Here is a 125955-nt window from a genome sequence, read left to right on the forward strand (position 1 = left end):
CATACTCTTAGTTTTTCTCACCCTTTGCAAATTGAGCATGCAGTTAATAAGACGGAAGGTGGAAGAAATGTCCCAGTTTGATAAGGTCTTTGGCTACTTTCCTTAAAAGTGAGCAGTCAACTGCAGTTCATCCTTTAATTCAAACCTGTGCGGACAGAAGGTCAACCAAATGGATTTTTCTGTGACCAATAAGATCATAGTGGAGAAAGAAGAATAAAGTTGAGAGCACTATGAAAATGACCTAAACTTTTGTACTTATGAAAGAAAGTGGCCTAAATTTTCACCTTCATCAACTCTGCAGTGATGATTTTCTCCCAAGATAATTTTCTGAGGCCTGTTTTTTGTCTCATCTTTTACAGGAACTCGAAATTGTCATCGGGGACGAGCACATTTCATTCACAACTTCCAAAATTGGCTCCTTGATTGACGTCAATCAGTCAAAGTAAGTAATATATCCAGGAGTTGGGAAGTGGAAAGTAAATTGTATTTGTTACTGATGTAAGCACATGTGTTTTCAGGGACCCTGAGGGCCTTCGTGTGTTCTACTACCTGGTGCAAGATCTGAAATGTCTCGTTTTCAGTCTGATCGGCCTACACTTCAAGATCAAGCCCATCTAAAATCTGGATTTTGCTCATTTTAATTACTTTAGCTGATGTTTCTGTTGTACTACCGCATTTGTACATTTGCTTTTGGTGGAACTATTTTTTATTTTAAATAAAGAGAGATTTGGTTAAAGAATATGTGTTGTTGTCTTAAATGATCAGCTGTCTGTGAAGAATCACAAGGGCAAATAAGAGCAGAGGTAATTAACTTTTAATTTCAATACATTCAAGCACAACAAATGGCTGTAATCTAACACTAATGACAGTTCAGTGTATTACAGTGGTGATTTGTAAATGCTCTGGTTGAGCTTCACATCATTCAAAAAGGCACATCCTCTGCATCCTGACTGGCAACTATTGCAGAGAACTTTAACTGCATGAATGACCAACTAGAGTCAGAGCTCCAAGTTCAACCCACTCCCTACCCCCTTCTGAAGGGCCTTTTACAGAGTAACGATTCCCTCATTTCTCTGACATAAGCAGTAACTCAATTGGCCTCTGTGTCACTTCATAACACTGTAAGATAGCTATATTATATATGCATTACGTGTATCATGGCCGTTAATTAGTGGAAATTTGCTTCGTATTTCACTTCCATTTAAGAAAAAAGTTTAATGTGGAGACCCTCCTTGAGAAACCACAAATTGCGTAGGGGCAGGATTATATTTAAACTGTTGCCTCACAGCAAGGTGTTGAGTTTGGAGAACATGCAAAGGCCCCTCTGCATGTTCTTCACGTGTTTGCGTGGGTTCTCTCCAGGTACTCTGGCTTCCTCCCACAGTCCAAAGATATGCAGTTAGTGGGGTTATGTTAATTGATAATTCCAAATTGCCCATGTGAGTGCAAACGGTTGTCTGTTCTTATGTGTTAGCCCTGCGAAAAACTGGTGACCTGTCCAGTATGTACCCTGCCTCTTGCCCCATGGTAGCTGGTATAGACTCCCTCCCCCTGATGAGGATGGATGGCTGAACAAACTTAAATCACAGCTAACAGTAACATTAGGCCACAGCACACTAACGTCAGCATGTATGTAAGAGTTGGGCACAAATGTCTGAATGGCAATTTGGAATGACTGGGCTGAGGAAGTCAAACATGAGCAAATTTTCAATGAAGGTAAATAAATTTTTTTTTATCGTTTTCAGGGCTTGAAAGTGAATATGAAAAGAATGTATTTTGCTACACTTGATTTTGCTTTGATTCCTCATTTTGTAGTGTTATAGATGAAGTTGCTGATATTTTTTCATTACAGTTGGATATTTTTCACCAAAATGTTAGAATATCAAGTTTTACCAAAATAACTGGTTATGATTTTTGCCGCACACCAGCAGTTCTATTCATGACCGAACAATTGTTATGATACGTTTAAATAACTAAGGGACGACAGAGCAAACTTTGTTTTTAAAGAGCTGCCCATCAGTTTTCGACATCCTTTCTATTCTCCCTGCATTTCCTTCCGACTCTTACCTTTATCAATATGTAAAAGTACACCTGTTCACTCTTAGCTCAGTGGCTTTCCATCCAGCACTGTGAAAATGTCCTCTAAAGACTTGTGGACGCACTGCAGGAACTCATGGACGTTGCGAGCCGGGTAACTAGATACGTTGCAACCGATCCAATTGTCGTGGATGCCGTAGCCGACACCAAAACCATCAGGTACCACAGGGGCAAAGCCGCCAAGACTGACAGCTGGACTGGTGAGGGTGCTAGTAGAGAGGATGTTATGGTTGATGGCGGCGTAAGCTGGGTCAGTGTACAGACTGGGCAGAGCTTGGCCCTTTGAGGCGGCCAGGTATCGCATCGCGAACAGGTGACGGTCAAAACCCTGACCTGGAGAGAGATGCAAAAAGAGCAGTTAGTGAAGGAACTGTTCTCAGGTCAGCATTGTGTGTAATAAAAAGTGCTAATCAGTCATTATCTTAACACTTCAGTTTTTTTATATCGAACAGTGCATTCAAGAAAATAATTCAACTTTAATAAAGTCACACATTATGGTGAATAAGACTTATGACTTTACCTTGCTTGCATTACTGTAAAAAACCTAAAATTTCATATTGCAGACCATGCCCCTCTATGTCTAATAAGCTAATATCAAAACATATTTGCTCATCCATTTAGTAGAAAAATACTAAAACAGATTCCCAGTTTTTGTAAATCAGATATCTGCATATGTCAGACTTTGAGCTCTGAGAGAGAGCCCAAGTCATAAAGGCCAAAAAAATTACGTAAGTATCATTAAATTTAAATGAATGAATCTAAAAAAGTAAGTGACAATCATATATTGTGTTTTTAAGACCATACACTTTTATGTGTTTGTTTCTCCCTGAATATGTAAAAAAGATTTACACTTTTAACATATGCTGCTATATTTTTAACTATTACATGGCCATGCTACAGTATTGCTTGGCCTTTTCAATGTGTGGGCAAAATTATGTACTTAATCACATGGTCACTTAGATGATGTTCAGCTGATAAAAATGGGTCATTTTAGCCCATTACTAGGTGATTACTTGGCAACCTGTTTATTAAATATTACAGCAAATTCAACTTTTTAAACTGTAAATGAGATGCTATTGTTGAGAAATATACTTTTTTTTTTTTAAAGCATTACAAGTGCACAAATCCTAAACACACAGCAACATGATGATTACATAATATTTGGTACAGATAAGAACTTTTAGAGCACTAAAATAAATAATGTCTGTGTGCAAAGATCGATTGCTCAACTCCTGATGGTGCAGGAGGACAAAGAAACAAACTAAAGGTGTTTTTTTTCCTTTGGTTCTGATTAAATCATCTTGGGAGGGCTGTGAAATGTTTAAACATGGTTATAGCGTTTTATGGTTTAAATATTTAGCTCAGATAAACTACTGCTTTGGCCTGTTATGATGTGTTGTTGCTATGACAGATAATTACCATCAGAGATATCTGCAGTTTAAAACACTGCGTTTACTGGTGTACAAAATCACCATAATTTATCTGCATGCTGATACGCACCCATAGCTGCCTCCTTGGTGAGCTGCCCATGATATTTGGAGCATTCATCGAGCATGGCCTGCAGCTCCGCCACACTGTGTTTGCCAGGCTGTTGAACGAAGGCATGTGAGCACTTTTTGGTTTGTACAGTCGCTGGTCGGATGGTCTCTGTGCGGCCATGCTTGAAAGCTGCAGTGCTACACGACTCGTACGTGGCTACAGTCTGTCCGTACTGCCTCAGAAAGCCCATCTGGAAAGCCAGCTGGGCTATAGCATCTGGACTCAGCCTGTTCTTCTTTAACTGTTCCTTCCCGCCTCTTTTGAACTCCATGGCGTCAATTGTGAGTTTTGATACGGCAGAGTCAATATTCTCCTTTGCCTTTTGGATGCCATTCTCCAGCTCCTTGTTCAGCTTGAATTGCAATCTGCGCACAGCAGAGGCCGAATCCACAGCAGCAGCAGCCGAACCTGGGTGCACCAGTGGCTTCTCGGTGGTGTCCTTAAAGACCTCGTTCTGGAAGCGAAGCACAGCGACGCCGTCACCCCAGGAATGTTCAAAGTTAATAGCTGCCTGTCCGTCTTTGGTTACAATGAGGCTGAAGGACTTGTCGTACCAGCGGTTACAGCCGTTGCCGTGCAGCATGTTGTGGGAGATGTGAATATGGTCCCGCATGCTCTCGTCATCCAGGCAGAGACAGAAAAGGGCGCTGTCCACGACCCGTAAATCCTCTGCGTTTCCAGCACCAATCAGCTTGTCCCTGAGCCCTGCCCACACGTCCCTGTTCTCACTGGTCAGAACACTCAAAGGGAAGGCTGGTGCCGGTGTCGAGTCAGACAAAATGTACTTCAAGTGGGACTGGATCTCTGCAGGCTTCACTAAATTCCCATCCCTGTCTATTATGTCAAACACGTACATGTTTCCTTTCCTCATAACCAAAAGGTGTCGCCCTTTCTCATCAGTAAAGAGCTCATCTCGCCCATGCTTAGGAATCCGAGTTGAGTTAAAGAGGCGGAAGTACTGAGACATGTCCAAAGGGTATGCATTCACCATGTAGGCCCCATACCAGGACAGTGAAGATGGGACCCAGCGGATAAAGTTCTTGAAACTGTCCGTGTCGCTTTTGACTGGGTTCAGATGGAAAACCTCTGGCTCCAGCAGACCGGCTCGTAGCGTTTTCATGAAGCGCACAGCTGAACACACCATGTTGGTCGCCCGCAACAGCTGGTCATTGTACTCAATCTTTGGGTCGGGATTGAAGGACATGAAAGGGTTGAAGTTGAGCACCACAGAGTCACGTGAAGACAGATACATATCAAACCAGGGAGCTGTGACACAAAAGAAAATTTTTAACCTCATTTAACAGTGATTATTCCATCTTAGATGCTCAGTTTTAGGCTAGTCATAGTTACCTGAGATGTAGCTTGTGTGCTTATTGTTTTTATCCTGTGCAACCAGTTCCTCATGCAACTGCTTTCCCGCACCATTCTGGAAATCCTGAGCAAGTTTCTCTGTTGTTCTGCAGATACATGACAACAATGGCTCCAACTAGGTTTAAAGCATTTAAATAATCAAATAAAAAGTTTGATTTAACTTGTGGAAACTCACCTGAACTGGTCATCATCCAAAAGAGGCTTCTGGGCAGCCAAATATCTCCTGATAGTATCCTCCAGTTTTGGTATGGGCAATCTAAACAGCAAAAGGGAAATGAAGTCAGTCATGTTTTATTTGATTCATTTGTATGTTTTATAATAAAAACAACTTAACGGAAGAGAGCACCCACTGTGATGTGGTGATCCATGTTCAAGAACCAAATGCTCAACAGCTTTCTTAAACTAGGGACATTTTCTTCAACATTTTTATTTCATGTAAAATGCCTGATGGGTCTCGATTTCTATTGTAACATTTGGACGGTAGGATCAGAATTAGATATAAACAACACAAAAGCATGATCTATCCTGCCTTGTATGAATGGTTCAGGCTATGGTGATCATGTAATGCTGGGGGCAATGTTTATTTGGCACACTTTGGGCATCTTGTACCAGAGCGTACCTGAGTATTACTGCTGACCATGGCCATCTCTTTCTGGGCACAGTGTACCCATCCTCTGATGGCTGCCTCCAGGAGTATAAAGCACCATGTTCACTCTGCTCAAATGACCTTCACAGTCACCTGATCTCAATCTAACTGAGCGGTCTGGGATGTTGTGGAATGGGAGATTTGCATCATGGATGTGCAGCAACTGTGTGATGCCATCTTATGGACTGAAATATCTGTATAATGTTTCCTGCACAAAATCTATTTTCTGAGTGTGTTAAAATAGATTTTTTTTTTTGTGTTGTGTTAGAAAGCTCATTAAGCGCCTTGAGGCAACTGCGCTGATTGTTAAATCTGTACCACAGAGAATTATGGACGCTCTGAAGAAAAATGTTGTTTGTATGTGAATTTTACAAAATAATTTGGGCTGAACTGTTTTCACACACCTTTTCTTTTTAAGCGTCATTAACCATAATTCATGTCACCCTCTAGTGGTCACTGAGTTTAACGCAAGCATGCCCTTTTACCTACATCGATCTAAAAGCTAAATGGGTCACCTTTATTTCAGGACACCTTTTTGTTTTGTTTGGTGGACATCTCCGGTGCACATGAAACCACAGATTTTTTTTGAGTTTGCGCGACATGTTTGGAGAAAATGAAAAAGCAATGTGTCCAAATTCGTCACAAAACGCCTTACCTGGGTAAACTCTTCTGGTAATGCATGGAAGGCACGACGCTCTGGTGCAGATACTCCGAAGACGATGAAGAGGAGGCCTTTTTGCTGCTATAGTGTCTCATATGAACCCCCAGACCAGCGCTTCTAAAATGAATTAGACTCCCGGACTTCTTGAGAGAGGCGACACAATGCAATGAAAGCAGACCGGCCATGGTGCTGATTTGTAAACTGATCACCTACAGGAGGCTACAAACGTAAAGCACGAAGGGAAAAAACGGTTTTAACAGGTAAAAGGTAAGCCTGGACGGAGCGAGCTTTCACCTGTCACTGAAGGAAAGATACCCCAGCTAACTAGCTAACATTAGCAACCGGTTAAACTTCCTTAGATTACCGCTTCGTTTCAGAGACACTTTAGCAAAGGAAAATAAACGCCACGTATTATAACTCGACTTTATAATTTTAAAAAGTAAAGGAAAACGTTAGAAGGAAAAAAAAATAGAAAGAAATAATTAACTAAAGTGACAACAGGAAGTTTAACCAGTAGAGCGTGTCACGTGACTCCTTCTGGTCCTGCCTCCAGATTTCCGGGATAGTCTTGTAAGGGTGTGAATACATGTTTCTTTATTGTAAATAATAAATATCTAAAGCCTATATATTGTTAAAATAAGGGCCTATGACAGTGTCAATTATTCAGTTATATCAAATTTAAAGATTTATAACTTGGCTTATGCTGCAGTAAAATAACCTGAAATGAAATTAGTCCTGTTAAATAAGCTTTGATCTAAAAGACACTTGGATTGCATTTTATATTTGTTTTGATTTCAAAAAGCTTATTATTGGTCCGCTAATAATGTCAACAAGATGAGAGTGAAACTCCCTTTTGCTTTAATGACAACAGTATGCAAGCTTGTTTGCATACTTGGACTTGATTTGTTTTCACTACGTTCGTGAAAAATCTAAAGTTTTTGGTTGACTGCTTTTCACAAAGATATGAACTATTAGCTCGGAGCATGTGAACAGTCAGAGTATCATCAGTCTTCACTCTAGGCTACCAAACCAGCTCGGCAGGCTTCACTATTTCCCAAACCATCTTTTACTCTGGGTTTAATACAGTGCTGTGTTATTCTTTCTTCATCTCCTCACACTCCTGCAACTAAACATAGTTAAACATAACTATCTCTTATTTTAGATACTCATTCCAGGATCATTCTTTTGTCTCCTTGAAGATTGAAGTTGATTTTACAGTTCTTTTGTCCCTATCTGTGCTGACAAAGAACAACAAGTATAATGAAAGATAATATTTTAGCTTAACTTTCCAGACACTCAAGAAAATATTAATGGCAAAGAAGATTCCATTATCTTTCAAACAGGTGTTGGGTGCTTAACTCTTTCTGTCTTTCTTTGATCGTATTTGTTGAATTTAATGAATAATACATTAAATTACTATTATAATAATAATAATAGTAGATGCATGCCAGGGGTGGATCAGGCATGCAAGAGGATTTTACCCCCGCTGCCTGGCCAGGGCCAATATAGCCTATGATGTGGATGAGATTCTGTGGCCTGACCCAGAACACACACAGGATGCTGACGTGGAATAATGTTTTTGGTGTGTGTTGTACTGTATGGTACATGGATAAAAATTGTGCCACTGTATATACATTGGTTGTGTCTTTTGTGTTCATCATGTGAAAAGGTTTTTGAGGGGAAGAACCACAAGCAACGTAACTTGCCAGTTTTGGGAATATTGTTTAACATTTATTGCACCAATGTGTAAGACTATGTTGTTGTGTGTGTGTTTTTGAGGCCTTGTGTGTGATGTCTGTGGGCAAAGTTTGGTTTTTCAGCAAAAGTTGCTCCATTTTGACCTGACAATATGATGTTTGGGAAATTTGGTGAGACATTATGGATTTGTGTTTACTGTTTTGGGGATACGAGGCATAGTTTCAAGAAATGTGTTTAAGCAATCAAGAAAAACTGTAAAAGAAAAAAAGTAGATTAAATAATCAATTTGGTGGGTCCTTAGAGTTAGTGGTTTACACCTTTGCCTAACATGCAAAGTCTCCCTGGTTGAAAGCTGGGAGGACACACAAATCCCTTGGAGGTTGTGTCAGGAAGGGTACATGGTGTAAAAATCTACCAAATCAAATATGCGGCTCCATCTGCTGTAGTGACACCTTATGAATAAGTGAGCAGCTGAAGGAAAGTTTTAGATAAGAAATAAAAATATTCAAGTTCATAGAATCTTTTTAACTATTAAGTTAGAACTTAATACAACAACTTTTTAGGTGATAATAATTAAGTCAGTCAAAAGTTGGAATAATTATGGATAACTGGCTTCTAAAACAACTTTTTTTACATACTTCAAACAGCCATTCTGTCATGGTCTGGGTAGTTTTCCACTGCATCGGCTCCTCCACCTGATGGCAATCACACCAGCAGTATTTATGACCTGCACACAACTAATCTTTGCCAGATTATCTGCCAACTTTAGTCCGTTCTATGCCTCATGTCTGTTCCTTGGTGTATCATCATGTGTACTTTCCTTATTCCTCTGTTTTCTCGTCAGCATCTAGAACCCACCTACCAAGCCTCATCTGTACAAGCTCTCCTGGATTCTGGTATGCAGCTGCCGGCAACCTCTCCCTTTTCAAACTGCCAGTCTCTCCTGCCTGCCTCCCTGCATTGCACGTAGTACCCACCTGGTCCCTGCACCCAGTTGTCCCTGCAATCTAGTCATAGTTTTGTTATGGTCATAGTTTCTCTTGCCTCAGACGTCTAGTTTACGTTCCTTAATGCTAGTCTGAGTTTTCTGTTAGCATCCAAGCGTTGTGAATAAAGACTCTTTTGTTACACCGCACTTCAAGCCTCCGGTTTTGAAACTGCACTTGAGTCCATCCCATTTCCACGGGCCACTGTGCCATGACACATTCAGTATTACCTTTAAAATATGTTGTATTAGGTAAAGATCAGCATTTAGTATCTGTAAAATATTTGGTGGGTTTTTTTGCACCTTCTATTAGAAAAGACCTGCATTTGTACCATCTATATAACTGATGTGTTATATTTTAGGTAAAAGTCATCAGGCTTTATGCATCGCTACATAACTTGAAATACAAGTACACACAACAAGCACAGCAAAAGGAAGGCGAATAGGAAAAGATTTTAAGAAAAACCACGAGGAATGTTCTCTTTTCCAATTAATTATTTTCTACCCAGGGGATTTTATGGGTAAATAATTTCTCAGTGTTAGTGAGACAAAGTTTTCAGTACATTCATGAATCTCTATTCAAAAATATATAAATGGTGTGTGGAGAAAAGCAAAGGTTTGATGATTTATTAATTTTCAGGACTCGTTTACCTTTAACAATTTTGCCTCAAACGATTCTTGTGGCTCTGTTGTTTTCAATCCTGCATTAAGAAAGTAAAAAGAAGTAATAAGAACTTTGCCCACACAACAGGGTAAAACCATGGCATTATGCAACCTTTGGACCAGTAGAGTGCAGTGTTTTCCTGTTCAGTGATTTTGTGGTTGGAGCTCAACCTCTGCTACACACATCAGCTGCAGAAAAAAACAGCTCGCTGAAGTGTACCAGCAGCATCGGCTGGCTTCCCATGACTTGCGCTGAGCCCGTATTTGTGATAAGTGAGGGAGTGATCAAGCCAGCATGAGTTAGATGGTTGGCCGTGAGCCCTCTGCTGCTATCTGAAGCCCACCCAGCCAGGCACCCGGCCTCCCTATGTGCTTCTCTATAAAAGCAGATAGGGTTATAGTTCACTGGGTCTCCATTAGACTGATGAGATTTTCTGATGTTTGCCTCATTATGCTCTGCCTCACTACAGAGCCTATAGCAAAATATATAACATATAGATTGCTAATTGTCTGACATCCAGCAGTCATCAAGCACCATATAAATAAGTCAGATCTGAAACTGCCTACCTGACCCCAGCTCAACGAAATTTATTTGTACAATAACTGTAGTATATTTGTAATGTAATAAGAACATTATTATAGAACTATATATATATATATATATATATATATATATATATATATATATATATATATATATATATATATATATATATTCTGTTTCTGTGCGAGTTAAAGATGCTCTTGATAGGAAAATATTGGGTCTGTTTTTTGCACAAAACCTGTGCTGTGAAATAACAGAAACATTTCCACTCAAATCCTTTTGAAGGGGTCTTTTAAACTGTAAAGCAACCACTAAAAAAACATTTTTTTTACTCTAAATGTATTTTATCTTTAAATAATCTTATTTCCTGTGGGTCCCTGCACCCGGTACAGAGCCTGAATTACTGATTAATAACGCCTGCTTTTATATACGGTTATATTTAAATAGCTGGTATGAATAAATTTAGTGGATCAGGTTACTAATTGTAAAAAAAAAAAAAATCGATGTAATTTAACCCTACGGATCTGTTTAAGAAAAATATCTGAACAAGCACATGTAAGCTAGATGTTACCAAGTGAATCCATAGGACAGTCGGCTAATCTGGTTTATCTGACATCGACAGGTCGAGTCTGAATATCCGGGAAAGTGCAAGAAACGAGGAAGTGCAGCCGTTAAGCTAATAGCAGGTGAAGTGCAAGCAACATCAGCCCTTCTGCTGCTGCCACACAAACCGAGGAGCTGTTTGTTCACCTACATTCACAGCAAAATGCCCGAATTACAGAGACCGAGGTGAGAAAAGCACAGCTTGCACTGTTTAACTGCGGCACGTTTCTGAGGTCACCGTTTGCTGTCCTGGCTAGCTGAAAAATAGGTTAAATATCAAATATTGCAACAACGTTAGCTCTTTTGGTTTTTTCATACAAGATTCCGGTTGGCATGTTAAATATCTCAGCTGCTGAGGAGCTGTTTGAGGGTCATCACACGGTGGCATCCCTGCTTGTTCTTTGTGTAAATGTCAAGCTGGATGTCATGTGGAGTTGCTGTCTGAATCCTGACCAACAGGTTAGACAGAGGTGTCACATATGCGGCCCTGGCCCTGGGCTCTGGTCCTGTAGGTAATTTTTAAGGTATCTCAGGTTGTTCATTATTTGTTTTTGTAAATAGATGGTTCACAACGGGAGAGTTTTTAGGATGTACTTGTCTTTCCTTGCATAAAAAAGAAAACTACATTATTATCTATTAAATTAGGCTGCACACTGGCCATTAATTAAAGTGAGTTTGACACTCCTACGTTAGATCTGTATAAAAATGTGATAATTTATTTATAAGGCATGCTTGAAAATCCACCTTACAAAATGCCTCCAGAGGCAACAAAATACCAGACACCAAAAATTCACAAAACCCTGTTGTTAAAAACAAACTGGTGTGTTTTTACACAAAAGAAGTTTGTTTTTTTATATTGTAACAAAAGAACACAAGGGAAATTAAAACTCAAGCAAAATCTGGTAAAGTTTTTCTAAAATATACTGACTGCAAAAGTTGAAAAGACAAATAAAAATTAATTACTGCCTAAAAGTTATCTTGATCAAAAGCCTGGTTGAAGTGGTAGATTTAAAATATGTGTAAAGATTCTGACATTTTCAGCAGTACAGAGTGCATATGTTGCCTCACCAGAGTCTTTAGCCCTGCACTTTGGAACAACTTACAGACTTGTACCAAAGGTTCTGAGGGTGAGAGATAATGTGGAAAAACAAGACTTCTATGTTTAATTTGTTTTGCAGGCTCATCATTGTCTTTAAGTCTCTTATGTTTGCATTTGCTGTTATAATTTCAGTTAAGCTTTCAACCGTTCAATTTAATTTAGTTCTGTTGGCGCTAGAGCAGGGCGATATGACCAAAAATATTTATCACGATATACATTTGAAAATTTGCGATAACGATATAACTGATGATATAATTGACACTAGACAAAACACTTTACAACTCCACAACTTTATTAGTGCAAAAAAAACCAAAACATAAATATATTTTCACTTAAACAAGCAGCTGTTTTTATGTGCATTAAAGTTATATAAAAATTTAACAGTGCAAATGCAAATTCCTTGCTGACAGTTTAACCAAAAGGCATTTCCAGTGGAAATTGGCCGACATATCTTCACCATACCATGTATAACATCCACAAAACTTAAAAAGAGGTCATACACTATTTTCTGAAAAACACGGTAATAACGACGGCTCGCTAGCATGATCTACCAAAAAACAGACGAAAGCTAAACCAGTTCCACACCACTGAAGTTGCAGCATTTTTACAAACCAATTCTGGTTCATTTGTTTCATTCAACGATACGCTTTCGCCCTTCTCATTCTCCGTCGCCGCCATGCTTTTTCCACCATGTGTGTATGAAAACAAAGGCACTGCGCATTCGCGTTTTACCCATATTCTATCGTGATATTTCATTTTCTTATCGTTGCCCAACATTATACCGGTATTACCGTGAACGGTATGATATGGCCCACCCTAGTTGGCGCTATGTGCCAGGCAGACGTTGGCACTCTCGACCTATGTTGGAGAGTGAAGGAAACAGGCAGCATCTTGAGGGCACATTAATGGGGAATTTTGCTGATAATGATGGAAAGAATAAACCATGAGGAACTATGAGGAAGGTACCCTGCGATCAACAAGTCCTGAACAAAAATTTGTCGAAGAGTGAACACTGAACTGTTTAATCAGTGTTTTAGTAAAGATGTACCATGGCATTAATGAGCCATTGATAAAGCTCTATCGTTGTGTTTAAAGTTGCCAACCTGTGACACGGTGTTTATTGACTATTCTTTATGTCCTGGAGTTTTGTGTGTCTCAGTTATTTTTACATAAGGGCTTCAAAATAGCTGCACAATTAAATACACAGTGGTGTTTTCAAGTAGGGGTGTGTCGTATCATATCATCTGTGATAATACCAGTGTAAAATTTTACGTGATATATAAAAGTGTTACATTGGAATGTTATTGTTATTCGGGTGCCACATGTTTAATGCCCCTATCGCTCACAACAGTGAGACAAGCCCATACGTTTCTGACAGTTAGAGTCACGTGTCAGCCTTGAAATGGGGTTACTTGAACAACCTCCAACCAACAACAGTGCTATGCAAAGTATGCAAGATAACTGTTTCTGCTAAATGTGGAACTAACAAACATGTTTTACAAGTTGAGGCAAAAACACTAGCAGCTGGTGATTTGCCACCCAAATGTAAACAAATGATCCAACCAAGCATCGCTGGAGCACTGACTAGTTACACTTCATACGGTAGCAAGAGCAAACGGTGGTTGGAAATCCACGGTTACTTGGTGGAAAAGCGAATCTTTAAGCAGCGGGTTAAAGAGCTCAACTCAGAATACATGTGCCCAGGTGGAAAATGTTTTTCAGTTTTAGTATGCGATAGTAGTGTCCAAACTACTGAAGAGTTACAAGTTTAAGTTACTTTAGGTACTTCAGGCAGTGTTTTCATTCTTTTCTTTTTATCTCTAACGTCACCTTCCTATTCTTATTTGTCTTCATCATCTGAAGGATTCAAGCTATTGACACTAGCGCAAGTGATGGACTGGAGGGGTTCAAGGCGCATGCTGTGTTCCAGGAAATCGACAAGAAACTGCAGGAGGTATTTATGTTACCTACACGAATGGGACTTGATATGCGCATTTCCAGCTCCATAGTTTTATTTGTAGACTTTTTAGTTCAATTTTGTCTAGTTCCAGGGCTTTGGGCTGTTTTAGGCCTGCTTCCTCTCCCTTAAGTCTGCTTTTACCATGAGCCCACATTCTTCTGATTGGCTGCCTTTGACAAATAATAGGACGGGTTTTAACAGCATTTAGGTATTGCTTAAGGATCGGCATCCCATTCACATTATACAGAGGCAGTAGTATAAAGACCTGTATAGAATGGAGCATTTAGAGGTGGAAATTTCAACATTATTTCTAACAAATGTTATTTTTTTCTTCCTGGTAAAGTTAACACTATAATCTAAGTTTCTTTCTCATATATTTTCAAATAATCTTTGTTTAATTTTTTTTTGCTCCTTTGATTAATATTTTCCATGCCTTCTTCAGTGAAAATAAATAAATAAATATGTATAATAAAAAACATATTAGGTGTTTTAATAATATGTATTATGATTTGGTCTTTGCTTAAAAAACAAAACACAATAATTTTGTAAAAAATGTTAATAAATACTTGAATCCACCTATCCAAGCATTTACAGTTTCCTAGGCTTGTGTTCATATAGCTACACAGGCTTTTAGCCTTATGGTGGCACATCAGGATCTGTTCCCAAACTATCATTTTATAACACAAAAAAATAATATCAAGCTTATGGTGACTCAATCAGACAAATGGTTTCCATCAAAACTCTGTTTTTAAGCAGTTACCTTTAGTTGACCTCAATCATACAGATTCATCTCAAGCTCGCCAGCGGTGCTCTCTACGTAATGAGTGGGATTTGTCATCAATGAGGAAATGGCAGCAAAGTTTAGTGTAATATCTCTGAAAACTGATCAGACAAACAGACTTGAGTTTTTAGCTTGGGAGCTTATCTTTATCTTATCAGAAGGAATTTGTTCTACTTTTGTATTTTCATATTAGTTCAGTGTTTTTGGTCCAAGTTTTGGGCAGATTAAGGATGAACTAGGTTATGTAATACTTTTGTCGCTGACCTGTGTTGGGCTGCAGAGTGTACTCCACAAACACCTGAGTAAACGGTGCACCCGGCAGATTTAAGGCTGTTTACATTTTGTTTTCCCACCAAAACCCGTCGTGTGTGTTCTACGGCCCAGAAATGTCGACTGTATTGGCTTATCTGAAAAGCTGTTTCCTTTCATATTTTAATTGCATTATTTCCTTTTGTGTTTTTATTGCTAGCTGTATCATTTTGATGATTAATTGCTGCTTTCCTTGGCACCTTAATGCCACAATACACAGAAAATGGGGAAGCTCTTTCAGGCCCCAAGTCTGTAGCTCACAGACTAATCATACTGCAGTTCAAAGCAGATTTAATAATACAAAAACAATTATAGGAGGCCAAAACAAACAAAAGAAGAAGGCCTTGAACCAAACCACAGAGTGAGTTATCAAATTTAGGCTTCTTCTTTAAGACTGAAGCCAGTCACCTAATGCCCATGCACTAGAAAACTATGAAAACACTTATAAAAGACTAAAGTCTAGAACCCTTTCACATCTAAAGATGATGTCAAAGACTTATTTTTAGCAAAAACTGGAATCTTGAAGATCTCTGTTTACATTACTTCATCTAGATTACCTTTCAGATAATTTCCTGTCATGTTACAGCTGGAAATTTACAAGAACAGCTGTTGAATAAAAGGGTTTTTGGCAATAACTGTGTGTGCAATGAAAAACAGCCCAAAAGAAAAGAAAAAATGTCAGAATGTGGACACAATGCTGTGTGGGGGGGAAAAATGAAAACGATCTGTTGGCTATTGAAAGTGTTTATGTGATTTAATGTTAAACTCTGCATGAGCCAAGAAGGGAAAAAGTTTATGGATTATGATTAATACTTGGTTTTTGTTGGAATGTCAGAAATGAGGGGAAAAATGAAAATTGCCTGTGAAACTTAAATTGTTGAAAAGCTGTTTGCTTTGAGACTGACAGCTCTATTGAAAGCAAAAACTGAAAATGGGGCAGCAGGTAATTACTGAAACAACTAATTAATAATAAAGAACTACAGAAAAACAAGTGAAGACCACTCCAGCCTCCCTGTGGCTTTATATAAGTGCAATTCATCCTCCACAGCCAATCAACACTAAGAAAGCAGGAAGAGAGGAAAGTAGTTGGCTAATGGAGAATAATTATCAAACATACCCAGTGATTAAAAGCAAAACTCCACAACAATAATACTAATGATAAAAACTCTACAGGATGCCTTCTCATTTAAAGCACTTTTATTGTGTTCTCTTACATGTGTATACCTGTAATGAATGAATATAGCCACTACAGTGACCATCAAAACGATGGAAAGATATTGCCGTACACAGTTTATTTTGCGACACCACGAAACAAACGATAGCGTAAAATGAAACGATAGACGTTTTTATATCGTCATCCGATGTACAGTGGGGCAAAAAAGTATTTAGTCAGCCACCGATTGTGCAAGTTCCCCCACTTAAAATGATGACAGAGGTCAGTAATTTGCACCAGAGGTACACTTCAACTGTGAGAGACAGAATGTGAAAAAAAAATCCATGAATTCACATGGTAGGATTTGTAAAGAATTTATTCGTAAATCAGGGTGGAAAATAAGTATTTGGTCACCTCAAACAAGGAAAATCCCTGGCTCTCACAGACCTGTAACGTCTTCTGTAAGAAGCTTTTCTGTCCCCCACTCGTTACCTGTATGAATGGCACCTGTTTGACCTCATCATCTGTATAAAAGACACCTGTCCACAGCCTCAACCAGTCAGACTCCAAACTCCGCCATGGCCAAGACCAAAGAGCTTTCGAAGGACACCAGGAAAAGAATTGTAGACCTGCACCAGACTGGGAAGAGTGAATCTACAATAGGCAAGCAGCTTGGTGTGAAAAAATCAACTGTGGGAGCAATCATCAGAAAATGGAAGACATACAAGACCACTGATAATCTCCCTCGATCTGGGGCTCCACGCAAGATCTCATCCCGTGGGGTCAAAATGATCATGAGAACGGTGAGCAAAGATCCCAGAACCACACGGGGGGACCTGGTGAATGACCTGCAGAGAGCTGGGACCAAAGTAACAAAGGTCACCATCAGTAACACACTACAACGGCAGGGAATCAAATCCCGCAGTGCCAGACGTGTTCCGCTGCTGAAGCCAGTGCATGTCCAGGCCCGTCTGAAGTTTGCCAGAGAGCACATGGATGATACAGCAGAGGATTGGGAGAATGTCATGTGGTCAGATGAAACCAAAGTAGAACTTTTTGGTATAAACTCAACTCGTCGTGTTTGGAGGAAGAAGAATACTGAGTTGCATCCCAAGAACACCATACCTACTGTGAAGCATGGGGGTGGAAACATCATGCTATGGGGCTGTTTTTCTGCCAAGGGGACAGGACGACTGATCCGTGTTAAGGACAGAATGAATGGGGCCAAGTATCGTGAGATTTTGAGCCAAAACCTCCTTCCATCAGTGAGAACTTTGAAGATGAAACGAGGCTGGGTCTTCCAACATGACAATGATCCAAAACACACCGCCCGGGGAACAAAGGAGTGGCTCCGTAAGAAGCATTTGAAAGTCCTGGAGTGGCCTAGCCAGTCTCCAGACCTCAACCCCATAGAAAATCTGTGGCGGGAGTTGAAAGTCCGTGTTGCTCGGCGACAGCCCCAAAACATCACTGCTCTTGAGAAGATCTGCATGGAGGAATGGGCCAAAATACCAGCTACTGTGTGTGCAAACCTGGTAAAGACCTATAGTAAACGTTTGACCTCTGTTATTGCCAACAAAGGTTATGTTACAAAGTATTGAGTTGTATTTTTGTTATTGACCAAATACTTATTTTCCACCCTGATTTACGAATAAATTCTTTACAAATCCTACCATGTGAATTCATGGATTTTTTTTTTCACATTCTGTCTCTCACAGTTGAAGTGTACCTCTGGTGCAAATTACTGACCTCTGTCATCATTTTAAGTGGGGGAACTTGCACAATTGGTGGCTGACTAAATACTTTTTTGCCCCACTGTATATCGTTATATCGAACAGCCCTAGTGCCCCTGTGCATTCACTCCTCACATTTCTTCCGCTGATGGCCAGCAGGGCACAGCAACTCCTCTGGTTGCCAAAAGAACCTGGATAACACAGAGGTTTTTGAGAAACTAACCTTTCTTCTCAGTTGATTCATAGCCATTAAATGGCTTTCCTTCTTTATGGTCTTAGTTACTAGTTTATGTCCTTAATTAATGCTCATTTTGTAAAGTATGGCCTTATTTAGTGTAAAAAAAATAAATGATTAAAGCAGGATATCCTTTAAGTTATGGCTACATTTTAATTGACAAAGCTCTACCATACAAGGGTGCCAGGGGTGTCTGCTCCACCCCTGGCTGATCATGCTTTATGAAAAACATGATAGGGCTTTACAAAGTCCAACTCTTTTACACATACATGCACACAAACACACATCCGCTCAAAAGGTTTGCTGCTCGTGATCAAATACTTTATTGACAATACCTAACTTTGCTCATTATGTTGCTTTTAGTTGTGAATGAACTGTAACCAGATATTATATATGAAATTAGCTGATTACTCTTTAGAGAGTGGCAGCAGCAAACAGGACAGCAGGCAGGATGACGAGTTTATGAAAAAGTTGCAATAGGCTTGGACTCATCTACACTGCGTTGTAGAATCAGAACTTTGCTTTAGAACTAAATTATAACTAACATTAAAAATGGATTATCCATCTCCATTAAAAAAAGGATGGGTTTTCTTGAATGGTAATTGGGGACAATGATTCATCTAACTCAGGGGTGTCGAACTCCAGGCCTTGAGGGCCAGTGTCCTGCATGTTTTAGTGCTCACCCTGGGTTAACACACCTGAATCAAATGATTAGTTCATTTTCAGGCCTCTGGAGAACTTCAAGACATGTTGAGGAGGTCATTTAGCCATTTAAATCAGCTGTGTTGGATAGGACATCTAAAACCTGCAGGACACCGGCCCTCGAGGCCTATAAAGCCTCATAGTCTTTATCATTTTATAGATTTTCAGTTCCTGTGCACATTTAGCTCAAATGTAAATTTAGCCCACTCTCTTGGCTGTACCTATAGTTAGTTGGGCAGATTTTCCACTGTTCTTTTTTCTTTCCTTCACTATCTGAATATTTTCAGTAGTTTTTCTGCCATTACCTGAAACTCTAAAGAAAATAACACATGGCTTGTCAGGCTGAGCATAAGATGAGTGAATGTAGGCAGTAAAAGTTGTTCTTTTAAAAACTGACAGCTTTGGAACATTTTGTTACTGCACTGAATTTGCAAAACTTGTGAAATATTTTTGATATATTTTTCCTTCAGTCACATGTAGTGGAAACTGTTTTTGGTTTAAGGTATGTGAAATGTCTTTGTACAGGATGGGGAGCAGTTTGTGAAAAAGATTGGTGGAGTGTTTGCCTTCAACGTAAAGGACGGCCCAAGTGGAAAGGAGGCAACTTGGTTTGTGGACGTGAAAAACGGCAAAGGCTGCGTTCACAATGATACTGGTGAGAAAACTGAGCGGCTGTGTGAGCATGATTTAAAGTCTTCCAGTCTTCTTGTATCCAATATAATGGATTCACGAATGACCCCTCGGTCCCATTTTCGGTGTTAAAATATCTCTGTCTCTTGAGGGTTAAACTGCTCCCATTCTTTTCAGTCACTGAACAAAAACCTCTGAACTGTAACATGTTTTTTAAACTTAGCTCGGTTTCTGTGTCTCTGCCCTGCAGATAAGAAAGCCGATTGCACCATTTCTATGTCGGACGCAGACTTGTTGGCCTTGATGACTGGGAAAATGAACCCACAAACTGTGAGTATTCAGTGTTGGTACGGCCTGGAGGCTAAACTGTGAAGTGCTATAAGTGCTGTCCATTTACCATTTTCCCTTTGGTCTGTTGATACTGCAGCTTAGGTTGATTCAGTGAACTCTTTTCTTTCCATAAAGTACCAAAAAAACCCCAACCAAACAAAAACATCTTAGTCTCCTTAAATGTGCCAGTTGACTTGCTGACAGCGATCTTGAGCCATTTCAAAGTCAAAAAACCTTAAACTAAAGACATTTCCGGTACTATTTTATGTAATTTTGTACAAGCATGCAGTATTTGTTTTGGCTAATAAAAGTGTAACACTTACTAATAACTGATTTAGAAACATATTGAATGATTTGTGTGAGAAGGAAAGGCACTATCATGTACTCTTTTAGATTTCTGTATAAGTTGATAAGTTTCTGTTAGTTGATAAGTCTGACATGGTGTTACCATGTTTATGTATCCACTTATGTCCCTCTGCCATGAGTTCTCCAGTTGTCTGGCAAGGTCCTATATTACCCACAAATACTTAAGATGTCTAGTCTGAGCTTCCCACAGCTTTCCAAAAAACATTTTTACAACATTCATTTTATATGTTTTTCAGCCTGACTTAAAGTACACAGCTATTAGCCACCTGGAACGGACATTTCTGCTGAGCTGCCAACTGAGAAAAAACGTTTTTCCTCCAAAGAGTCGAACCCGCTGTTGCCAGTCTTGGAAAAAGTCAGTTTGTTCATAGATGAGCTTAATTTCAGCTGTGGAACTGTGAATGAGGAGTTTGCTGTTTTGATAAACATTGTTGTCCTGGAGATTGTCTCACACCTTCGAAAAAATTAACTGGGAAAAAAAGACCAAGACCAGCTGGACCAAAGCTTTGCATGTTCTCAATCATTTGAGTTGCTGGATGTCTTGTTAGCTGTGGCCTCTCCAGCACGGCCACAGAGCTGTGCACGGCCTCAGCATGTGAAAAAACCAACGTGCCCTGATGAATGTGCAGGGTCATCGGGGCGTCAGGCAAATACTCCCAGACGAAGATCAGTAATACAACAAATTTTAATGTTTACTTTAGTCAGACATGTACTTTAATTTACTTAAATTTAGCTCAGATCCTTATTTGTTTGTGATGGTGGATTTAAAAATTGTAGTGTAGGAGCTGTTAACGTTTTTGGCATTGTGAGAGAGCCACTGCTTTAAGACGTATACTGAATCTGCTTATCCATCTCTTTAGTGTTACTTGCTTCTTCTTGGTTTCTCAATCCTCTATCTGAAACAAGCTGTTTTAGCTATCTTCCTTTTACAGGATGGTTCTTTTGTTTGCCTGCACTACACAAACAAAGACTGAACAGCAGAGCTGTGGGGCATCTTTGCCTGCGATCACTATATTAGGTCCGCTCTGTGGTATCATATAGATACAAAAGTAGAAAACACCATGACACTGGGCGTTTTGTGGACTTTGAAGTAGGAGCCTTTGGCTCACATGGACTACATTCACATTCACTGTCCTCATTAGTTGAAATGTACAGAAGATAAGAAACAACGTAATAAGTTACCTTTTAGCTTTAGCTCTTTCCAAGTATTCTGTGAATTGCGAAACTAACCCTGGAAAGCATTTACCCCTGATTAAGGAACCACTTTACTGGTACAACAAATGTTTAATAAGTCAATTACACTGGTTTTTAGTAGCTAAGATTACAAACTGGGAACCTTTTTAAAAACTAAACCATACTTAAAGATATTTGTATTTTGCAGAAACAACAGTGAGAGGGGTCGAGAGCCACATATCACAAAATGAACCAATTGTCTTTTCATTAGATTTGTCTGGAAATAAATATGGTGGCTCTTTTGCACCTTCAAGCTAAATATATATGCAGTTTTGACCTTTTATGATTCGACATTTGACTCATCAGCTCCTCGTTGTTTTCCATGCAGGAAATGCATTTGAACTATTATTACACGTGAAAGCACTAAATTAAGGTAGCACTCAGGTCAATTTACACTAAAAAATATCATCCAGAGACATCTACCATCAGCTCACAGCCATTTGCAGTGATTGCATGTACTGTGAGGTCCTAGAAAAGCCACTTCTGCACTGTGTGTCTGCCTCTTCCTCTCTGATTTTCCTGTGTGACATTAAAAAAAGGATGGGAGAAAAACATCTAGTTTCCCCTCAAATCTGAACTCCTTTTCCCATTAGGGCAAATGCTGAACTGCTCTCGAGTCTCTTTGGCACATTGATTTGACGTCACTGGCATTGAGTGCATCCTGTTCCACCTTACTGCAGTTACTACCCATCCTACAGCTTTTCATTTTACTTTATTTTATTTTATTGTGCGTTTTACTTTACCTCACTATATCTTTACTAGTTTATCGGTTGCGTCTATTTTAGAGGCGACTCTCTATTTCAGCTTCTGTTTTCTTTCTTTCTTTTACATATTTACTTATTTATTTATTTAATCTATGTATGTATTTTATTTATTTAGTTGCGAGTGTTCTTCAATTTTTATAATTCAGTCAGCTAACCAGTTATAACAGTCATGATGTCTGAGTAACTGGTGCGTACAATGGGGTTTCACAGGGCAGTCCCACTGGTAACCGCTCTGCAACCTTCTCCAGCTTTTATTATAATATTATAATACTAATATTAATGTGCACAACTCAGCGATCCTGAATTGTCGTTTTTAAACTCTGGTGGAGGTCTTGCAGGAGTCCCATACTCCCCCATGTACGGTATTGGTCCGCATTGGCTGAAATGAACGGGAGAGATGTTGAAATCCAGCTCGAAGGACCAAGCTGTTTTTAAAAAAAAACATCCCTTATGAAGTGAGACACAGAGTAGCGAGTTCCAACGCATTTATTTAATTGCAAGGAAGCAAAAGCATATGTGATGAATATCTATGCAAGTGCTCGCCGGGGCAAGTTTAATTTATTAACTTCTTCCAACGTTATCCTGGGAACAGATATGTGTGTGACGCTCTTACAGGGAAACAGTTACATGATGCACAAGTACATGATTCTAACCCTGCTTTGGATAACAGATAGCAGAGAAGCCACAACAAGGCCTGAGAAAAGGAAGATTAGAGGGACAGAGAGGGAGAGATGCATTCCTGCAGATTACCAAAAGGAGTGTTGCACAGCTTTAATAATTTAATAATTTTTCTATTAATCACAAAAGGATAGCAATGCAGGCTCCAGCAGTGTGTTTTCCACTGATTAGACCCCCAGTTATTTGGATATCTGCATTGTTTTTTGGTTTTTTTGAACTAATAAAAAACCCCTCAGTTTCCCCATTTCTGCTGTAAACTTACATGAATGACTGTTATTTTTATTTCCTTGAGAAAATATTTATCTCTAAAACGGTCACGTTTTTACATCACTCGCCTGATTTTTACCTTCTCACATCACAAACATTCATTTCTCCTTCATACGCCTGTGTGCTTTGTGGAGTTTCCTGACCTTTCATAAGCTGTTGTTGCTGTTGTCCCACTTTTTCTCGGGTTGAGTTAATCTCTCATGGTAACTCTTTAAAGCCAACAGCATGTATTTCTCTCCTGCACTGAATGAACCATGCTTCTGATTCCCAACCATCTGATGCTTTTATATTACAGTGTATTACACTCTCGCTCTCGCTCTGATTCACAGGCATTTTTCCAGGGCAAGCTGAAGATCACAGGAAACATGGGTCTGGCTATGAAGCTTCAAAACCTGCAGCTGCAGCCGGGCAAAGCCAAGCTGTAGACGAGATGCTGGAAAGAGAACAAAGATAAACCACGAGGAATTCAACCGCAAGCCTGGTTTCAGATAAATGTTAAAAATTCTCATCACTGGACTAAAACACTCTTCCTTTTAGTGACCTCACTGACCAAACACTGGGATTAGTAAGCAGCCTGGCCAATCTAAATGGAGAACGACATAGATGGAAAGATAATTATTTCTCTAATTTAGTCCCTGCCTGCTGCGATACTGTTAGTCCAACATAGTAGAGACAGGTACCTCCCTACTTTGTGATACTAATTCAGTTCTTGTCCAATTTTTCTGTAATCTTCCCTGCTAATGAAATCTTTCAGTGTAATATGTCTAGAAATGTTTTAAAAGTAGAGCAGATTGGTGTAATATTCTTCATAATAATGGATTGAACAGTCAAAGTGCCTCCTCATCTCAGATTATGGTTTCTAGGCAGAAATTATTATTATTAGTAGTATTTTTTTTTTAGCAGTCTGCCTAACTAATACTAATACAAAATACATATTCTGCTCTTCTCTTATTGTATGAATCTCTAAAATATTTCTACAGAATAAACCTGTCTTTCCTGGGGATCGTGATTTTCATTTTTCACGGTCTGGGTGTATTTGTATTTGGTGCATGATTCCTGCAAGTAACTTGAGGTTTCTTTAAATTTTGCTGATAAAGAAGCACAGAGCAACTTATCCATGAAATGGAACATAAAACAAGACTGAATGAACAACATGACGTTCCTTCTTTTATGTTCAAATGGGAATGTTGAGTTTCTGGATGTTAAAATGGAAACAGTGGCCACGCTCCAGTGTTTCTGCAGTGAAAAGAGGCTGACGTTAAAGTCTCCTGACACAGTTTAGGGGTGCTATCTGAGGTTATATCAGTGTGACTGTGCAAAATAATGTCCCACTGTTACACGGTACTTTGATGTCAATGTCAAGCTGGCTGGTCGTGTGCCTTTTGAAGGGCCCTGTACTTTTCCAGTGCTGCAGCAACCCGGTTCCAGACTGCCACGCTGTATTTTTTCCTTTGTAGATGGACGAGCGTGGCTGAAAGACAAATCTGTTAACTAGCTCTGACCCAGATTCCACTGCAGCTTTGGCTTGGCTCGTGTAGTTTTCAGGTCTTACTCTGCAGTCACACTGGGGTTATTTCATTGGTCGGTAATGATTGCTTTTAGGGAATGTCGTTTCTTCTGTTGTGTTACAGTGAAGAAATTGAGACATTTTAGACTATTTGCAAACATTTATGTAAATTAAAGGCCTAATTAATGTGAATAAAATGATAAAGAAAATTCTTGCTAAAAGAAGAGAGGAAAGTTACGACGCACTTTACCAGCTTACAAAGAAAGGTGATGGAACCTGGCACGAAAAGCACTGCTCAGACTGTAAGAACAGTTTGTTGTGGCTCTGCTCCAAGTTTGACAATGTAGCCTTAGTGAATTCACTGTCATGTGATCACATCTTTACAGCAAAACCTGCAGTAGTCTTTATAAAAATCGTGCACTTAGTATTTACTTTGAGCTGTGGTAGTACATGGCACAGTGGTCGGCATCATCACCTCACATGGTGCTAAAACACCCTGGATTACAATCCACTAGCCAGTGTTGGGTTCTGTCCAGGTACTGGCTTCTGGCTCCCACAGTCCAAAGACATGCTTGTTAGCCCTATAGCAGAGAATGGCTGGATATATATCAAGAAGGGAGGCTCTAATCAAACATGTCATTCAGGTGGCAACCCAGAGGAAAAACTGAGCAAAGTCAATTATGACAAAAACCAGAGTTCCTGAAGTTGCCACTTTTGGGTAGATCTGAAGATGGGCCAGTTACTCTAGACTACATTGCTAAAATGTTAAAAATAAACATGTTTAAAGTCTGCTATAAAGGAAATGTTTTTGCTCTTCTTGGTAATTCCTCTTCACCAATGAAGCAAATAGCCAGTGCAACACAAAAATGAGAATAAACATGTCATTTATTCCCGATCTTGTCACAACTGCTTATTCCAGAGAATAAAATATTAGATTTGCACTTCAAAGAAAGTTTTACTAATGCAACCTAAAAGCAAAAAAACAAAAATCAGGATGTTCTCAACAACTCACCTCAGTATTGCTGACATTAGACAGAAGTGAGCTTTAATGACTCGTTGGCTCCTTATTCAGAGCCTCCTGCAGGAATGAACATGGACTCCAGCTGAGGTTAACAGCGGGATGACAGCCTACACTCACTACAGATGAACGGAGGCCAGAGTTGTTTGGCCTACTGTGGGCAGCGTAGCTGTGATGATGCACTTGATCTCCTGGCATCAAGCAGTGCGATTTTACACACGGTATCTTTAAGAACTAAATGTTTCATTCTAGGGGGTTGCAAAGACTCATTAACAGGGTAGATGGTAACACTGCCAACTGTCTGCTAGATGTCACCTCAACTTATTGAAGTCGCTGAACTTGTCTAGTCAAGTCAATTATCTCTCAATTATCTGCAAATTCAATTAGTGCTAACAAGTACATAATTTTTTTTTAATTATTAGCACCAACTTGCATCCATCCATACCTAGCCTTAGTTGTATACTGTTGCCTTAGCCCTCCATCCTATTTTTTTCTTCTTCAAGAGATTACATGTGACACCCAGCACATACAGTCAAAATGTCTGTCAAACTGTCATGGTGAGCCCTGTTGTCTCTGTCACGATCTCTGTGGATGACATTTGTTGGTTTTCCAACTTTATGTGCATGCAGTCCTAAATCTGTGAGTGCATCACATAAAGCTATAAATTATATTCCATGATGTCTCTGCTTGCTCTGTGGTCACTGTGACCCTGACCTGAATAAAATGTTTGCTACTTTGTACCAGTTACGCAACACAGCTTGTATATGGGCCATTAGTGTCCTGGAAAATAATTATCTGCTGCAAGAACGGTATGTTTTCAAAAAGCTTTCCTAGGTTTGTTTGGAAAGAGCAGGGTGTTTTAAACCTTCAGCACCACCACCCCACCACTATCACCACCACAACACCAAAAAATAAAGTGGTGATTGGTGTATTTGATAAATACTACATGATGTAATAATTCTCATTTTTGAGAATTAGAATTGCTTTTAATGGTCCAAAGCAGCTTTAGTGGACACTTGTGTCGGTGGGACTAGAATCCCTTATTTTTTGTGGAACACCTTAAAAATCTCTTTGGATTGAGGGTGTTTTCCTAAAAAAAGTTATGTTTAAAAGAATGCAAATGGGATCTCAGCTGTATGCAAAAAAGAGCAATCACTATCCCAGCTGCAATTTATAAACAAAACATGCTGAATGTGTTTGAATGCGTCCACCAATTATATGCAGCAGGCTTACTAATCTTCATTAGAGTATATGTCCCAAGAGTCCTTTATAATCTTACCCTACAACTTGTTCAAAGAGTCATAAAATGCATCTGTTGAAAAGGACATTGTTTAGAAGACTGAACATGTTTCACCGCACTAGTGGAAAATTACATAAAATTGTGTCCCAGCGACCGGCGCCCATCTGAGGGAAAACCAGCCTGCCAAATAATGTGATGAGTAATAACTAGAACATGGACCAGAGTGTGCTTCCGCCAATTTCAAGAGCAGAATCGAGGCTGTAAACCCAATTCTGCCCCCTCCGCCTTTTTTTTATCTTGAAATCAGCAACTCATGTGATCAGTAAGTGAGACTCCCAAAACCACATCAAGTTTGCTACAACCACAAGAGGCCCAGTATCTTTCAGTGCAGCGTGAGCATTCATCACTGCCTTTATTCTTGTCTGCACTCAGCATCTGCAGTTCCAGCACAAATAGCCTTCGTAGATTCATATTGTGAAGACTGTTAGGCAATGCCAAAATGTAAGGTGAATTAAGGGTGATTTGGACAGTTGTGTAAGCGTTCATGTCATTTTAAAAAAAATAGCCCAGAACATGTTACATTCCTGTAACACAGAGGAGGATGTGGATCCATTTGAGGAGTAATGAAAATTACATCATGTTTCAACGAAGAGTGGCGTGATCTTTTGTGTGAACTGACCTTAAAAGACTTTTTTTAAAAATGTATCTTTGAGTTACATGGGTGGAGGGTATCTTCAGCACATCTTATCACCAATTTAGGTCAGGCTATTCTGTAAATGTCCTTGAAATGGATAAATCCCTCACTTTTGTATGTGACATGATTTGCGTCTATGTAATGGAGAGTATTTTTGTTATATTTACAGATATAAATAACCTCAATTAGTACCAAATATCCTTGAAAGGGTTAACAGTTCCATACCAACTACTTTCTAAAAATTAAAGTGAATGTTCCAGTCCTGTCATTTTCAGTTTTCCCAAACAATCTCTCTTTTTTAAAGTGAGGTCTTCAAACCAAGCAACAGAATGGATAAGAAAGGTCATACGAGTGACTTTGAATGTGGCATTGTTGCTTGTGCCAGATGGGCTAGTCTGAGTATTTCTGAAACTGCTGATGTGTTGGGATTTTCCTGCATAACCATCTGTAGAGTTTAAGAAAAAAAAGAAAATGTTCTGAAAAAGAAAAAAATACTTAGTGATTGGCATTTATTTTGGACAAAAATGCTTTGTTTATGTCTGAGGTCAGAGGAAACTGCTCAGATTGCTTCAAGGAAAGGAAGGCAAGGGTAAGTCAAATAACCACTCTCTATATACAAGGGTATGAAGAAGAGCATCTCTGAACACACTCTGTTGAACCTTGAAGCTGATGGACAAGAGGAACAGAAGACCACGGCCAGGTGCCAGACCTGTTAGCTGAGGAAACAAGAAAACAGAGGCTGAAGTTCACTTAGGCTCACCAAAGTTAGATATTAGAGATTGAAAAAACATTGAAAAAACATTGCCTGGACTGATGAGTCTTAATTCTGCTGTGGGTGGGGTCAGGGGCTGTTTTTTCCACAGAACTGCCCTAATGAATTATGGCATAGATTCAGCAAGATGCTGGAAACATTCCTCAGAGATGCTGGTCCATACTAACACAATATTACCAAACACTCGCAGCAGATTTGTTCCATTCGACCACATCCCAAAGGTGCTCTACCGTATAGAGATTTGATGTCATTGGATTACAATGAACTCTTCTTCATATTCAAGAAATCATTTAGCGATTATTTGAGCTTGTTTTTAACCATCAAAACTTCAAAACCTGTCATCTTAAGTTTTCTTCCAAACACACACAAAAAGGCAGTTGTGTCAATAAAGATTAAGTTGCTCACTCACATAATCAAAATAATAAAAAAAGACAATAATTTGGCATCAAATCATCCCCAAAGCCATGTAAATTATATTCAGATTAATTGTGCTGATGCACCTTAATGGTAGCAGATGTTCACACACTACTGTAGGAGGTGCTTGTTGAAAAGTCTGGGAACACATGGGATATTAGATCATATCCTGTCACTCCTTTTTGGCATGCTGTTCTTCCACTTTTTAATTTATTTTCAGATGACTAATCTGTCTGTCTCCCAAATGAAAGCTATCTGAGAGCACACCGCTCTCACAGATTGAATTTTCATAGCTATTTTAGCAGCTCTTATCAGCAGTCTGCACTACACTGGTTTACAAATCAGCGTGCCCTGGAGAACAAGACTGATTGAGCAAGTGCATCCAAGATTTTTTTTTCTTACACACTGAAAGTATAATCACTGCTGTACAGTTTAAGTGTGTTTAGTTGTTTTCAAATCCAGACACAAATTTACCAGAAGTTAACAAAGCACAAAGTTATTACATTTAAACTGAAATGGCATGCTGTGAGGAGAAAACGAGGGAAACATGGGGAAAAAAATATGAGAAAAAAAAGGAAAGAATTTGTGTTTTTGGCTCCCTGTCGGGTCAGAGCGGTCTCTCTTACTCACTCCTTTCCTTTTTCACTCTCGCCTGGCTGTCTTTCCCTTAACTTTCCCTCTCCCACTCCCACTTCGCTCTCACATCTGGAGGGTATCTGGAGTGGCTGTGTGACTCCAAGCCTACTATGGGACAGCCTGTGTTTGAACTGGAAGTCAGACTTCAGTGCGTTTCAGCTAACATTGTTCGGAAGGGGTAAAGTAAAGCAGGAGACCATCATTTTACTTTGTAGACTTTACTGCCGCATGTTTTATGGGTGGCTGTTGCATTTATATGAGCTTAGACTGAGCTTTGAGTGTCATTCATCCATGCATGACCATTCTGGTATCTGCATTTTAGACAATCTGCACAGTCAAACTACTTTACAGCCTCTCCTCTGCTGAGAACGAGCTAAACAGCATGAAAACAAGATAATGACATTTTAAATGCATAGTATCTAAAGGCTGTTCTCACTTCAAGTCTAAAATAATAAGGTACCATAGTGTTGTCAACTTCTCGATTGCTTTAAACTCCTCTTTACCCCTGGATGCTCTGATGTTTTGATTCTGGCTGTTGTCGACATCGTACAAAGTGCATTTCGCTGTGGGTGTGTGCATGCTGTACTGTGAGTTTTCTGCGTGTGTGCGCTGCTGTTCCCCTGATAGATACTGTGGAGTGACGAGCAGAAAGAGCTCCTCTGATAAATGGCTTTTATACCTGTACCTTGAGAGTTGCCTTGAGTGGAGTATCTCGTCCAGCATTAGAGGAGACGATTAGAAGGATAATTTTCCCTGGCTTTATCAAAGCACAAGTCTCATGTAAGCAGTGCTGACCTATAGCGCCTGTCAGAGAATTGCAAAAGGCTGAACTCTTATTTTGCTATTTAACTTATAAACGAAAAGATTAGACCACACAATGTGTTTTTTGTTTGAGGTTTTTTTTTGTTGCATTTTTGGGGGTTCTTCTGAAAAACTATTTGAAATGAAACAAGATCAAGCTGTCATGGGTGATAAATGTTCTTTTCCCAACTAGACCGTGCAGTTGGTGAAGATTGAAGTTTCAGACCCAGAGCTGTCTCTCTTTTCTTGTTGACCTGGTGCGTACATGACACAATTTCATTTGTTTTAGACAGAATGGTGCGTCAGGATTCAGTATTAGTGGATTGAAAGGGTTATGGAATGATGCATTATATATTAATGCTAGCCATGAAATTGCTTTAAAAATATAATGGATTGCAATGCACTGTTAAATTATTCCTTTCTTTTTTGTTTCTTGCAGTATTTAACAGCCTACTTGTATCTAAATGTCAAAAATATATATATTTTTTATCAGAAAGGGTTGTTTGGTTTTTGAATAATCATTCAACACAATAAGTTTGGATTAAAGTATAGACTGTATATAAAAGATGGACATAGCCATGTGTTAGGACAGCTCCATTATGAAGCCTCAAGTTGACTGTGTTTATTGCTGCCATCTTAGCCCTTTGACATAAGACATCATGACACATGGGGATTATCTAACTGCTGTGTTTAGTGTCTTTTTGGTCTTTCATGAAGATTGTAATTTACAACATTAACTTGACATTCTACTCAATAAGACTTGAAGCTATGAATTTAGAGAAAAAAAGTGTTTACTGAGGTCACAGGTGAGCATGTGGGCTACTTTCTGATAGACCTCTGTAAAACTGAATGTTTGTCTAAATTACAGAAGTCAGTCCCTGTTGGCCACTGGAAAGGAAGCATGTGTAATGTACTCCCACTCTAGCTTAACTTTTAGTTAAGTTATATAGCTCAGTTTGGCCTGTTGTTGTCTCAAGACTCCAATGCCTAAATCCAGAGGTGTGGTCTAATAGTCAGTTTTGCTTAGAAAGTTTACCAATCACTCAAAGTAATAGTTTTCTGTATGACTTTATCAGTCTCTCACATCATCCAATTCTGGCACTCTCTTCTTTACGATGTTGCTTCAGTTCATTTATGTAGAGTTAAGGTCCCACCATAACATGTTAGTCAGGCTGAGGTCAGGACTTTAACTGGGTCACTGCAACACCTCGATTCTTCTCTTTTTTAGCCATGTTGTAGATTTGCTGTGCTCAGGCTCATTGTGCTTGCACAAGCCTTATCTAGAATTGACTCTAGATTACTTCGGCATGCAGAGGAGTTCATTGATGACTCACTGACCACAAGATGCCTAGGCCCTGCGGGTATAAAACAAGTCTAAATCTTCACCCCTCCATTACTGTGCCTGATAGTTGGTATGTGTTTGTGCAGATTTGTTGTGTTTGGTGGTTGCCAAATGTGGCACTGTGCGTTATGACTAAACATGTCCACTATGGTCTCATTTGACCAAAGGACATTGTTCTTGAAGTCTTGTGGTTTGCTCAGATGTAGCTTTGCAAACCTAAACCATTTTACCCTGTTCTTTTTAGAGTGCAGAGTTTTTCTCCTCTCCTCTCTTCATTGCATACATTATTGACTCCTTCTGCAGAGAACACATGTAACAATAATGCCATCCCATAATTCATACTGATTCACCATCTGACTATTTACAAAAATGATCAACAAAACTGACAAAGTGGCACATCTCATGTAAACGTTTATTATAAGTGCATTTTACTCTTCGTACCATAGCATCATATGTTTTGAATGTTCAGCTGTTAAACCCACAGCTGAACATCATGTTGCTGTAATAAAATCAGCTTCTTATTGATGTGTAGATTTTTTTCTTTGTACATTCCTTCATCTTGAAAATACCAACCTTTGTAATGAAGTTATAAATCTTGTTTATATGCATGAAACAGCAACAGTAGTATGCAGTTAAAAAAACATTGGGATGATGTAAGATCCACGTCTGGACACTACAGGTTCAGTCAGTGCAGTCTGATTATCTGTCTTATATGTATCAAATGAAGCGGTTATACTTTGCCAGGTATAACAACAATAATAATATGCTTGTATAGAAAGAAATGTGTATGAAAATTTGTTTTTACCCAGAAACAAAGGAAAATCACCAGCATAACTTTGTATTGTCAATTAGTTGTGTTAATTGATCTTTCATTAACTCAAATATAGTACACATTTTTAGCCAGGAACCTGATTTTAGCCATAGATTTCTGTCAGATAAGGTATCACAGACAGGTAATGTCACGGGAGACCAGTCATGCTAAAAACCCTGCTTTTCTATGCAGATCTTTTAGCTAAAAAGTGCAGAGTTGAAAACCCCAGTATGTTTTCAGAGGATCACACGAGGAGAAAGTCACACAAAGACAGAAATAACAAAGTCCACAACGACCATAAAGCAGAAATCCAAAGGCTTACTGATGAATTCAGACCAAACAGGGAATATGCTAGATAAGCAGATGCACTGTCAAAGGACGAAGGGAAGAGGGGACTATTACCACACGCAGTGCTGAGTAGGGAAGTGGAGACAGGTTAGGAGCAAGACAGAGCTCAACATAATCAAGACAATCAACAGGCAGAACTAAACCCCAAAACAAGATTAAAATAGTTAAACAGAAGAAAACAGGAAAAGAACGACAATCATAATTAAAAATCAGAGATGCTGAAACATGGATGAAAAACATCAGAGCTGAACACATAAAGACAAGACAGAAGGAGGAACTGTAACAAAAAAAGCTAAATTGTCATTATTATTATTATTATTATTATTACTAATATTATTGAAATGATCTTGCTTTCAGGTGAGACACATAATACAAGCACTAAAGAGTGCTTGCAGATAAATACAGAGGGCGCAGTTTCATAGTGTTAGTGTTGCATCTTGTTTCATTTATAAGAAACAAAGTATTTAAATCCAGTTTTTTTAAGGTCAGTGTGAGCAGTATAGCTAATATTAAAATAGTATGTGACCTCACGTGATACATACAATCAAGAGTCTTCTAAATGGATCTTGAAGTATTCTTTTTTTTGTTTTGAATCATCAAACAAATAAATAATAAAACTATAATCAAGTGCAGACATAACTCAGAACTCAATAATTAGAAAACAGTAACTAGAACTAAAAACAAGTTTTTAAAACCATAATGAAATTAAGCTGAAATTAAGATTATAATAAACAAGGATCCCAAAACACCAAAGCAACTCAAAACCCCTGGAACCAGACCAGGGACCATGACAGAAATACAATGTGCAAATTGATGAATTGAGGCCAGCATTTGAAAGCAACAGTGATGATTCGCATTATGTGCACCAATGTCTTGTACGTGTGTGAAAAACGACAGATAAACTTAGACTACGTCAGCATTGCACAATGATTTGGGATTGATTGAAGAATCTCTTACACAATTCACCACAGACTGACCTTGCTTCTTAATTAGCTCAAGTAATTTTCCAGAACAAAATTCCAACTTTGGAAGAGAGATGATCTGACAAGTGCAGACACGCTTGGAAATTTTTACTATTTAGCTGCTGGCACCATGGCCGAGGAAAGAATCTAATAAACTAAGGAAAATTAGGTCAGATTGCAAATTGTCCTGGATGGAAATCTCTAAAGCAAGCTAACACAATGACCATTCCAGGTGGCTAATTGAATTGTTTACTTTAGGTCAGACCTGAAAAGCATTCAACCAGATTAACTTCACAGAAAAAAGAAGAAAAAATTTTTCTTTTAATTTCCCTATATCTTAGCATAAAGCACAGAGCCACAATTTTACTCTTTGAGAACTTGTTCTGAAAAAGAATAGCATTTATCATTCTTAAATAACTGATCAAAAGTCAGTGCCTGTGAAGCACATTGTAGAATGACTCGCTGCTTGACAAATGCACACACCATACAAATTCCATATCTCTGGTTTGTAAAGTAGAGTTTTTGTCCCACATGTGTGCTCTAAACCCAGTCTGAAGCTTTTGATGAGCGACAGAGTTATTGTAGGTCATCCAGAGGGGAATCAGTGCAAAGGTTTGAAGAACAGAAAGTCATTGGGATTCATCCTCTGTAGAACACAAGTATCTCCACAACTTTTTAAAAACAATGCATTCCTTAATTATGAAGATATATTATTCTGGATCAAACCTACGAGGCAAAAGGAATTTTGCAAATTTTTCCAGATCACAATAATAACTAAACCCATCTTGCTTTAAACTTCATGTTTGTAGCTGTACTAATTATTGTCCTGTGAGAGCCTGTTGGCCAGTGAAGTCACAGCTACAGGCTTGATTTAGGTCACAGGTGTTGAACTGCAGGCCTCGAGGGCCGGTGTCCTGCAGGTTTTAGATGTGTCCTTGATCCATCACAGCTGATTTAAATGGCTAAATGACCTCCTCAACATGTCTTGAAGTTCTCCAGAGGCCTGGTAATGAACTAATCATTTGATTCAGGTGTGTTAACCCAGGGTGAGATCTAAAACCTGCAGGACACCGGCCCTTGAGGCCTGGAGTTCGACACCCCTGATTTAGGTAATACAAAAGAAAGATAGTTCGTGCAGTGAGTATTGTTTTCAAAATGACTGCCCTCTCCAAACGGTTTCTGACTTCCCAGCTGGTTCTTGTTTACTAATCAGTACGTCTAATTAGAAAATAGCTGACTTAAAGATAGACATTACTATTTGTTAAAATCCTACCCGAGCTAAAAAGGTTACGAACCAGAGTTTTCTACTAAACTTAAGTAGAAGTCTCTGCAGAATATGAGAAGGCTTTCCACAACCATTACATGTGTTTGTGTTAGGGTTAAGCCAACATAAGCCAACCACACTGGTGGTGGAAATCCCACTGATTGAGAAACAGCCATGTTCTGTTCTGCAGAGATGCTTTTCTGCTTGGTTTAGCAAACTGTGCACACAGATTCCCAATATTCTTTTTATGCATTTCAGCAGCCCCTGTGTGCTGCAACAGAGGCTGCAAACAGCTGCGCAATTATACAGCTTTACACACTGAACGTACTTCTTACTTTTAATTGTATTTTGGTGTTAAAATCTACAGTCCCCTTTCAGCTTATGTATCATATATAGTCATCACACCTTCTTGAAGCAGGGCTCTTTTTCTTATCTTTTAGTCATTCACTTAGGATCAGTCCGGTTGCCAGTTGTCTCTCACCAGGAAGAATTGTCAAGAGGTGTTCAATACAGGAAACATACAGTAGGAAAGCAATTTCTTTTCTCTTCAGCTTGCTGTTGATATCTTTTTCCAGAGCTTTGAAATGATGCAGTCAAAACAAAACCAGAGAATGTGTGATGATGGCAGAGATTTAACTCTCACAGTGTAGTTTATTTAGTGACCTGGAATAGACCACAAAACAATCTGCTACTTGAAAAAATAAGTTTGAATCTATGAATTCACAAGTTGTTTCTCTGCTGGACTGGATGGTAAATTTGCAGGAAATCTATAAATCTATAGATTTATAGATTTGCTGGCCTGTTGTTTTCTTTCCTCACAATATAACAACTGCTTCTTTGTAGTGGTGTCAAGAATCTGATTACCTCACCCTAAAAACTCAAAGTCGATTCATGGAGTGTATGTGAGCAGGGCAGTTTCTCAGATCAAGATGATGATCATGGTGGTGCATGGTGTTTATGAATGCAGATATATTTAAACTGTTTTCAGACAACAGCCAGTGGTTTTTGACATCATATTTTGGCAATTGCACTCCTCTTTTTGCTCTCCACATAGACTGTTTACCTGCATGCAACCAATTTCTGCTCAAACCTGACTGGTCAATGAACTGCGATTACAACTAGGTCACACATGGAAAAAGGAAAGTTTTCTGTTAGAAAACCTTCCTTACATCCTCTCTTGATAGAGCTTAAAGACATGCTCCCATCCTAAGTCTAGTTATGTTGGAGGTTTCTTCTTGTTGAAATAGAGGTTTTCCTCCCAACTGTTACAAGGGCTGCTCAACTTCAACTTTAGTATTTATTTTAATTTTTGTCATTATATAAGTAAATGTTTTTTTTAATATAAATTATATAAATAAATTCTATCTAATTAAATTGAATTTGGATAGAATTTACATCTATGTATCGCTACCTGTTAAAATTCATTCACTTTTTCAGTATAACACAGGTATTGTCATGCTTAGGCTGTGTGTAGGCAGGAATTGGACCCAAACGCAAACTCACGGGAAGCAGGACTGAACTCAAAATACAGTTTTATTGCTGACAGAAGTTAAAGGTCCTGTCTCGTTATGATTATCTATGTCAGCTGTGTTCCCCGTGTGTTCCCATGTCCCTTGTTAATCCTCTGTGTATTTATGTCCCCGTCTCTCTCATGACTGTGTGCCCCTCCGCGTGTTTCCTCGTGAGTCAGTTCATTTTGAATCTCCCAGTTTAATTTCATACTGACGGGAGACTGTCAAAGTAAAACAGGAAGTACACAGAGGTGCAGACAGGAGGGGAGGAGAGAACACGGGGAGAGCAGAGACATAACAGGCTGGGGAAAACATGAAATAAAACACGAGGAGGAGGAACGAGGCGTGGGGACTCACAGATACGTGGAGGGGGACAAAGGGGGTACAAGCACGAGGGGAAATCTAGTAAACTGAAGTGAACAAAGAACAATAAAGAACAAAATACATGGCATGGCACATCTAGCTGAATTAAGACAGTATTTTTATTGTAACCATGTTTGACTGTTTTAATAGCCAAAGACTGTAGCGTGTGAGGTCCTGTTTCCAGGAAAAAAATACTCACTGACCTGATGTTTATAACTTTACTATCCATGTTCTTGTGCAACAGGAGAGATGGCCTTTCTCAAGCATTCCATCCTGCACGCCCTGAGTGTGCTGCTCTTGGCCTGGGTGTTGGTGCAGTGCCAGGCCTCTGTTGAACCAGAGGAAGAGGAGGAGGAAGAGCCAACAGAGGAAACAGAAACTGCAACAGAGGTGACGAAATCTAAGCCGGAAATCTGTCCGCAGGATTGCAGCTGTACAGCAGAGAGGGTAGTGGACTGCCCCGGAGTCAACCTCATCGAGTTCCCTGCTAAGCTCTCAGAAAAAACCCGCCAGCTCTCTCTACAGGTCTTTCATGTACTCCCATAAATACCAACACAAAACCAAAGTTTGGAATCCTGCATTTACAATCTGTGTTGTGTTTTCTGATGCTAGAACAACAAGATCGAGGAGATAACGGTCGAGCATATTTCCCATCTGCATCAGCTTGAGACTCTTAATCTTCAGAATAACTGGCTCACCTCAGATGGTAAACACTGTCACACAATCTAAACACTCAGCAGGAACCTGGTGTTCAAAGTGGGAACATCTTACAAGACATGTTTTTGAGGTTGTTTTCTGAGGCCCTGTCGAATTCCTTTTGTTTTTTTGTGTTTTTCATTCTCAGATGTCGATCTGTGCTGACCCATTTTGTAGAAAATTAGAGCTTTTGCCTGTCTGGAATTTTTGATTAGTAGTTAGTCTGGCCATGATTTAAGTATCTATAATTTGACTAACTATTTATGGTACCAAAATACCTTCAAAATAAACCTGAATGCAGCAGAGGAAATGCAGTTGTTTTGTTCATTTCCTCAAACAACTGGTCCTCGCGGCTGAAAGGTACATTCATGAAGTGAATAACAATTAATGGGAACATAAGAATCAGTTTTCCTTTGATAGAAAAGTCTTAGCCTTGCTCTAGAACAAGTTTTGCAAAGTTGGAAAAGCATACTGTCTTATAAGGACCATAAAGCTGGTTTTAGACTGTCATGTCAAGGTTCTGGTGCACAGTAAGATGGTGTGCTAAGTTATCGGCTAATGCTAGCAAGCTGGATTTATAAACTGTTCGGGTGTATTGCACACACATTTGCTACTTTTTGCTAAGTAAGCAACTAATAAAATACAGTGACTTTACTCACCAAACATGAAGCACAAACTTCTTGTACTGGCTGTACCTGGCAGCTGTACCACGCAGCAAGCCATGTAATTTATAGATATCTGCCATATTATCCTCAGAAAAAAAAGAGAAAGACCAAAAATTAAGCTGGAGAAAGCTGGAGAGGAACTGCTCCTTATCTTACAAATGATAAAGAGATAACACAAATCCTGCATCTTCAGTTGTTGAACACTTGAACAAACAATTATAGGAAAAAGAGCACTTCTACATTTAGCATGCCAGATAAATAACTGATTAGATGCTTACAGCTGCAGAATATTAAAGATGTCAGAATCAAAATCACAATCAGAAAGACTTTATTTACCCCCAAGGGGCAATTAATTGTAAACTTACCAATTTCACTTGGATCAGCTGGATGGAGATGTAGTCCTTACTGTTATTCAGAGACTGCTAACAAAATGCTGTTTGACTGTGTCATGTAGCCACAGTTAGGGTTTTTGTTCTGTCACAGTGTAACTTTGATACTCTAGCACCCTTCCTGCTCAGTTTTAACTTTGCACTGCCATTAAAAACAGAGATAAAAAAACAAACGTCACACCTGCCAACTGTTTTCTCCTACTGGCTCAGCCTCTGTGTTCTCCTGTGATGGTCTCATTGGTCTAACTCCATAAATATTGGTTAATATTATTCTGGATCATGCTGCTGTTAAGATGAACAGACAGCTTAAAGGGTTTTTATGTCCCTAGCCAGCTCTGCTAGCAGCTGGCTTCTGTTTTTATTGCTAATGTTGAATAAAAAATGTTGCCGTAATGGAACCCTTTTTGGTAAATATAAGATCAAAGTGCCACAATGGAAAAGATCTGGGTTACCATGTGGTATCTATCCAACAAAAGTGTTTGTTTTGATCAAAATATTTTAACACATTTTCAAACTAACTATCAGAAAATATTCATTTACTTACTTAAAATGATTAACCACCCTCTTGGGTGCCTGAACCTTTTCCTACTTAATTAATAGTGTGTCACGGTGGCCCGTGGAAAAACACAAAATTCAAGCAGAAATCCCAAACTGCTTACAAACTGGTTGAAAATTCAGCAAGTTCAAAGGATTTTAATTGTGCATACACCTCCAGCTTTCATAAACATACATCAGTTTGAAACAAACAGGATATTCTTGATTCCCAAGGCAAAAATAGCACCATTTTGACAAAGGTGCTGGTATTATGTAATTAGGTAGTCTCTCTAAAATGATAATTTATCAAAAAGAAAGACCACCGTCTTTTCCAAACCCTAATGAACTGGTTTGTAGTGCCTAACAAGTGGGTGAATGTGAAAGTAAACAATGAGTGTACAAAACCCCCCAAAACTGCAAAGCACAAAGGTCCAAACAGGACATAAGCCACAATCTTATGATTGATAAACCTGCAACTAATACCATTTCTTCTAAAATCTACAATCCTCAGGTCAATATTGGGACCAGTGCCAAAACTATATAAACTGATAAGTGATACAGGTCTGGTTACAATGGTAAATATGTTTTATTCTGTTAAAGGGTGGAAGTCAAGAACAATGTGTCAAAAATCCTTGTTTCTTTTCAACAGGCCTTGAAGATGAAGGGTTTGAGATGCTCGAACAACTGGCTTATTTATACTTGGCAAATAACAAGGTGAGTCATATAGCGGGAGTTTAGATATTTCTCTCAGTTGTGTTCTGCTTGACTGCCAGTGTCAGCTAACAGAGGGAGGTTGTACAGTTGCTGCTCATATAGTGTGTACAAGCTTATGCTTGTGATCTCTTCCAGTATGGCTGTGCCATCTGTTTGGAGCTAAAATGTTACTGACCTTTCAGTCACAGGGAACAAGAGAAAAAGGATGGATGGATTTATTTGTGCCCTCACAACATAGGATCTGAAAAGAATAGAGGATTTTTAAATTCTCGCTAATCTTTAAAGACACCGATGCTACTTTAATCCATAAACCACATTATAAAGGAGAGCGCTTCAAATGAACATCTAATCTCAGTGATGCTTCTCTCATTTTTCAATTTCCTGTTATTGTGTACACTGTAGTGTTAGTTTTCAGCAGGGGATGATAAAAATGAGGAAAACATGGCTTTTATGCCACACATATTTGGGATGACAGCATGCCTGTATTTATTAAGTCCTTTTATCAAAAAATAGAATTACTGAGCCTTACAGAACAAACCATAGAACCAAACACTATGCCCATTAACATTTTCAGATATGCCATATCTCTATTTTTTAAGGTTTTATTAAAACCAATGAACTGGACTGAAAAGATTTGACATGATTCATGTAAAAATATTTTTTAAGCTACACGACGTTGCTGTAGTTGTCCCAATATATACTGTATGGATATAATTTTGCAGGGCTTGTCGTTTCAAGTGCAATAGCTCCATAGAACAACATGACTAGGAAAGATGTTAAAAGCATAAAATAAATAGAAATGATCGTTTAATCTTCAAAGCGTAGTAAAATATTTAGTGAGATCTGTGATCATTATCTTAAGTATGTTTTCTTGTTAGCACACTAATAATTGTGTCATATTAATTTGGGGTAGCCCCTCCATGAATTGGGTCCCACTCGAGCCAGGCCTAGGGAGGGAGCTTGAGATAGAATATGTGGGCTTTAGCCTCCTAAAGAGGAGACATCCTCAATGACCAATGTTTTATTAATCATCTCATCTGCAAGGTGTTGCAGTTGCTAGCACAATTGCCTCAGAGCAAGAAGGTGCTCATTTGGACTCTACCATCTAGCTGGGGCCTTTTTGGGAAAATTTGTTTTTTTCTCCATCCATCTGTTCTAGCTGGAATAGATGGTTGGTCTCATCAGAGATCTGCAGCTGTATGTTCTGAGCACTAATGTGAAGAGAAGAACTGAGCTGTCAATTCATCTTGACATCCTGGTGATGAGTTGGATCAAGTGGATGGGGAGGACACTGGATATATGTATATATATATATATATATAAATATATGAGATAACGTTTTGACCACAGACAGTATTTGGATATTTGGATCAGGCAGCGCTAGCAAGCTTTGTCAGTAAGACACATGTATTGCACAGAGATGGGTTGATAAATAATATTCAAATAAAATACAAGGATCATACTCACTAAAACTGGAGCACAATATTCTTGGTCTGATAGTACAAATAACTTCACAGTAAACCATATCGCTTGATAATTTAATTAAAAATGCTCAACATCATATCCTGTCATGGTTTTTTGTGCTTGCAGCTCACCTTAGCACCAAAGGTCCTGCCCCCGTCTTTGGTCAGTGCTGATTTCGCTGCTAATCAGCTTACAAGGATCTTTCCATATACATTTGGTCATAAGCCAAAACTGAGGTAAGAGATGTGCATGTTTGTGTAAATTGACCCCAGATTCCTTGAGTTACTCAGTTAACACATGTCTCATGGTCGTGGTCCCCAGGTCTGTGTATCTCCATAACAACAAGCTGACTGATGCAGGTCTTCCTGAACATATGTTCAATGCTTCTGACAACCTGGAGATCCTAACCATGTCTAGCAACTTCTTGAGGGTTGTTCCCAAGAACCTGCCTCCGACTCTTTACCGTCTTCATCTGAAGGTTTAACATCACATTATACTTGGACAGTAGTGGGTTTAAGATGTTTAATTCATAAATGTACAGATGTAATCCTAAACGAAAGCTTTGTACATAAAAATGCAAAAACCTTACCTGAATTAAATTCGGCCTGTAGGTAGTCACCTTGGGCATCACTGCACCATTTCAAGTGCTTTACATATCTATGATATGCACACATAAACTACTGGTCAAAAGTTTTAGTACACCCCAATTTTTTCAGTTATTTATTGCAGTTCAAGTTATTCAAGTCCAGTTAATATCTTGAAATGGTACAAAGGTAAGTGGTGAAATGCCAGGGGTTATAAAAAAAGGTAAGGTTACCTAAAACGGAAAATTAATGTACATTTCAGAACTGTACAAAAAGGCCTTTTTCAGGGAACACAAAATGGGTTAACAATTTAAAGCTGTTCTGCAGCAATGGAGGTTGACCAAGCCTTGAAAACTGGTGCTAGTAATTCCTACAAATGTTCCAACTTTTCTTCATCACTTAGAACCCCAGTGTTGGAAAACACTGTGGTACCATACCCTTGTGAGCATCAGTTGAACAGTATTGTACTGCAGACAGTAGTGTGTGTGTTGCTACTAAAATGGTAATAAAAAAGGCAATTAACAATGGAAGACAGACGTGTAGGTCTTTCCTACAGAGAAATTGCAAAGAAAGTTATGGTGTCAGTAAGTACAGTTTCCTTCACCATGAAAAGGCACTCAGGACCTGGGGCAAACTCTGACAGGAAGAGGTCTGTCAGACCCAGAGCCACACCTGAAGCAGACAACAAGTTTCGGAGAGTTAACAGCTTGCGTGATAGGGGGCTCACAGTGCAACAGCTTCAAGCACAGCTTAATAGTGGTCATAGTAAGGGGGTTCATCCTGCAGCAGGAGGTGAGCAACAATTGTGTTGCGCATGTCTGTTTTCAACAAACTGTTTGCCAGTTTACAATATTGCCTATACTACATCCCACACAATGTCACAGTACAATTCTGTGTTGACCGTCCCAGGGAGAGGATATCATAGTGAACAACTTAGTAAATGTCACAAAAAAACAAGGAGTGTGCTCCTGGTGTGCCTCTTTTGAACTTTGACACTGGACCTTTTGATTAAGAACTTCTCCTTGGCCTCCAGCTTTCCATTCCAGACAATCCTTGACTATAAAATCAGGTCATTTTGAAAAAAGAACTTGATGTTTGCTCTCATCTTTAAGCAGATCCAGTCTCAGTACATCTGCAGTGCAGATAGACAGAACACTACTTTCAGAAAATCGCATAAAAAGCAACACTTGAAGTGGTGGAGGTAACCAAAAGGCTCTACCTATCAAGGGAGGTTGGCCAAATTTAACCCAGCTATGATTTCTTCTTTTTGTGGGTGCAGTTGCTGAACTTTGTGATTCCACCTTACATTAACAATGTTAATATTCTTTTGTTACAGAGAAACAAGCTGGAGAAAATCCCAGCAGGAGCTTTTGACAGCTTGCCCAATCTCAGAGAATTATATCTTCAGAACAACCTTCTCAGCAATGAGGGCATGGACAATGAGACTTTCAGGTGGACAAAAATCTTCACTCATGAAGTTTATCAGTAAACAGATTTCAACATCTTGCCATTGCCAGCTGTGTAAATATCAAAACTATCCTTTCAAGGGCAAATTCTCTACAAAGACAACATCATATCCTTCCTTTTCTTTGCTTCTAGCCAACTCAGCAGCCTTGAGTGTTTGGATTTGTCAAATAACAACCTCAGCGTTGTCCCAAAGGGTCTTCCTCGCAGTCTTGTGCTGCTACACTTGGAGAAGAACGACATCCGCAGTATCCCTGGAGATGCTCTAACGTCAGCCCGAAATCTTGAATACCTGCTCCTCCACAATAACAAACTTCGTTCCCGTTCTATCCACCCAGCTGCCTTCCAGGTAAATATGGATGATAAAACTGATCCAATTTAAATTGTAAGGACAAGTTGGAAGGAGTAATTTGTACAACAGCATGGCAATGAACATTATGCAACAGTGGATCACCCATTTGAAATCTTAAATTTGCTTTTCACTAGGGCTTGAAAAAGCTGCACACTCTTCACATGCACAACAATTTGCTGGAGCGTGTTCCCAGAGGCTTGCCTCGGCGAGCAAAGACCTTAATGCTGCTCCATAACTCTATTTCTGAAATTGGCCGCAACGACTTAACCTTGTTGTACACGCTGATAGAACTCAACCTCAGCTACAATAAGCTTACCAGCCCCAAGATGCACCGTGAGGCTTTTAGGAAGCTACGTCTGCTGGAAACCCTGGACCTGTCGGGGAACAGCCTTACCTCAATGCCCAGGGGTCTTCCTCGCAGTCTGCACGTGCTCGAAATCAAGAACAACCTGATCAACTCTATACCAGATGGTACGCTGACAAAGATGGAGAAGTTACGAAAGCTGATCCTGAGTGATAACCAGCTGAAACTGAACTCAGTCTACCAGGGAGCCTGGATGGAGCTCACTGCGCTCACAGTGAGTGGAAGTGACACAAGTGGGATAGTCACTGAAAAAAAAAGCTTGGCAATGATGTTTGTATACTGCATGAATCTGAATATTTAGGAACTTTATAAAGGTTTAGTAGGTTCCTCCCTGATCACTAAATGACAGTTTGGTATGGTGCAGAAGAGGACAAACGTAGAATTTTTTTACACCAAGCAAAGTGGCTATTGGTTGGACATTAGGGATTTAGATGTTATAAAATTAAAAGTCAAGACTGGTCATAGTATGATGGTACAAACTGAATTATTGTTTACATTTACAGTAACATTATCAATGATAACTTTTTTTTTAAAACTTGATGTTGACAAAAATGGAAATATTTACTGGGATATAACCCCAGTCAAAAATCTAAGGAATTGCTGCAGCTGGCAAAAACCATTCAATGATCCTAAATAGATTGTTGTATAACAATTTTTCTATCACAATTTATCCAGGACAATATGCTTGCCGTAGTCTTCAGCAAAGTATAAGGCAGCACAATAACACTGCCAGCAATGGCAGAAACCTGCAATGCAAAATTTGAAGACTACGGCAAGACAGACTAAATTTTCCAGGAGGTTTGTTATTAATTATGCATCTTTAATTTTTAGACGCTGGACCTGTCTGGTAACCTAATGACACACATCCCCGCTGACCTACCCGAGTCTCTGGAATACATTTACCTGCAAAACAACCGCATCTCCAGTATTCAAGGTTCAGCCTTTGAAGGCACTCCCAACATCAAAGGCATCTTCCTCCGGTAAGGGACTCACAAGTAAAGTAAATATATTTAGTCTTTAGCTGTATATTTTCATGCCCTGATTTATTTATTTCTTTAACCCCAAATAGACAACTTTAAACCTTTTTACCCAATTTAGCCAGTAAATACTTTAAGATCAACATGAATAACAACAGCTTCTGTGGATAAACAATTTTCTTTATGGATTAAAATATGCAATAGAAGAACAACTTTAAAGTAGAAGATATTTAACCAGCTTAAAAAAAACGTTGTCTTACTACAAGAGACTCATAGACCTGCCACAGCTGCAGATGAACTTAAAACACCTGCATGTCTTAATGTGTTTTCACATTAAGACATGCAACGCAGCAATATCTTCACCTTAACAGTAGGGAATATACTTTCTTCTCACATGTCAATCACTCTTACTCTCGTCATTATTATTTAATCAAGTTCATTCTGCCACAAACTGGAGATTTAATTCATCATTGCTTAATGATGAAGATTTTATTAAATATTTTAAAAATGAGTGGGCTTCATATTTACACAATAATGGCCTGCCTGGAACATCAGCATCTGCTTTCTTGAAATCAGGGAAAGCTGTGAGGAGAGGTGAAGTCATTTAATTCTCATCAAGATGAAAAGAGAAAACAAACGTATTCATGAATTAGAGAAAAACATTAAATCCTTAGAAGAAGCCTGTGTGTCCTCGCTGGAACAGGAAATGTTGAGCAAATTATGTAAAGCAAAACTAGAATTAAATCAAATTATTGATTAAAAAAAAAGAATATATCTACTACGAAGACTTCCACTGCAGAACTTTTAACAAGACACAAAAAATTCCCTGTATTCCCAGTTAAAGACTTAACTGGGAATACGGTTTATGATCCTGAAAGAATGAACAACATATTCAGGAACTTTAAAAAAAACCTTTATATTCACCAGAGGTAAACCCATCGAAAGATGAAATTGATCAGTTTCTTGATAACATAACCATTCCAAAATTCTCAGCCAGTCAAGCCTGAAACCAGGCAATGACACTGTATTTCCCATCAGTTTTCATCCAATATCCCTTAGATTAGAGAAGATAGCACCCCTCATAACACGTCCTGACCAGGGAGGTTTCATTAATAAATACATGTAGCTTACTTCATTTAATAGACTGTTCTTGCAGTAAAAACAAACTACAATATTGTCTCTAGATACAGAAAAAGCATTTATAGAGTTAAGTGGAACTTTTTATTTGCAACTTTGGTTTTTGAAACTGTTGGGTTCATCCAAACTCAAAGTATTTGTTTTCCTCTATTTAATAAGCTTTTGAAGGTTTAGATTAATAATGATGCCGTGTCTCTTCCTCCATTCATTCAAACGAACAAAAGAGCACCAAATCCAGGCAGTAAACACTTTTATTATGTGTCATAAAAACAGAATGTTAACATGATTGGTTAAAAAGTTGGGGCAAGGCCACGGTTTTAGACTTGGCTCCCCTTATTTGGCTTGGGTCCATCCCTCAGGTCTCGCTGTAATATGAAGACAACTCTTCCCACTTCACCGTGGCAACCATCTTTTGTCCCCTGGCCAGGCCTGTAGAGATGTGTGTGTGTGTGTGTGTGTGTGTGTGTGTGTGTGTGTGTGTGTGTGTGTGTGTGTGTGTGTGTGTGTGTGTGTGGGGGGGGGGGGGATCTACATAGGACCAAGAGGAGGACTAGATCTGCCTAACTAAATGACTTGTATGCTTTAAAAGCATAAATATTAAGATTAAGCATTAATATAATACGAATATATATATTCGTATTATATATATATAATATACAATCTTAACCTATCTGGAACAACTCTGACATCTTACAAAAAAATTATATGCTAGACTTCAAAGATTGCAGGTAAAGGAATTGAGTTCTTGGAATATATATTTCAATGAATAAATTTAATTTCATTTGACATATTAGTATTACAATATGGGATTAACAAGAAAAGATTTTTAGACCACCAACAAATTATAGTCTATATTAATAAAGGAATTTTCGCCTAATTAAATCAATTACAATTATTATCTAAAATAACACTGTCACAAAACACTATTGAAAACAGATGAGTCATTAGCCCTTCCTATTGTGAAATGGGAGGCGGATCTATCAGCCAGCTTTGACCACAACTTCTGGTATCAGACATGTTTAAAAACCTCTAAAATGATTAGAAACCCCAATCTACAATTAATAAAATACAAAATACTACATAGAGTGCACCATGGTCACACTGTCAAGGCAATACACCTGACAATTACATCAACACTCTTTGGTTCTGTCCACCAGTTCAGAGGTTTTGGTGCCGGATATGTGAAGACTTATCAAAGTGTATAAAATGTAACATTCCAGCCTCCCCTTTAGTTTGCTTTTTGGGCAGCCTAGATGATGTCACTATGGAGATGAACACAGTCCACATGGCTCTCGCCACCTTATGCATCTCTAAGAAGACTGTCCTTATGAACTCGACAAATGAAAATAATCTTAGAGACCTTAAAACCAATATAGAAACCATTTGTCGGATCATATCAGTCTTGAGACAGCCTCTGCCGCTGCATCAGGCCAATCTCTCTGAGCTCCTTTGATTGGCTCCATCATCTAGTGGAAGTTGGGTTGGTGCGTGCATTGGGGCCCGTCCCTGGCCCAGGAGGATTCGGTGCATTGGTGGAACTGGAGGCCCCTTTAGCTGGCAGGGAGGTTTTTACCATGTTTTGCAGGTGCTCTATACTTTTGAGGAGACCACTCTGCAGGAGGGGGTGGATCTACCAGAGGTGGAGGATGGGCTCAACCTGGGTGTCTATTGTTTTATGTAGTCTGGGAGTTGACTGAATGTTGGGTTGGGGTTGGGTGTAGTCTTTCCTCTGCAGTGGGGTTGGGTGGGCCAGTGATTGGTGCTAGTTTCAGTCATTATGCAAATGTACTGTTTATAAGATTGGGGAAGCCACTTGGATGAGTGATGAAACATTTCTCCCACTGAAAACGCTACGTCCAGATGAACAGAATAAACTTTTGGAGATTTACTTACCTGGATGATTGAGCATGCATCAAGACCTGTGTATGACTGTTTGTCTGTGTCAAGTCAGGTCTTAGACTCTCCCTCTCTCTTAACATGCCAGACCTGGGGAACCAGGTGTGGGGCCTATTTCCTGACGCCACAATCCATGCCAGTGACTGGTGCCCCCACCTGCCGCCATTGGTGGTCTTTGGTGTCCGGGGTTTGAATGTTTAGGTGTGTGCTGTTTTGCCGCCAGAGGCTCCCTGCCTCTGTCGGGCACCTGGCAGGGGTGAGGTGCCCTTGGGTTCCTCCCCTCCCCTGTCTTTGTTCTCTTCCTTTCTCTCTTCATCCCTCTTCTTCCCCTTTATTTTTCTCTCCTTCTCCTTCTGTTACATTTCTTCATTTTCTTTCTTTCTTTTTCTGTCCCCCAGTCTTGTCTGTTATGGTTGTAATAATCCAAAATAAAAAAATTAAGTTCTAGTAAAATATGACGACCAGGTGGACCATTATAGTGAATATCGTAATGCTACACCTGTGAAAGTAAATTTGCTGGGCATTTTTTGGCCTTCAGACAACAATTGCGACGTTAAACTGCTGGACAGGACAAGAACAAAAAAAGCCTTTAATATGCACAGCCAACTTATAGTAAAAGACAAAATAAAACAGAACTATAAAAAATAAAGAAAATGAAAACATAAAGAAAAACATGAAAAAATAAAATTAGTAAACAGCAGCAGTGAGAAAACTGAACATCGTGTCAAACATTGTTTGTACAAAAATTCCAGTCAGTTGAAGGTGTTAATCACATTCATCGATAACCAGTTCATATCTTAAATACTGCTGAAATGTGTGTCACTTTGTGTCGACAGCACACTCACACAGTGTCTGATTGGTTTGGTGAATTGCAGGTTGCTTGCAGGTTAACGTCTCTGCACTTGTGTAGAATGTGGTTACAGATTGATCCAGTCGAGTGGCACTTCACTCTAACAGCCTACGTACATCTGCCCATTTTCTAGGACAGAGGTGTCAAACTCTTTTTAGTTCACGTGCCACACGCAGCCCACTTTGACCTCAAGTCGGCTGAACCAGTAAAAATATTTTATAATAACGGAGATATAAAATATGGAGTAACTGATGACAGGCTGCAGTTTTTAGATTTTGCAGTGGTATGGATTAGACTTTCTGGCAGGTTTGACACTCCTGTCCTAGAAAATATTACCACAGACCGATGTTCTTTACATGGCTGTCATTTGTCTTACTGTGCAACTTGTTTGCAACCTCCTGCTGCAAAGAGACAGGTTCTGCTGTCTGCCAAGCCTCTTTAACATCTTATCACCAAGAGCCAACATTTCTCAAGTTTTGATATAATATGAACCATTTACTGACTAATATTTCTATGCAGGCTAGAGAGGACAGCAGAGTATAATCATCTGTTCTCTAATTTTTATGTCAATGAAAATAAAGATAACAATAGATAAAGTCCAAAAATGGAGACATTTGATACGATTATGAGCTGTGCTTAACAGCTAAATAAAACGGAGTTCTTGGCAAGACAAAAAGCAGCTGTAACAATCCACAATACATGAAAAGCTTTGATCTTTGTGTGGCTACAACATGAATGTTATGTCTTTGTCTTGAGTTTTTTAAAATCCTCTTTGACCAAAACATTATCTGGGCTTTATTGAGCCATTTTGCAAAAAACAAACAAACAAACAAACAAAAAACCCTAACCCAAAATGCAATATATTAACAATATTTTGCACTTATTTTTTTCTGCACAGTAATTGTTTGTTTTTTCCCCCTGTTAAATATCCTTTCTAAAAAAATGTACACTGATCCTAGAACAAAAATATCTTCATCATCATTATGCATGCAAATTTTTTTCAGAAAAAATATTATTCAGTTTGAAATAAAAGCCTGAATTATCAAGTGTCAAATTCATTACCAGCTGTTCTTTAGAGGAACATCATACAAAAGGTGTGTAGTGTGTACATCTGACACTGATTTCATACCAGATGTTCAGTTTCAGACGCATCATTATAGTTCATAATTACTGCATAGGCAGTTTCCTAAAGAACATGCAAGGAAATTACAATAGATTGGATCACCTCATATACATATAAAATATGACATATATTTTAATTTATTCTACTGTTTAAAGACAGTGCAGTAAAAACACCCTCCATATCTGGATTTGGTATTTCTGAATTTTCTCTGAAACTCTGAACTTTTATAGTTTCTTCAAGATTAGTCACAAAAACATCAAATGAAAGGAAAGTGTTATTAGAGTCACCAGCCTTAAAAATTAGCACTCAAAAGCTCCTGAGATTAGAGATTAATGCTTTACAGAGTTCATGCTACAGACACATCTCAACCAGAAATGTTTGGAGCAGACTATGTGAAATCAGTTCTTCATGGTTGAGTTGCTGAAAAGACCAGAGGAAATCTGGACTTTTGATCTGAAGAGTCCAAATGTGAGATTTTTGGCTCCAGCTGCAGTGTGTTTATGAGACAGAGAGAACCGATAGTATCAACATGTGGTTCCAACACAAAGTATGAAGGCAGGAGCTTTGCTCATGACAATGACCAAAACATCCTGCGGTGACACGGTGTCCCATCTGGTTTTTTAATGGAACAATGAGAAAAACAACACAGCAAGGCTCTGAGAGGGCTGTTTGACCAAGAGACAGAGCGATAAAGCTGCATCTGATCACAACCTAAAATCAATGATATGGTTTAAGACGAGTTGGAGTGCAGAGTGAAAGAAGAGTAACAAAGAAGTGCTCAACATATGTGCAAAAAGTGGGAATTTACTTTAAAGAATCTACAATTTAGAACACTCTTTTGCTTCCTGCATAGAAACAAAAGTCTTGTTCATAGCTTTCATTGTTTTATAATGTAAAACACAGGTACTTTCAGCTGCTCCCCTAATCACAAGGGAAAAAATAGTTAAAAAGAAACAAACTTTCACAGGTTTTTTTTTTTTTGGTCGACCCAACACTTTAAAGCTAATTTGCATCGTTAGTTTTTTCCCTTTTCATCATTTAAAAAAATATGTATGCTAACTGAATAGGTTTTACTTCACAAAAAGAAACCATTTTCAGAAACAATGTTGTTCTCTAGTCTGTTACTAATCAGTAAAATTTGCTATGTGTTGAAAATTCTGACTCAGTTTCATTTTGCAGAGTACTGCAGCGGGGTATCTAATCCCCCCATCTCCGCTAACTTGTGTGCATTCAGCAAATTTTTCCTCTTTGGTTTATTCCACAGAGTGCAGGCTAATACCCGTGAGCCCTGCAGCTGAAACAGCGGTCAGTCAAGAAGAAAGAGGTTCTCTTTCGTGGCTTTTGTTCAATTTCATTTCAAATATAACCTCAAGCTGGCTGCTTTACAGCCAGTGTTTACAAGTCCTGAACCCTTCCAGGGTCATCGTGTTTTTAGTGTCAGCTGCTGGCACATTTGACTTTTTTGTCTCTTTAAAATAATTTTTTTTTATTTCCACCCAAATCCCTTCGCAGCTGGGAGCCTTTCACGCGAGTCGATTTAAAGCTGCTGGAATGCTTGTGTCTGTTGTTGAAGTGGAAGGGCGACCTTTGTGTATATTTATTAGTGAATTAACTTTTAAACTTTATGAACAACATATGCAAATATTTTCAGTGATCAATGCAATAAATTCCATATGCATTAGACATGGTTTTAGATAAAAATCAGTGGACACCTGTGAGCTTGACGGTGTTAAAATAAGAGAATGGGTAGCATGCGTAGCATACATTCTTCTGCTCAATGCTCAGCTGTACAGATTTTTATAGATGTGACTGTTGATCATTGTTTTTTTTGTGGTTGCTTTGAGCCTTTAAAATTTGTAATTAAAAGACTACTTTAATTAACTATCTGGTTTTGTTTTTGTTCTTCTTGTTTTTTAATTTAAGGTTTAACCCCCTGTCTGTGGACGCCGTAGATGAGAGTTCCTTCAAATACCTGTTCAACTTGCAGGTGCTGGACACTGGTGCAGGAAACCCTGACCTCCCCATTCAAAAAGAGGAGATCGAAGAGGAGCAAGACTAGACCTGGGTTGATCAAACTATAATTGGACTGCATTGCATCAAAGACAGAAAGAGTTTTTAAATGGGGAATGTACCTGTGAATATTATTTCCCAGGTTCATTTTTGTAACGTGGCAGCGTCACTTATTTCTGGTGCAGGAAACCGGATGGGGTTACTGATGTTTCCATTTTTTTGGGCTGGTTATTAATGCATATCTTTATATCTGACCTTTAATTATTTTTGTCTTTGATCATTTTATTGTTTCTGTGCCTTACCCTCAAAGATTTATTGGCAAAATCTAATGTGAACCTTCCCATGTAAATGTTTCTGAATCGATACAAAGAATGTAAGCAGAGTGAAAAATTCTGCTCCCACTGTGTGTCTTTCTCTGCTTTCTCAGCCTCTTTTCCTTCAAAGTCGCCTGCCTTGGCTCATTGCATTAAAAAAAGAGTGATTTTACTTACAATACTGTGAAAACATTTGGAACAAAAGTGCCAATATAAGTATATGATTTCCAATGAAACCAACAAAGCCACAGAAACTGTTGAATCAAACCTGGCTACAAGTATTCTCAAAAAAGGCTGCAATTTAATGTCATTATTCTGAATGTAGAGCTTACTTTTTATATAAGTAATTGAAGTTTTTGGAATAACACAGCAGATCTAAAACATTTTAAAAAACTCAAGCGTTTGTTTTTAAAATGGTAGAGAAAGAATGAATAGCAGTAAAAGAAACAATGGGAAAGCTTTAAAGCTGCATTTCATCACCATAATATCAAATATATTTATTCAACAGCGTTTGAGTCGTTCACTGGATTTGCATTCTGTAATTGCTTCCTTTTGTTTCTGTCAGAGTTTACCGATCTGGGAGAGAACACAAAAGCCCCCTGTGGAGTTTTCTGGTAAACAATCAAAAGTTTACATTCCATTTTACAACCGAAAATGTGTTGAATGTGTTGCATTTTCTTTTGCTTCCTCATAAAACATTTGCAAAACCAGTTTTCTGCAAGAAAGCTTCCTCCTCTGAATCGTCTGGACACGATACAGCCACCTGTTAGAAACTCCAAAGTGAACCACTAAATGTCAATGGACAAGAGGATTACAGGAAACGGTACGTCAGAATTACTTAATAGGAAAAAACACTAACACTCTATGGACTTCTGGTTTCATAGCAGGGACTTGTGAGATCATCTAGAATGAATAATCACTATCAGTCCCTTTACAGCAATATGCTATAAAGGGACTGATAGTGTTTTATATTTCAGTCATGACCACTACAGTTAAAGAAGATGCCATTTCCATCTGCGGTAATTTATAAGAAGCAGCTTAGCCCTGGCACATAATTCAAAAGCCTTCAGTGACATCGATCATATACAACTTGAAAAGAGTAGGTGGAGCGGACAAGGGTTGCAAAGCAACTTGCAGATGTGCAGAACTGTAGGCAGGCTTAAAAAATGGGAGATTTTTATTATTGTTGTTATTGTTATTATTAGTCCAAAAACACCAGACATAAATCTTTACTGTTTTTTATGATTTAATTATACTCTGGTTTTTCTAGTGTATCTTTTAGAAATGGGTTGCTAAAAAGGAGGTGAAAGACAGAAGTTCTGTCAGAGTCCAATATGTCCTTAAAAGACAAATTAGTACCCATTAGCAATGACTCTACTAGTAGACTAGTAAGTCTTTCCTGCAAGAAAAAAATAAAAGACATAAAACTGATATTTTATCTGCAAAAAATATTTTATTGTTTTACGTGTTAAGGTTTATTCACTCCTTCATATTAAGGACTATCTTAAGAGCGTCCTTTAGATGAATTACAGCCAAATTTTAGTATAATGTCAGAAACATAAAGTGAACAGGAGACTGGTAATTGATTCTGTCCACTCAGAACATGTTTGCTGCCATCAATTATCAATATACGTCACTTGTAAATAGACTTCTTACCTTCATGCTGTTTAACAAAAAATAAGTTAACTAAAATCATAATGACTGGTAAGATAATATCAGATAAGATAAGATACCTTTATTAGTCCCACAAGTGGGAAATTTCAGATCAGATCATTTAAGATAAGAATTATAACGATTTTTTCTGCTATTACTAAACAGTTTGGATAAATCTTACTGTTTTACCAGCGAGTTGGTTTAATAATGGCAATAATCTTGAAAAGCAGTGATTTACCTGTAGTGAAGGTAAATATACATATTATTTTCCACTATGATTAAAACATTTTTTTGCGAATTAAATATTTTAATTCTATCAACAAAACCGGAGCTTCAACCAGTGCCAATTTTACCGACCCTTTAGTTCATTCATGTTTTCTAACAGGATACATATTTCAGCATAAAATCTCACTTTACTGATATGAATGCAATATTGTCATACATAGACAGTCAAAAACACAAGAATAAATTATTTGAAAAGGCTGAAATCTGTTCGCTATTTCTGCAGCTTCTCCCACACATGGCAGTGTCACTGCTCTGTGTGGAGCTATAGCAGATCTGTTCAGTATTATAAAAATAGGCAGGACACTAGCCAGAGAAAAACACATCTCAGTCTGTATGCTCTGAATTCTCTGGTATTTACTGTGTAAAGAGCTGAGAAAAATTATTAATGGAATGACAAAACAGATGAAAACATACTATTTGGAAGAGTACATTTCTGCCTTTATATGACAAAAGTGAAATGTACAGTAAGAAGATGTTCTTAATAATTATAATTTTGGATCATGATGGATATTCTCTTTCTGGAGTGGCAAAACTGCAATGGTAACTTATAAAAAGCATGTGCTCTATGCTTTTTCTGCAAATGTGCATTAAATCTAGATTCTTTCCAATAGCCTGCAAGTGGCCATGCCTCTGAGTTGCTGAAAGAAGTATGACTGTATAGACATTGATTTATGACCCAAGTAAAAACGTTCCAAATGAATGCAAGTATTCTTCATTTTAAATTTGCGTTCCCATATAGAGTAAAATGGGTGTTAGGTTGTGTTAGGTTTGAGATACCCTTTGAGTGAGTCTGTCAAATCTTCAGTTATATCACCACCTCAAACAGTACCAAGCAGTCCACAAAGCAATTGGTAAAATCATGGTGCCTGTGCCAAGTATTACGCATGCACATATGTGATATGTTTGCTGACAAAGCCAGTGGAAAGAAACTATAGTTCACAATTTTCCAGCAGTTTCAATGTAAGACGATATGTCAATAAATAAAAAAAAGAAAAAGGAGATGGTGCTGTTCTAAGAGGTTTATGAAAGTAGCTTATCATTAACTAGAATAAAATGACATGAAAAAGAAATAGTAAGACTTTGGTCTTAAACAGTCGCTCAGGGTGTTTGTTGCTAGCTAGTTGCAACTTAGACTGTCTTTGCAGTTGTTATATAGATATTTTAGAGAAGGAAAATGGCGTGAATATCTAGGCCTGTGCAACATATTACGATCGTAATTTCCATTCAAAGATTTCTTTGACTGATTTCTTTCACTTATTCAAGTTTCATCTCCTTGTGGTGAATTAGCAAGTGTTTGCACCCTACTGACTGTCACCCAGTAACAGCCAGTAACCTCCAGTAGTCGAGGAATAGACAGCTATGGTGGTGGGGTGTGTCACTAACCAGTGTGAGTGATACACTTATATAGGTCACTTTACAAAAACATTTTTTTACATGTATGTTATAGTCGGATTAATTTAATTGTAGCATAAGTTATCCAAATCTGACTATTGAACTCCTTTAAATAGCTCAACTTCTGGATGCGTTCCCAGATGGAACAAGGCATGTAGTGTTCCATTCCCTTCTTCTACTGGAGTTGTGATTGGGTGAAATAATTTAGGTTGGGTATTGACAGGAGGAAGCTCCCCCAGTGCTTTATTGGCTCATTGCATAAATGAGAAAAAAAAAAATCAACTAATACAGCAGAAATGGAAGAGCTGGTTAGTAACTTAATGTTTTATTGAAATGTGCCAATTTCTGTTTGATATCAAGTCGACTGACAAACATTTAATTAAATTACTAGTGGATGTTTTCAGGCTGCTAATATGCCAGAAAGCTTAATTAAATTAAATGATCCTGAGGCTGTTCAAATACATAAAACAGTTCTAATCTCTGTTTTAAACACATATCAAAGTTATAACATCACTACAGGGGTGGGTACAAATTCAGTTCATTCAACTCCCTCTTGTCCCATAATAACCATCAGCCTAGCACCACCAGCTTTGTTAAGGCAAACTTAAAAAAATGTGTGCATTTCACTTTGCCTCCTGATCATTTAGCTCCAAGCAGACATCCTGTCTCATCTTTTATAATGCAAACAGCTGGCTGCTTGCAGTACAGCAGTACAAAATAATACATTGTCAAAAAACAAAACAGAAACAAAAAGTCATAAAAAAATGTATACATCAAATAAAAATTATTGAATCAATGCAAGTAATAGCAGGTACAGGACTAAGGACAAATTTTATAATAGAAATCTTATCATTGTCCTTGTGTTGCCATAAATTCCACTGTAAATGCGCTATTGTGGAGTCTTTTGCAACTGCTTTGCTTTAAAATGTTTTTGTGGAGCTAGATGAGCTCATCTGTATTGTCCTTCTGCCTGCATAGGTGTCCTTTGCTGCTGCGCTCCTTTCAGCATAACGTACAGAGAACCATTCAAACTGCAAGAGGAGGCTATACATTGGTCTCAAGGCCATTCATATCTATAGTGCAGTGTTCTTTGCTTTTCTTCAGATGTCTCGGAGGAATTGGAGGTTTCTTCCTGTCGGAAAGCGGCCGAACGCCCTCCTCCAATTGTATGAGTTGAGCCACTTCAGGAGGGATGAAGTGGTGTTTGACCCCTAAAGGAGGGGGTCGGCAGTTGCCATTGTTGTTGTGGCAGTTCATCACAGGAGGGGTGCTCATTGCTGTTTTGGTCTCACAGATCAAAGGTACCTGTAAATTGGACAATATATGGGACTACTTAAAAAAAATCTGGAGTGCTCAGAAGGTTCTCTTTGTTAAGGAAACCAAAGGCATTTTTTTTAAGCTCAGTCTCCAAAATCTTTGTATGTTGTGTAAAACGTACATGAAAGATTTGGAAGCCATTTAAACCCCATTTAGGTTCAATAGAAGTATTTTTGAATTATTGTATCAATTTTCAAAACCACTTGTCAAACTCAGGGTGACTGAAGCTGTGATAGGATGAGAGGCGGGGCGCGTCCTGCACAGAGCATCAGTCAGTCATGGAACAACTAACACATCAGATTTCATTATTAGTCACTGCCGTTTTATACTGTTCAATTACAAATTTGAAAAAAATAAAAATGTTGAGGCACACAACGATGTGTGCTGCTTCTGGGCTGCCTTTCCTCATAACAGCCACCCCTCAAGATTCTCTCCATATAAAGCAATGCAATATCAAGGACTCTAACATCCAGTCCTTTTACTGAATTCCAAATGCTTTCAACTGGTGAAAGGCGTGGAGTGTCTGGATGGGAGGATATGTTGCTCTAAGACCTTTACATACCTTTCAGCATTGATGGTGCCTTTCCAGATGCTTTCACATCTGGAAAGGCACCATCAGAATTGGCTATTCTGATCATGTTCACATGCGCCTTCATCTTTGCATGATACAGCTTTAACCTACATTTGTGAATGGCATGTTGAATTGTGTTTAGAGAGTGATTTCTGGAAGTGTTCCTAAGCCTATGCAGTATTAATCATGTCTGTTTTTAATGAAGTGCTGCCCCAGGTCCTGAAAATCATAGTCATCCACTACTCAATTTCAGACCTGTCCCCAGATTCTGAATATTTTGACTTTGAATATTAGATTTTTATTGCAGATGATGAGATATTCTCACATTTCTACATGCATGTTTTTGCAGATTAGGGAGCCTCTGCCCTTCTTTACTTCTGAGAAACTCTCTAAAATTCTCTCTTTATACCCAATGGCACTGATCAGTTGCCAGTTAACCCAATTAGATGCAAAATGTTCCTCCAGCTGTTGCTCACTTTTCTCAGTTTAAAGGTTTATGGGAATCTTGTGAATCATTTCATTCTGTCTTCTTTGCATTTTATACACCATGTCAACTTTTTGGAACTGGGGTTGTAATTGCTGTTAAAAGGATTGCAAATGATTTGATGAAAGTAGGGAGGGGCTAAACCTAAAATTATAGTAAATGCACACTTAAATCTTCAGTTTCTTCTAAATGTCTACTACTTAGCCAAATCTCTAAAAATGAGTGAAACAGAACTAATAATGTTTTCAGCCCCAAGAAGCAAACTATGGGCTCAATCACCACAATTACCCAAGTCCTTTGAAACATATTGTCATTAAAACTCACCCCATCTCCCTCTTTCATGAAGTCTTTTCTGCAGATGTGTGCCATGATGCCTGTGGCCAAAGCATCCCCCATTACATTGACCATGGTGCGAAATCTGTCTCTGTAAAAGAAGAAGACATTTAAGACATTTTTGATTTGGACCGATAGAAATCGAGTCAGTAGAGCTGTTGCCGGTTTGGATCTTTAATACATTTTAGAAGTGATATGCAACGTACAATGCCCAGTCTACTGCAATGATGAGAGTGATGTCGTCAGTTGGCAGACCAACAGATGTTAGCACTATCACCATGGTGACCAGCCCAGCTTGTGGTATTCCTGCTGCACCTATGCTGGCTGCAGTAGCAGTGATGCTGTTGGAGAGATGGGAGGTAAATTAAAGTCAATTAAAGTAAAAAAAAAAAGCTGATGACAAATATAAAGTGGACGACTTCTTCTGCTGAAACAGTACATGTGTGACAGAAAATATGGGAAAGCAGAACAGCTCTACTTTAAAAATGGCTTCTTTGTCCAAATAAACCCCTAAAGTGACAAAGAATGCTTTCAATTTGCATTTATGCCAACCAGACTCCCTGAGTAACCCAGAGGGTTGGTGCAAGAGAAGAGGAAGCTAGACAAAGGGTGAGACGGAGCCAGATCATCCACTGTGGAGACCCCTGAAGGGAGCAGCTGAAAGAAGATGTTTCTGTGACAGAGGTATTGGTCCATGACATCAACTCTTGTAGAATTTTAACTTCAAATATAGTCCTGATATTCTCACATACTTTTACTGATTGTTTCCCCCCCCCCCCCCCCCCCCATATGTGATGGTTCTAATTCATTTTTCCATCTATTTTTGTTCATCGGGATTTGTTGTGTTTAGTTCATTTTTGTGCTGAATGCAAATACTTCCAAGTATATTAAAGACTCTTCTTGCCTAATTTGTTTTGTGGATTATATCTCAAGGTGAGCCTGGCCCCAAAAGTACACAATAATGCTAATAATGTCTCTAAGGCAACTGTCTAATTGAGAAGCCTCTTATCTGGTGTAAAATGTTGGCACATCGGATATCTGGTGCAGCTCCAGAGTTTGACGAAGAGATGATCCCACAACTCACTACACCACAGTCTGGGGTGAAATGATGAAATGGGAGTTAGGGTCAGAAACTCGACCATGATATCACGGGAATATACTGGTTTATTGAGGCCACGTGGCTCTTCAGTGAGATAAGCTGTCATGTTTATACTACATCTCTAAAAACGTACTGTAGCTAATAACAGCCTTCCTTTGTCCTCCGCTTGTCAATTTTTCTCATTTTTTACTGGTTCTCATGCAGAGATTTACAAAGTTTTCAGTTTTCACATGTTAGTTCCTTCTACCACAGATCTGAGCAGAGGAGGCAAGGAGAAAACACAAGGACAGAGGAGTCAAGGAAGCAGGCATTTGGAGCCTCATTTTAAAGCAATGAAAACCAATTAAACACGATATATTATACACCTGCGTCATAAATAATTTTATTATAGCCCATATATAGGTGTACACATGGGTAACAGTGCCCATGGCAATTTTTTATTTTTTCTTTACAGCCACTTTTAATTATTTTCACAACATTACACAATGTGAAAAAAAGTTGAAGGTAAAGACACATCTGTGCATCCTTGATTATAGTTCCTACAGAAGCCTCTTCTCTCCTCTGTCCTCCATACGTTTTAGAAGTGTAGAAATTAGAGGAATGAGAGAAGCCCAAAGATTCCTTAAACAGGAAGAAAGCATCTGCAGGGCCAGCCTCTTACACTAATACTGCATTTGAGAAAAGTTCTACTTTTCTTTGCTTTTTCTAAAGAATCTAAGAAAGACAGTATCCTCCCTTAGCATTTTGTCAACCAGACCACGGGAGCCTGATCAAAGATTCACTGTAGTTCTCTGTAGTACTATTTTCTTATCACCAGCAGAGTCCACAAGGAAATGAGACACTTGACTGAGAAAATGTATTAGAGTGTTGGTTTACTTCATCTTATTTATTATATTTATTATCTCAAGTAAAGCCAGCAAGCCATTTATTTGTTATTTTTATTTATTTCCATCTGTTATAAGCCCTTGTTTATTTTCTGTGCTTTATTTTTCCACATCTGTCTTCCAGCAAGCTCCTCTGCATGTTCAGCACCAGTAGATGTTGTTTCCCACACAGAAATAGTGTTTATAAGTAGTGGTTAAAGGGAAACTTATTTGATCTACTTCTTCTTTTTTTGTTTTAATCTTGAAGGCATCAGTATGCTTCAATAGATTTGTTGGTAGAAGTCTACATTTCCCTTATAAAGCTCCAAAACCAACTATCCAACAGCAATGTCCACTGTGAGCATCAAACAGATGCCGTTTGCAATTTTAGACATAGTAGTCTGATATGATAGACAATTAAAACTACATGTGTGGCTACTGAGCTTAGTTTTTAGCCCATAGTTTGATGTAGTTGATGAATTACGCTGGAAAAATCTATTTAAAAAGTCCCTTCAGAAGTGGCAGCCTCTCACTTCAGTGAAGCCTGAGGTCTGGCTGTCATTCACACCAGCAGGCACAATAATACATTCATCAGCGTATTCTTTCTCGAGCCTGAGACTCTGTGATGATCAGCATGATGAGCCATTCTTTTACGTGCATCCATTGCTCTCTGCTGCAACAGTGAATCACTGGGATGGGCTTTCAAACATGTTTTCAGCTTCAACACAAAAACATAAAGCAGCATTATAAACAGATTTCAGCTGCTGACAACTGTCTAAAATTGAAACTCTTCAACTTGAATTTTATATTGTGAAAGGAAAATAAGTCCCTGAGAGACAAATCTGATGAACAGGGTGTTGTGGTGATGAGCATTTTGTTGATGTGGCAAAAAAACCCACTCCTGCATCTTCAGTGTGTTGTGTGCAGGTACACGATTTTACGTATCACAGTTCAGGTGGTTTGTAGCGAATGTTTTTCCTCGGAAAACTCAGGATGGTACACTAAATCTCCTCACCACCTCCTGAACAAATTCGTGGTGCCCTGCAAGATAAATACCTTCTGTTTTGGACACTGCAAGCCCTTCAATTGAAACCTGCTGTTCGGTCATTAAGTTGGAGCCTGACACCGAGGTCTAACCAGCAGTGATGATCCTTGACATGAAAGGTGGTTCAGTTTGACACAGAAGGTGATGCTTGCTCTGAGTTAGTGCAGCCCTCTGATCAGAACAGGACTTCCAGTGTGATTATTTATTTATTTATTTATTAACCTTTATTTAACCAGGAGATTAAAAACCTATTTTTCAAGGGAGACCTGGCCAAGATAGGCAGCAGCAGGTGTCTCACAGTTACAGAAATTACTTAAACACAGGCAGCAACAACACACATGCAACAATAAGTGAAAGAATACAAATAAAATAAAATTCAATAAAATTAAAATAAAAATAAACAAATAAATAAATAAATAAAAAAAATCAGTTAAAATGACAATCAATCTAATTGAAACAGTTGCATGTTATGGACTTGGCCTCAAGGATTCGTAGTTTAGATTTAAAAGCACTTAATGAAATAAATTCAGTCATTTTCCATTCCTTCTGCAGTTTGTTCCAAGCCGAGGGTGCTAAATGGACAAAAGCTTTTTTACCAAGTTCAGTTCGGGCAAATGGAACAGAAAGCAACAAGTAACCATGCGGACGAAGAGAATACCAACCAGCATGTTTCATTACAAGCAGGGAACATAGAAAAGAAGGCAGCAACCCAAGTATCGCCTTATATATAAAACTGTATAAATGAGAGTTCCTCCGACTTACCAAAGCAGGCCATCCTACCTGAGAGTATAACTCACAGTGGTGAGTATGAAATTTACGGTTAGTGATGAACCTCAGAGAAGCATGATTCACAGAATCAACCATTCGAAGACATTGAGCAGAAGCATTCATATATAGAATATCACCATAATCAAGGAAAAGGCAAGAATGTTGCAGCAACAAGCCGCTTCTTTGTATTAAAAGAGAAACACAACTTATTTTGAAAATAAAATCTCAGTTTTAACTTCAGGTTTTTCACAAGATTCTCTACATGTGGTTTGAAGGTAAGCGAGTCATCAATTAAGATTCCCAGATATTTATAGGTGTGAACCAACTCTATTTTATTACCTTCAAGAGTGGTTACTGATGGGATTGTTTGGGCTCGTCTCCTTGATTTGGAAAACAGCATGAGCTTTGTTTTGTCTGCGTTGAGAACAAGTTTAAGCTGAAGTAATGAGTGCTGGACAGCAAAAAAGGCTTTCTGCAAGGAGTCAATGGCTTGGACAAGAGTTGAACCACAGCTGTAAATAACTGCATCATCAGCATAGAAGTGCAAGTTTGCATCTGGCACGTGTAGACTAAGATTGTTTACGTAAATGATAAATAGAAGGGGACCTAATACAGAACCCTGTGGCACTCCGTATGCTTTAATGTAAAGCATATGAATGACTAAAAATATTCAATGATACTTTCATGGCTTTGTCAAAATAAATAAAGTAAAATCAAATTACATTTAAAAAAGGTTTACTGACCTGATGGTGATGATCTGACCGAAGTCCAGCTCATAATTATTAACTTGGGCAATGAATATTGCTGCAACAGCCTCATAGAGAGCGGTGCCGTCCATATTGATGGTTGCACCCACGGGCAGCACGAAACGGATGATGCGACGGTCAATGTGGTTGTTCTCTAAGAGGCACTTGAAGGTTATAGGCAAAGTGGCTGAGCTGAGGAAAACGAAGAAAAAGACAGAGAGGACAGCTAATAAAAAACAAATATGAAGCCTCCTAATTTCTCTCAGGCATGCAAACAAATACAATCTGTTCATTCATGCTGACTAAGAATAATAATGCTTTGCATGACAGCATGCAGCAGATGCTTTTTACTAATCAGAGTCTAGCAAACACATGCATGCGTGATGAAGCCAATCTGACCTCGATGACCTAAGAAGAACTCCGTCTTTGTCAGTCTGCGTATGCAACAAGGAATGATTTGTTTAAAATTTAATAGAAAATAGAATAGAAAACATTAATAGACCATGGCAGTGCTTTTGGAGAGGTTTAACCAGTTTATGTCAAATCACATATTGTTGAGGTGCATTTTCTAAAGTATACTGTTGTGTTTTTCACTTTAGAGCTTCCCTACCTACAACTTGTTTTCATTCGTTTACACACGAGATACAAATGACGGCAGTCACAGATCTACCACAGAAAACACAATGTCTGCCAAATACATGCAAAAACACTGACATGGTCATCTAAATTAAAAGTAAAGCCCGTTTTTGTTATAGAATATGATCTGTCAGCATGCACACATGATACACAAGCATCAGTGGAGCCTGTTTAAAGACATGTGGAATGCTCTTTTACTTTCCCCTCTCTTCCCACACACCAGATGTTTTCTGATCAGCCAACAGCCCTTTGAGATTTTTCACAGTAATGTTCCAGTAAAAAGGAAGAAAAGAATAAGTGTTGTTAAGACTCGGGGATGTTTTATTTTGACTCACAAATGAGATGATAAAATGAGTTACTGATGTTTTCCTTTTGTAACACATTCATTCTCTCTATAATAAGTTTCTTTACCTGGAGGAGGTTGCCAGTGCAATGAGCAGGGCTTGCAGGATTCCCCGTATGTAAACAATGGGACTCTTTTTGGTGATGAAGAAGTACATAGCAGGCAGGATAAATAAGCCATGCAGCACCAAACCAAACACCACAGTGATGGCGTAGAAACCAAGCTTCTTCCCCATGGCTGAGGGATCACTCATTTCCAGGATCTTTCCAGCCACCAGGAAAACAATACCAAATGGAAAATACCTGAGGAGATGAAGACAATCAAGTGTCAAGATGGCAGTTATAAGTCTTAGATTTTATGAGATGGTGGGAGAAAAGAAGCCATACACAGAGTTTTACACTAAGAAACACCAATGTCCTTTTAAAAAAAATAATTAGATTAGGGGCACGTGAACATATGCGTGCAGTCTGTCCAACCATCAGTCAGCTGAATGACATCCAGACATAGGATAGAGCTAGTTAGTGTTAGCAATTGAGCTTTAAAAGTAAGAGTGACAGGATTGTCTAAGACTAAATCCTTTATTTTTTCTTTCTCTGAAAAAACTATTAAATTGCAATATACCTGCATACACATAACATAATATACTAGGATAAAATGACCAGATTATAATGGTGGAATTAATCCTACTTAATGTGTAGATATTAGATTGACACATTTTTAATATTTATTAATGCGCATATACAGTCCTGATCAAATGTATAAGACCTCTTGATACATGGCAAAACATTTTATTTTGCATGGTTGGATCTTAACAAGGTTCCAAATATAGCATAGAGCTTTAACATGCAACAAGAGGGAATGGGAGTGAGACAAAACATTTTTTGAGTATTCAATTCATTGAAAAGAATTCTTAAACTGAAACAGGCTGTTTTACAGCTGATCAAAAGTTTAGTACCACATGCCTTTACAAGCCCAAATCTGTGCAAAAATTTGGATTCATTGTCATTTTCTGTCAGGTAGTCACACTGTCATGACATTCTGATGTTGAACTAACAGAGTTGAACATAAGCAGAGTTTCTCACACACAGACAGTCATTTCGAATTTTTTTAAATGATTCTGGAAGACCCGCCAAAATTTATTGGCATGCCGCAACAGTGATCAACAATAACGGTGGAGCTACTCGTTACTGAGTTTATGTTTGGAACTTTGAATTTTGTTTGGGGTTTGTTTTTTTGTTTTTTGTTTTTTTTTGGGGGGGGGGGGGGGGGGGGGGGGGATCCTAAACTTTTGATCAGCTGTAAATCAGCCTGTTTCAGTTTAAGTGTTGTTTTCAATAAATTGCATACTTAAAAAAACTTGTCTCACTCCCATTTCTTCTACTTGCATGTTAGAGCTCTAACCATGCAAAATATGTTTTTTTGCCTTTTTTTCAAGTGGTCTTAAACTTTTGATCGGAACTGTATAAGATGCTGTGGCTCTGTAAACACGTTCCAATCACAGAATAAGATCCTCCAAACAATAACATCCTGACTATAAGGCAGTTCAGGTTCGTCACGTTTTTTTTAATAGAACACTTTCTCTGAAAATGATTTACTTGGATATTCCTTTGTAATTAGGTAATAATAGCTTGCTATTTGCACTCAGACTCATTCTCACTTTGAATCATCCAAAAAAGAAAGTGAAAGAAAGGTTAACCATGTCTCAACCTGATTCTGATGATAATACGTAGAGTTCTTGTCTAAATGGCTGATGCTGGTTATGTTTCTTAGAAAATTCTTTCATTCATAGCTTTTTCAAGTAGAAAAAAATAATACTTTACAATTACCATATAACAATGGCGACAATCCTAAGGACAGCTTCATTCAGGCTCTGGCAGAAGTTTACCAAGGCACTGCCATTTGGCCCCATCCTTCCTAACATAATACCTGTGAAAACAAAGAAAAACCTCTGAAACAATGATGGATAAAATTATTTAAATTTCTTGATTTCAGGCAAGATGTATTCAAGAAATGTCAGATAAGAACAATGCATTTTTTTACCCATGGTGGCTGAAAAAATAACAATTCCCAGGACGTTCATTCCATCACTTGTTCCTTCTCGTGTCCGTATGAGAACATCAGGGGGCGGAGTCAGATCAAGAGCAAAGTTCTGGATGTCGGTTCCGTTATCATCCTGAATACCGTAGACGAGAGCCCGCCGTGTGGTGGACTCTGACTGGGCCTGACGCACTGTCGGTCTGGGCTTCACTATGTACTCGCTGCTTGTTCGATACTGTTGCCAAGGAACAGAAAGGGTTGTTCTTAAAAAAGAAGTCCTACAAAATGTAAACCTTTGTATCTGAAACTGCAGTTTGTGTCATCAGAGGTCATACCTGCTGAAATGTGGCCTGGACCAGATTTGCTGGAAACATGTTGCTGCAAGGCAAGTGCATACATTTAATGAATCGTTCTAAAAGGTTGAACACAATGCAAGCTAATAAAAAATTGAGCTGACCAATGCAGTGCATACATACAGACACCAAACTCAGTAGACCTCCTGTGACCTTATTTTGGAAATATCTGCATAAAGGAACTCTCTACTATATTAATCCATTCCTCTTTTCTTATGGAGTCAGATACTGAGAAGATCTTTTAGGGTGATTTAGTCCTTGATTCCAAGGACAAAGTTATCATCGTTTTGAAACTGTGCAATAATGAAGGCCAGATGCCTGTAATGGAGAAAATAAAACCATGAAATTTTTCCAAGATAGGTAGTGTCAGGAGACATAATTATTTCATCTGTCCAGTATCTCATCCCCAGAGGTGGCACTCCAATCAGACTTGATTAATTGGTTTATTGTCATTCCTGCTGCTTCACGTTCTGCTGCAAAGTGAATACTGGAGGTCACCACTAAAAAAGCAAATAGAACCACATCATCTGTTAGAACCTGAGACAACACCCTCTACCCCTTGGCTGAGCTTAGAGCCAAGGACGCATTGTAGCTGTACAAGGACAGCACAGCCCACAATAATGTACCCCTGAAGCACCCTCTGAAGGACACCCCGAGGGAATCCCACACTTCATCAAATATAGAGCGGATATACAGGGTGGGCCATTTATATGGATACACCATAATAACATGGGAATGGTTGGTGATATTAAAGTCCTGTTTGTGGCACATTAGTATATGTGAGGGGGCAAACTCCTCAAGATGGGTGGTGACCATTGTGGCCATTTAGAAGTCGGCCATCTTGGATACAACTTTTGTTTTTTCAATAGGAAGAGGGCCATGTGACACATTAAACTTATTGGTAATGTCACAAGAAAAACAATGGTGTGCTTGGTTTCAACGTAACTTTAGTCTTTCATGAGTTATTTACAAGTTTCTCTTTGTTCACAGGCATTGACATGTCGAAGAGGTTAACATGTGAGGAGCAGGTCGAAATTGTGTTGATATCTGGTGAACGCAGTAACCGGGTCATTGCAGCAGATTTCAATGCAAGACACCCTACGAGACCACCCATCTCCCATGCTACAGTCAGCAAACTGCTTGCTAAGTTTCGTGAAACTGGTTCAGTGTTGGATTTGCCAAAATGTGGACGCAAGAAAACCGTCACTAATGAAGAAACATCAGTGGCTGTCCTAGCTTCATTCAGCAAGAGCCCACAGCGTAGCACTCGCCGCATATCACTGGAGAGTGGCATTAGTTGAACATCCCGGATATAAGCTGCTCACAAATGGCACCCTTACAAACTCCAGCTACTGCAGCATCTCAATGACGATGACCCAGATCGGCGCACAGAATTTGCAGAATGGGCAAAACAAAAATTGGAACAGGACCCTCAGTTCACGCAGAAGATTTTGTTCAGTGCTGAGGCAAACTTTTATGTGAATGGTGAAGTTAACAAACAAAACCACCGCTATTGGTCTGACACTAACCCACATTGGATGGATCCCTCCAAGACCGTTGGAACAACAAAAGTGATGGTTTGGTGTGGTATATGGGGTACAACGATAGTGGGTCCATTCTTCATCAATGGAAACCTCAAGGCCACTGGATATTTGAAATTGCTACATGATGATGTGTTTCCCTCTTTATGCACTGAAGCTGGCACGTTCCCTGAGTTTTTCCAGCAAGATGGTGCACCACCACATTATGGGTGCCAGGTCCGAGCCTTCCTAGATGAACAGTTTCCTGGAAAGTGGATTGGTCGTCGTGGGCCAGTTGAATGGCCCCCAAGGTCTCCCAATCTGACCCCCTTAGACTTTTATCTTTGGGGTCATCTGAAGGCAATTGTCTATGGTGTGAAGATACGAGATGTGCAGCACCTGAAACTACGGATACTGGATGCCTGTGCTGGCATTTCTCCTGTGGTGTTGCTATCAGTGTGTGAAGAGTGGGAGAAGAGGGTTGCATTGACAATCCAACACAATGGGCAGCACATTGAACACATTTTATAAGTGGTCAGAAACTTGTAAATAACTCATGAAAGAATAAAGTTACGTTGAAACCAAGCACACCATTGTTTTTCTTGTGACATTACCAATAAGTTTGATGTGTCACATGGCCCTCGTCCTATTGAAAAAACAAAAGTTGCATTCAAGATGGCTGACTTCTAAATTGCCACCATGGTCACCACCCATCTTGAGGAGTTTGCCCCCTCACATATACTAATATGCCACAAAAAGGACTTTAATATCACCAACCATTCCCATTTTATTACAGTGTATCCATATAAATGGCCCACCCTGTAGAGATGATCCAGTGTTCTGTGACCAAAACAAAAAAACACATTGTTACCTATTGCGTAACTATTCACAAACTTAAAAGAAAACTTACAAAATCGGCTTCAAAACTTTTTAAAAAGAAAATTAAAGAATTGCATGTTCTCTTGTTAAAAGATTCACACAAAGTGGTACTGCAGTATATTATTGTAGTTTTTCAACCTATGTATGCTTAATATAGAGCAATCCATACTCATACTCTGTTTAGTCAAACCCGGCAGTGTTTCATGTTTCCATTTGAAGCTTTGGCAATAGTGAGATCTTTTCGCCACTCCCCACTTGTTTTCAAAACATGAAGAATTTTGAATGAACTGCAGGGTTGTTTTTAGGCCAACAGATGAGTAAAAAAAAAAACCATCATACAAAACAAAAACAAAAATAAAACAAAGAAGAGCAAAACAGGAAAGGCAAATCTGCAACTTTCATTATTATTATTTAGCTACTCCTCTGTCTCCTTTCTACACATGCAGTGGGCTCGGTTTCCTTGGCAAATGAAAAACCCAAGTTCTCCCAACTAAAGATTATCACTTTATTAAACTATATACTAACAAGCATTTTTTCTAAAACATTTACTTTCCTATTTTTGAAATTAGATTAGATTAACAAATTGAACTTGGGTTTTTACACTGGAACACAGTATGCGTAATAAAAACAAGAATATCATATTATGACTTCAGGGTAAAAAAAAACCCTTGGCTGTTGTCTGATACAAAGCAGTGATATTTATTCTCTCGTCTAAACAAACTAAATTGAATTGTTTGACTGCGGTTGGTGAAGTTGTGCAATTCAGAAGTTGGAAGCACCGACTTGGAAAGCTTGAACTCACATCATTTTCACAGTTGTTTAGAGTAATAATCCTGTTTCATTCATCATCAGTTTTTTAAACCTTGACCAAAACCTCACCTTAATCTTTTCCAATTGCCTTTGGTTGCTCAAGCTAAACTTTCTTCTCATGCAAGCATGGGGTTGGCTTTCCAAAAAGTAACTGGTTTCAGTCTCACGCTCTTTGGATCGTGGTTTCAGGCATCCATGGCATCCATCTCAGTCAAGTCGAGCAGCCAACTCTACTTTTTTTGGTATACCGAAAAAAGTAAATTGGGTGGTTGTTACATTAAAAAGTCTAACTTGTAATTTGAACACAATAATTTGATATTGATATTGATATGTTTATTGATTAGCATTCAAATATCTCAGTGAATACAGAATAAAGGTTACCACTAAGAAAGAAAGGACGAGACAAGGCTAATCAAAAGGTATTGGCTGAAGCATTTGCTTATTACGCCAACCCTTTTAACAAAAGATCTTTTAGCATGCAGCTCCTGTACACAGGGCTCGAAGCAAATAATAAAATTCAATTTAATTCAATTTCATTTATATAGCGCCAAATCACAACAAATGTCGCCTCAAGGCGCTTCATAGATACAGAGAGAAAAGCCCAACAATCATATGACCCCCTATGAGCAAGCACTTTGGCGACAGTGGGAAGGAAAAACTCCCTTTTAACAGGAAGAAACCTCCGGCAGAACCCGGCTCAGGGAGGGGCGGCCATCTGCTGCGACCGGTTGGGGTGAGAGAAGGCAAACAAAGCAAAAACAAAACAAACAAACAAACAAACAAGAAAAAACACCACCACCTTAGTAAGTAACTACATCAAAGCAAAAGAATCAAGAGGTTTTCTGTTTTTTGTTTTTGTTTTTTTTTTTGCTCTTTTCATTCTTGATATATATATTTTTCTAATACTCTATTTTTAAACATATTTTTAAACAAGGAAAATGAACTACACCTTTTTAAATCACTGTCATAACTATTCCACAGGTTAACTCCTCTAACAGAAACACATCTCTGCTTTATATTTGTCCTTATCTTGTTTTTTTTAAAGAAATCTGTTCCCCTTAAGTCATATTGACTCTCTCTGACTTTGAACAGCTTCTGAGTACTGGGGCAAAGCAAGTTATTTTGTGCTTTATACATTATCTGTGCCATTTTATATTCAACTAAATCATAAAATTTCAGGGTATTCAGATTAATAAACAAAATGTTAGTTGGTTCTATATAGTTTGATTGGTTTATAATTCTTATAGCTCTTTTTTGCAACTTGAAAATAGGAAGAGTGTTCGTTTTATATGCATTACCCCATATCTCCAGACAGTAAGTCATATATGGAAGCAACAGAGTACAATAGAGTGTGTATAATGATTTTTTGTTCAGGACATGCTTTGTTTTATAGAGAATAGCAATGGTTTTTGACATTTTTGTTTTCACATGGTTTATATGAGACTTCCAACTCAGCTTATCATCAATTATCACTCCAAGAAATTTATTTTCGTACACTCTTTCAATTTCAATTCCATTAACCCTGATTTTAGATACATTTTTCATTTGTCTATTGCCAAAAATAATCAATTTTGTTTTCTTTATATTTAATGATAACTTATTTACATCAAACCAGTTTTTTAATATATTTAACTCCTTTTCCGCTGTAGTCAGAAGCTGTTCTAGGTTTTTACCTGAGCAATACAGAGTGGTATCATCAGCAAACAATACACATTTTAACAGTTTGGAAATGCTACATATGTCATTTATGTATAATATAAATAATTTAGGGCCCAGCACAGAGCCCTGAGGAACACCACAAGTTACCTTCAACTGCTTAGATTTTACATTATTGAATTCGACATATTGATATCTGTCATCCAGGTAACTTTTCATCCACTTGTATGCTAACCCTCTTATGCCATATCTCTCTAGTTTATTCATTAATATAGAATGATCAATCGTATCAAACGCCTTTTTTAAGTCTATAAAAACACCAACAGTATATTCCTTATTATCTATAGCATTAGATATCCCTTCTACAAGTTCCATCACTGCCATCGAAGTGGACCTTTTCACTCTAAAGCCATATTGGTTATCACTTAGGAGATTATGCTTCTCAATATATTTATCAAGTCTATTAACAAATAACTTTTCTAAAATTTTTGAGAACTGTGGGAGCAGTGATATTGGCCTATAATTGGTAAACTGACTTCTCTCTCCGTTTTTATGGATTGGAATAACTTTTGCTATTTTCATTTGTGAGGGAAATACACCAGTTTGAAAGAACAGATTACAAATGTATGCGAAAGGTTGCACTATATATTCTATAATACTTTTAACTAATATCATGTCAATACCAAAACAGTCAGTGGACTTTTTATTTTTAAATGTCTTCACAATGTTAATTATTTCTCTATGAGTTACAGCACCAATAAACATGGAGGACACATTCTGAGTAATATGTTTATTTAGGTCGTTATTATTTCTTGACTCTGGAATTTCTTTTGCTAAATTAAAGCCAACATTTACAAAGAAATCATTAAATTCATTTGCAATGTCTTTAGTTTTATCAAGCACAATATCTTTATCTTTTTTAAAATAATCTGGATAATTCTTATTTTTTGAGCCCTTTTTGATTATACTATTTAATATCCTCCATGTTTCTTGTGTGTTACTTCTACTTTGCTCCAATAATTTGTGGTAATATTCTTTCTTACTTGTTCTTATAATATTTACTAATCTATTTTTATATAACTTGTACTTTATTTCAGCATCTTTTGTCCTCTGTTTTATGAATCTCTTATATAGATTATTTTTCTTTTTACATGCATCTTCTATCCCCTTTGTGATCCATGGCTTATTTGATCTGTGATGCTTTCTAGTGATTTTCATTAAAGGACAATGTTTTTCATATAGTGAAATTACAGTTGACAAGAATGCATCATATGCACTATTTGAATCTTCATTTGCAAAAACCTCATTCCAATTGTGTTCCTTTAAGTCCACCTGGAGGGCAGCAATGGCTCTTGTTGTTCTAAGTCGTATCATATCAAATATTTGATTCTTTTGTTTAGTTTTAATCCCAAAATAATTTTGAAAAATTGCAAAAACAGGAAGATGATCGCTTATATCAGTTATAAGAAGTCCACCTACTATTTCATGGTCAATTTTATTTGTGAATATATTATCTATCAATGTAGCTGTATCAATTGTTATTCTACTTGGTTTTATAATTACAGGGAAAAGGGAGTTACTATACATTGTATTTATGAAATCTGTTGTTTTCTGATGTCCATTTGGGTTTAGCAAATCTATATTAAAATCACCACAAATTATTTGCACTTTTTTATCATTTAGGTTGCTAAACATAGCAGCAAGTTTTTCATTGAATGTCTCAAGGCATGAACCTGGTGTCCTATAGATGCAACTTATAATTATATTGTTAGCTTTTTCAACATGGATTTCAATAGTGACACATTCCAATACGTTATCTATGGTGCTTGACATACATTCAATCAGACTACATTTCAAAACTTTATCTACATATAAGGCAACACCGCCTCCTTTTTTATTCACCCTGTTCATTGTAAATAATTCGTATCCTTCCAGTCCCATTTCACTAATTTTCTCATTATCGAGCCATGTTTCTGATATTGCAATTATATTAAACTTTTTTAACTTACTTAAACATTCTGTAATTTTAGAAAAATTTTTATACAGGCTTCTACTATTGAAATGTATGACCGACAATGCATTTGCCATTTTAATATTCATATTGAATTGGTCATCCGTATAGTACTCACAAGTATTATTGGTGTTATTGTAGAAGTGGGTATCTGGGTCAATGTTACTTTCAGGGTCATGCATGTTGTGCTCTGCATAGTTAAACGTTTTGAAATTCGTTTTCTCAGCGTGTGTGGCAAAATAACCACCTTGACAGTCCTTTTCATAATCAAATTCTTCCTCTTCAATATCTCTGAATGGAAACCTATAATCTGTGTCCAAACTTGTCATTTATGTGTTTTTGTTTTTGTTGTTGTTTTTTGAGCCGTAAGGCCAGAAACACTTTCCATACCCATTGTTCATTATCCAATCGTCACTTTTCCAATAGATTCCAGAGCAGATCCCTGATTATTTATATTGCTCTAAGTCTTTGAGTTCTCTTATCATCACAACTTTCGCTTCTTCGGGATTGCCATTTAGTCTTATCATTACTTTGCAGTTTCTCGTCCATGTCGCTTGTATCTTATTTTGTTTTCTCAGGCTGCGTGCCTGTCTTGCAATTTCAGCAGTCTTTTTCGTTAAATGTTCATTTAAATACACACCAGTCCCTTTAAGCTTCTTACCCTGTTTCAGTAACTCAATCTTTGTTTTGCGACTCACAAACCGAAGAATAATTGATGGCTTTGTTTTACTGTCTTTCCTGGGGAGCGTGTGGCATGCTGCAATATGATGGCTCTGAATACTTACATTCTTCGTTTGAAGGAATTTTATCACTTGCTGTTCAAGCGTTTGCAGCTCCTCTACCGGGGCATCTTCACCATCTTTACCTCCCCCAGCTGTTACTCCGGCGTAGGTTCGGTGTTGCGTCTCCAGTCCACTTATGACTAAATCATCCATTCTTGTGTATTGTTCAAGGTCCTCGATTCGCCGTTCCAAGTCGTCTATTTTCTTGTCCTTGTCCTTTATGAGGTTTTTTAGTTGTTTTATTTCATCCATTAGGTCATGTAGCATACCTTGTTGTTTAGCCACTTTGCTCAGTTCATCAGACATGAAATTAAGCGATTTCTTAATCTCCTCCAACTCCTCTTCAACTCCTGGGTTTGCTCTTTTAGGCGGCATTTTGAAAATGATGAGATTTGTATTTCCTTGTGATGGCCCGTTGAAGTCACTGTTGATTAACTTGTTGGTTGAGCCTTGGCCTAGTGGTTGCTGCAGGAGCCTGGGCCTAGTGGCTGCTGGAGGATCCTGGGCCTAGTGGCTGCTGGAAGAGCCTGGGCCTAGTGGCTGCTGGAAGGGCCTGGGCCTAGTGGCTGCTGGAAGAGCCTTGGCCTGGTGGCTGCTGGAGGATCCTGGGCCTGGTGGCTGCTGCAGGAGCCTGGGCCTGGTGGCTGCTGGAAGAGCCTGGGCCTGGTGGCTGCTGGAGGATCCTGGGCCTGGTGGAGCAGGAGGGTCCTGGGCCTGGTGGCTGCTGGAGGGTCCTGGGCCTGGTGGCTGCTGGAGGATCCTGGGCCTGGTGGAGCAGGAGGGTCCTGGGCCTGGTGGCTGCTGGAGGGTCCTGGGCCTGGTGGAGCAGGAGGGTCCTGGGCCTGGTGGCTGCTGGAGGGTCCTGGGCCTGGTGGAGCAGGAGGGTCCTGGGCCTGGTGGCTGCTGGAGGGTCCTGGGCCTGGTGGCTGCTGGAGGGTCCTGGGCCTGGTGGCTGCTGGAGGATCCTGGGCCTGGTGGAGCAGGAGGGTCCTGGGCCTGGTGGCTGCTGGAGGATCCTGGGCCTGGTGGCTGCTGCAGGAGCCTGGGCCTGGTGGCTGCTGCAGGAGCCTGGGCCTGGTGGCTGCTGGAAGAGCCTGGGCCTGGTGGCTGCTGGAAGAGCCTTGGCCTAGTGGCTTATTTTTCAGTTTTGGTGCAACAAGCTACCAATTGTCTGGTGTTAGTTTCTTTTTCCGTAGATATGTGTGCTTCCTTCTTGTGTCGTTTGTTGTCTTCAGTTTTGTCAAAAAAAAATTTTTTTTTGTCTTCAGTTTTGTCAAATTAGTAGAATACCTTGTCTTGGGCTGCTACTCCCTTCCAGCTCCTTGAATTTCATGTTTCTATGAACGTAATTAAATCATGAAGGATCTGTACGAAATTCAACAACTTAATTTGTTCTTGTTGAGATGACATGATACAATCTAGTGAGAGTGGTTAGTTGCTGAACTCGTGAAATTCACAAGATCGCACAAGATTTCAAACTGCAGAAAAATCACTGGAGTTATAAGAGGCAGACAACTACACACAAACCACATGCATGCTATTGCTATTTATTGTGGATTAACCTGTCAAGGACAAAAACAAAAAAAGTCTGCATCAAATAAATCATAGCTTTCCTGCATTTCCTAGATTGTTGGCATGGTGGTTAGTGCTGTTGCTTCACAGTAAGAAGATCTTGGGTTCAAATCCATATTCTGGCTAGTTTGCAGTGGTTTCTCTCTGGGTATTCTGGTTTCCTCCCACAGTTAAAAGTCATGCATGCAGTTATTAGAGTTAGGGTTAACTGGTGATTCTAAATTACCTGTGAATGTGAGTGCAAATGGTTGTTTTTTTTTCTATGTGATAGACTGGTGAGCTGTCCAGGGTGTACCCTGCCTCGTAACCTATCACTTCAGGGTTATTTCCCAGCCCCCCTGCAACCAGGATAAAGATAGAAGGATGGTAGTTGTTGTAGACCCATTCAATTTTTATGGTAACCAGGATCTAGACTTTTTTGAGCATTGTGTAATATGAAGACAACATATAGTATTTAAGTGACCAAGTAGTATTGGGGTAAAAGTTATTGAATAGTGTTGAAATAAAATGACAAATTTGTGAAGGATTAAAATATTCCAAGAGCTCAACTTACTTCATCTGAACATGTTTCAATTGTGTTTTATGAACACAAAATGCACAGGTTTATTGAATATGAAAAAGTTGTGTTGATTTAACTCTGTTGTTTAAGTTTCTGCCAAAGCAAAACATTTGTGTGCAATGTCCACAACGGAATCAAGTAAATCCAACATGGCCTTTTTTTCAGTGTAGCACTGTTTCTGTGTGGAGTTTGCGTGTTCTCCCCGTGCTTGCGTGGGTTCTCTCTGTGTCATGGTCTGTGAGAGCAGTATCCAGGGAGTATTTGGGTTGCCTTGGTGACCATGCCCTCGGGTCAGGCACCAGCATTGCACCTGTATTCCATCCCAGGCAATTGCAGGAGGACTATTTCACCCAGCGCGGACAGCTCCTCCATGCCAGTCTGTTAGTCACTCTTGGTGGTAACTTGGCTCTCCTAAGCTCTGAGTTTATTCAAGTATTCTTTGACCCGTGTTAATATTACACACTTGTGCCCAGGTCGCCATCCGGCAGTTGAAGACATTCACTGCTTGTCGTCCTGCCTGTTCTGTGTGGGAGAGAACTCTCCCTCCTAGGATTTTTCCCATGGACACCCTCCCCCAACTCTGATTCTTCCCACAGTCCCAATCACAGCTTCCCAGGGCATTTCAGTTCCCGATTTCCTCGGCTTGAGTTATATTCTTGTTTCCTTGGTGGTTCCTGATCATTTATGTTAAAGAAATAAATCTGTACATAGTTCCCGCGAATTTCATATTGAGTTTGCTTTTCGGTCCCATCTTTGCATGTGAACCTTAGTTCTTGACACTCTGGGTACTCTGGTTTCCTCCCACAGTCCAAAGACAGGTAGTTAGTGGGGTCAGATTAATTGGTGATTCTAAATTTGCACTCACATAAGTGTGAATGTGAGTGCAAATGGTTGACTGTCTTTCTGTGTTAGCCCTGGGATAGACTTGGCGACCTGTCCAGGGTGTACCCTGCCTTTTGCCCTATAATATCTGGGATAGCCTCCAGCCCCCCCACAAACCTAATAAAGATAAGAGGATGGATGGAGTGACAACTATGTAAAAGTTTTTATAAATCCATTAATTCTTTAGTTATGCAAACTCTAGACTTTGTTGAACACTCCAAAAAATGATTTTAAAATAATCACGGGAAGGATTCCCACATTAATAAATGGCTTTCTGTTAGCATTAAGTATTTTTGTGGGACTAATGTAATATGCATGGGTTGGATCAACTTAAATAAATTATGTTGGATTCAACTACAGTAAATAATTTGATTCATCATTAATTAAATTACGTTGGTCCAACTCAAGTACATTAAGTTGGAATAACAGAATTGCTTTTTAATCATGTGGAAGTTCATTCAAAGAATTTTTTTTTAGTTTATAAAGGAAAGCTTGACTTTAGCTTCCAATGATACATGAGACTTTAGAGAGTTCCTTTTCTGAAATCTAATATGATTGAAAAGACAATAATATAAAAAAAATCATTTGGGGAGGTGGAAATGTAATATTGGATTGGTTAGACTACGTACATGTGAGTTTTGTTTTGTCAAAAATTCCAGGCTTTGGACAACTTGACATAAAGCAAATATCTAGAATAGAACAGAATAGGATACAGTAGTTTTAATGTCTACAATAGATTTCAATATAGTTTACACAAAAGCACTAAGGACTATAGTATTGTATTTGAATGTCAAACTGTGGAACTGCAGACTTCAACTCCAAAAAGTCAAACACATGCCGCACTTCCAATAGTTAGTTTTTACTGACAGAGTTTTTAAGGTCACTGCTCTGATTACTGGCTTCAGACTCACCATCCAAATAAACAGCCTGAAATCAGATGCTTGGATTAGAAAACCAAACAGATACAGAGACGCGCCAGGTGACAGTTAATAGTCCTGTTTACAGATACTGCTTATGAGAAACCATCTTCTATTAAAGAAGATTAAATGGTTTTTAGTCAACAATGAAGTCATCCCAGAATACGGGAACTGAATAGTTTAAGACAACCAATATATTTAATCCTCTCTCGGGATTTGTTACAAATCCGAACAGCCTGAAAAACTAGGGTGCGGTCAGGATTGAGTCTGCTCTACAAACACACCATCACCTACTTACCCTTAGTTTAGGGTCACTTTAAAATCTGCACGTTTTGAAAGAAAAGCACATTTCCTATTTCTTTATTTATGATGTAAAACAATGACAAGTAAAATAAATACTTTGTGATTCTTAATGGATTATCTATGTAGGTGTACAGAGCCCCATTTTCAGCAGCCACCGTTCCACGGCACATTATGTTACCTAATGCAAGTCATGTTAAAAGGTGATCTCGGTAAAAGCCATTTCCCAATTATGTTATAAAATCTGTTCTGCTGATTAAAGAAGCAATTTTGCTAGCTGAGAGGAGCATTAACCGACCCATTGCGGATTAAATTATTAGCTCAAAGTAATCACCAAGAAATAACATACTTTTGAAACTTGTCAGGTTATTTTATTTATAAAAAAAAAAAACTATTTTCCTGTTTTTAGGGTGTGTGTCATCATGCCAAAACACTGCTGTTGAGACAGATGGTGAAGTTTGAACTACAGCAATGGAACTTTTGATTATTTTGGCAGGTGTTTACATGTTTGTGAGAAAGCTTCAAAGAAAAGACCTGGAGTACCTATCCTCCACTATCTTGCCAGTATTTTTGAGTCTGGTATTCATGCTAAAAGTTGAGATTTCTCTGCCTGTGTTGACTCTTTGTTTACATGAATGACGTAAAGACCACAGAACAAACCTCATTCTTAAATCACTGGTTAAACTGAACAGAAATTCACTAGCTGGGCCAATGTCACCGTTTTAGTAGGTAAAAGTGAATGCTTTGACATGAACTGAGCAGCAGTTGGGGGAAGGCCTCAAAGGGGACTGGCGACGGCTCCCAGGCCTGGCAGATCCCCATGTACTGAATAGGAGTGAGGAAGTTAAAGAATTGAGTACAAGGAAGGAGGGTGGGGCACGTAAACGAGAATGAACAGCTTGCAGAACTGGGGGAACCTATATAGATGACATCCAGAACGAGCGTGTTTGGTGGCCTGGTCCTGCTCCTGAAATTCCAATATATAATCTCCAATCCATGAGATGGCCAACATACCTTTGTTGGCCATCTCACACAGCACATGCTAAATTCAGCGCCTGTAGCAGTATGTGCTTTGTTTCTACTGCTATCAAATGAGTCAAAGTCACATTTGTGTTTAATTCTTGGCTTGGAGGTAATTCTTCAGAAAACTTAGACAAATGTTCTAATCTCACCGGATCAGGTCCAGGAGTGCATCTGCAGAACTCATGATGGGTTTGCCGCTGTCCTCAGAGTCCTCTTTTTGGGCTGCACCTCCTGGGTGGATGATGGAGACCATGATGATCCCCACAATCACAGCCACAAAGGTGGTCCACAGGTAATACGATACTGTGATCAGACCGAGGCGACTGGAACATTTTGCATCGAGAGCTGCCAGTCCTGACATCAAACTGAAAGAAAAAACAAGAAGTTTGGACTGAATGCATTTTAACCTTTCCACCTCTGAGTTACCTGGATCTGTATACCCGTTTCTAACACTGATTAAATATTCCAGCAATCAAAATTTTAATGGTGTGCAACATAACTTGCTCTTTCTTGCCACAAATAGCATATGTACATAGAACAAAAATGTTCTGGGAGGGTCCTGGATGATCGATGGTTCATTCATGGGTTTGAATTCACCATCTGACCGTGAATTTCTGTGTGGAGTTAGCATGTCTGTGTGGGTTCTCTCCAGGTACTCTCCAGCTTCCTACAGCCCAGTCATTCAGTTAATGGGGTCAAGTTAATTGGGGATTCTAATTTGCCCATAGATGTGACTGTGAGTGTGAATGTGGTCTGTGTCACTGTTTTAGCCCTTTGACAGACAGCGTGTGCCCTGCCCCTATGGTAGCTGGGTTCCATTCCCCCTGTGACCCTGAATTGGATAAGTGCAACAATTGGATGGATGGATGGATGGATGGATGGACCGATTGGTGAATTCAAAATAATACTCTGGTGTGGCTTAGAGGTTATCAGATTGTGGCGCTGCTCAGGTGTTACTGAAGCCCAGGTTGCTTTGATTGCAACATTCAGTTTGTCTGTACTTTGTTGGGCTGGGTATTTTTTTATTATCTTGTTGGCAATAAACCACTGCTTGGCCAATCAAGCACAGCAATAACATCATCAGTAAAGAATTTGGTAGTAGTTTTGGTGCTGTGGACAGGTCCTAAGTCCTGTGGAAAAGAAAATCAGCTGCTCCATAAATCTTCTCAGCAAATGGAAGCACAAAGTGCTCAAAAGTCTTCTTTTAAATATCTGAATTTACTTTGGACTTAACAAAATATAACTTTTCATGACAATCCTCTCAAGGCTGCAGTTATCCCTGTTGCTTGTGCACCTTTTCCTACCACACTTTTCCCTTCTACTAAGCTTTCTATTAATATACTTTCATATTGCATTCTGTGAACAGACAGACTTTTCAGATATTTCCTTCTGAACTAGGAGTACACAAGGTATTTATATTCCGAATATAAATTTATTCAAACTCCAAAGTTTTAGCAGCTGCACAAATTTTGTGTTTCATAAATGTTGCCAATTTAGTTTTTAATTTATATTATTCTGTTACATTCCTAAGAGTGAATAACAATAAAAAGCACTTCAGAAGTTTGAAAGCTATTATTGGTAAATACATCAAAATTAAGCTTTGGCAGTGGTGCCACTTTGAATATTTTTCTGTGACATTTTTTCCACATTACATGCGAGTACATTTTGACCTAGTAACAACACGCAACACACAAATAAAGGTATTTGGACAGCAAACAGCAAATGACACATAGGAGAAGAGCATCAGGTGGTTAGATGGCTAATTAAAACACTGGACTCAAATGCAGGAAGCTGTGGTTTGTTTCCCAGTTTCATTTCCCTTTAAAACAACGACGGAAGCTCCAAAAGCTACTGATATGGACGGCGATCATTTAGACATATCCTACATACTGAATGTTCAAAGTAAATTCCTCAAAGTAAAAATGTTAGTTTCACTTGTGAAAGCAAACAAAAGAGAAATGCAATGAGACAAATAATTAAAGAACCATCATCAAAACCAAAGATTAAACTACATACAAATTCTCAAAACAAGATTAATGAAGAAACGTTTTGTATTTCTCAGCAAATAAGAAAATAAATGGATGCTTTTAAAATGTATTTTTTCCATGCAAAATCTTATTCAGTGAGCTAGTTTTATGTTGAATAATATCAAATTCAAATTCAAATTCAAATTTTTATTTGTCACATACACAGTCATACACAGTATGATATGTAGTGAAATGCTTGGACAACTGCTCGTGACCTAAAGAAAAAGAAAAGGCTATGAATAAGATAGGAAATAAATAAATAAATATGAAAATAAAAAAGGGTAAATTTAACCAGGAAGGAATAAAATAAAATATAAAAAAATTAAGTTAAGAATGAGATAACTGTACAACACAAAAAGAATGAAGGGTAAATTTAACTGGGAAAGAATAAGATAAAATATATAAATTAAAGTTGAAAATAAGATAACTGTACAACAAAATACAAAGTATAGACATTTATAAGAATGTAAGAGAAATATAAATATATATACACACAATAACAGCAGCTGCAATCCACATTATACAGTGTCTTGTGCAGTGCAAATATGCTTAAAGTGATGAAGTGTAAACAAATGTCCAGAATGTCCAGTGTGTGTGTAAGAACTATATGTGTGGGTCAGTACTGTGTGGTGGTGTGATTGAGAGACCGTATCGCCTGCGGGAAGAAGCTCCTCCTCAGTCTCTCTGTGTTGGTCTTCAGGGAGCGGAATCTCTTTCCTGACCTCAACAGAGAGAACAGTCCGTTGTTGGGATGGCTGAGGTCCTTCACGATCTTCCTGGCCTTGGTCCAGCACCGCCTGCTGTAGATTGAGTGCAGGTCAGGGAGCTCGGAGCGGATGGTGCGCTCAGCTGAACGCACAACCCTCTGTAGAGCTCGTCTGTCCTGCATGGTGCTGTTCCCGAACCAGGTTAAGATGTTTCCCGTCAGGATGCTCTCTATGGTGCAGGAGTAAAAGTTCCTGAGCACCTTGGGGGGCAGTCGGAAGTCTCTCAAGCGTCTGAGGTGGTAGAGACGCTGACAGGCCTTTTTCACCACGGTGTTGATGTGACAGGACCATGACAGGTCCTGCGTGATGTGAACTCCGAGGTATTTGAAGCTGTCCACTCTCTCCACTGGGCACTCGTTGATGACGGGTCTGGTAGTTCCTCTCCTGCTTAGTGCTGAAGTCCACTATCAACTCCTTTGTCTTACTGACGTTTAGAAGGAGGTTGTTCCTCTGGCACCAGTTCTCCAGATTCCTAATCTCCTTCAGGTAGGGCGTCTCGTTGTTGTCAGAGATCAGGCCCACAACGACGGTGTCGTCAGCAAACTTGATGATGGTGGTGGAGCTGGTAGTGGCCACACAGTCATATGTGTACAAGGAGTACAGCAGGGGGCTCAGAACACACCCCTGGGGGGCTCCAGTGCTGAGAATGGTGGAGGCTGAGACATGTCCGCCCATCCTTACTGCCTGTGGTCTGCCAGTTAGGAAGTTGGAGATCCACTGACACATAGATGAGCTGAGTCCCAGATGCTCCAGCTTGGTGGTGAGTGTGGAGGGAATTATGGTATTAAATGCAGAGCTGTAGTCTATGAAGAGCATTTTAACATAATTCCCCCTTCTAGTGTCCAAGTGAGTAAGTGATGTGTGGAGGAGATGAGAGATGGCATCGTCTGTGGAACGATTTGGACGGTAAGCGAACTGTAGTGGGTCCAGTGTGTCTGGTAGTGAAGAAATGATGAAGTCTCTGACCAGGCGTTCAAAGCACTTCATCACTACTGAGGTGAGGGCTACAGGGCGATAGTCATTGAGAGAAGCAGGGTGGGGTTTCTTTGGGACAGGAACAATGATGGACTCTTTGAAGCATGTGGGGATCACCGACTGAGATAAAGAGATGTTGAATATCTCAGTGAACACAGGAGCTAGCTGGTATGCGCAGGCTCTGAGGATACGACCTGGGATGCCGTCTGGTCCTGCTGCTTTCCTGGTGTTCACTCTCTTGAAGGCTCTCCTTACTTCATGCTCGGAGATGACGAGCACGTTTCCGGTGCTGGCAGTATCTTCCTGTCTGCAGCCGTTAGCGCCGCTAGCACTAGCATCGTTGGAGTCCTTAGCTGCAGCCTCGAAGCGAGCATAGAAAGTGTTCAGCTCATCTGCCAGAGTCACGGCCGTGTTCGTCATACCGGTTGTTGGTGCTTTATAATCCGTTATTGTCCTTAGTCCCCGCCACAGGCTCCTAGAGTCACTCTGTTGGAGTTGTGACTCTAGTTTCCTCCCGTAGCGCTGCTTCGCCTCTTTCACCGCCTTCCGCACGTTATATGACGCGGCTTTGTACAGGTCCATGTCCCCCGTCGTGAGTCCCGTGTTGTAGGCAGCTGTGCGGGATCTCAGAGCGTCGCGGATGGTTTTATCCACCCACGGCTTCTGGTTGGGAAACGTTGTGATAGTCTTTGTCTCCACGGTATCATCCGCTAGTTTCCCGATGAATCCCACAACCGCTTCCGTAAACACGTTGACATCATCGTCGGAGCTGTTTCTGAACATGTCCCAGTCTGCGTCGTCGAGTGCGTCCTGTAACGCGGCCACCGATTGATCCGTCCAGCGCGCGACCTTCCTCTGAACCGGAACTTCCCGTTTCAGCCTTTGTTTGTATTTTGGCATGAGGAAGATGGCGGCGTGATCGGATTTGCCAAACGGAGGGCGGGATTGTGCCTTGTAGCCGTCCTTGACCGTAGTGTAGCAGTGGTCCAGTGTCCTTTCACCTCTGGTGGGGCAGGTGATATGTTGATAAAAGTTCGGCGCTGCGCGTTTGAGGTTGGCACTATTAAAGTCCCCCGTTACAATAAGCGCAGCGTCCCGGTGTTGTGTCTGGTGCTGTGTGAGTGCCTCATGCAGCTCGCATAAGGCGGTGACCGTGTCCGCTTGTGGTGGAATATAAACGGCACTTATAATGACCGATGTAAACTCTCGAGGTAGATAAAAAGGACGACACATGATGGACAGTAGTTCCAGATTTGGTGTGCAGGAGCGTGTGAGAGGAACAACGTTCGCACTGTTGCACCAATTGTTGTTCACCATTAAACACACGCCGCCTCCCCTTGACTTCCCCGAGTCCCGTGTCCTGTCCATGCGGTGAACCGAGAGAACTCGGCCGGCTGGATGGCGTGGTCCGGCACCGCTGGGTTCAGCCATGTCTCGGTGAAGCAGAGGAGATTGCAGTCCCGAATGTCTCTCTGGAACTTTATCCTGGCCCTGAGGTCATCAAGCTTGTTCTCCAGTGACTGGACGTTGGCGAGCAGGATGCTAGGCAGAGGTGTGCGGTGTGCACGAGCTCTCAGCCTGTTCCTGACGCCGGCTCGTTTCCCTCGAGGCCGCTTCGCGTCGCGTCCTTTGTTCCCCCTCAAGATCTCACTCGGCCAGCTCGGATCCGGAGTTAAAAACTTCGAATTGTGAGTACATCGTATACCAATAGAAACAAGAGTGTCACTGTCATACCTAATGTACCCAATGGTGATGATTTTGCCGATTTAGAAACGCTGAAAACTAACTTAAAGAACAAAAACAAAGAAAAGGTGGTCGGAGCAGTCGTGACGGCAGCCGACCTCACCGGCGCCATCTTAAAAAAAAAAAATAATAAACAGCATTTCCTTACATGGGATGTTTGTTAGTAATTTTACTGGTATATAAACAGATTCATGAGAAAAGCTCCAATAGAGATAAGTTTAGATAAGATGGAGCAGATGAAGCAAACTGTAAAGACGTGCAGGCAGCACACTGACACTTTAAAAAAGGAGAATTTTTATGGACATGACTCTAAAGAGGGCTTTTCTATGGAGAGAAACAAAGTTTTCACTCTCAGTGGATAAAATAATGTACTTTTTTTCAAAACCACAGGCTTACCTCTGTGTTATGATAGTAAGAGGGGCCCACTTCCAACACATAATTTTTCAACATGAAGGTTACTGGTGTGAAAGAGTGTACTTTAACCCAAACCACAATGACTTTCTAAACCATAGGTGTCAAACTCTGGCCCGCGGGCCAAATTTGTCCCGCAGCCTAATTACATTTGGCCCGCGAAGCCATACCAAATTACTATTAGAGCTGGCCTACTGGTATTATACAGCTAATATATATATTGTTTAGTATTAAGCTTTGCTTGTTCCATATTCAGTTTTCCAACAAAACTTATTTGAGTCCATAAGAAAAGATTCATTCTTATATCTGGAGGAAGATTTTTTTTTTTCAATAAATATTAATGTTAGCCCGCGACTTTGTTCCAGTTTTGAATTTTGGCCCACTGTGTATTTGAGTTTGACACCCCTGCCATAAGTCATTGTTGATTTTGTCTTCACTCTCCATCCCCTGCCAAGCTGCACCTGTGATTCTGCGGCTGCTCGCTGATGAGCTGACAGATAAGATCTTTTCTTATCCTCTGCATCCTTACCCTATCACCTCTGCCTCCCACAGGGCGCCAGCCTGCCCTGTTGAAACACTATTTTTTTTTCAATGTTTCAACTGAAAAAATAGAATGCCATTGATCAAAAATAGAATGCCTTTGATCCAAAGTAGAATGCCTTTCATCCCTTGTGATGTCATCATCTTGCTGAGAGAAAAAACCCTTAAGTAGGAGCTTTGCTCTGTTAAACTTTGCTGCTCAACAGACCTTGACCTGACAGTAAGCAAACCCTTTTGGAGAGTTTTGAGAGAATTTCGCGTTACTTAGCAATTCACTGACCAAGCCGACACATTTCACCATGTCAGCTAACCCATCCTTCAGCTCAAATGAGCTTGGAATAGTTAAAGAGAGCATTTTGGGAAACCACTACAAGGTAGAGGGTTTCCTTGGAGAAGGGGGCTTTGGTATTGTAGCCAAATGTCGTGATACCATGACCAACCGAGCTGTGGCTATTAAAGTCAACAAGAGCGACCTTGATATTCTGCAACAGGCAAAACTGGAAATTTTCATCCTGGAGCAGCTGAGAAGGTTGGATCCAGATGCCGCCAACATTGTTAAATGGAACGGCTTTTTCCACGACGGAGAGCGGGTTTGCTTAAAATTCGAACTCCTTGATCAATGCCTGTGGGACTATATAGGGGACCGGAAAAACCAGGGTCTCCCCATAAGTGAAGTCAGGCCAATTTTAGGTCAGCTCACAAATGCTCTGTCCCACTTGGGTTCGTTGGGAATAGTGCACGCTGACCTCAAACCTGGAAACATCATGGTTGTAAATCGCTATGAGTCTCAAGTCAAAGTCAGACTTATAGACTTTGGCCTCGCATGTCCTGCGTCTGCAGTGATGCCTGGTGAACGTGTGGGGACAGTTGGTTATAGTGCACCTGAGGTTATGCTTGGCCTTCCTTATAACGAAGCATGTGACATGTGGTCTCTGGGGCTGGTGGCTGTTGAGCTTGTTACAGGGGTGCCACTCTACCCTGGAAAAAAATATTATGATGTTTTGAAATTCATCATAGAGACTCAGGGTCAGCCACCAGATCATGTTCTCGATCCTGGCGTGTACACTGAAGACTATTTCACAAAAGACAACTACAACTATAACCAACAACGCTGGACATTTAAGACTGCCCAACAATTTAAATACGAGACAGGATATGAATCTTTGGAGACAAGATACATAAAACTTAAACGTCTGGATGACCTCGAACAAATAATGATGTTTAGACGAGGACCAGAAGATGGCCAACACTTATTTGTCAGCCTAATTAAAGAGATGTTGGCCTTGGATGCACACCAGCGGATAACACCCTCTCAGGTTCTACGGCATCCCTTTTTCAACCCTGGCCTCTCCAACAGGTTCCCAAGTATCAACATTGAAGAACCATACAGAGTCAATCTCCAGCATGGCATCTTCCACCCTGGACAAAAGTGATAAAAACACAAACTGGGGTTGGAAAAGGATATTAACAGCAAATTACACTGGAAATATTAATTAAGCTGCTCCAATAATTATCACTTTGGCTTTTTTTTTTTTAATTTTCACTCCCCCCACCCCAACCAGTCGCGGCAGATGACTGTCCCTTCCTGAGCCTGGTTCTGTCGAAGGTTTCTTCCTTTTTAAAGGGAGTTTTTCCTTCCCACTGTCGCTAAATGCTTGCTCATAGGGAATCTTCTGATTGCTGGGGTGGCCAAAACTCTAGGGGAACTAGCAATTCTTGTGAAAATTTAAAAAAAAAAAAAAGCCTACCAATATTCAAAGCAGAGCAGCGGACACCTTACCATCACATCAGTCCTTTAATCTGACCTAAAACACCATGTTTACAGAAATAAATTCCATACAAATTGGAAATAAATTGTTGTTTTTGATTGTTTATAAATATATAGTGCTACCCTTCAGCCTCCTAGTAGACATACCTGTGTTATAAATGTGAAACTCCTCCGATTTTGAGAAAAGTTGACCTCTGACCTTGAAGTCAAGGTCACTGAAATTTAAGCTTCACAGAGATTTTCAGTAGATGCAACCATGGTATTGATTTGAAAAATCTACACAATCACAAACTTAGATGTCCACAGCGCCTCGCCATATACCAAAGATTAAGAGGTGTTTTTTTCTAGGTTTTTATAAAGATTACAAAACACAAATAACAAAAATGCCAACGCTATTGTCATTTTTGACAACGCTATTTTGATGTTGTCTAATGTAGTGCAAAAAAACAAAACAAACCCAAAATTTTATAAATAAAGTAAATAAGGTATATACTACATAGTATACAAAATTTTAGTGGTCCACAATGGGGTCAATGAACAGAATGAAGGAAGTAAGTCTTTTATATGACAATGGTGTGAAAAAGCGTTTTCCTATTTATTTGTATGTTTGTCACACTTAAACATTTCAGATCATCAAACATTTTTTTCTTTTTTATGTAAAAAGAAAAATCCTTTAATTGTCCAGTTTTCTTGATGTTATGATGCTTCTACCACTGGTTTGTCATTAATAAATCAGACTTTGGCTGCTGCAGCAGAAAAAGACAAAGAGAAAATGTAATCACACAAATCAGAGGTGCAGATTTACACTTTACCTGAAACAGAGCAAAAGTGCTTTTTAAATAGGTTAATGAATATTAAGTAATATAGGCTAGATGTCTGGACATTACTAGTTTAATTTGGGCCTTCTGGACCATTAGTCCTCTGGCTTATTGCCAGTTACCAGCCAAATAGCTTGTGTATTTTATTATCTTAGTGTGTTAAAGATTCTAATTCTTATTCTGGTCAAACTGTGCTTCATTATTTGTCTACAGCACAGCTACAGTTCCAGGTGACTTCAAGTCAAAAGGATACTACATGTCAATGGCCAGCAGCCTGTATTCAGTTTGAATATTGCTGTAAATGTACATGGATCTGTTTCTATTGGGTTGTGAATTTGGTCTCACTGTTCTCATAAGATTCTGTTTTTGTGTCATTCAATACAATGTGTTTATGTGTGACATACTGATATGAATCATAGTATCTTATGGAATTCCAAAAATGGCTGCCAGGACAGCTGCCACCACAATGATGTGACACACTACAAATCAACTCTTTGATGCTCTGTGCTGAGTCTGCACAATAACCTGCACTTAAACATTCATTTAATATCACGTACACATATACACATACTGTCCCTCAAGAAGACACTGAGAAAAAATAAAGAATAACATTGAGACTGTAACTTTGCCATAAGTCATAGGGGTCAAACTCTGGCCCGCGGGCCAAATTTGGAGCTGGCCTACTGGTATTATACAGCTAATATATATATTGTTTAGTATTAAGCTTTGCTTGTTCCATATTCAGTTTTCCAACAAAACTTATTTGAGTCCATAAGAAAAGATTCATTCTTATATCTGGAGGAAGATTTTTTTTTCAATAAATATTAATGTTAGCCTGAGACTTTGTTCCAGTTTTGAATTTTGGCCCACTGTGTATTTGAGTTTGACACCCCTGTTCTAAACCGACCAGACAGCTTTTAGCGTCCACATTCAAAAAGTAACAAGTTGGTGAAAACGAATCTAAAAAGGATAAAGAGAAGCAATAAGCAGGCACTGTGTGAGAACACATTGTGAGAGCTTTGGTGTTTATCCTGTCATTAAGTGATGACGTGACGAATCCTACTTCCGGGCCTAAAATAGTCTGCGTTTAATATGGCTTTTGTGTTGTTAACATGTTTAATGTTTTGTATTTTCTTATATTTAATCTCAAAAAGCTCCTAAAACAGTGAGTGATCACTGTTGACCTCCCTCAGCTTTTATTACAGCTAATCATTTATTTAAGCTCAGTTTTTAAAACCTTAGAATGTAACTACAGCCCAGCCCATGCAGCAGTATATGAATGACTAACCTCGTATTGTGGATGGATTATCTCAGTTGTTCTCCTGGCTGAAGTTTGGTCCTTTTACAGCATCCTGCCATGCGATTACATTTGTTCCTGACCACCGAGAACACTCACGTTAACTTTTATTGAGTGAAAAAAATTAGCTTGTTTATATTATGCTAACATAGCTGTGCCGCTAGCGGTCACGTAGCACATCATTATATACCAGCTAGCCAAACTTCAGTAACCCTACAAACGTCACTGCTGTTTAGTTTTCTGTCTTCATTTATGTTGGAAGTGATAACAGAGCTGTACGTTTTAATTTGTTTCCAAAACCCCGCAGTCAGGACATGCTATATTGTATTTAGATAGAAGCTAGCGAGCTAACTTCCTGTTAACTTCTAACTCCGTTAAATGTCATAAATTCCGTTTTCATGAATGCCTGGATGTTAAACTCAATTGTTACACCTGGTAGAGCAGAACGCTGATCATTTTATTAAAGATGAAAGACTTTAGACAGTTTTTCAACTCTCAGTAATGCCATAGGGATCGTTTGATATATGGACCTAGCAGCGGAGTTTAGGCCCAGACATGGCTAGTGACGTCAGACTTAACGACCGGATACTCGATGAGCTAACAAAGAAACAGAGATGAACTGTTCAATCAATGGATCAAGCGCAAATGGAGCTAGGATGAATCAAAGGCAAACAATACTGTCAGTTTATTGCACTTGCAGTACAGGTAAGCAGCTGATCAAATTATTTTGCTATTTTTCTATTCACGTGGATTTAAAATTAAGTAAAGCCTTATTGCATCTATCATTTTATTTTTATTTTATTTTAGATTCACATATTTTGTCAAACTTGATTCCAATGTCAATTATCCCAAACCAGCAGAATGTAAATGTATGTATGTCTTAATAAGCAACTGAATACATTACTGGAAACTTTAGATATGCTAAGTTAAGTGATTTGGGTCATTGTGTTAGAGCTGTACTGACGTGCAGGTACCTGGACACGACGAGTGGGAGAATCAGCATCTTCAGCATCCTCATTAGTAGCTCACCAGGAAACTGAAAGTACTTCACCTCCTGTCAGGGTAAGAGAAGAGAAATAATGGTCACGGGTAATTTTAGGAAGTCTGTCACACAGATTTTTGAAGAGGACCTTATGTTACTTAAAAAGAAATAATGAACAGGAGCAGGGCATGACAGTGACGCATAATGAATTTTCTTTTGAAGAGTTTAGATGTCTGTTATAAAAAAAAAAATTCAGTTTCGTGGACAGAAATGAGACTCTGGACTATTTTCCTATTTTCCTTCTTTGCTTATAAATGGGTACATGTTTAATCTGCATTTTAAACACATTCATCTCACCCTATCTTTTGCACTCTGTCACACCAACTCTCTGAATGTCCATTGAACATCCACCATCATACAAGAAGAAAATACACATCCAGCACAAGCCATTATAAAAAATGTGATGCTGAATTACACTTAAATATTTTAGATTTCCTAGTACAGAAAATCTTTTGATTCATCACTGTCCTTCCCACACCTCTGCCAGGTTGAGGAACAAAATATCATAAGACTTGCAGAAATAGAAAACAACATTTTCTTGTCCTTATGCTGAGTTTAATAAGCTATATGGTATTTGAAATTTTGATTTTCACAACAGTAACAATGTGTGGAATTTGAGAAAAAAGAGATCATTTCATCTAAAGAATGGATGTAACACCCTTACATGAGGGCTGGTTGCAGCAGAATAACAGTGGCTCACAGTATCACGTAGCAACTTGTGTTGAAAAGTGGTTTGTTTCTTGAAGCTTGGGCATCATTTAGAGACTCAAATCTCAAAAGATGGGAAACAAATTCAGAACTCACGGATCAAATGTTCTATTTTTGAATTCTCTCAAGGAGCAGGTGAAAACTGGTTGAAATTCACTCAGTGAAGCACGCTGACAATAAACACAAAGAATGAGAGAAAGAACATGGGAGCTTGTAAAATGGAAGGATGGAGGTGAATTGGTGAAAGAGAAGCTGGAGAAAGTGCTAAGAGCCACCACATCATCTACAAGCTTATGTCAGTATAGAGAAAAGGGTTCTTCAGGTATTGTCTTTAGGTTCAGTAATTGGCTAAAAGAGGAGAGCGTAACAAATGCGATCATTTCATAGCAGTTGTAACTGAAAACCAAGATTTGAATATGTGAATATTTTCTACCTTCTTTAGCAGCAGACCATATGAAGTCGACAGGTGGTCACTTGGCTCAAGTCATGCTATGCACAATTATAACCATACATGCACAGTACACCCATAAAATAATGTAGCCACAATTTTAAACTGTCTTAGATTGCAGAAGCAAAGTAGGAAACAAAAAGGAGAAACATTTTCCCTGAAAGTGGATCAATGAACTCACCGGCCAATTGTAAACACAGAATCTCCTCAGCACATTTCTACTTGTTTCATAGTTTTTCAGTAGCTCCATGGTTTAAAAGTAGTTGCACAAACGGATGATTGAGGTATTTTTGGATTCAAAGAGACATTAGAAGCAGTCTGACCGTTATTGGCCTATCCACTCTGTGTCATCTTCTTTTACCAGGACTGCTACAGAAGCACTAAAGTGTTAACTGAAAAACTTGCACAGCTATGACTTTTTACTAATATGGCTATTTAAGGTTTTCATTAACAAACTATATGAATTAATGCAACTTTTATTATTAATAGAATTCAGCTAAGGGGGCACAGATACTTTATTGGGTGGGCCTAACAACAACACTGCTTTAACCTAATCATATTACAGTATCCATAAAGAAATATTACATTACATTAATATTAACAGCTGTAGCAGAAAGCTAGCTCTCTTATTCATAAAACTGGCTCTGTGCCACAACTAGGCAAACTATAACCCTGGTAGCTCTGATGCTAGCGTTTAAAACCCAGCTAGCTGGAGCTGCCATGACTGACATATCAAACATTTTGGACATTTACTGCAGTGCTGCTTCTTTTTGTTTCAATTCAATGGGCTACATACTGAACTTTAGAATTAGAAACAAAGTATCAATCCTTATTGAAAATCGCTAACAATTTCTCCGTCATTGAGGAGGGAGTGCCACAGAGTCAGTCATTTCTTTTTAATTCAGATTCATTCCTGACTGAATAAGTGGAAAAAATTAACAGGGTGAATTAACAAATTGTTAAAAGCATTTAAAAAGCAAAAAAAGGCAATTGTGTTGCCAAGGCCGATTGACTTTGATGTTGACTTTAGCCTTGAGATGAAATGATGTCCCTGGTTGTCACAAAAGCTGTGATTTTGTAATTCCAGTTGGAACAAGGTAGGTGATGAGTATTTTATCAAGGTTGTAAATCCCACAAAGCCTCAGAACTTCTATCGCTTTCATTTGTATATACAGAGTTTCCCCCCTAACTGGCATTTTATTATAACATACTGGAACAACTGTAAGTTCATGACCTGCAATAAATTGATAGCCTGTCGTGGGAGTACCAGGCTATCAATTTATCGCATGGGTGGAAAATGTGATGTGAAAGTGGTCCAGAAAAAGAAAAATCTTGCTGTTACCTTTCACTGGTGTTGCATTTCTTTGATGTTTACATGAGAAATTATTAAGCATTAAACAAAGATTTGTTAAATCAGATGGAAAAAAAAAACAGCTGCAGCAGAGTGGGCTTACACATATGCACAGTGTATTAACATGGATGACATACCAGCTTTTGACCTACAACAGCTTACATTTCTCTGCTTTTCACTGCATATGTTCAGATTTCATTTTATTCAGAAATGGTCAATATAGAAAACATGTAGTCGCTTTCTTGTTTGACCTTTGTTGTCCTCTATTTTTTGAATTTGGATTTCCTTGTTGATTGTAGCCTCCCTTGTGTTTCTCCATGTTCAGTCATGTTTTGTTTCTGTGTTTTGTTGCTTCCAGATTTATTTTGTAAGTCTTCTGTCTCTTGTGCTTTCCCTTTATTTTCACTTAAGCAGGCCTTTCATTTCAGCTCTGCATTGTTGCCCCATGTCTCAACTCTACCAAATTTACTTTCTGCGTGTTCTCTAGATGAATACAGGAGTACCTATATATATTTATCTTGCTTTTTGGTGTGCCCGGCACAGGTTTTTTTTTTTTAAACCTGTAATGTAATGGACCCATCACAGGAGATTTTCCTGACATGTTTCTTAATGATAACAATGAATGCACTTATAAAAAAAAATACACTGAAAAGCAATAAGATCATGTTTGTTTTATATTTTTAAAAGATTTAATATCATTCATTCATTCAATCCAGAAAATGCCCTACTCATTAAAGGGCTGCACATGATGGCAACAAGAAAGATCAAAAGAAACATTTAATCTATTATTAAACTTAATTGGCTCAAAATGTAAAAGAACCCACCCACCACTTCAATCACACCCTGGATCTTGTTCTGACATGTGACATAGGAACTGAACATTTATACAGTGTTCCCTGAAAACCCTCTTTTGTCTGATTAAATCTTAACAACACTTAAATTTACAATAATGGATTACTCAATAGTGGGTAATACATTTCATTACTGTAGACGTCTTCCTGAAAGCGCAGTAATTACATTTAAGCGTATTTTTCCTCCACTTATTGTGTCAACACAGTGCAGAGCTGCTACTCCCACAGAGGTCAATTATCTTGTTAATGGTGTCACATCGACATTGTGCATGACTCTGGATACTGTGGCGCTTCTGAAAAAGAAAGCCTCAAATCACAAGTACTTGACTTCCTGCACTCTCTAATGTGCACCTTATAGCAGATAACTCAAAAGTTAGAGAGGAAATGGCATCTCATTAATTTAGAAGATCTTCATTTAACCTGGAAAAATAGTTTATTGCTCTATATAAAAGCCCTCCTAAAAGGCTAGGACATCTTACTTTTCATTAGTGAAGAAAATAAGAGCAACCCCAGTTTTCTTTTCAACACTGTAGCCAGAATCGGTCTGCTGAGCCACACTTTCCTTGAACCTTAACTAGTAATGAGCTCACGTTTCTTCACAAATAAAAATCTAACCAATAGAGAAAAAATTATTCATAACCATCTCACAATGGCATCATTACATGCAGATACTTTCAATAACAGTACCACTGATGAGTCTATCCAATTAATCTTTGAGTTAACTTCAGTAATCACTTTCTCCAAACCTTCAATGTGTCTATTAGACCCCAATCCTACAAGACTGCTCAAAGAAGTCCTGCCATTAATTAAGGCTTAAATATGATTAATAGAGATAGATGGATCATATTTAAGATTAAACTATCTCTATTAATGGGCTACATATCACAAACCTTTAAGGTTTCAGTTAGAGCTGGGCGATATAAGATTTTTTCATATCACGATATGTTTTTTTCATTTCAGGCGATAACGATATATATCACGATATAAGCCAAATAACTATATTTGTAAGATTTAAATGTGCCGTTGCTTACAAGTAAAATGTGAAATAATCAGCAGCTTGTTTTGATTTAAATATTTATTTCCCATAATAAGTTCAACAGGGTAGATGTACTTAAGGAACATGAGACTTTTTCAGATAAATAAAGGCAAATATTGCAAACTACACAAAAGGCAGCCGCTAAAGCGTTTAAGTTTCAAAATAGAACAAACAAAACAGACTACTAAATTATCAATTCCACTTAGAAACAAAATATTAATTCTAAAAAGAAATCTTAGTTTGTTTTACAGAAGAACAGGCAAAATTGACTAATTTTGTCAATATCAAATAAACTGAGAACTAAAAGGAAATTCTCAATCTCTCCTTGTTGTATAGTTTAGCTTTTCAAACAGTTTTAACAGTTACTTTAGTCTGACAAAAGCCGAATGACAAATTAGCGCTTCCAGTCAGAGATTGAGCATGCACCGGTTTATTGTATTTCCAGACTTGCTTTCGCACAATTTACAGTACTTTGTCAGACTTGAAATAGCCGAAATACCTTCAAACTACGGAACTTCTATGGCTCTTCCGTTCGACAATCTCTCCGGCATTGGAGCCATCATCTGTTTTCTCTTCGGTAACCTTCGGTCACGCTCTCGGTTGATTTTTCTCTAGTCGGCACACTCATTTCCTCCATTACCCGGGCGGCACGGCAGCTGGCTGCTTCCCAAACAAATACACATGTGCGGCTTGGCACTTGTGCTGTGTAACAAGTCACGTGATGTGACGCTGCGGCTGTGATTGGTTCGGCTCTGCGCTACTTAATTTGGATTGGCTGTTCTTTTTTTTTTTTTTAAGAGGACAAGAGCGGTGAGGTCTATCGCAATAGTTTAATTTTTCTATCGAGAAAAAGTTATTTCGCAATACATATCGTTATCGTTCTATCGCCCAGCTCTAGTTTCAGTAATTAAACCCTCACTTGATCCAGCTGTCTTAGTTAATTATACATCTATACATCACCAACCTTCCTTTTATCTCAAAGATAGAAAGAGTAGTTTTAAAGCTAAGAGTCTAATCAAAGACACTTATATTTCAAAAAAAGCATTTTTTTAATCGTTCACAAATCACAAAATCAACACCTACTGTATGATGTGGTGAAAGTGGAGTTCAACTGACTATTACTCAGTTTTATGGAAAGAAATCCCTTCTGATTGACTTTAAGAAACTCCCAAAGCAACATCACTGGTGTGTAAAGTAGACCTTGTTGTTCATTCCTCTCACAGACTCTATTACACAATAGAGACTGGCGTAGGTGGAAGGAATATTTCAACAGGAAAAGAGTTGAGAGTCATGGCTAAGCACAGAGAGGTAAATCTAATATGCAAGTTTTGGGGGACAGTTTGTCGGCAGATCCCATGGGGTTTTGTGTGTTTGTGAGTCCACCAGGCTTAACACTGGCCCCTGTCCAGTGCAACAGTGGACAGCTGTTCTCTATCAGCTGTGCTGTTTCCATCCCATGCAGCCAGAGTGCATATCTCCAAAATGAAACTGGCAGTGGATCAGTTGCTTGACAAAGCTTCTTTCCTCCCAAGTCGTCTCTAAGGGCGCAGTGCAGTTTCAAAGCTCTGAACCAGGATCATGCAATTTAAAATATAATTACACTTCATGCACCAGAATATAAAGATCAATTGAATATGTGCTACACAAGACCTTACATAAAAGTATTTATGTTTTTTTACGTTTTCTTTATTCTCTTCTCATCCCATCATAAATAGAGGTTGGCTTTATCTTGTGTTAAATTAATTGGTTAATGCCCTTTATTAATAATGAGGGTGTTATAACGTTTTCACATACTAAAAACGAGATAAGGTGAACAAGGTTTATCGTTTATGTATTTTAATGTTAAACATGTGATTGAGGCTTCAATTATGAAGTTAGAAAATACAAATGGTAATTGAAAAAAGTGAGTCCTTAGAGGTGCTGGATTCAGAACCACCGGATGTATTATTAGAGCATGAGCACCACAGAGTTTACTGTGTATAATCTGGATTTCTTTTGGCTTTTAAGCTCTGTCTGTTAGATTGTCAATACTTCCACCTTTGTTTTGTTCGCCCAGTGTTTCCTCTGTGTATAATAATCCTCTTTTCCCTTTGTCAAAGCTTCTGTTATGTTCCTGTGAAGTCTTATGTTGCTTGCTCCTGTTTCTAAAAATAATAATTTGATATAATATAAAAAGAATAATAATATAATATAAAAATATGTTTATTCTAAATAATAAATAATAATTCATGAATTCAAATAAATATTAATTTTAATAACATGACACCTAATCACATATGAACATGAATTAAAGGCCCTTTAAGTTTATGTAAGTCCATCCATCTATCCAAATGACAACCGCCGGGTAAGTTAAATGTGAATGGTATATTGTAGCCATTAAACAAATAATTAAGTTCAGGTACAAATAGAGGGGTTGGCTTAGAAAAAGTGCATAAAACTCAAAATTTGCTGGAAATGTCACATGTGAAAAATCTGTTACTGTTCTCTACCTTATTTAGACTACTGTGTGGAGAAGGGCTTATTTTTATTGTATTTGTATTTATTTGTTCAAAATCGATGTTCTATCGACTTGTCTGTCTGTCCATCCATTCATTATCTTCCACTTATCTGAAATCGGGTGTGTACAGGACCTTGTGGAGCTCCTTTTGTGAGAGAGACTGTTGACGTGGACAAACAATCTCTGAAATAAATAAATTACGTAAACCAGCCAAACATGATTTCCTCAATCAGCGATGCTTTTCAGTGAGGTGATTACACATTTTTATTACAGGCACAATATCTGTAATCACAGCGTAGACAATTTTCTTCCCTGCAAAGCTTCAGTTTACTATTTTACTTTTGTGTTTTTTTGTTTTTACATTTTTTTTTGTATAGTTTTAGTCTTTTAATTCATTCTCACTACTCTCAGCCTAACATTCAACCACATATTTTCTTTAGGAGTTGGTAGAGACCAGAAACAGTTAAACAATAATTTGTTTCTTTCAATGTGTAAAAGTGCCGCTCTTTGTTTACAAGGTATCCATATAAAATGAAAGGTTGCAAGTATTCAGTTGTGAAGACTCCTTGCCAATAGCAGTCATGGTCTTTTGTGTTGATTGTTGGATGTTATACATTTAGTCACTTACAAATAAATCTAGAAGAGCTGTGGCGGTGCACATTTTCACAGATAGGCTGAAAACAGGGCAGTGACCCCAAGCAAACAGATGCGGTGGCTTTAAAAACAGTCGGTGTCCTGAGCTAATCCCACTAGAAATTGGTGGGATGATACAAGGACAGCATTTTACAGGAATTATTTATACAGGGAGGCAAACTGACAGGAATACACAGGCTCCAGTACTGCGCTGCAGTGATCTGAGCCCCTAGATCCCCTAGCAATATGATTGTTTGTGAGTTAGCCTTGGTCCAGACTCATCACCACCTAATTCCCTAATCATGATCAGATCCAAAGATACAAAGTTATTTATATTAAAAGCATTCAAAAAGCAACACAACTTGATATCTAACCAACCAAATAAACACACACCATATTAATGTCTCATTTGAGCAAAACAGCACTTCTTTAGTAATTTTGGGAACAGGGGTACAAGTCAAACTCAAAAATATAACTTAGATCTAGCGCCTCTTTGCAAACATTATTAGATAAGGGTTTGAGTAGAGAATAATAATTCTGAGAGTCAGTCTTAATGATCTATAAATACCATTAGCCAGATTGAAATTCATCATAGTTGTTTGTTAAAGGAATTAATTTGTTTCATTGAAAAAATATTTGGAGGAATAGAGGTCTGAAAATATTTTAAACTATCCAAAATACAACTAGTAAAAAGAGAAATGAATGGCACTGGCAAGGAAGTGTAATATTGTTTTCCAGGGTTAGCAGAGGGAGTTCACTGAGGGGGGTTATTGCTGAAAGAGGACAGGAGTCAAGCTATCTGAGTCTAGTGTGGAAGTGCAGCTGGATCCCATATCACAGCATTTATGAATTTAAAAAGATAAATATCAATATGTTGTTCACTTTGTTTTTGTTGTTGTTCTTCACTTTATTGCTGCTTTTAGCATCTGAGGTATGTCATCTAAAGTCATACTTTTACTGACTGACGCAAAATCCACACTGCTGTGCTGTCTGAGTCATCCATCATGCTGTGTCCCAACCTCTAAATGCAACTTCACTATGCTATTCATACTGGTCATAGACTCTCCTGCTGCTGATTTGCAACTGTAGGCTTGCTCTTTGTTTTGATCTTGATATGGTGTCATTGCTTATCCAACCTAGTCATTTTCAGTCAAGTATCTTACCGCATTGATTGCACACAAAAATGTGGTCCCTGCATTTTTTGGATGAGATTAAACAGTTTCTGTTTGGTGTGTGGAACTGAGGAGAGAAGTGCTACACAGTGGGGTGTTTCTTTAAAGAGGCTTTAAAAATACCTTAAGATGAGCACTAAAAAAATCTGATTTCTTACACATTCCATCTCTCTTTGTACTTCATGTTAACCTTCCCTCTGCAACACTTTGGATCAGCTGGAGGTTTTTCAAAGAACTAAAGGGACATTCTTATAAGGAAATTTTTAATTAGTCCAACTTTGAGGAAATAGTTATATGGACTACGGATGTGTCATAAATAAAAAGATGAGTAACAAAAAGAAAAAAACAAACAAACAGAAGAAAACCGTTACCATAAGAAAGTCACTGTGATGTCACCTTTGGAATGGAAAACTGGATTTATTCTTTACTTCTATATTTTTTCATAGGTAAACTGGGAGTTCATATAGTACATGCAGACAGTGTGTAGCAATTGATTAGCAGTAGTTAACTATGCATTTTAATTCCCTTACTTGAGTTGCATGAAGCAGCATTAGCTTCTAGCTGGCAGACCAACTGCTGTGGAAAGTTGACGTCGCTCTATGTGACATGAATTGCTGCAGTTTTATTGGCTTCAAGGGCCAAAAAGGAAAAATCTTCCTTTTTCTTTTTTTGTTTCTGACATTCCTGCATTGTGAGTTATGTTCAGTAAACAGTCTAACTGGCCATTCATCCATTTTCAAATGCTCATCTGGATGTAGATCGCACAGGCAGTGGTCTTAGCCAAAACCTCCCTCTCCATGCTTACCTTTTCCAGCACTTCTGAGGAGAGACTGAGGGATTCCCAAACCAGTGGAGAGATGCAATTTCTCCAGCATCCTGTGTGTGAGCCTAGCCTCAACTAAGAGGCATCCAGGAGGCACGCTCATCAGATGCCTGAATTAACTCCACTGGCTCTCTTCAATCAGAAGCAATGGCCCCACTCTAAGCCCTCCTGAATAACCAAGTTCCTTACCCCATAATGCTTTGTACACTTCTTGTATCTGCGATCTTATTCTTTTGGTCTCTACCCACAACTCATACCAACAGTTTTTCATTAAAAAAAACAAAACAATAAAAAAAAACTGTAACTCTGAGAGAGGATGCACCTAACACCCAAAACACCGAGCAGAGAGCAAAACTAGAGAATTGTTTTTGGAAAGACACATTTTCATAAATAATTCAAGCTTCCTTGAAATATTAATGAAGGTCAAGGATTTTCCATTCAGAATAACTGTATTGTTACTAAACACAATTGCACTGTTAGTTTAATTTTCACCTTGTAAGGCTGTGTGTGTAACGGTGTGGGTGTCTGTGTGTCTGTGTTTGTGCACGATCATGGCAAAAATGTCAGTTTCTGTATATATGAGTTTTTTCTCATATTTTGTCACAAAACATAAAAGGTGTTGACATGAATAAAGATTTTTGCAGATGTGTGTTCTGTGACCCATTAATATGTAATAATGTCGTAGTTACTGCAGTTTTTTTTTTTCTTTTACTTCAAATCTTGCTTTTTTTTCTTTTTAAATTTTGACAAAATTGGCAGTTGCTTGATTGATTGATTCTTGTAAATGTTGTTCCAGTCTTATTTATACTTTCAGGCTGTGCAAAGTTAGTCTCTTATTATTTTAAAAGCAAAAACTGTCTAAGTTGTCACAAAAAAGAAAATGCTGCAAAGGTGTGGTGAACAAGAGGCATCCAGCATGCTAAGAAGCTAAAAATGCCAGTACACTATCCATCAACTTATGAAAGTCATGTTTTGCACAGAGTTGATGAATGTAGGGATGGTGTCAGGGGGGAGGTGTACAGACAGTGGACTGAGGGTCTGCAGGGCGAAGCGGATGCATTACGATAGCTAAAGCGCTTTTCTGTTAAGCAGAGAGAGCTTAGTTTGCTGTGTAAGAGCAGGATTAGCACTTGCATACGACCAGCAGAGAAGGTCTATTGCAGCTCTGCTCATCTTGCACTCAGGCATTAAGGGTCAATGTGCGTATGCCTGCATGTGTGTGTGCGTGTCCAGTGAACTGGGCAGTACAATTTGACACAATGTGTGTCACAATGAAGCATTAGAGTACAATTAACAGCATCACTGAGAAAAGTTAGTTATAGTTATATATACCAAACATGTTGTTTATGTTTTGTAATACAGCTATATATATATATATATATATATATATATATATATATATATATATATATATATATATATATATATATATATATGGGATTGGAAAGTTTACTTTACAAAATGTGAGCTCTGAGTTGGAAAGCTGTAGGTGCTGGAAGCTTCAAAAAGAGGCATTATTGGCAGGATAACTGAAAATATAGGTTCCAGCATTTGTAAAGCTTTCTACCAAGAAGTAATATTATTTCCACAGCTTATGTCATCATGTCAGACCTGCTGGACATTATTTCTTATTTAATAGAACTGTTATCTCTGGCACCAAAGGACATCTTATGTCATGGTGCTTGTACCATAATGAACTCCTTGTATTTCTAATACCTCAGTTTCCCTTCAGTGCTTCCCTGTCTGCTTTTCTGCTTGTTTATCCTTCAGTTTTTCCCCAGTTATATTTCAAAAATTGCTATCTTATTGCTGTCATCAGTTTCACCTGCTCCTATTAGTTCTGCTCTTTGTTTAGTCCTGTTTCTCTCTCATTCTGTCTGTTTGTCTTATTTACACTTCACCCTTCCCTTTGTTTACCCTTACCCTCTGGACCAGCACTTTCAATTGCAAAGTGATTGCACAGGTTGCCTAGTCGGAGGCGACTTGAAGGCTTGCAAATAGTTACAATTTATAATTTAATTTGTTGCACTTGCAGAAAGATAACCAACATATTGCAACCAATCAGAATTAGTCTTTCCTACAGAACACAATGTGATGTTCTTTATTGTGAGGTTTTTTATCCGTATGTAGAGGGTAACAGATTTGCAGTAGACTTGCAACAGATTTATCACACTTAATCAGACAAAAGAGTGCATGTAATTGCCTGCCTAACTCCATTCAAACACAAATAGACAGCAGGCTGACTCTGTCTAATTGCCACTTTATCACTTGTTACAAAGTTACTTTGAAGATGGCATGTGATCGTGACCAGTCTCAGACTTGGCTTTGAAGCAACCAAATGAGTACACTGATCATACTTTTTATTTGCTAAATATTCTTCTTCTGTTTGCATTAAGGTCATTTTGAAATACACATACCACACTGACTGCAACCAGATTCATTGAACAAAATGGCAATACCTTGACACCTTGAGATGAGAAAATGCCCTGTGCCTTGCAGCACCACAGCTGCAGTTTGATTCCAGCTAGTGACTTGTGCTGCCATTCCTTCAAATTTCTAATCTACCTCTTTGCTGTTTATAAAGCAAAGAGGAAAGACAAAAGTGCAAAAAACCCAGAGAAAAGCAAACCCAAATCTGACTTTGTGGTCTTTACTAATTCATTCTCACATTAAATATGCAGAAATAATTTTCCTCTTTCAGTATGAAACCGGGGTTTTCTCTAATGTTGTCTTTCCTCTGCAATATGAAAGGCTTTGAGGCAGCTGCTTTTATAACATCGTGCTATAGAAATAAAACTGAGCTGAATTAATTTGAAAAGTATGGAAAACAGACTATTCGAGTTTAGCTGCTTCACCTTCACCAAAAAAAGTGTAGGTCTGATCAGTGTTTCAGTCAAAAATATACAAGAGCCACTTTGTTAGGTACACCTCTTCAAATGCTCATTAATGCAAATATTTAATCAGCCAATCAGATCACAGTGACTCAGTGTATTTAGGAATGCAGGCATGGCCAAGATGACCTGATGAACTTCAGACAAAGCATTAGAGCATAAGATAATTTAAGTGACTTAGAATACGGTGTGGTTGTTACTGGCAGACGGCCTAGTCTCAGTATTTTTGAGAAGTTTGAGTAGTTTTGATGTGCACTGAATGCTGTATGAATGAAGTCTGAATGACAAAGTCTATGTATCTATGCATCTGCAGCAGCTGAAGACCACACCGGGTGTCAGACAAGAACAGGAAACTGAGACCACAATTCACACAGGCTCAACAAAATTTTGTAGTAGGAAGTTAGAGAAAATGTCACCTGGTTTAATGATTCCCATTGTCTGCAGCAACGTTTGGATTGTAAGATTGTCACACTTTGGCATAAACAACATGACAGCCTCAATCCAACCTGCCTCGTATCAGTGGTTCAGGCTGGTTATGATGTAATGTTGTGTGGGGTATTTTATTGGCACATTTTGGGCCCTTTAGTACAAATAGTGCACTGAGCCTTGTTGCTGACCATGTCCAGCCCTTTCTGACCACAGCTGCTTTCAGCAGAATAATGAGTCACCTCAAACTGGAATCTTGAACATGGCAATGACTACACTGTATTCAAATGGCCTTTGCAGTCACCAGAGCATCTTTGGGATGTGGTGAAACAAGGGATTCACATCATGGCTTTGATATACAATCTTCAGCAACTCTGCTTTCACGTCAATATGGATCAAAATCTCTGAGAAATATTTCCAGTGTGTGTGTCACTGTGGCAAAATATTTTCCCGATGACAATCACCAGCTTCACCAGGTGTTTGTGCATCTGTCTGTTGTGATCTCATCACAGAAATAATCTTGAGTTATTTTTAAATTTTTTGTCAGTCTAACTGTGAAATTTGCTACTAATGGGCTGCTTCTACAGACTTCCATTATACTATAATCTGGTCACCCACCCAGTACCCAGTCCTATACTTGTACTTCATATGTTTCTGTGCTAAAAAATGTTAGGATGTCTCTTCTCTTCAGATTTTCATTCCTTTGAATATTATCTTTGTTTTTCTTTTTTCTTCTTTTTTCATTTTTCTGCTGCGCAGTCCAATCCCCCTGCTCCCCGAAACAAGCTAAGTCTTATCTCACACACACATACACACAGACAAACACGAAAACACTTAAAAAGATTGGCTGTACTTCCTGTTTATGCCCTGAACCCCCCAAACACAGAGAGGATCTGTGTTTGGGGGTTCAGAGCAGAAACAGATAATCTGCCTTGAAACATAAATGTCTTCTGTGTAGGTTGCGATGAGCCCCACTGACAGGCACTTTTATTTGATGTACAATTAGAGAAAGCATTTATTTGATTGGATTGTAATCCCCTATTGTGAGAGTAAAGGAGCCATGAGCTATTTTTAGGTCTATTTGAGAATTTGACAGAGCTTTAGACAGAAGGGTGATGGGAAAGAAAAAGGCTGCATTTTGTTTACGGATTCCATTAAAGCTGCTTGTTGACTGAAGCAACTTTACTGTAAATGAATGCTTAGGTTTCCTGTACATGCTTTAATAAATTAATGACAACAAACATGAATACACACACACACAGGAACACAAATACTTCCTCTGCACAAGGGATATAATAAATATAGCAACTAAGTCATTGTTTTCTCTTTTGGTTTAAATTCTCTTATATAGTAACAGCGCAGCATCACCAGAAAAACAACTCTAAAGGGATTCAAATGGCCAGTGTTTATGTAGTATGTGGTGTTATTTAGAAATTTAGAGTAAGCGAGAGACACTGTATTGCCTTTGCCAAGTATTTGCTTGTCTGCCTTCACATGCATATGAACTTGAGTGACATCACATTCTTAATCCATGGGGTTTAATATGATGTCAGCTCAACCTTTGCAGCTATAACAGCTTCAACTCTTCTGGGAAAGGATTTCCACCAGGTTTAGGAGCGTGTTGAATTTTTTGTCCATTCTTCCAGAATGACATTGGTGAGGTTAGACACCAATGTTGGATAATCATCCATGTCTTTATGGACATTATTTTGTGCACTGGTGTGCAGTCATGTTGGAACAGGAAGGGTCCATCCCCAAACTGGTCCCACAAAGTTGGGAGCATGAAATTGCCAAAAATGTCTTGTTATGCTGAAGCATTAATAGTTTCTTTTACTGGAACTAAGGTGACTGAGCGCAGCTCGTGAAAAACAAGCCAATGCTGTAATGCCTCCGCCATCAAACTTTAGACTTGGCACAATGCAGTCAGACAAATACCATTCTCCTGGCAACTGCCAAATCCAGACTAATCTATTGGATTGCCAGACAGAAAAGTGTGATTCGTCATTTCAGAGAGCACATCTCTGAGAGCGCACCACTGCAACTGACGTTTGGTTTAGATGCAACTGCTCGGCCCACTCCATGAAGCTCTCTACGCACTCTTCTCGAGCTGATCGGAAGGCCACGTGAAGTTTGAAGGTCGCCCTGTGATTTTAAAGGGCGACCTGCCACTTCTTGGCTGAGTTGCGATCACTCCCAATCGCTTCAACACTAACAGATGACTATAGAATAGTCAGCAGTCTGTAGCGAGCACAAGTTGCACAGGTAGCATCCTATCAGAGTACCGTGCTGGAATGCACTGAGCTCCTGAGAGCAAAGATGAATATTAATATAACCAGGTTAAATTTTGATATAGCTTTAAGCTATACATCATACATATGTATGGTACTTTGAGTAGCAGGTGGATGCTGACACAGGAGACTGCAGGCCAATCACTTTCTGTCTGCTATGCTTTACCTCAGGCGATATGAGCCACTGAACTAAATCTCTCGACCTTGTTCATTTTGGAGCGCTTTGGAGCCTTGAAAGGAGTACAATATCTGACAAAATAATATGATCACCTGTGCAGTTAACTGTGCCAACAGACCAGGAGGGCTGCACTTCAGTTAGTGAATTTCTGGTATTTTATTTGTAGGCATCTAGCTGGCCCTATGTTATGAGTTAGCTTCTGCTACCTAATATTTGGACTGCAGCTTCTTATCCATTTATGGCTACTTGTTAAATGTTAAATTCAGAGGGCTCATATTTGCTTTTGGGAGTCACTGGCAATCAGCAAATTTTAATGCACATGACTATGGTTTGACATATGAACAACTAAACAAGTTTTGCTTACTATACTTATTCCTTTTATTATAGTGGCAGCTAAAAGTTTCCCCTTCAGTAGAAGTGATGCAGAGCTAAGTGCATCGTTTTGTGTTTTGTGTGTCTCTCCTCTCTGAGTCAGCTGCAGTACCGGGTAGAAATGAAAAGATGATATTCACGTATAAGGCGTAAATAGCTGTATGAGGTGAAGCTGGAACTGATAGTTCACAGGACAAATCTGAGGGGTAATGAGTGAGTAAAAAACAAGGTTCTGTAACACAAATTAAAGCTGCGCCCACACTGGAAGCAATTCTCAGTAATAATATTCTCAGATAGCAGAAACTGAATGATGTTGGGCGATTGAACCTGCTACAGGTTAAATAACTGCTGCCATCCAAGATAAACATTTCTCGACTTTCAGGTGAGACCTTGATGACTACCAATAACAGCACCATGTACTAGTGACTGACATGTACGCTGAATATAGAATAGACAATTAATTAGGTAACTTTCAGCTTCAAAGCAGTGTGCAAGGAGTGGATCACTTCCAGTGTAGATGCAGCTTCTGCCCCCCCCCCCCCCCCCCCCCCACACACACACACACACACACACACACACTCCAGAGACATGAATGCATTCCCAAGGCGTTTCCACCCAAATTTATCAATCACAGCTCAGTAGAATTAAATTTTTATCCATTCATCCATTCATCCAAAAGATTTCAACACTAATGGTCTAAATCTCAAAGTACTGCTTAGGAAGGTAGCTAGATGAGTACACGGTGTTTTTCTTTCTTGTTTTTATTCAGTTTCATGCATGTTTTTACCTTTAATTTATGGTGGAAAAAACTACTTTAGTCACTCGTGTTGTATGAATGAGCAGTTCTTAGGAAAGCTAAGACCCACAACTTGCACAGCCACTTTGTACAGGAACAATCACACATCCATTTGGTGAATTCTTCTTGCTGTGCTCTTTTCAAAAAGGAACTTTATTGCTCTTGCATGTGTTTAGGAGACATCTCTACCCAAAACAGTTACACTTTATCCAGACAGAAGCAAATGTAAAATCAGTGCAAAGACACATTAAAGCAGGAGTACCATCAAGAGTGTGCTAATATAACTTTTCACTCATTTAGCAGAAAAACAAACACATCATATTTTTTTTTAAATTTTACGATAACACTTTTGCTGAAGCCTCTGACTGATTTGCTTTCACAATGTTTTTCCAGCTCTTCCCCAATAAACGTAGGAATTTAAATATGGAGACTGCTGGTCTTTCCATCCAGTGTTTCGGGTTATTATCTCGCTATACCCTAAACTCCTGGCTCGCCAATCTTACTCACTTTGTTACTGCCTGTTTCCTCACCATTCTAGCAATACACACAACTACTTCCTGCAATGCATTATAATCCTCATTATTGCAGAGAGTGTAGTAAAATTTTATCAAATACAACCAGAGGGTTTTTCATTCTCCTGTGGGAATCGCTTTCAAATCATTATTATTTGATATTGTTATGAATGCAGTAGGTTAAGGTCTGTTTTCTGAAAATTTAGATTTTTCGTTTTTGATGATAGCCTTTATTAAACAGTACAAGGGTAAGCACTTTATCACTTAACCATTATGCAGTTTAGGGTTAAAGGCTGAACTTCAATAAAACTGTGAAAATATTGGTATGAATAATAATGTTTTACATGGCTAATATAAGCATCATTTTCTTAATTTGATGAAAACAGCAACCTTATGTGTTTGTACTGAGTATAAATACAGGATTCTCTCTGCATGACGTCACACTGGGTCAAGGGGAGGAGACACACTGACCTGCTCCGTGAGACGCCGTGTCCTCAGGAAGAAACCCAAAAGACATCCAATGACCACAGCCATCACTGACATGATGAGGAGCCCATTCTGCTTGCAAACATTCTTCACCCTCACCCACACTGCATCCAAAGCCATGGCCATTGTGAGTCACCTGTCCTCTGTCCTCTCAGCAATCCATAAATATGGCCCAACCAAAGCTTTAAAATCCAGGTGTGAGAATGAAGGAAAAATATAAAATGAATTAAGAAAAACTATGCAAAATATCCACTCCTCTGCGACGTTTTAAAGCACCTTTGGGCTCAGCATTCCTCTTGTCTTTACGCTGCAGCGATCTGCACTAAGCTAAGAGGATCCTCTCACTTTCCAGGCATGTCCTCCCATCCTGCCCCACCCATCATCATCCCTGTGTGGGCTGACCCACTGTGAGTGGGTGGGAACAGCTGGCAACCATGTCACAGGGGGTTAAAGATTCCCAATCCTGTTATAGTGCAACTGTATTAAATAGGTCTGAAGCTGGATTAAAAGTCCATGAACAATTTGACAAAGGTTAGCAGAGTAACCTTACGGACCCTCTGAGAAAACAGGGGGATATGTCTCGCACACAGTGGTCATTGAACTGCTTTTTGAAAACTTTATGTCGGATAAATCAGCAAAGCAGAATTCATGATGATACTGGGGTTCGCAACCCAGTATCACCAAGAACAATGCTCATACAGGATTTTGGACAATTTACTTCCAAACCTTGTCACCATTTTACTATACCCAAATAAGATCTTCCTCAACCTTAAACAAATTCAATGAAGATGTTTTAATTAACAATTTTCACTATTTGGGCATTTGTGCCATTTGTGTCAGTAAATGAACTACACTAATCTCTCATATCATATCATCTAACAATGTTATTTCAGTTCCCTGAGGTTTGTGGGCATCCATTTAAATACCACTCTCTTAAGGTCTTAAGCATCTCAGTCAGGTTTAGGTCTGGACGTCTGACTGGTCCATTGTAACATCTTGACTCTTCAGTCATTCTGTTCTGCTGTGCTTTGGATTTTTGTCCTGTTTCATGACCCAGCTTTGGCCTAGTTTTAGCACACCGACAGATGGCCTCATATTCGACTCTAGAATACTTTTGTAAACAGTGGAGTTTATGGTTCAACTCAACGACTGCAAAGTGCCCAAACCATCAGCCCTCCAACACCCTACCTGGCAGCTGGACATATCTCATCTGTCCTGATGACTTTGTTCCAGATGTCTTCTGGTTTCTTCAGATACAGCTTTGCCACTCTTAGCCATGCTGCCAAGTTCTTTTTTAGAGAGAATAGGCTTTCTCCTGGCAACCCTTCCAAACATACCTCATCATACGTATTCAGTTTCCTCTTAACTGTATGTTACTTCTAAGATGCTAAATGAGGCCTGTAGAGTTGGGACATATCTGTCTTGAATGTTTTCCACTTATTAATAATCATGCTCACTGGAGAATCGTGGACTAAATTGTTTGGAAATGATCTTATAGGCCTTCGCAGACTGATGGGCCGCAGCACTTGCTTCTTAAAATCACTACTGATCTCTTTTCTCCTTGGCATTGTTTTAACGCACACCTGAATGCTGGAGCTCAGAAAACTGCCTAAACATCTGCTTTTATAGAGGTTTCACACTTTAGATGCCGATGAGCATTTAATCAAGTGCATTTGATTATCAGCTCTTGTCGCTAGTTACTTAATTCCTGAGAGCAGAAGGGGTGTAATTAGTTTTTCACACACTGCTTTTAGCTTAATTTTTGTTAAATAAATAATTATATCATGTGATAAGTCATGTTTTGTAGCTTATCTGAGGTTATATTTACCTCATTTTTTTTTTATTGTCCTGATAAGTAAAACCTTAAGCTCTAAAGAGGGTGTACTTAATTTGTTTTTCTACCATTGCTTGTGTTTGACATATTATATATGTGTTTGGATATTTAAGAAAATAAAACGACACATTTCTTCATTACCTGCCTGTTGGAAGGAAACAAGAAGTAAAGAAAAGATGCAAGTGTAGAAATTGAAGAGAGATGTTAACATAAACAAAGTGTGCACACTAAAGAAGGTGTTGTACCAAGAAGAGATATACCTAAAGCAAGGCAGGCAATCACAGTGAAGTGAAACACACAAGGACAGGAAGTGAAGACAAAACCAAGAGAGGTGAGTGAGTCAAAACAAAAGGAAAAGGAAAGCAAAAAGGAAATGAAACAAAGAAGAAGATGACCTTGGGAGCAGGATCAGGTGTGATAGTCTAATCCTCAGGATAACAGCTGCGATTTGCTGCTTAACCTTCTCTTAGAAAAAATAACTTTGACGTGATTAAGAACAAAGAGAAGCTATTTTGTTTAAAATCCACATCTCATTCTTTCATATATAATACATTCTGAATATATACTATATACCCCTCATTAAATTACAATTCAAGTGAAATTAATTTCTAACCTCTTTTTTATCTCTTGAACCATGCCAGGCCACTTCTGGTGAAGCACAGAATGACTTTTGAGAAACAGTTAAATGAGGCATATAATTCAAGTTCATACAGAGGTCATGTTCAGCTATTATCTCCTCAAGTTTTCCGACTTGGCTGTCATCTTCACTCTTCTCATGCAAATACATGGAGCACTTCTATCCTATTTTAAAATTGGGGTATATTTTTGATTATTTCTATTTAATACAACCCTCTCTGAAGGGATAACTTGATTGAAAAAGTCACATTGTGACTTTGGCCCTGTCTGCTTTCACTGAAGGTGATAATCCGAAGAGCTGCTTATTGTGTTGTTGGTTTGCTTCTCTGGTCATCATTCAAATTCAAAATTCAATGAGAAAAACAAGTGACTAGGATGACTATAGAACTGGTGAATAGGTCTAGCAGGCAGAAAAACCAAGGGCAGTTTATGTAACTGTGTCCGTGCTTTACAGATGAGGTACTTCATAGTATAGTATATCTGTCATTTAAATAGGTTTGTCATATTTTTACGTAAACCTGGAAATAATCAGAAAGTTTAGATCCATAAACAAAAGAAGGAGAAATATTTCGGATTCTCTGCTGCATTTCTAGGCCATCAATAAGCAGATGTGTGACAATGGTCATGTCTCAGTCAATTTTACTAACAGCTGGATTTCCACGAGTTATACATTTCCTCTGAAGCAGCGTTCAGATGATAATCAGGTGGATTTAAACGACTCATCAGAGGCTTGCTGGGGGAAATCAATCTGCAGCTTAGCTCACCTGTGGCTTGTTAAAAAATAAAAAGTTTTACTGCCGAATGTTGGTTTGAATGACACTTTGAATGAACATTTTCTCTCATTGGTTATGTGACTTACTTTGTCAGCTCATATTAAAAAGGTGGCACACCAGCATCTAGCACTTGCACGGCACAAAGGTCTGTTCAATGCACCATGATTTCATGCCGCAAAAAAGGAGAAATAGTTATATGCTCTGTTGGAACTGAATGCATTCGTGTTGCAAATACAACCTCATTTACAAGCACATTAGAGATTTAGTACCACTGCTACAGTGGGAAAAAGAACTGAAGTGTTTTTGTTTTTCTGAGTACAGGGTAGCAGAGGCTAGACTGAAGGTTTCCAAGGTGGCAGATTAAATACACACAATGTGGAACTGGATAAGTTGTACCATCAAAAGGCCAAGTACAGTTTGCTGAAGGTAAAAGAGCTTGTTAGCCAGTTCTGCTCTGAGAGCACGAAGGTCTGTTGTCAAGAAATATATAAAGGTCTTTGATGTTTTGCATATTCGCAACTATATGCATGTGTTTCTTCTGTATTTAAGTTTGTTTTAAGGTCATGGGGAATAAAAGTAACCTTGACAGGTGTTTATAAGATGCCTCTTCCTCTGGCTTTTCAAGTTGAAATTGGCTGAAGGATCTCCAGTCTCTTTACATCACACAGAGCCATGAGAAAAAACTGTTGGAAACAAAGCATTAAGAGCACCCTCAAACCTGTTGTTGTTGTTGTTGTTATTATTATTATTTTACTTACTTTACTTCACATTTAAAATCCTGTCATGTTTAATATATAAAATCACCACTGTAACTGTATGTATAGAAATAGAAATTATAGAAATTAATAAAAAAAATATTCTCTCTTCCTTTAATAGCAATGAAGGTATAGCATATACAGCCAAGGCACTAATTAGTTTCAAGAAACAAGTTGGAAACTATGAATGCTTCGTATCAGCCACCATTAACGATCTGAATTTTAAGTGACAGGAAGAGATCATTAAAGATTGGTAGTGACACACCTGACAGCAGGAAGTCCTTCCTCTCAGCGTTAAAGCTGACAGATTTGAGAGAACTAGAATAACTTTCAATTAATAAAACGTCTTTTCAGATTCCAGAAATGTTTTGATGCACTGATGACGACAGAATGAGTCGTCTGTCTCATTTTTAATTATTGTGTGATTCCACAGTTTGGGATAAACATCAGGATTTGTCTTATTTGGTCTTTGTCTGAATAAACATAAACTGTTAACGTGCCTGATCTGTGTATTTTATTTTTGTAACATACAATTTCAAAATGTACAACATTGTTTTGTCATATGCTTTTTTGTCAAACATGTCGCCATATGAAGCTGCACCACCATGCTGCTATTTACATATAGATCTAGATATATATAGATCTAGATCTAAATAAATAGGTATAAAAATATATATTTTCTGTTTGTCTATCACATACTCAAGAAGCTATTTATAAATAACTTTGGGGTAGTGGTCTGGCTCATGATGCTCCAGTATGTAGTCAACTTCAGTTAATCCATCGATGTATGTAGTGATGTGGGTCAAACACTAATTGCATAAAATTACTAGTAAGGAAGCATAATGCAGTGGGAAATGAAATGGGATTAATGCACTTATACAACATTATGGTGACAGGTTAATTTCTATTGACTTCTGTCCCATAATTTGGGATGACTCATTTCCGAGCATCCTGTTTGTGTTTTCATTTTATTCTACAGAACAAAGCGCATTCAAAGAGGCCATGGATAATGGGCTTATTTTTTGATACTATGGACTTTACCCTACAAAGGTATGGTACCACTAAAGTGATGTTACTCTGTATTGTGGAGGTTTAACGGAGCTGGGTAGCCACATGCACAATTCTTCCATATTAAATTTTTGCCAAGCTTTTCTTAAAATATAAAGCTGTATTCAACTATTTTTATAATCAAAAACTGCAGTTCACATTCTGCAGTCTGCTCAGGCTGAATCAAACAAAATTGTACCAGATTCCAGACAGAGCGGAAACTTCTTTTGTTCTCAAAGAATATTCTGTAATTTCAATTATGTGATAAAATTATGTTTTATCTCAGAGGACGGCAGCTTACAAAAGACCCTATAAAGGTAGGAATCATAGCCAATAATGAACGTTGTATGGAAAAGATATGGGACTGGTCACTAAGCCACATTTGTCACATTTGGTAAGTATCCCATTTCCATTACCTGTGGGTGATATATTCCTGCCCAATACACCTGACCTTTAACACAGAGTTGGGATTAAGGAATATGACAAAAATCACTCAGGAATAATAACTCATTCCATGTAGTTTACTGTATGTGCAGAGATTAAGCGTTTTGGCCACTGGTTAGTTAATTATTTTGTCACTTGGGAGGGAAACTGGCAACAGCTAATCCACTGGGTGTCTGGTTCAGAAGTGCAAGTGATTAATTTGAAAGAAATGTGTTTCCTGTTCAAACAACAAAGCACTTTTAGAGATAGAAGGTGGTTGACCAAGGTGTATTGTGACAGTTTGTCAGTAAGGTTAAATGTTAAAAGTGTTCTGGTGTCCAGTAAAGAACATTTTTACTGTTAACTGGTGTTGATCCAGAAAGCTGCAGCTGTGTGAAATAGGAGTCTTGTTACTTGAAAGTAACAAAGAGCAATAAGTCTGTTAATTTTTTATTGGTTTTGGTGACACACCCATTTGTTTCTAGTAAGAGGAGAACTCTAATAACTTTGTGATAATAAAAGCTAAAATTTAAACACATAAGAAGGCAGCCATGAACAGTGATAGATGATGCATACAATGTACAAGCACAACACACTGTAAAAACATTGTAACATAAAAGTATTTTACTGTGTATTTTACAGTTTTGTACTGTTCTTCTAGAATATCATTAAATTTACATAAATAGACTGTGATTTTACATTTCAAATGTAAATTAACATAAAATCACTGTAAATGTAATAAAACATAATTTTCTTGTTTTTTTTTAAATATATATGCATATTTAGATTGTTAAAATACATTCACAAATGTATCATAATTTCACAAATATTTGTCCGTTATTTGAAAGATTGAACTGTTAAATTCAAATGTAATGCTATGGAAAAATATATAAAATGATTCTTATAAACTTTTTTTACATCAAATAATTATTATTATTGCTGTTATTTAGGGCAATGGTGGCTCAAGTGTTGGCAGTTCGCCTTGTAATCAGAAGGTTGCCGGTTTGAGCCCCGGCTCGGACACTCTCGGTCGTTGTGTCTTGCCTAAACACACAACGACCGAGAGTGTCACCTACCACCTACTGGTGATGGCCACAAGGCAATTATAAAGTGGAATTGTAAAGCACTTTGAGGGTCTCAAAAAGCGCGATATGAATGCAATCCATTATTATTTAAACCAACTGTTAACTGTATATTTCTGTACATTTAAGTATTATTATTCATATTGCTGCATTCATTGATCTTGCTTATAGGTAATTTCATTGTTTAATCACATTAAAATGTACCTGATTTAATGTTTAAAAGCTCTTGAAAAAGGCAAAATCCCATGTAAAATTAGGGCAACAAACTGTATTGTCATTACTGAAAATAATTGTATTTTCATGAGAAAGTTATTTAAAATAATGTCATTTAAAATAATGTGATAGTCTAAAAGGCTTAGTTTGCCTCTCTTCTTACATCAGTCAAAACAAAAATACATGTATTGCGGCTTCATTACATTGCCCGGTATTAGAATAGATTTTCAAATAATTATATAGTGGCTCCAGGTCCTTCACTCTCGTAACATTATTCTTACAAAGCTATTGGAAATCCAGTAATTGAACAAGAAGCATGTTAGCTTTTTTTTGTATAATAGTTGTCTCAATTGTTTTACAACTAAATTAACCAAATTTTTGTTTTTTGCTTAATCAGTTGCACTGTAAGAAGCATGCTATATAAACATAATTCCTTAAAAAGACAGTATTAAAGTCTAAATGTAATTTAGTAATTGTAACAGAGTAGTAACAACGTATCTTCTTCTCTGTCTTGGAAGGTATATTTTTTTCAAAATGTGACATCTTTCTTTTAAAAATCACCTCAGGATGACCTCAGTGCTGCCGTTTCTGGGTTATGTATCTAAATGGCAGCATGGAATTGCTTTGAATGGAATTTGCTCTCGCTTTGAAGACACACTCCTGCTGTGTGTTTGCACAACTCCAGCCCCAAACTTCTGTCTGCTGCAGAGATTTGTTTTAATTTATTTATTTCCCCCCAGTAGGAGTTTTAATTTTTTTGTTGGCCCAAAGCTTGAGTGATTCAGGTCGCTTTGTCCGTCACAGTCTGTCCTCGTGACGGGGCCATGTGTGCGGTAGTCAGGGCACACAGAATCAGCTGCCAGCTGAATTCTCCCTATTTTGCTGTACATTCCTCGTGGGTACACCGTGATGAAGAATCTTATGGGAAAAAAATGTTGCAGATGAGAAGAGATGCAGTGTTTATGCATAACTAGACACATTTCCCCTCCTTTCTTATTTGTGGAACACATGAAGGCTCATGAATGAATTTGAGCGCTTTGGCGTGTTGTCTATGTGTGCCAGGGAAGAGCTCCATATGTGTGAGTAAAGTATGTGCTCATGCTGGAATCACATGTTTTGCCAGACTCCATGGTCACTAATCCCCCCTTTTTTGCCAATATTTCCACTCTATCTGGTTTCATCAGGCAGGGATTACACAGGATTAGACAACCTCCCAGAAGCTGACATGCATTCATTCATTAAAAACCCAAATGGCATTGCTCACTCAGCTCTAATTCAACCAAAATGCACCAATTACAACACAACCACTGGCGTTTATTGCTGTAAAAATGTCTGTAAAATAATTTATATGACGTGGCTGCTTTGACAGGATTGCTGTGTTATGTGCTCTGTGTTTACGTAACAATAGCGGTGAGGACAGCATGGGGTCTTGATGTCACCAGAATGGGGGTGGTATTGAAGTTGTAGTTTAGCTACCTTCACTTGCCCTTTACCTCAGAGCTGCAGCCAATGAGTGTGCAGGGCTTTATCCCTCTGGCAGGCTGCTTCTCTGTGCAGATGAAATAATCTGAGACTGGAAGACACTCTCAGATTTTGACTGTAGGTCACAATTTATTTATGCTTGATGCCCGAATGGCTTTACAAGGATCAATAAACAGTAAAAGGACATTTTAATCTTAAATGTTCTGATTGCATGCCCATTTCTAGCCAATCAAAAACTATATGAGCATTTTGATTTTGATGCATTTTTTGATTTGGGGCAGAGTGACACAGTTTGGACTCAAACTAGGCTCAGTCATGATTTTTTAAATGTTTTTCTCATTAAGCCAGGCTCCCATTGTGCTCTGCTGAGGCTCATTAGGCATCTGTCATTTAAGTAAGCTGCACACCAGATGATGGACAGCTCTGTCCTCCCTGCCATTTCACAGGCTTGCAGACTAAAAGAGTCCTTCTCAGTCTGTTTCCATTTTCTTCAAATTAGTGATAACTTTCAGATTCTCCTTGAATGCAAAAGGGACTTTTTTGATGAACAGCTTAATGTATCCAGTGGCTGTATATAAAAATGCCCGCTAAGACATTTGTTAACCTCTGTTTTGAAGGCTTGAGCTGAGCTTTTTAACCCATGGCCATCTCTTGAAACCAAACAAGGACCCTACAGTCATATATGGTAGCAACTTGTCTATCAGAAGGTGTCCACATCTGCTTTCAAATGTGACCATAATTTATCAGCACACTATTAAACTTTCACAATGACAAATATTACGTACCCTCAATAAAAGTGTTGGATGAGTGCTTTTTTTTCTCTTGAGAGCTCCTCAGTCTGGCACTGGCTTGCTAACATGCTCACTCAATAGTCATCACTATGTCCGGAACCCAAGCTCTTGACAAATACCATTTTTAAAAAAAGAGAGAAATCCAAGTTTGTAAAGAGATTTTATACAACATCACTATAACATATGTTTATACAAGGTGCTTAATACACGGTATGGCCCTCTCTGAAAGCCTTGTGCATGGACTGCATAAGTCTCTGGATCTGAAAGAGTCACAGGGCGGGGTGTTGCAGCAAGGATGGCAAAAATACAGGCTGGAGTTCTTCATTTCAGTCAGATGATCACCAACAACAGATCAGAGATGGAGTTGTGATGGAGGTAGCAATGATGAGAGTGTTGTGCATACACTTTTTGTAGATGAAGCCACTAGCTTGAGAACGCAGTAAACAGAAAACAAAAATTCTGAGATGAACAATGAGTTAAATCAAATGAAAACAGATCCATCTTTTTCCACTTATTCGGGGCCGGGTCACAGGGGCAGCAGCCTAAACTGAGAAGACCAGACCTCCCTCTCCCCGGCCACCTCCTCCAGCTTGTCTTGGGGAACACCAAGGCGTTCTCAGGCCAGCTGAGAGATATAATCTCTCCAGCGTGTCCTGGGACTGCCTCAGGGTCTCCTTCAGGTGGGACATGCCCAGAACACCTCACTCAGGAGGTGCCCAGGAGGCATCCTTGTCAGATGCCCGAACCACCTCAACTGGCTCCTTTCGATGTGGAGGAGCAGCGGCTCCACTCTGAGCCCCTGGCAGAACTTCTCACCCTATCTCTGGGGGAGAAGACAGCCACCCTTTGGAGGAAGTTCTTTTCTGCCACTTGCATCCATGATCTTGTACTTTCGGTCACTACCCACAGCTTGTGACCATAGGTGAGGGACATAGATCGCTTTTACACTCAGCTCTCTGTTCACCACAATGGACCCGTACAGCGTCCGCATCACTGCAGTCGCAGCACCAATCCATCTGTCGATCTCCCGTTCCCTTCTCGCATCTGATAGAAGTTTTCGAAGAGATTAAAATGATGTACTGAGGATTTAACGCAAAGTTTGAAAATGTATTGCACAAGGTAAAATTTGAGCAGAAAGATACTCTTTGAAGAGCTGACGCCTTACCTGAAATATTTTCTGAGCAGGCTTGGTCTTCATATGCAATCTCGTAATCGGAAGGTTGCCAGTTCGAGCCCCGGCTTGGACAGTCTCGGTCGTTGTGTCCTTGGGCAAGACACTTCACCCGTTGCCTACTGGTGGTGGTCAGAGGGCTCAGTGAGTTAATCTGACTCAGAAACCAGACTAGTGACTTGGGTAATCACTAAGTAACCCCGTTCTAAATCGTCCTTTGCTTTCTGTGTTCTCTGATTCTAATGGGACTATGATTTACATCATGTTGTGTTCAGTAAAACTCCGCCCTACTGTAGTGACTGAGAGCATGAACTGACCTGGAAAGTCTTAAATCAAGCGTGAAGTAGGGTCATTTTCACCTAAACTATAAAATTGAACTTCCTTTTTGCCATTAGAAAAAAATGTAGTTTTAAGACACATGGCTTTGCTTTTCAGAGGCTGTAAACAGTTTCCACACTGATCCATCAAGAAATGGTGCATCATCCTTCTGCTTGCCAGGATGATTAGGAACAGCACTTTAGAAACACCAAATAATGGTCACTAAGAAAAAGAAGATAATACGCCTGAAGAACAGTGTGTCTCCGATAAGGTGTGTGCACAAACAGATCTGAAACCACTGCAAGTGCATTAATTTATTTTTTCCACTAAATGACACAATGTCCTCGTGAATGCCACTGTCATATAATCAACTTGCATATGTAAAGTCAATACAGATAGGGAACTAGCACCAATAACAGGTTTCAATGCACCTGCTTTTTAAAAGGAAAGAAGCTGTGATGTAAATGTTAACATACAGTCAAAAAGGAATGACACATATGTTCTTCCTCTACATTTTTACAGCACATTAAACATTATGTAACAATTACTGTGACACATAAAACATCATGTGAAATACTCAAAGACGACAGCTAAATACAGCTTCTAGTTGCAGACAAAGGAGGATCAGAGATGAATTACAATGTAGAATACAACACCCCATAGCTATCGCCCATGTCTTTCTATTGTTGTGCTTTATTCTGCAGCTGTTCATCAGAGCGTTACATGAACTACACCTTTGCACCTGTATGCTCAGCTGTAAAAACTCCTGTATTCCTGCAGTCTCCTTTTCACTCAGAAACAAGATTTTCAGTTTCTTCTGTTCCTTATATAAACTGCCACATATCCATACAAGCTCAAACTGAATTACTACAGTGTATTTTATTATATCTCTTTGAAAATAAATTAGTTTTTGTCTTATTTATAACTTATTGTTCTCTCCACTACTTAATCACAGTATTTGAGCCAGGACTGTGACAAGAACCACAGCTACAGCCAGGTCACGAAAAGCAGAAAAACACTAAGCCAGAAAAAAGAGAAACAAAATGTGAATCAGACAAAAATTCCAAAATAATTATAAGCAGCGGGGCATTCGTGTGTCACTGTGTCATTCCTTGAACTTCTCAAGCCACAAGAAACCAGAAGTGAGTCACTTTGTGAGCAAGATGTTGTCGGAATGACGAGGAGGAGCAGGAAGTGTACTGTGGCTTTTTTTTTTAAATAATAAAGTATGATGTTATTCAGTCATCATAAAACACAAATAAAAAGAAGTTGTATTTGTTCCCATCCATTGGTGAAGTGTGTAGCAGAGCATGATAATCCACTTTAAGTGTTGTAACATAACACGTGAAGCAAGCGGCAATTGCTGGTGCTGAAAAATGAAATGCCAAAAAGTTTGGGGTTATTCAGCCACTTAAGGCCGACTCCAAAAGTGAGTCAATCTCCACATTTGCTACCATTCATACATCCAAATCTGATCACTTCTGGCCTCTCAAAAAAGAGGGTGATGTCCATGAACCAGTTAGTTACCTCATAATGGCTAAAATGCCCATCTTGTACATAGAGTCTGTGGAGGAAACATACAGAACAAACAGTCAGTGAGTGAAATGTGAAACTGTTGTATAGATTTGTATATATACTGTAGTGTATAGTATACTCCTCAGTAATGTACTATACAAGTAGGTGCACATTCCAAGTGTTCATTATTTTGTTCATATATATATATATATATATATATATATATATATATATATATATATATGTATATATAAATATATATATATATATATAGAGAGAGAGAGAGAGAGAGAGAGAGAGAGAGTCTGCAGGTGTGCTTTGACTCACTGATGAAGTGCCCACAAACTTTAAATGGGATGGCATATCACTGCAAGGTGCTCTGGTAGCCCTGCCGGTCATGTGTTTTTCTGAAATCGGGAAAGAACAATAACAACAAGGTCTCCCCGCCCCATAGCTCGCACATGTTGTGAAACTAAATCTGCTAGTTGTTCACAGCACTGAACAAGTGAACTTTCGCTTGTACTCCTTCACACAGCCACTGTGCTGCTCCTTTTTCTCATTATTGATTACAGTGAATTACTACAGCCCATAGAATCTGCTAGAATGAGGAGGAGGGTGAAACTGTATATGGGACTGATAACTACTGATAGTTGAAGTGGTTCAGGTCATTGTCCACTTTTAAAATGAACAATGATCCCGCTGATGAGAGCAAAACCACTGGTGGTCAGGTGTGAACAACCGTGGGGATACTATGAAGGGAAACTAAGTCGAGTGAGCATAATTTTGAAGGGAGAAATAAGAGGAAGAGTTTTCTGATGTTATTTGGTGAACTTAATTAACTAAAGTTTGTCTTGAACACTGTTTTATGAGGAGAATAATAAAAAAAATTCAGAATTTATCAAATCTAAATGTAACAACATAGTCTTTGTGGAAGGAAGGTCAGAATTAATTAAAATCCCTTTTGAAGGTGAAAAATGTAAATATTGCAACATTTTCTCAAAGAAAGCCCCCATTGAGTTTTGTAGTCCCTCATTGCTTGATACTGCGCACAATAAACCAGTTTGAAGTTCAAAGTCAAACCCATCTAATGACTGCCATGAAGAGAAAGGCACGGAAACGAACTCCATGAATGCTTGAAAATAAGTGAAACATGCTCTAAGCCTGCAGCATTTATCCTCATTTACGTCATAACAAAACCGGTGATTCTCTTTCTTTTATTTTTATAACAGTGAATTTCTTTAACATCAAAACACCAAACACCATCAAGCTTATCCACTTCGACTGTGTCAGCACACGGATGCAAAATTTTGCCCTTTAGGTATGGTGCCCCCATCAGGATGATCAGCGTTATGAATACTGCCGCAAAATGTTATCAGACCCTCTCACTGATTTGCTCTCTATATGGTAACGTTATTAATTAATTAAGTGCTTTATTCACATTTCCATGACTTATGTAAACGTTCCTGCATGATAACCAGTTTTAGGATTTTGAGGTGAGCGTTACTGATTTGAACTAAACAGTGTAGGGACTGGAAACTGAATATTTTTATACGCTACTGAGGTCTCACTTATTCACAAAGGTTATTTGAAGACTGAGGACTTGATGTTATGTCAAAGACTATAATTATGCTGTTTGCCTACACTTACACAATATTTTTCCATGAGCTAAAGTATGAAAATGCAAACTGAAGCCAAGTTTGAAACAAAATGATGGTATAATACTAGCAGACTGTTGCACAGAGTGCTGTGGCAGGGTCAAAATAGCTGACTTTAGTACATACATAAAGCCAAATGCACAACAAAAATAAATAAATAAAATGTCATCATTGCTTAAAAGCCTTGGCTTTTCTCTGAACCTTTACCATTAGCACTGGCAGTACATCATATTTTGATCCAATACTTTATGCGCCTGGGTCCTCGTGACATAAGACCAATCAATGCTCTTTTTAGACATATTTTAGACATCAGAGCTTGGAGGTAATAAAATTCTCAGATAAAGCAGAACAGCAGCAAAATTTTATTTACAGGTTCACAACAGACTGGAAAGCACAATTTACACAGTCGATGTCCTTTGTTAGTTGGTTGGCTGCCAATTGATTTTAAAGTTCTTTCACTTATTTTTAAACCCTGAGACGATCTAGTCTTTCAGTGTAGAACAAGAAGCTGAGGTAGCTTTTACCCTCTGAGAGGTACAAGGTGTCTACAAGCTGCAAGTGCTGATATCATTCAAATTAAAATGTATTTTTATTTTATGTTTTATTTTTATTTTTTTTTATTTGCCATTGTCTTTGATAATGACTGATTGCTTTTAGTTTAGTTCATGCCATTCCTTTTTACTTTACATATTTTAGTCTTGTGAGGGTTCTCTTGCAGTTAGTTGCAGCCCTTGTTTGTACTATAATGGACCTTTGGGAAGCTGTACACTTCTCCTGTTTGAAACAAGTAGCTTCAGCTCATTTTTCTTTATGACACCTCTCCTTTTAGTTCAGCTTTCTTCTGATTGGCTGCCTCTTGAAAACAAAAGACTTAAACGCTGGGAAACTGGGCTGCTGCGTGACAAGATTAGCAAAAAAACAAACCCATTTTGGCTCAAAGGCATTACTTGTACATATGCTGACTCATTATTTAAAACTCTTAAAGCTAATTATCACACTATGTCAGTAAAAGAAAATATAGAAAAATCCATAAAGTTTGACCAGTTGATCGAGTTAAAAGTCATTTAATGAGTGTTTCACTGAGATTGTTACTTCAGAGGAGCATATATTAAGGAATGCAGTGGTCTTGAATTTGACAGGACCTTTCCTTTTATTCAGGTCCAAAAAATCTTAAGAGATCGTCTATTGTAATGTAGGCTAGACACATTTGTATAACAACTCTCATCAAAACAGTCTCTTAGCCTCTTTCTGTCATCCAGTTGCAAGGAACCGTGATTTTTGACCATGCTTTAAAATTTAATAAACAGATTAGCTCTGTAGTTCAGACAAACTTCTTTCAACTAAGGCTCCTCACCAAGGTCAAAGCCTTCCTCCTACCACATGACTTTGAGAGTAATACACACTTTTATTTCCTCTCGTTTAGACTATTGCATCTCTTTATATGTTTATATGGCTGTGATCTAATGTGACACCTGCAAGCTGTTCAAAATGCTTCAAAATTCTTTGTTCACAGTTTTGCTTTTTGTTAGGTTCTGATTTTTTCAGTAGTTCTATAGTATTCTTTGCCCTCTGTTCTGTTTGAGCATTATCCTGTATGTAAATTTGATGTTTCAGCATTTCCTTATTTGGTATCAACGTGGCTGTAGTTCACTAATCAGAAGGTTAGTGGTTCTATGCCAGTCTGTTCCAGTCTGTACCTACCACAGGTGTTGCTCAAGTATTCAGCAAGATACTGAATGCCTAGTTTCTCATCACAGTGGGAATGTTAGCACTTAGGAATGGAAGAAAGTACTTGTATGAGTGAAAATGGCTGATTGAGGCTTTTAGTATGAATCACTTTGGGTGCTCAAGCAGAGAAGAAATGTGATATAAAAGAAGCAATCAGTGTTATCAATCATTTCTTTTTAAATTTTATGTGTTTTGCTTCCTGTCCCATTGTTTAGATCAGCCATCCCCAAAGTCAAGAGTGCTGTGGGCCACTCAAGAACCAGAAAGTCCCATGCGGCCCACCCAGTCTTAAATCTTCACTCTAATTAAAAGACAAGTGGAACTGATGTTTTGCCTTTTTTATTCAAAAAACATAAACAACACAGGCTGTTGGCTATAAATTGCTAATGCTACCCAGGCCACTATGTGACCCGTCCGTTACTACACACAAACCTCAATATAACAGCAGCAAATTTAGAATCGGAGTAATGAGTAATATCAGAAATTTACCACCTCCTTTTAACAGTTTGTTTATTTTTTATATCAATCAATACATATATTAATAGTAGATAAATATCTCACTGTACATACTTGTGAGTCATTTTAAACTGAATTCCTGTTAGTACTGTGGCCCACCTACAGTAACTTCGCAGCCCACCAGGGAGCTCACTCCTTTGCAAACAAGTGGTCTTGATTTAATGCAGCTGTGTCTCCTTACCCTGCTGTCTCTATTTCCCTGATTACTCTCATATGTATAAGTCATCCTGTTCTTCTCCTCACTCCTGTTAAGCCCTCTTTTGTGTTTGTTAAATGATTAAGAACTTAATTGGATTTAGTTTGTCTTTATCCTTACGGACTCCTCATAGTAGACTTCATATCAATTTTAAAAAGATGTGCTTTTTTTTTTTTTTTTAATAGTTTTATATCTGGATTTAATTCCATGCACATCTTAACAAGTAGAAACAGAGACCTTGTTGTTATGATAAAGAGTGAACCTTGCTGTTTTGGAGCATGTTTTTAAAGTTAGTTTTCTTCCAGTATTTGTCTCTTAATTCTGAACAATCTGTCTGTACCTACCACAGAGAAAAGCCCCCATAACACATGTTGCCAGTATGCTGTGCTTGACGCACATAGTTCTTTGTGTGTGTGTCTGTGTTTATCTGGTTTTTGTGTTTTTTGAGTCCTTGAAATGATGTTTGGCAGACTTTGAGTGGGCTCTATATACTTTTTCTTGTCAACCGTCTGTCTGGCCATTAATTGATAAGTGCAGCCGAGTTGGTTGCCCATACAACAGGTTCTCCCATCTCTACAGAGATCTTCAATAACTGCTGGGTTCATAGAAAGGACTCAATATCAGATGGATTTAGAAATTATGTTTAAAAATAAAGCCAATGGAGAAATTTCATAAAACTGCAGTCTTTCTAATGACAAAGAGTGGATGAGTCATCTCCCAAAATCAGTTGGATTGTATAAAGGTGTGAGGGTAAAACAAATAAATGCACCTATTGACCATGTTCGTGCCTTTCCAATCATTTTGAAGGAAAATGCCTCAAGATAATGTGAGTTTTACTGTATTAAAAGTTTATCACAGGAGTGTTCATTTAGCATTTGGTCACTAATGTTAAAAAAAACAAACAAATGTTGATCACAAAAGTATGAAGCTTACATAAAGTTCTAGTCATATAATTTTTCCAAAATACTGTCCAATGGTCTGGTATCTCATCTAGAAGTGTACCTATAAAATATTATTTCCTAGATCTGATACCAGGCTTCAGGAAATTGTACAAATAAAGATAAATGTGAATGAGTAGATGGATGCAAATTCTGGACTTTAAAATGTGTATTAATGATTAATTTAATCAGTCAAATGTATTTAACCCTGGAGAACCCATGGTTTCCCTAGTAAACCAATGGGGTCGGATCTGACCCCATGGGTTCTCCAGGGTTAAAGGTGAAGCATTTGACTTGATTTCTAAAGGATTGTTCTGCTCGACGAGGAGGAAAAACAGACTAAATTGACTGAGCTGGAGCGTTGGAGTGGTTTTCCTTTTTTATTCAGTGCAGAAATGACAGTTGCCTTACATCAGCAGGTCTTGGGTTTGAATCTAGCTTGGACGTTGCTGTGTTGAGTTTGCATGTTGTCCCTGTGCCTGCATGTGCTCTGTCTTCAGCTTCTTCCCACTCTCCAAAGATATGCTTGTTACGCTAATTTGTGATTTTTCTAAATTGACCATAGATGTGTATGTGAGAGCATTTCTGTCTTAAGTCCAATTACGGCTCCCATGACTCTGAATTAGATAAATAGTTAAGAAAATGGATTGATGTGTGGATACTCATATCTATGCATGAAGCTCTCAATTTTCAGTGGCCAAAAGACATTCACTTCAGGTCAAACCACCTATTTCAAGACTCTTTCACATTTGTGATGTCAATTCAGAACAATGTGAGGGCTTGATGATCAGGATGAGTGCACCAAGTGCCCTCTGAATGCCAGGTAAAGAAGCTGGGGTACTTGTAGCTGTGAAAGAAATCACTTGCTGTCTCTCATGTCTCCATTCAGAGTGAAGAAGTGAAGAGGATAGATAGTAACAGCATTTA

At 38.7% G+C, this 125955-nt stretch overlaps 7 protein-coding genes across 9 annotated transcripts in view; 4 read left to right on the plus strand and 3 right to left on the minus strand.

Moving 5' to 3' along the window:
• The window catches only part of magoh (mago homolog, exon junction complex subunit), a 2586-nt gene extending 1847 nt beyond the window's left edge, over positions 1-739 (plus strand). The window contains exons 4-5 of the mRNA XM_006790506.3: positions 360-442; positions 519-739. Of these exons, the coding sequence (XP_006790569.1) occupies positions 360-442; positions 519-618 (183 nt within the window). The 3' untranslated portion in view covers positions 619-739. The remainder of the gene's footprint in view (positions 1-359; positions 443-518) is intronic.
• A 59-nt stretch (positions 740-798) lies between these two features.
• cpt2 (carnitine palmitoyltransferase 2) lies at positions 799-6854 on the minus strand. Its single transcript, XM_006790507.3, has 5 exons — positions 6309-6854; positions 5183-5263; positions 4987-5093; positions 3598-4902; positions 799-2430 (listed from the first exon to the last, which is right to left on the minus strand). Exons 1-5 carry the CDS (start codon positions 6497-6499, stop codon positions 2102-2104), a joined length of 2013 nt encoding a protein of 670 aa, XP_006790570.2. The 5' UTR covers positions 6500-6854; the 3' UTR covers positions 799-2101.
• A 3972-nt stretch (positions 6855-10826) lies between these two features.
• scp2b (sterol carrier protein 2b) lies at positions 10827-24199 on the plus strand. Its single transcript, XM_006790508.3, has 5 exons — positions 10827-10993; positions 13770-13860; positions 19305-19434; positions 19660-19739; positions 23377-24199. The coding sequence occupies exons 1-5, from the start codon at positions 10971-10973 to the stop codon at positions 23470-23472; spliced, it is 420 nt and encodes a 139-aa protein (XP_006790571.1). The 5' UTR covers positions 10827-10970; the 3' UTR covers positions 23473-24199.
• Positions 24200-29374: 5175 nt separating this feature from the next.
• Positions 29375-52442, plus strand: podn (podocan). 3 transcript variants are annotated; one of them, XM_035907541.2, is made up of 12 exons: positions 29919-30108; positions 30323-30386; positions 36975-37255; positions 37343-37436; positions 39664-39728; positions 41319-41428; positions 41514-41670; positions 43113-43228; positions 43376-43589; positions 43727-44170; positions 44788-44936; positions 51863-52442. In XM_035907541.2, the coding sequence occupies exons 3-12, from the start codon at positions 36980-36982 to the stop codon at positions 51996-51998; spliced, it is 1761 nt and encodes a 586-aa protein (XP_035763434.1). In that variant the 5' UTR covers positions 29919-30108; positions 30323-30386; positions 36975-36979; the 3' UTR covers positions 51999-52442. The 3 variants fall into 3 exon arrangements, with proteins under 3 accessions (XP_006790572.1, XP_006790573.1, XP_035763434.1); XM_006790509.3 differs by lacking the exons at positions 29919-30108; positions 30323-30386 and adding an exon at positions 29375-29506; XM_006790510.3 differs by lacking the exons at positions 29919-30108; positions 30323-30386 and adding an exon at positions 29397-29476.
• Positions 52443-55988: 3546 nt separating this feature from the next.
• On the minus strand, positions 55989-108081 carry slc1a7b (solute carrier family 1 member 7b). The gene is made up of 11 exons (XM_006790511.2): positions 107941-108081; positions 90420-90499; positions 79249-79464; positions 66171-66213; positions 65839-66070; positions 65625-65724; positions 63867-64100; positions 62817-63011; positions 58505-58639; positions 58290-58389; positions 55989-56898 (listed from the first exon to the last, which is right to left on the minus strand). The coding sequence occupies exons 1-11, from the start codon at positions 108079-108081 to the stop codon at positions 56638-56640; spliced, it is 1737 nt and encodes a 578-aa protein (XP_006790574.1). The 3' UTR covers positions 55989-56637.
• On the minus strand, positions 80125-84299 carry LOC148096023 (uncharacterized). Its single transcript, XM_087835730.1, has 2 exons — positions 82416-84299; positions 80125-80229 (listed from the first exon to the last, which is right to left on the minus strand). Exons 1-2 carry the CDS (start codon positions 84297-84299, stop codon positions 80125-80127), a joined length of 1989 nt encoding a protein of 662 aa, XP_087691856.1.
• LOC148096024 (homeodomain-interacting protein kinase 3-like) lies at positions 85783-87494 on the plus strand. The gene has a single exon (XM_087836459.1). It carries the CDS (start codon positions 85862-85864, stop codon positions 86993-86995), a length of 1134 nt encoding a protein of 377 aa, XP_087692585.1. The 5' UTR covers positions 85783-85861; the 3' UTR covers positions 86996-87494.
• Positions 108082-125955: the final 17874 nt, after the last annotated feature.

This window comes from Neolamprologus brichardi, chromosome 23 (genome assembly GCF_056152115.1).
Source record: "Neolamprologus brichardi isolate AB-2024 chromosome 23, ASM5615211v1, whole genome shotgun sequence".
NCBI classification, from domain to species: Eukaryota; Metazoa; Chordata; class Actinopteri; order Cichliformes; family Cichlidae; genus Neolamprologus; species Neolamprologus brichardi.

Coding starts and splice junctions, on each gene's coding strand:
- cpt2 (XM_006790507.3), bottom strand. CDS start 6,499: ATGGCCGGTCTGCTTTCATTGCATTGTGTCGCCTCTCTCAAGAAGTCC. Junction 4,903..4,986: donor GCACACAAGCTACATCTCAG/GTAACTATGACT, acceptor TTTGTGTCACAG/CTCCCTGGTTTGATATGTAT. Junction 2,431..3,597: donor CACCAAGGAGGCAGCTATGG/GTGCGTATCAGC, acceptor ATCTCTCTCCAG/GTCAGGGTTTTGACCGTCAC.
- scp2b (XM_006790508.3), top strand. CDS start 10,971: ATGCCCGAATTACAGAGACCGAG. Junction 10,994..13,769: donor CCCGAATTACAGAGACCGAG/GTGAGAAAAGCA, acceptor CATCATCTGAAG/GATTCAAGCTATTGACACTA. Junction 13,861..19,304: donor TCGACAAGAAACTGCAGGAG/GTATTTATGTTA, acceptor GTCTTTGTACAG/GATGGGGAGCAGTTTGTGAA.
- podn (XM_006790509.3), top strand. CDS start 36,980: ATGGCCTTTCTCAAGCATTCCATCCTGCACGCCCTGAGTGTGCTGCTC. Junction 43,229..43,375: donor ATGGACAATGAGACTTTCAG/GTGGACAAAAAT, acceptor CTTTGCTTCTAG/CCAACTCAGCAGCCTTGAGT. Junction 44,937..51,862: donor ATCAAAGGCATCTTCCTCCG/GTAAGGGACTCA, acceptor TTTTAATTTAAG/GTTTAACCCCCTGTCTGTGG.
- LOC148096023 (XM_087835730.1), bottom strand. CDS start 84,299: ATGGCTGAACCCAGCGGTGCCGGACCACGCCATCCAGCCGGCCGAGTT. Junction 80,230..82,415: donor TTGCTGACGACACCGTCGTT/GTGGGCCTGATC, acceptor TCTTTTCCACAG/GACTTAGGACCTGTCCACAG.
- LOC148096024 (XM_087836459.1), top strand. CDS start 85,862: ATGTCAGCTAACCCATCCTTCAGCTCAAATGAGCTTGGAATAGTTAAA.
- slc1a7b (XM_006790511.2), bottom strand. CDS start 108,081: ATGGCCATGGCTTTGGATGCAGTGTGGGTGAGGGTGAAGAATGTTTGC. Junction 66,214..79,248: donor GCACTCCTGGACCTGATCCG/GTGAGATTAGAA, acceptor CTTGCCTTGCAG/CAACATGTTTCCAGCAAATC. Junction 65,725..65,838: donor TATTTTTTCAGCCACCATGG/GTAAAAAAATGC, acceptor TTGTTTTCACAG/GTATTATGTTAGGAAGGATG.